The sequence below is a fragment of the Peromyscus maniculatus genome, chromosome 6 (genome assembly GCF_049852395.1).
Source record: "Peromyscus maniculatus bairdii isolate BWxNUB_F1_BW_parent chromosome 6, HU_Pman_BW_mat_3.1, whole genome shotgun sequence".
Taxonomy (NCBI): domain Eukaryota; kingdom Metazoa; phylum Chordata; class Mammalia; order Rodentia; family Cricetidae; genus Peromyscus; species Peromyscus maniculatus.
The window spans coordinates 119,834,091-119,978,269 of NC_134857.1; positions in this window are offsets into that span (position 1 = coordinate 119,834,091).

Here is a 144,179-nt window from a genome sequence, read left to right on the forward strand (position 1 = left end):
TCATTGAGTCTGAATAGAATGTATTTAATATTTTTTACTGAATGTATTAGATATTCTGTGTTCCTCAGTAGTATTTTTGGAGGTTTTTTTTTTTTTTTTTTTTTTTTTTTTTTTTTGTCAATGCTTAGTCTGGATATTTTATTTTCCAAAACAGGTCTTTTGCTTATTGTGGTTTTCCAATTTTGTGTTTTTATGAGATTTCTCTGTGTGTAAATGTGAACAAATATTTATGTATCTGTGTCTATATATGTTTTTTTTTCTTTTTCTTTGGCTCTTTTTCCTTTTAGTTTGTCTGTTTTGTATATTCAGATTTGTTTGTATTTATCTTATTTTATCTACTGCTGCTGCTGCTGCTGCTGCTACTTTCCATTATTGTTTTCTTTAAAGGCCTCTTTGTTTACTAATGAAAGACAGCAAGAAGGGTTGTATATTTAGGTGGGTGGGGAGGTGAGGAAGTATTGTGTGGTTTTCTAGAATTCAGAGGCAGAACAGACCCTGCTCTTCAATTAATGCAATATTATTTTATTCAAAAGGAGTGAATGCAAGTGTTAAACATAATTCCATTTTTCTTCAATGTTACCAGAAAATGACTGAAAAGATACTTGTTTAAGTACACATCAATATGTATGTATATGAATAAATGCATTCCAATTTATGAGCTTATCCTCTTTATTTTACAATTTTTGGATTGAATTTCTGGCATCCTGTATCATATTTTCATTAGAAATACTCATGTGTTCTCAAATAGTGTAAAAATATTTGTTCACAAGTTTTTCCAGCCAGCATGAATATAAGAATGTTTTAAATTTTTTTAAGTAAAGATTAAAATGTAGTTTATAAAAGGCTTTGGGCACAGTATAGGGTAGAACTCGTGTAAACTCTGCATAGAGCGCCAAACCCACCCTTCAGACAGAGAATTAATTTGGATTAAAAATATATTCTGTCCAAGTTTTTATTCATGTTATACTACATGCTTTAAGAGTGCTTAGGGTCAGGGTCCTGGCATTGACAATGTTAGCAAGCTAAGCTGTACCTCAGAACTCAATACGCCAATTAAACAGACAAATAATAGTGGAAAGCCAAGAAAATAAGTGTGTTCAATGTGACCACTTCCGGAAGAGGGACAAGCAAAAGAGCTTTAGGGACATCTCTAGTCCACCTGAAATTTAGGTTAAAATTGTGGTAAGAGGTATAAATATGAACACTCCTTGGTGAACTGTGCTTCCATATGTCACTGAGAAATTATTGTCTTACTCACAGTCAGACTGCCATGAAAGATGGTCTGACTATGAGAAGTGTCTGGAATCTCTTCTTGAGACACAACATTCTCTTACCAGCTTCCCTTCTACCTTCTTCTAGAAGAGTATTCTTGGAAAATTCCCAAATTCTTCAGAAGCAGTTATAGTTAAAGGGAACAGATGAAGTGTCTCTTTACAGCATCTCTGTTTCAGTCATAAATGTCTCCAGTATTTCTCTAATAACTCACTTTAATAAAGGCTTTAGGATTAAAATACAAACAGAATACTATGAACATAATGTCTATAATGGTCAGAATAAAATGCTTTCCTTTTGTTTTTTATTGTTAAGCTTTGTGACGTTTCATTGAACTGATAAAAGACATGTTTATAAGTTAACTCAAAAGTTATAACTTACTCAAAAAATGCTACTCAGGCTGAATACAAGTTTGATTGCATTGTGACTCACTTGGGAATGAGTAGACTCAAGTTTTGCTGTTCATTATGGCTGATTGGATTGTATCAGGTTAACATTTTCACAGAGAAAAGCTATAAAATGAATAATACATATTTCAAAATCAACCTTAAATCATCAGAATTATTGCCAGACAATTTTTGAGAGGTTAATAATTTTGAGAACTAAAAAAACAAAGTTGTCTGTCCAGTACCAGTCAGCCCTGAAAATACACATGCAAGAAACATTATATGGACTCCACATGTTATATTTAAGAATACATATGTATATGCCAACACATATATGTACATTAATAGAAATTAGTGGGAAAAAGAGGCCATGACTTTGAAGGAAAGGAGGGAGGTCTAAGAGGAACAAAAAGGAAAAGAGGAACATTATAATTAAATTATAATATTGAAAATCCAAAAGAAAGAAAATAGGGGAACTAAGTGTTAATCAGCTATTTAAAATGTGCGTTATCATGACATTTACAAAAATAGATGAAATTGGAGATCATCTAGTTAGGAAAAACTAGACAAATATAGGTCAAGATTCACATAGGGTTTTTGTTTGTTTGCTTGTATTATAGGTAGATTCTGGAGCAACAATTTAAAAAAATGACTAAGGGGAAATTAGAAACCAATTAAGGTTGAAATTATGAAAAAGAAAAAAAACTGCATAAGGCAAGGGAATAAAGAGGGAACTGTCGGGGGGTAGTGATGAAATTGTCCTATATTCCCTATATTTATAATTTTATAAAATTATAAAATGAAACCCTTTCACTTTATAATCAATATACACTGACTACGAATGAAGAATATAAGAATAGCTACTCTTACTGTAATAGTTACAAATTACTGGGTGAGTCTAAATATTTGATATCCAAGTATCTGATTTTACCAGTGTATCTACCCCTATCTTGGACAGCCCTAAAATGAAAGAAAATCTAGAAATATGATTTAATTTGTTTTATTTTTTAAGAATTTCATTTCCTCTGTTCCTCCCACAAACTTCTTCAGTGTCTCCAGGATTTCTTAAAATCATGGCCTTTTATTGTTTGTTACTGATATCTCAATAAGTCCAAAGAGAATAAAGAATTGTTCTAAGACAGTTTGAAACTTATACTCAAAACCTGTTAAGTATACTCAATATCTGTTATACTTAACACAACGTTTTTGTGTTTGATGGTTAATGTTATTTTTGAACTTGACCTTTGAATGCAAGACTCCAGGAACACTTGAGAGACTGTTTTAATTATGATGGGCCTTTGAGCATATTTGAAAGATAACTTTGATAACATGGACTGGTTTGGAAAAACCATACATTATTGTTGTCAGGATCATCTCCAAATGACTAGGACAAGCTAATCACGAAGCACTCTGCTTCCTGACTATGAATATGATATGGCCAGCTATGACTTCATTGCTATGATGGACTGTAACTTGTTTTATGAATGAAAACAAATCTTTTATTCCTTGAATTACTTCTTTTAGGATATTTAATCATAACAACATAATGTATTTTGATTCATTTCTAACCATGACGGGAAAGACAGTCCACTATGCTCTCCTATCATTATGTAGTTCTTGCCACAAGCCAAACCATGGATGCAAATGAACATAGTCAGATTCCTCAATATTATGAATCAAATGAAGTCTTTGCTCTTTTAAACTCATTTTCTCAGATCTTTACTATAGCAACAGAAAACTAAGCACATTCACATTTCATCATTAGCTCCATAGCTATTTAAGGCAGGCAGAGCAGGCATGGTCAGACATCGTTTCATTTGTGCACTTTGGAGTTTCCCCACCTTTTTGATCTGTTTCTGTTGTGTCTGGTTTTGCCATGGGCCACTGGCTATCTAGTAACTGTCACGCTGTTCTCTACAGTGAACTTTCCTGAGTCCTTAACGGAAACTCAAGGAATTTAAACTATCTTCATCCCAATGTTTCCACATGAGCACACATTCAATTTCTCTGCTGTCCTGATAAAGCATTTCTTTTCTCAATTTCCAACTGCATAAAGCTTTTCTGATAATCACCACCACATTTATAGGAATGCAAATATTATTTCATTCCTTTGGCAGTGTGTTTTCTCAAATATGAGAGATTTAAGATTTTACTAAATACTGTGGTTTTAGAAGAATGAATGATGAGACTGTCTGGTCTATGTCCAGAGTCTTAAAAAAGGGTGAGGACAAGAATGGTGCTCTATCTGCCTTGTCCCACATTGGGCTTCTGTATGGTTTCTTATATGATTCTGAGTTAATATTTCACACTAAGGCATTTGAATTTCAAGACCTAGTTTTGGCAGTGGGTCATTCATCAGCTCCTTCCCTCATATTGCTTCATTTTCTTTAATCATCAATATTGTGCAAAAAAGAAAGAAAAACGAATAAAATAAAAAATATTCATTGGAAAATAAAGGACCATAACTGAAAATCATCATGAAAATAGGAAAGACAATAGGAAAAACAAACTTTACTCTAGCCATTCTGGCATTGGGTCAAAGTATTTCCTTTCTGGAAATGAGCTTAAATAACATCAACTGCCTCTTACCCACCATCCCCAAAATCCATTAGAAATAAAAGAAATGCACATATTTACCCATGTGCATGTGCACTTCAAAAGAAGCAAGAATTCCAGCATATATCTATAGCATAGACACCCATGATGCTAGAGTTGTAATAGAGATTGAAGGTAGTGTTCTTTTGGTGTGATTATTACAGATATACCTAGCAGTGATAGTCCCCAGAAGTGTAGCTTAACTATCTAACATTTCTTGCTATCCTGGTAAAATTAATAAAGAAAAAATTTATTATTTTTATCCTCTACTATGCATATAGTACCAAATTATATATAACAGATATTGAGTAATGTTTATAGAATGAATAGTAAAGACACATATGAGATTGTATAATCAGTGCTGTTTTTCAATTAGCTTTAAAAACAAGCCAGTTAGTGAGCTTCCTTGTAGGGAGAGCTACTTTTCCCACTCTTAGCTTTGTTGAGTTCCCTGTAGATCTTCATATAGATTTGAGGCCTTGTGGGCCATCTTGAGTCCACTTTGACATGTTTATTGACATTGTTCAGCTCATGCTTAGGCCACCATTTGTCAGGAGTGTAGCTTCTGACATTTCTATGAGACATAACCTCTTAGTTCCTTGTGGTGGTAATCTAATTATACTGAAATATGATTTTGATTGTATGTTAATAAATAAAGTTGTCCGGGGGTCAGAGCTATTAGAGCCATAGCAAGAGTGTGGCGGTGGTGGCACACGCCTTTAATCCCAAAGGGGCCCTCATTCGGGAAGCTGGGACACCGCAGGCGGAAGGGTGAGATTTTGGCTCTGAGCTCTGACCTCTCGGCTTTCTCTTTTGCATTAAAAAAAAAAAAAAAAAAAAAAAGACAATCACTAATACTTTACATTGGATTGAATTGTTTTATATTGTATACAAATTTGAAACTGATATTGTTAGAAAATGCTATATGTATATTTCTAATTGTATTTATACCATTCATTTAACAATGTAATACAAATTTCTGATCCTTGAATGTTATTATTACCAACTACTAGGATATAAAGAAATGAAAGTTAGTAGTTAGATATTTCAATAGAACTTGTAGTCATATTAGATATGTTTTAAAAATTGAGCAGAGATGTTTTAGACAGGTCATCTTCAAACCCTTCAGAGATCTACAGAATATGGCATTTAAAATGTTTTAATAACTTAGAAAATTTTTCTTTTTGAGACATGTCAGCTCCTGGCAGTACTAATCTATTTCAGAGAAAATATGGGCATTGAAGAAACTGCATATGGAGTCAACTTTCCTTGTGGCAAAAGTTAGCCACTGGACAACAAAGTATCCTCGAATCAACAGGACAAAATGGACAGACAGAACACGAACAATGGACTACTGATTCTTACCAAAACAAGTGTGGTTATGGCTTTATCAGAAGGCATCTTCTGAGGCCAGGACAATATGGCACCATCCCTGAAGTGGCCTTCGCATCCGGAAAAGGTACGGTGCCCTTTTCTTCGAAGGCAGCTTAACAGGCAGAGGGCCGATGGATTCTGTTGTACAATGGAACAGCAGCTGAAAGCTCATGCCTCTCAAAAGTAGACTGGCATTTAATAGAGGGATGTGGAGAAGAAGAGGATGCTGAGATGAAGCCATATATACACAGCCAAGAAGAATGGACAGCTGAATTAAAAAACTGTCAACAATTTCCAGAAATTAAAATCCTGAATCATGACAGGACACTAGTGGAATTCAGGTGTTTCTGGTACATGGACTGCTCTCACCTAATGTGAGATTGAACTGTTGACCTTGTGTACAACCTACTTCACAAATGAGTCTGTCAGATACACTAAGCCTATAGGCTGAAGATGATGCCCCAACACTGTGGAGAAACCTCAGGTGACTGCCCAGGCAGCTGGCTGTTTCTGTCAACTTACAAATTTTTTGGAAGTTGCTTGTATGCACTTCCTGTTTTTTATTTTTGTTAGCTAATATTATTTCCTTCTTGGGTCTCTGAGGGAGTTGAAGATTAGTTAGTTATGGTTGAAGATTAGTTACTTATAGTTGAAAAATTAATTAGGATAGAAAGTGCATTAGATACATCTTGGAATTACCAAAATAGGATAGATAATGGAATTATTTTCTCTGACTTGTCAAATACCTGTTTAGGTATTTATTATTTGTATATATTGTATATAGTTATTGTACTTTTGTGTATAGTTTTTCTTTTGTTAGTCATAACCTTTTGCTTTTTTTATTAAAATAGAAAAGGGGAAATGTGGTGGTAATCTAATTATACTGAAATATGATTTTGATTGTATGTTAATAAATAAAGTTGTCCGGGGGTCAGAGCTATTAGAGCCATAGCAAGAGTGTGGCGGTGGTGGCACACGCCTTTAATCCCAGAAAGCCAGCCTTTAATCCCAGGGAGTGGTGGTAGAAAGCAAAAAGATATATAAGGCGTGAGGACCAGAAACTAGAAGCATTTGGCTGGTTAAGCTTTCAGGCTTTGGAGCAACACAGTTCAGCTGAGAGCTATTGGGATGAGGACACAGAAGCTTCCAGTCTGAGGAAACAAGACCAGCTGAGGAACTGGTGAGGTGAGATAGCTGTGGCTTGTTCTGTCTCTTTAAATAGACTAACAGACAGGAAAAGGAGCCCTCATTCGGGAAGCTGGGACACCGCAGGCGGAAGGGTGAGATTTTGGCTCTGAGCTCTGACCTCTCGGCTTTCTCTTTTGCATTATTTCTGTGTTTCTTATTTAATAAAACAGTTGGTTACATCCATAGTTCCTCTTGTTCTTAACAATCTTTTTGTCTCTGCTTTTGCAATGATTTCTGAGTCATATGTACGGGAGGTGTATTTTCGATGTATCCATTGGGACTGGGCTTTACAATGCTGCATTTATATCACTTTTTAAAAATAATTTTCATCAGTTAAAAATAGACATTTCCTTAAGGAGGAATGAGAACTACATATATATCTGGGCATAAGGATAAAGATTTAGAAATAAGTTAGGGATTAATCTGGTTTAGTAAGCTGGTGGTAGTAGGTTTCCCTTCAAGATATATGACATTGCTAGCCACAGGTATCCTATGTATCAGTACCATGCATGATATCCCTTTTGTGGAATAGGTTTTAATGTCCAATTTGAAATAATCTCCTTAGGAAAGAGCATATCAGTAGATTAACCAATACCAAATGGTCAGCCATGAAAGCATATAAACAAGTAACTCTATACAGACTGAATAGGCTCTACTTATGTATTTAGGAATATATGCACATGTGTGTATGTGTGCACACACATACATATATTTCATCTATTTTTTAAGAAACTTTTTATCCAGAGGGACTAAGGGCACTACAAGAAACCCATAGAATTAACTAGCCTGAGTTCATAGGGGCTCACAGAGACTGAACTGTCAATCAGAGAGCTTGCATGAGACTGACCTAGGTCCTCTGCAGATATGTTACAGTTGTGTAGCTTGGTGTCCTTGTAAGAGTTCAAACAGTCAGAATAGGGACTGTCTCGAACTCTGCTACTTGATTTTAGGACCCTTTCCTCTTACTGTGTTGCCTAGTCCAGCCTTAATAGGAGAGGGGGTGCCTAGACTTATTGCAAATTGTTATGCCCTGGATGGCTGATATGGATGTATGTGCATATGTATATGACTGTATGTATGAGTATGTATGTGTATGAATGAGTGTATGCATGAGAATGTGTATGTGAGAGTCTGGGTATGTTTGTATGTGAATGTCTATATATTCGTTACTTTTCTGCTGAAAAACACCATGGCCAATTTATAAAAGAAAGAGTTTATTTGGGCTTATGGTTCTTGAGGGATATGAGTCCATTGTGGCTTCAAAACATGGCAGAAAATGGTAGACCTGGTAACAAGGTAAGGAAGATGGGAGCTTACCTCTTTAACCAAAGGCAATAAGCAGAAAGAGGGAATTAAAAGTGGTGTAAGGCTCTTAATCTCAGATCCTGTCCCCAGAGACACACTCTTGCAGCACGGTTTTAATATAATATATTTACTTTTTAACATTTTAAAATTTATTTTTTCTTTTTTTTGGAAATAGATTGTTTTCTTATACACTATATCATGATTTTAGTTCCCCCTCCCTTAACTCCTCTCATTTGCTCCCCACCTCTCCTTCCTCTAGATCTATTACCTTTCTGTCTCTCATTAGAAAAGGTCATGCTCCTAAGATACAATAAATAAACATGACAAAATAAAATATAATAAGATGAAGAAAAAACTTTAATATGCAAGTTGGACATAGTAACTGAAAAGGAGAAAAAGAGTCTCAAGAGCATGTAAAGAGTTAGAGGCCCACTCCTTCTCAAGGTCAGGTGTTCCCTAACAATGCCAAGCTAATAGCTATAATACATACACAGAAGTCCTGGTGTAGTCCCATGTATGTCCTATGCCATTGCTTAGGTCTCTGTGAACTCATATGCATCTTAGTTGATTCAGAGGGCCTTGTTCTCCTGGTACATCCATCTCTTCTGGCTCCTACAATCCCCTTCTGTTCTGAGCTCTGAGGAGAGGGATTTGATAAAGTCTTCCAATTTACACTCTCTCTCCATATAATGTCTGACTGTAGGTCTCAGTATCTGTTCCCTTCTATTGCTGGAGAAGGACTCTGATGATAACTTGATAAGGCATTGGTCTATGAGTATAGCATAATATCATTATGAATTTTTTAACCAGTCACATTTAGTTTTGTCCCAGTCTTTGGTCTATCTAGCCTCTGCTTCTTGGTTACCCAAGCAGTGTCAGGTATGTATTCCTTCATGTTGAGTGGGTCTTAAGTCAAATAAGACATTAGTTGGCTACAAGTTCTGTGTCACCATTTTCCTATCATAATTTGCATTGAGGCCAGAATGTAGGTCAAAGGTTTTGTGGCTGGGTTGGTGGCCATGTTTCTCTTTCAGTAATCTGCACATTTTAAAGGGCCTAAGGTGGTAAGCCTCAGAGTAGATCAGGAGAGTGCATTGATATGAGAACTCGAGTAACATTTTGAGATAGCTAGCTTTCTTTAGACACAATTAATTGAAATCTAGGAAACATAACTGACAGTACAGTTGCTAAGTTCACCATTTTACAGTATTTCTTATCACTTCAATATGTAGTAATCTAAATGGTATCAACCCTTTCCAAAATAACATAATCAATTTTAGCTTTATACCTTTACAGTGGAAGTTAGAAATGGATTAGAGAATCATATCTTGACCTGTGAATATATCCTCTTATTAATAAAAAGTAATTTTTTGCTTTATGCTATATAATTTTTAAAAGATACTGTTGTAAAACATATAAAGAAAATCAGTTAGAAAATATGAGTCATAACTGGATGTGTAGTTAAGAATGTAGGTTCAGAACTTTAAAAAATGGTTTATGTGGATACAAACATAGTGACCAGGCCTTACTTGTCTATAGTTACTTTGCAAGCACATTCACATGTATACCCAGTGCCATCAGATATAGCCAGAAAAGTAAAAGTGACATTCAGAGTACAGTAAAATGTGAGAACCATGAGAAATGGAAGAAAAACAAAATTTGTGTTTTAGATAAGACTTAATCTGAAGTATGATCTCAAGGTAATTAAAATCTTTATTTGTTCCATACACATGGGGAGTGAAGAGAGAATGTGTCTGACAGACCTACTTTACAAGCCCCTCCCATGCCCACAGATGCCAGTCACTCCTTTTTCTCTTTCTATCAAAATGCAGATATGACTGAGAAGCAAGATGTGGCAGCTTCTGTACTCAAGTGATTTACAAATCTCCCCTACCCTTGGCCCAGACTAAAATAAATTGTTTTCATTACTTCCCAGAAGAGCAGGCTCATGGAAAATAAAGTGTCCCCGAGAAATCATTAGGACAGAAAATTAGGAGAGATAGATGTGAGTACCTCACTAGAAAGCTACATTCTTAGATTTTCAATTTTCTTCATGTGCCTAAAGAGTTTTGTTTAAGTTTCAGAGAACTCCAAATCTAACAAAAGTATTTTGTGGTTGTTTTATATTTCTTAGTACCTCATTAACCTCTAAAGAAGCATTCAGTTTACAGCCTTATGGAAGGCTAGGTGAGCCACTGCAATGAGGACATGATTTTTTTTAACTTATGTTTTATATATATATATATGTGTGTGTGTGTGTGTGTGTGTGTGTGTGTGTGTGTGTGTGTGTGTGTGTGTTATGCTTGTATGCATGTTTGTGTATCATATGTGTGCAATGTCCACACAGGAGGTAAAATGACAGCAGATCCTCTGGACCTGGACTTACAGAGAGTTTTGAGACTTATGTGTGTGTTGGGAGCTGAACCTAGGTCCTCTATGAGAACAAGTACTCTTAATTACTGATCCATCTCTCTACCCCCAATTATATTTTTTGTTCCCATCAACTCTGTCCATCCTTAAAAACTTTGACTATATGGCCAGGTGGTGGTGGCACACTCCTTTAGTCCCAGCACTCAGGAGGCAGAGGCGGGTGGATCTCTGTAAGTTCAAGGCCAGCCTGGTCTACAGAGCAAGATCCAGAAAAGCTACAAAGAGAAACCCTGTCTCCAAACAAACAAACAAATAAAAAACAAACAAACAAAAAAACCTTTTACTATAAGCAGATTAAAAGAGAGGTGTGATATGCTTCAGCAGAGGATCATCTCCACACAGGAATCTGGTATGTTGGCATGACTGAAACTGTACAAAACACTTACATTTAGAAAATTTTATCCCAGAGAATGCCTTCCAGTTGCATTAGATTTTGTTAGATGATATAGAGATGCTGGAGTCTCCATGCTAAGCTCCAGGAGGCACATTAACCAACTTTCATTAACCATTTAATATGGACTAGACAGTGTTGAGAGTAGATCATGGGATGTTTAATCCTCAAATATGTGTGACCACATGAAACCCACTTTCCAATCCTTACTTTTAGGCAAAATGATGTGATGAAACTGGAGAGGCTGAATGGCTTCCCCAGCCTGAGTCTATCACTCTTCTCTAACAAGTAGAAGAGTGTTGATGTGAGACAAAATGATGAAGCATTGCAGTCCATTCCACTGACCATGCCCTCTGCTCAAAATGTCACTTCTTGAGAGTATACGGTAATGAATAGAGACAATGTTGGTTCTGAAACCTAAAAGGTTTGATGAGCATTGTTCAATAATAAGCATTATACTCTCTTAGATACTTGCTTCAAAGAGTTTCCCCATTCCTTACCTTTGTGCTTCTATATGTAACATGTATTTTTCTAGTTTTGGTGAAATACTCTTTGTATAGATTGCTACTGATTTTCCCTGGACTGCTTGAATTTTCAGAAAGTCTAGGTCACTCTTGCAGCTTTCATTTTAGGAGTTAAATAGCTTCCAGTATGAAAGTTAGCTTAATACCAGCTTTTTTATCTGCGCACTTTCATATGTGTATGTGATGTTCAAAACAGTTGCTTTCTTTACTTCTACCCACCATGCCATTAAACAGAGGCAGTTTATGTGCTCATCTCCTATTCAAAACTGAAATTTCTTAATCTTTCCCACCAACTAAACAATTCTTGGCTCGCTGTTCTCTGCAGTCTCCTATCCTTGTGAAGTAATTCTTGCTCACTGATGCCTTGCTGCACCTTACATGAATTAGACCCAGTTCAGGGATCTCTGTCTCCACACTGTATGGGTGAAATGTCTTTTTTCAAAACCTATGGCAGCTGTAATATCACCATCAAGGTAGCTGCAGTTTACTGAATGTGCAATGGAATAGGGATGACGAGTAATTACTTTAACTGCAGAGTATCTCTAATACTTTAATGTACTTAGGTAATAAGTAGAACAACAATCTCTTGATATTTCATTATATGCTGTAGAAGCCAATGCCATACCAGAGAAGCTGTCACATCCTTTTAATATTGAGAATCAGGTAGGAGATAATTTATTTGAATTGATATTCTTATATACTAAGACTGAAAGAAATGACTAAATTTTCTTTACATTTTACTTGAATGTTTGTCAGGAAAAAATAAACTCTCACTATTCACCTTTCAAATTATATCTTTTAGTTTTATTAGTCAGATTATACACAGTTATCATATAAAAAAATACCATAGCCTTGCTCAGATACCGCTCAACCAAGAAGTTGCTGATCTAATTTATTAAGAAAGTAATATTCAAACATGCCACATCCCCAAAAGCATGAAAGTCATCTCTATTTAGGAAATGCAAGAGATAAATATTTCCAGTGTGGAGTTTCTTTCACACACACAAAAAAAATCTGTATTTTCTCTGTCTACAGATAAATCATGGGGAGATAAATTGTGGACTAGATTTATCTTTTGAAACGTACTACTTAGGAGTGTAGGGAAAAATCAATGTGACATTTTAATACACTTTGAAGTTGTTGCACATCCCGCACCTCACAACTTTTATCTTTCTTTTGCATCAGCTGCTTTTTAAATTGCATTTCTTTGTGAATAGTATTTGCATTTAAAGCCACCGTCCCCTCTTGCTGCTTGATATCTTCCCCCGTTGTGTTTCCCTCTGTCACTTTGACTTTTCAGGAAGACTGATATTTCCTGTCAAAGGTAACAAAACACCATTATATTAAATCCATGGCCTCTGAAAGAGTGTTAATAACTTTGATCACTGTATTTGTATAATTAAGGAGCAGGGTCTTGCTTTAAAGGAGTTCATCTTTGGCTTTGAGTCAGGGAGGGATGATGTGTTCCCAAAGATGAGTACTCTGTTGGAAAGGCCCTGGTCTCCTTTGGTGTCACATCTATCTATGTCCCCAGACTGCTCATCCAATGTTCCAATGACAATGATTAGCGGGACCCCCTAGGAGCTGCAGATGGAATGAGGCAGAGCGATAAGGCATGCTGCCTTTCAGCTCACCAGAGAGAGAGGCTCTCCTCACAGGATGCCCAAGAGGAAGCCATTTAAACAAGCGTGCAGAAAATATTGGGGTAATTACCAAGCACTAGGAGGGGGTCTCAGCATTGAGAAGAGATTCAAAAATTCATTCAGCAGATTAATTGATGCTTTCCCTGCAGCTTGTCTTTGGAAATAATTCCCATGGAAATTCACAGCTGAAAGAGGGGAAATGTATTGTAAAAAAGATATTTTTATTGCAGCGTACATATTTCTTGATGTTTGAACGGCATTTATTTCTGCCAGAGATGCTCTGACTCTATTGATAGCTTAAAATTAGACTTTTCCACATACAAAGGCCAGAAAGCCTTGATGTGTGCAGATACATCACAAGAAGCTTTTTAAAGTATTCTGATTGTTGGAAATAACTGGGAAAAGCTGTTTTGTGACTTCAATTCTTTCCTGGCATAATAGCCTTGTTTGCCATTCTGTCATCAGATCCACTTCATCTAGAACAAAATCTGCTGTGGGTGTATTTGCTCAAGAAGTGCCCTGAAGGAAGAGAATGAGCATTCCTCAGTCCCATAAGGCTACTGAAGTGGAACATCAGTGATATGATAGATTTGTTTTTGGGGAAAAGCAAATTGACCTTTGCCTCCACCTTTTCTAACCAGCTGGCAATAAAGGACCTTGAGAGCAAAGATACAGAGATAACTACTTATCAAATAGACCAATTTGGAAAAACTGCTAAAAACCAAAAATGTATATGACTGTGTTGTAGGCACACAGTATGCCTCAGTGTTTATGTACCAGGAAGTTAATCTTACAAAAGTCACATCTATGATTCAGAAACACTTGTGTATTATTTCAAAGAAGGATATTGCTACAAGTCATGTTGCTGAATTATTTTATACCCATGGGACTCCCATTTATTATGACCAGTTTAATTAGAAATGGCCTTAGAATAAATTAATATGGATGTTCTCAATGTAGAAGACAGCTTGTGCACATTATCATTCTAGGATCACTAAAGAATTTGAAAGTTAAGATGTCCATGACTACGAAATGGAATGAACATGGTAAATCACTCTCCTCTTACAAGAAATGCTTATGAACTCCCTTAATCTTCAATGCATAGCCCTCTTGAGTCTCTGGCACATTAGAGTCATGGAGATAATATGTTAGAACCTCTATCAAGCTCCACTTTCACAGAAATATAGAATTATAGCTGATAATTTCACAACTATTAAGATGAATATATACATTCTATATATTAAAATTTTTTGACATAAATTTACTTTTTATCCTAACTTAAATCAAAGCATGTATTGGTCCCACATGTGTGTCAGGTGATAGGTATTGAACACATCATGAATAATGGATTAGTCATCCCTGAATTAAACAAATATTCACCAGCAAGTCTGCATTAAGTGTTTATGGTAGACCATTTTGAGAGCCTCAAATCATCCATTTTTTTTTCTTTCCTAACCCAGAGATCCTGGATTTCACTCCGGGCTCAGAGAGCAAACTGCTCTAATTCACCAATCTAATTGACAGGGAGGGCCCAAGAGTTTCCGTACACATTTAGGGTATAGGTTATCTTTTGATCACATGGGAAATCTACCGTTAGGAGACCATTAAAAGAGCAATACTAGTTAACATCTTGGAACCTCTGGGTTAACCTGAGACTACTCAAACTATTTGATAAGGCCCTTCCTGTTAAGGGCTTCTTTAATTTAGTGAGCTGTTACTGGCATCTTGATTAATACTGCTCTTCCCAGTTCCTAGTAAATAGAGCAGTTGTGTTCTTTGGCCATATGTACGCACTACACATTACATCATCATAACATTCACTTTGCTGTCTGGGTAATACTTATTCTGACAATGTCCACACTTAATGATATATTTTACTTCTTTGTTCATGAGACAATTTTTCTTAGCAGGTTATTTTTTCAGTTAGTGAAACTGTGGTTACTAATCATTAGGTTTAAGGTTGTTGCTGCTGCTTGGTTTGTTTGTTTGATGCAGGGTCTCAAGTAGTCCCAGTTAGTTTTGAAATTGTTACAGTTAAGGGTGATCTTGAAATTCAGATCCTCCTGCCTCCACATTCTGCATGTTGGAGATGCAGATATTTCTCAGCAGACCACCACCTGGTTATAGGCTTATGCTGTGCTGAGGATCAAAAGAAAGGTGTTAGCTCATAGGCAATAACTCCACCAACTGAGATACAACACCAGCTCTACTAATCAGTAGTTTACTGACTGTGTTTCATTTCACTTAATTAAAAATTAGCATGGTTATGTTTTGATGTCTCATTCTCCATTCAGCAACAAGTTCTGGTTCACTCAATTGATTCCCAAATCTTTAATTATTTTTGTTTCTTCAATAACTTCATTTGCACTAGAATTTGGTCTGTTATATCAGACTGAAAATCCCATATTCTTGTCACAACATATGCAAAGAAATATATTTTGCAATCATGCATTCTTTATGTCATTATCTGTTGATATGCATACAACACTCTATGTAGCTAGCAACATTCTGTATTTGGATGAATGATTTGAATAGTATATTATGAATGAATACATCTTGACAAAAATTAATTAGAAATCACTTTGCTCTCTCCAATAATACGTCCATTTTATTATTACTACCCCAGTTACAAAATGACCAGTATCCACACATTTCTCTTGCCGCTAGCCTCAATATTTAAGTTTTTAAGAAGCAGTTATTTGAATAATGCATTCTTGAAATTATTTTTTTTGTTTGTCTTTTTTAATTTATTTTACAATACTATTTAGTTCTACATAATAGCCACAGATTCCCTTGTTCTCTCCCTTCCTGCCCCCCTCCCCTTCCCCCCAGCACACCCCCCATTCCCACCTCCTCCAGATCAAGGTCTCCCCCGAGGACTGGTATCGACCTGATAGACTCAGTCCAGGCAGGTCCAGTCCCCTCCTCCCAGACTGAGCCACACGGCCCTGCATAAGTCCCAGGTTTCAAACAGCTAACTCATGCAATGAGCCCAGGACCTGGTACCACTGCCTAGATGCCTCCCAAACAGATCAAGCCAATCAACTGTCTCACCTATTCAGAGGTCCTGATCCAGTTGGGGGCTCCTCAGCCTTTGGTTCATAGTTCATGTGTTTCCATTCATTTGGTTATTTGTCCCTGTGCTTTATCCAACCTTGGTTTCAACAATTCTCGCTCATATAAACCCTCCTCTTTCTCACTAATTAGACTCCCAGTGCTCCACCAGGGGCCTAGCCGTGGATGTCTGCATCCAGATTCCTCAGTCCTTGGATGGGGTTTATGGCACAACTATTAGGATGTTTGGCCATCCCATCACCAGAGTAAGTCAGTCCCGGCTGTCTCTCGACCATTGCCAGCAGTCTTTTGTGGGGGTATCTTTGTGGATTTCTGTGGGCCTCTTTAGCTCTTTGTTTCTTCCTTTTCTCATGTGGTCTTCATTTACCATGGTCTCCTATTCCTTGTTCTCCCTCTCTTTTCTTGATCCAGCTAGGATCTCCTGCTCTCTTTCCCTCGACCCTTGCCCTTCATTGTTCCCACTCATGTCCAGGCTGTTCATGTAGATCTCATCCATTTCTCCGTGTCTTTCTTGGGGTCCCGTTTTCCAGGTAGCCTCACTGGTGATGTGAGTAGCAGTCCAGTCATCCTTGTTCCACATCTAGCATCTTCCTATGAGTGAGTACATACCATATTTGTCTTTCTGAGTCTGGGTTACCTCACTCAGGAAGATTTTTTCTAGATCCATCCATTTGCCTGCAAACCTCATGATGTCATTGTTTTTCTCTGCTGAGTAGTATTCCATTGTGTATATGTGCCACAATTTATTTATCCATTCTTCAGTTGAAGGGCATCTAGGTTGTTTCCAGGTTTTGACTATTACAAACAATGCTGATATGAACATAACTGAGCAAGTGCTCTTGGCATTCTTGAAATTTTGAAGCCATGTTTTCCTTTAGGATATACATAGTATGCACACACACACACATATACATGCATATATATATGCATGTATATACACATATAGAGACACAGGTTGTATATAGATAGAATTTCAAATAGAATTAATTTGAAATTTTTAATTTTTACATCTGTGCTAGTGTTCTTGCAATTATCAGGTGTTTTGAAGATTTAAAAAAAAAGCTTATAATCCTGGAAAGTGCCAAATGTATTTAAGAAGCTACACACTGACCTGTGAGATCAGGAAAGGACTCCTTGCAACTCCCATTCCATTGGCTGTGAATTCCCAAAGATGTGAGGTACACCCAGCTGTACTAATCTTCAAGACATATATGAAGAAACTCTGTTTTATAAAGTTCTCTAGTCCTAAGGAAATGTAGGGATTGTAGCACACTGATTCACTGAACGCGTTCCCTAGAAAATAGCTTGTTTTCTTATTGCTGTCTTTGCTTGCAACTCCAGAAACACTGTGCCTCACAGCTCATCCTGTGCCTAGGGATATCAGTTCCCCCTTCCTTCTTGCTGCCTGACGTGGGCTCTTTGAAGATAATCTTTGAGTTCTTTTTGTACAAAATCTCATTTAAAAACACAACTCAAATTTAAATGGTTTGACCCACAAAAAAAAATAACTTTGTTTATTCCATTTTTACTGTCAACATATTGGAGTAAAAAACTAAGCATGGCTTGTTAGTTGAAGGAAGATTATCTGCTTTGAATTTATAACTTCTATTGCAGCAAAACAAGACTTGAAATAAGATCTGGGCAGGTCTATGTGTTCTAATCAATAGGTGGATGTTTATGTACCATGGACACCCTGAGAGTACAAGACTAAATGAAAGTAGAGAGGTAAGAAAGATAAGGTGATATTTGGGCAATATGGAGATTTTTTTTGTTTCTATCTCCAGATATATTTGCAAATGTAATGTCAAAACTGAACAAACAAAATTAATTATAACTAAAACTTCTGCTCCACTAAGAATCTGTGGCAACATAACCCACTGTGCTTTGACTTCCTCTGATAGGTAAGTGTTAAGAGGAAAATTATGATTTATTTGTAAAAAAATCCTGGCATTTTCACTGGGAACAATGGTACTGATGTTTGATGTGATCTTTCCTTTCAGTTTTTTCCTTAGAAACTTCTTGAAAATTAAGATTACAATGAAATTCAGTAATTTTTCTGACTCATCCACATCCCTTTAAATCTTGTCTTTATTTTCTAGTCAGAATATCAATATCTAAGGAAACACTAACAGAAATGAATATTGGCAGATCTTAATTTGTTTAATGTAGGGTACAAACAGACACACATATAGGACAAAGGTATAATTACAATGGAATAATTCCATAACCTAATTGTAGCTAGAATTTTCTTGCCTTGGCCACATTCAGGACAAATCTTTGTCACCTGCCAGTCCCACAGGCACTCAGACCCAACCAAGTAAACACAGAGACTTATATTGCTTACAAACTGTATGGCCGTGGCAGGCTTCTTGCTAACTGTTCTTATAGCTTAAATTAACCCATTTCCATAAATCTATACCTTGCCACGTGGCTTGTGGCTTACTGGCATCTTCACATACTGCTTGTCATGGTGGCAGCTGGCAGTGACTCCTTCTGCCTTCCTGTTTTTTCTTTTCTCCTCTCTGTTAGTCCCACCTATACTTCCTTCCTAGCCACTGGCCAATCAGTGTTTTATTTATTGACCAATCAGAGCAATTTGACATACAGACCATCCCACAGCACTTGATATAAACATTGTTTTAGTATTTCTTATAGGGTCTACACATGTGCAACAAAGAGTCTTTAAAGAAGCTACAATACCTTAAACAGTTAGAGAGGCTGTAAAGTATAAGGAGCATGTACCTGAAAAACTCAAAAAGTATTTTTAAGTTTGATATTTATACCAAAATTTCACAAACAAATGAAAATATACTTACAGATTAGATATGCTTAAATAATCCTTAAAATTTTATTTAAAATGTTACTGATTTAAAATAATACAGCATCTAAAAAGTCAGTATGCCAAGAAATAGCTCCTAAAACATAAGAGGCTTAATTTGGTTAATGAATCTTTCCTTAGACTCTATGAACTGAGAGAGTAGGTCATTGTTTTTGTAAACTGGTTAGTTAGCCAGGCAACTATGTCTTCCACTCTCTGAATACTTTAATAGGTGGTGCCTTCAAGACATAAACAGTTTGTGACCTGGGCATCTATGTACCCATGAGTGTGAATCATCTTACTTGACATGGAGGACTGAGTGTGTAGTGGCCACAATGGCTTTTGCTGTTTTCAGGGATTAGTATTTCCTTGCCCAGGACACATTGTCTTAGCTTTTTTTTTTTATAAACTTCCCCAGCTAAAGGACATATGATCTTTGCTGCTTTTCCCTTGTTTTAAATAACTCCATGATTTGCATTTACACCCAAACAGTTTTTTAACTCCCCTGGGTTTTGTCCTTCTGGAGTAACTCAAATATGCAATGCTTGAGGTGTGAGTTTATTTTCTTTCTGAGAATGTTGGCTGCAGATGTTACTTCTCTGACACTGTACATGTAACAATACAAGGCAGGTGCTGTGGTTTTGCATGTGGTTTATCCTCTCATTTCTTCAAACTTCTGTTGAAATGTGTTTCACAGTGTGAGCTTATTCAGAAAAGGAAGACTGATTCCACTTATCGAGTTTTGAGGAATGGCCTGTGGGAGGAATGAGATTTAGACTAAGTCCAGAGTTAAACCTCTATGATTGAGTAGTGTGGCTTTTTAAGAAGAAAGATGGGGAAACCTACAGAGACAACCAAACCAAATTAGTGGGAACTCATGAACCTTAGACCAACAGTTCTGGCACCTCCATGGGATTGGACTAGGCCCTCTGCATAAGCAAGTCAGTTGTGTAGCTTGATCTGCTTAAGGGGCCCCCTGGCAGTAAGATCAGGATCTATCTCTGGTGGATGAAATGGGCTTTTTGGAGCCCACCACCTATGGTGGGTCATCGTGAACAGTCTTGATGTAAAGGAAGGAGTTTGAATCTGCCTCAACTGAATGTACCAGGCTCTGCTGACTCCCCATGGGAGGCCATACATTGTTGGAGGAGGGAATGGGGGTGGGTGGGTTATGGGGTGTGGGAGAGATGGGAAAAGAGGAAGATCTGTGGTTGGTATGTAAAATGAATAAAAATATTCATTAATAAAAAAAGACAGAAAAGAAGAAATAAGCCAGAGCATCTCCTCCCACCTCTCTTCCATTCCCTCCTTCTTCATGCTCACTCAATAGCTGCTCTATCTCCAATTTAAAGATTATATACAGTTCACAGTGAAATGTAGACATTTTATCTTTAACGAACTCATTAAAATTCATCTTTCAACAGCAATAAAAATATATAAATTAGTTAAATATTCACTTTAGATATAATTTTTAATTGGCTCAAAAGAGCAAATGACTAAAATTGCCTACAATGTTTCAAAACTTGAAATTTTTCAAAAAATCAGTAATTCATTTTAATTGTATTTTATAAAATGATAATTTTTATTAAAACGTGTGCTTGTTATAAATAACCTGAGAAGAAAATGTGTACTTGTGTAAGAAGTAAATTTATTACTATCAATTTTTTTACTTGTTAGTAAATATTGTGGTTTATTAGTCAGCTTGCCTTGCTAAAAGAGACTAGAGAGTATATATCCTATTAGTTCCCTGTCACAAATATTTTGCAAGTATTCAAAACCAAAATGGAAATTGATCTCTCCATCTTATATTTCTGAAAGAATTCCTTCCAATACTATATAATTCCCAAAGATTTGGATTTTCCTGAAATTTCTATCTATTGAAAGTATTTTGGGAAGAATTTAGGGGTATCAGTGAGTTACCTCCATGCACCCTTCAACATTGTATCAGGTCTAATTTGGAACACTGGAGACAGAGCGACTAGCCTAAGTTCTGAAATCTAATGTTCCATGGAAATCATACTGGATTTGTATCTTTCAATTTATGAGATTTTCCATTCTATCACTTAATAAGGTAGTGATAATTTGTTTATCTATACAAATTTTCTATAGAATTTGTTACAAATTCTATAAATTTGTTATTATACATAAACATGTATGTTTCTTAATATATCATATAGGGCATAGAACACACAGCAAGAATTCATTTTGATTTGTTTTCGTTTTTCATACAGGGTCTCACTCTGCCACCCAGGCTAGCCTGAACACTAGACAGCAGAGGCTGACCTTTAAATTCATCTTAGTCTTGCTTCATCCTCCTGAGTGCTAGAATTACAAGCATGAGCTATCATATCTAGATAAATACTGACATTATCTTAAAAAAATAATATTACTTTGAGGTGATGAAATAAGTGAAAAACTAAAGGAGTCATTAATTAAGATTGAAAGAGGTCTTTTGACTTTAAATGCTAAGCATGATGATTCCTTCTATAAACAACCAGAAGTTCTTAATCACTTAAAGTAGATCACTCTGTCATCTATAATTCGATACCCATGAATTCACACACACACACACACACACACACACACACACACACACACAGAGAGAGAGAGAGAGAGAGAGAGAGAGAGAGAGAGAGAGAGAGAGAGAGAGAGAATAGAAAACAACAACAAAAACCCTGTTAATCTCTTGAAAGACAAAAGTAGCTGGTTTCTATTAATTGTAAGATCCAGTAGGTTTAAAGAAAGTATACTGGGATCTCTAGCTGCAAGTTATACATATATTTTGGTGGTGGTTTGAATGAGAACCGCCCTCCCCCCAACTCATATGTTTTAAAACTTGGTTCCTGTCAGTGAAACTGTTTTGGAAGGTTTAGGAGGTATAGCCTGGAAGGAGGAGGTATGTCAGTGGGACAGGCTTTGAGGTTTAAAACACTCATACCATTCCCAATTTGCTCTTTGCCTTGTGGTCGGGTCTCAAGATGTAAGCTTTCAGCTCCTAATCTAGCCCTATACCTGCCTGCCTCCTGCCATTTTTCCCACCAGGATTACAGTGTCTTATCAAAGTAACCAAAATGTAGCCACGTAAACTGTCAGTTATCCTTTCCAATAAGGATATGGTTGGGTTATAAAATCATATATGTTTCATGTGTGTGCACATACACACATGCACACACACACACACACACACACACACATGCACACACACACACATGCACATGCACATGCACACATACACACACACACACACACACACCAAGGGCTAGTTATAAAAACTTGGTAGGAAAAACAACCTAGTTCTTTCAGTGTAGAGTCTGTAAATGAAATTTAGAAAGGAATTCCATGCATCAGTCCTTCTCAGGATATTTAATAAAGCAAAATAGTCACGTATATACTAATAATAATTAATTTAATAGGCTGCATAGTGTACTGGGTGTTATTCTCAGGACACTATTAACATATCACTTTTGAGAGTCACTCATTTAAGAATAATCTACATCTATATTCAAAATTCAAGTTCAAACAGTAGGCTAAATTTTATACAGGTTCACTGTTGGCAGTAGGTGAACTACCAAAAGATTAGTTGTATAGAAAATGAGGTATCTTCAGAGAAATAAAATCATGGGAATGTAAATTTCTATGAACATTTCAGAGAGGACTGAAGTTGTGTGAATACTACCAAAAGGCTGTGTGTTATCAAAATTGTGCATGTCTCTGTGTAGATGTAACCAATCGTATTATTAAAATAAGAAACACAGAGCCAAGGTAAAAGAGAAAAGCCGAGAGGTCAGAGCTCAGAGATAAAATCTTACCTCCTGCAGTGCTCCTAGCTTCCCCGAGAGAGGGAGGTACTTCCTGTGTCCCTGTTTAAATAATCTTTCTGTTCTGCCTTCTCATTGGTTGTAAACCCAACCACATGACTGCCTCATCACTGCCTGTAAGTACCGCCCTCCAGGTCTTAAAGGCATATGTCTCCAATACTGGCTGTATCCCTGAACACACAGAAATCTACCTAGCTCTTCTAACCACCACGCTCTTACTATGGCTCTAATAGCTCTGACCCCAGGGCAACTTTATTTATTAACATAAAATTAAAATAACATTTCAGTACAAATAAAATATCACCACATTTCCCCTTTTCTATTTTAATAAAAAGAAAAAAGGCAAAAGGTTATAACTAACAAAAGAAAAACTATATACAAAAGTACAATAACTATATACAATATATACAAGTAACAAATACCTAAACGATGTCTAGTCCATTTGTATTTGACAAATCAGAGAAAATAATTCCCTTATCTATCCTATTTTAGTAAGTCCAAAATGTATCTAATTCACTTTCTATCCTAATTAATCTTCAACTATAACTAACTAATCTTCAACTCCCTCAGAGACCCAAGAAGGAAATAATATTAGCTAACAAAAATAAAAACAGGAAGTGCACAAAAGCAACTTCCAAAAATTTTGTGAGTTGACAGAAACAGCCAGCTGCCTGGACAGTCACCTGAGGTTTCTCCACAGTGTTGGGGCATCATCTTCAGCCTATAGGCTTAGCGTATCTGACAGACTCATTTGTGAAGTAGGTTGTACACAAGGTCAACAGTTCAACCTCACACTGGGTGAGAGCAGTCCATGTACCAGAAACACCTGAATTCCACTAGTGTCATGTCATGATTCAGGATTTTAAATTCTGGAAATTGTTGATGGTTTTTGAATTCAGCTGTCCATTCTTCTTGGCTGTGTATATATGGCTTCATCTAAGCATGCCCTTCTCCACATCCCTCTATTAAATGCCAGTCTACTATTGAGAGGCGTGAGCTTTCAGTTGCTGTTCCATTGCACAACAGAAGCCATCGGCCCACTGCCTGTTCAGCTGCCTTCAAAGAAAAGAGCACTGTACCTTTTCCAGATTGTGAAGGCCACTTCAGGGATGGTGCCATATTGTCCTGGCCTCAGAAGATGCCTTCTGATAAAGCCATAACCATACTTGTTTTGGCAGGAATCGGTAGTCCTTTGTTTCGTGTTCTGTCTGTCCATTTTGTCCTGTTGATTTGAGGATACTTTGTTGTCCAGTGGCTAACTTTTGACACAATGAAAATTAACTCCATATGCAGTTTCTTCAATGCCCATATTTTCTCTGAAGTAGATTGGTACTGCCAGGAGCTGACATGTCTCAAAAAAGAAAAATTTCTAAGTTATTAAAATATTTTAAATGCCATATTCGTTAGATCTCTGAAGGGTTTGAAGATGACCTGTCTAAAATATATCTGCTCAATTTTTAAAACATATCTAATATGACTACAATTTCTATTGTAATGTCTAACTACTAACTTTCATTTCTTTATATCCTAATAGTTGGTAATAATGTAAAGTATTTAAAACTAGTAATTGTCTTTTTCTTTTCTTTCTTTTTTTTTTTTTTTTTTTTTTTTTTTTTTTTTTTTTAAAACAAGAACCTTAAATCTAATCTCCTTTGCTTAGCCTTTTTCCTAACCCTTGACAACAACTTGTAACCAACCCCCCTAAACAATTGAAAATTATCCCAGACCCAAAACCCATTAAAAGAACCAAAAAACCACCTGCCCCACACCACTTCTTTGGCAATGTGGGTGTCATATTCTTAAAATTGCTTCCTGCTGGGTATGGGTGAAGTTATCTTTATCCTGAAAGAAAAATTTAGGTTAATTGTCAAATTCTAGGAAAGGTAACTATATCCTTCATTATTATCCAGTCTGTGTATAAAGCCAAAGTTCAGGGTTTATCTCAAGTCCTTATTCAAGTAGTCTTTGAGACTGGATCATCTCAGCTAGTCATCTCAAAATTGTTCTGAGCACCTTGTAGTTCAAAGCTGATCTGTAGATGATGTTTGTCAGTTCAGTGATATTATTATTGTCCACGTGGAATTGTTGTTGTTGTGTTTGTTGTTGTGGGGCCCCATCTTCTTTCCGGAGACTTCAGTTGATGTTAGGCCTGGCCGTGATTTCCTGCAGAAAACTGATAAGAGACTCGAACACAAAGACATATATATGCAGTTAACTGAAGCCTTTTTTCTAGAATTAGTTAGTACTCTATATGACCATTCATATCTTAACAAAGTTTAAAATGTATATATATTAATCTTGTAAATTTTGATATAAAATTTATACTTTAAGAAAAGTTTAAAGAATCAGAATAGAATCAAAGAGTTGAGATTAGTAATAGAATAGTCCCTTAATTAATTTGGCTTTTGTCCTGTCCCAAAGCAGAAAATGGCTCTTTTATTCTGTCATGATACAGGGAGTTTGTATTTTCATTTTAACAACATGCTTGAGTTTAAAGAAGGAGAGAGCCATTCTCCAACTCCAAAGTCAGCTTTAAATTTTAATTGAACTGGGACTATTAGAAAACCAAGAGTGTTAAATCTTTAGAGAAAAGCAGAAACAAACATTTAAGAAGACATAAAATTTTTTAGATAATATATACCCATATGCCATATACTCCAATATACTCTGTTTCCTGGGATAGATGATTTGTCCCTTTTCTTCAGTTGTCTCATTTGTCTTGTGTCCTTCAGATTCCTTAACCTTCATTCTCCTAAAAGACAAAAACAAAAACCTTCCCCCAAGACTAATTTTGGGGATGTTCCTTTTTGGCAAGTTATTATCTGATTAAATGAAAAGACATGTGTTACAGGTACAAGTTAGTTTAAATTGGATGTTCATGCTGGTTGATGAACTATCACCTCCTCTAATTAAGAGGTTTCTCTTGTTCAAATCGAACCTTTATCAATTTTGATGGTACCCACAGCTTATCTTCTCCTGTAGAAACAAAAGCAAAACCTCGTCCCCAACGTAATACATACCCTGGCTTCCATTCTGAGGTCAGCACATCCTTAAAGTATATAGGCTGATTTAATTCTGTAGTTTTTTCTATTACCCAATGTCTCTCTGCAGCTGTTGTTCCTTTCTCATTGGCATTCAGAAAATTCAAAGTTAATAGAGCATTATGCAGTCTATTTCTGGGGGTTTTTGTTACTCCTTTCTGTTTATTTAGCATATCCTTTAGAGTTCTGTTTGACCTTTCTATAACTGCTTGACCTGTAGGATTATGTGGTATACCTGTAATATGCTTTATATTGTAATAAGCAAAAAACTGTTTCATTTTAACAGAGACATATGATGGAGCATTATCAGTTTTAATTTGTGCAGGTATACCCATGATGGCCATAACTTCTAGCAAATGAGTGATTACAGAATCAGCTTTTTCAGAACTCAAAGCAGTTGCCCATTGAAATCCTGAATAAGTATCAATGGTGTGGTGTACATGTTTCAATTTTCCAAATTCTGCAAAGTGAAACACATCCATCTGCCAGATTTCATTTCTCTGAGTACCCTTTGGGTTACATCCTGCTGGCAATGGCGTTTGATTATAGAAAGAACAAGTAGGACATTTCTTTACTATTTCTTTGGCTTGTTGCCAGGTTATGGAAAAATCCTTTTTTAAACCTTTACTATTGACGTGATGTTTTTTATGAAAGTCTGAGGCCTCCAGCACATTTCCTATCAATAATTTATCAATCTCATTATTGCCTTGTGCTAGAGGGCCTGGCAGACCAGTATGAGATCGGATGTGAGTTATATATAAAGGATGACTCCTTTTCCTGATTGTATCTTGTAATTGAATAAATAGTGAAGTTAATTCTGAAGCATCAGGGATAAATTCTGCAGTCTCAATATGTAATACCACTCTTTCAGCATACTGAGAGTCAGTTACTATGTTGAGAGGTTCTGAAAAATCCATTAATACCAACAGAATAGCATACAATTCTGATTTTTGCACTGAATTATAAGGACTTTGTACCACTTTACTTAAATTTTCTGATTTGTAACCTGCCTTTCCTTGTTTGTTGGCATCTGTATAAAATGTACGAACTCCAGATATGGGTTTTTGCCGTACAATTCGAGGCAAGATCCAATCAGCTCTCTTTATAAAATCAATTCTGTTGCTTTTGGGATATTTGCTGTTAATTTCTCCCAAAAAATTACTGCAAGCTCTTTGCCAAGGTTCACTTTCTGTCCATAATTTTTCAATGTCCTCCTTAGTTAAAGGTACGACAATTTCTGCTGGGTCTATTCCTGCTAATTGACGAAGTCTCAATTTTCCTTTCCAAATCAAGTCAGAGATTTTTTCCCCATAAGTTTTTAATTTTTTATTTGGTTTATTTGGTAAAAATATCCATTCCAATATAATATCTTCCCTCTGCATTAATATTCCAGTAGGGGAATGCCTAGAAGGTAAAATAACCAAAATGCAATCCAGCTTTGGATCAATACGATCCACGTGCCCTTCATGTACTTTCTTTTCTACCAAGGCCAATTCTTTCTCAGCTTCAGGTGATAATTCTCTTGGACTATTTAAGTCCTTGTCACCTTCTAAGGTTTTGAACAAATTAGTCAGTTCATCATTTTTTACCCCAACAATAGTTCGTAGATGAGAAATATCTCCAAATAATCTTTGAAAGTCATTAAGAGTCTGTAGTCTATCTCTCCTAATTTGCACCTTTTGGGGTCTAATTTTTTGTAGCTCTATTTTATATCCTAAATAATTAATAGAATCTCCTCTTTGTATCTTTTCAGGAGCAATTTGTAATCCCCAGCAAGGCAAAATTTTCTTTACTTCTTCAAACATTCTTTCTAAAGTATCTGCGTTTGAGTCAGCTAGTAAAATATCATCCATATAATGATAAATTATAGATTTAGGAAATTTTTTACGTATCACTTCCAATGGCTGTTGTACAAAATATTGGCACAGAGTTGGGCTATTTAACATTCCCTGTGGGAGGACCCTCCATTGAAATCTTTTAACCGGTTGAGAATTATTATAAGTAGGCACTGTGAAAGCAAATCTTTCTTTGTCCTTTTCTTGTAAGGGTATTGAAAAGAAACAGTCTTTTAAATCAATAACTATGAGAGGCCATCCTTTTGGTAACAGAGTAGGCAAAGGAATTCCAGATTGTAGAGAGCCCATCGGCTGAATTACTTTGTTAATTGCTCTAAGGTCTGTTACCATTCTCCATTTACCAGATTTCTTTTTAATAACAAATACAGGAGAATTCCAAGGGCTGGTTGACTGTTCAATATGCTGAGCATTTAGCTGTTCTTCTACCAGCTCTTCTAAAGCCTGGAGTTTCTCTGTTGTTAAAGGCCATTGCTGAACCCATACAGGCTTGTCTGTTAACCATTTTAAAGGTAGAGCTGTTGGTATTTTTGGAAGATTATCAGTTGTTGTGCCCTGTTCCTGTATAATATGGATGGCTGGTGACCACTCAAAATAATGCCTTCTAATATTTCTCTCAGAAACATGTGCTAGTTTATGATTTGTTTCTGAGATTGGAGGGATTTTAATCTGAGTATTCCATTGTTGCAACAAGTCTCAACCCCACAGGTTCATAGCTATGTTAGCGACATATGGTTTTAATTTTCCTCTCTGTCCTTCTGGACCTATACATTCCAGCCATCTTGCACTCTGTTTCACTCCAGATAATGTCCCAATTCCTAACAGTTGAACGTTTACCTCCTGAAGAGGCCAAGCTGGATGCCAAAATTCTGGTGCAATTATGGTAATGTCCGCACCTGTGTCTACCAGACCAGACAACAAAACACCATTTATTTTTATCGTTAATTTTGGTCTCTGTTCATTAATAGAAGTTTGCCAAAAAATTTTCTTTATGTTTTCTCCTGAATTTTCTATTCTCTCTTTTTCATCATCCTGACCAGCCTGATTTATTCCAATAGTCATTTGGTTATTTAATCGCTCAGAGCAGGGATTTCCTCTACAGCTGCAGGAAAGGTTTGAACTGGTTTTGTTATGGGGGCCTGCATGAGGCCCCTCCGGGAGTTTCCCGAAAACTGAGGCAAAGGATTACCCTGTCTGTCTTTTGTTGATCTACATTCGTTGGTCCAGTGTTTTCCCTTACCACACCTTCTGCATACTCCAGAAGGAAGGGGCATTCTGTTGCCATTGTTCCTTGAAGAAACATTGCTTCTAGGATTGACCTGTTTACAGTCCCTTTTAAAATGTCCTTGCTTTCCACACCCAAAACATCTAACACTCCTCAAACCTTTTGAAATTACTTCTCCTACCCACGTATCATGCTCATCAACCTCAACATTAATTGTTTCTCTAATCCAATCTTCCAAAGGTGCAGATCTTGCCCTTAACGGCCTGATTATTCTTTTGCATGCTGCATTCGCATTCTCAAATGCCAAAGCTTCAATTATTGCCTTACTAGCTTCTGATCCTGAGACCATTCTGTTTACTGCTGAAGCCAGTCTTTCTAAAAAATCTGTGAAAGATTCTTTAGGGCCTTGCATAACCTTTGTGAATGACTCATGTTTTTTTCCTGGTTCATCAACTCTGTCCCATGCATTCAAGGCTGCCATTCGACATAAAATTACGGTTTGAACATCATATAAACATTGTGTTTGTATTGAAGCATATTGGCCTTCTCCAATAAGCTGATCCTGACAAACTTGTATTCCTTTATCCCTCCATTGTGTTTCTACGTTTCTAGCTTCCTCCTTAAACCAAGTCAGAAATTGAATTCTCTGGCTGGGTTCCAGAACAGCTTGTGCAAGGTCCCGCCAGTCCTGTGGTATAATCCTATTATATGTTGACCAAGAGTTTAACATTTGCTTTACATATGGGGAATGCATGCCATAAGATACTATTGCCTCCTTAAACCTTTTAAAATCCATCAGTTCAATTGGAGCCCAGATATTTTGTGTAGCCATTTGATCAGGCATCTGCTGTACGGTTACAGGATAAATTAAGGATGATTGTGTGAAAACAGGCTTTCTTTCTGTAACCTTATGATCCAAACTTGAACCAACTTCACTGTTAAAATTAACAGGTTTTTCTAAAGCTGTTATCCTGGCACTTAAATCGACTATCTTTTTAAATAGTAAAATGAGAATAAGCATGGTGATTAACTGCATAATTCCCATAATACTAATCTTTTCATATAGTTGTTCCATTGTCAGACTGCCTAAAATTTCAAACAAAACCCAATTTTCTTCCAATGTACACAGGAAACCCATTTTTTTAAATGTGGAAAAAATTTGTCTTTTAAATAGTTTCCTTTATGACTTACCAAATCTGCGTAGAACAGTAGAAATCCGAGCGAATTTCAAAACAGCCACCTAGAGTCCTAGGTGTAAATCCAGAGAGAGAGAGAGAGAGAGAGAGAGAGAGAGAGAGAGAGAGAGAGAGAGAAAGCAAGAGAGAAAGCAAAAGCGAAAGCGAAAGTGAAAGTGAAAGTGAAAGCGAAGGGGTAGCCGGCTAAAGCTTAAAGCCAGCCACTTGTTCCCTCTGAGCCGAGTCAAGGCTTGGCTTTACAGCCAGGGGCCCTGTTTAGCAGGGCAGGCCTGAGCTGTTTGTAGCACTGGCTTTAAGCAAGCAGCTCACAGTCCGGCCTGAGCCCAAGCAGACCTGGGCTGGGGCTAGGGAGCGGGCTGCTCCGGCTAGGGAGCCGGCCCCAAGCAGTTTTTAATGGATTCTTGTCACGTTGGGCGCCAGATGTAGATGTAACCAATCGTATTATTAAAATAAGAAACACAGAGCCAAGGTAAAAGAGAAAAGCCGAGAGGTCAGAGCTCAGAGATAAAATCTTACCTCCTGCAGTGCTCCTAGCTTCCCCGAGAGAGGGAGGTACTTCCTGTGTCCCTGTTTAAATAATCTTTCTGTTCTGCCTTCTCATTGGTTGTAAACCCAACCACATGACTGCCTCATCACTGCCTGTAAGTACCGCCCTCCAGGTCTTAAAGGCATATGTCTCCAATACTGGCTGTATCCCTGAACACACAGAAATCTACCTAGCTCTTCTAACCACCACGCTCTTACTATGGCTCTAATAGCTCTGACCCCAGGGCAACTTTATTTATTAACATAAAATTAAAATAACATTTCAGTACAAATAAAATATCACCACATCTCTGCTGGTAGATCAGAATCTGTCTATGATAGTCAAAAGTTTTATGTCTCAACAGTGGTCTAGTTATAAACAGTCCACAACATCTATAGCTAACACTGTTGGAATTACTGTTCCTTCTAGGATTTATCTGTATTGGGTCATAGGCTAGTGCCTGTATTAGGTCTCAATATTCAAGGGACTATATTGGCCATCAGGTTTTAACATGTAGAGAGACATTTTCTGGATACATGAATTAAAAAAATTGCAACCTTAATATTCTCTATTCTTCTGAGCACTCATAAATCATTTCTGATGACAAATGGATCCTTACAGCATTTCTCAACTAAGATATGCTATTCTGTAGATAGCAAAAGGCGCCTTCTCTGGCTTATTTGAAAAGAAAGTGGGAATACAGATTAACATTACAATTTCAGTGTGTGAGAATTTAATCTTATGAAGTCCATCTGATATGTAGTTTATATAAATAAATAAGTATAGAAATGGGTTATTAAAAAAGACAAAAAGACACTAACTTCAATGAATGTGAAGATAGGAAGATAGCTTCTATTAAATTAAGAAACTGTATCAGTTTTTTGACTTTTTTTTTAACTGAAGCAATGTTTATGACCTTAAGGTAACTTTGAAAGAAATCTTGTTGTAATGAGAATGAGCAAATAAAAATAGATGGCTCTCAAGAGACCATGTCCATCAGTAATCAAGAATTTTGATTAGGAAACAGAATAACAGAATACATTATTTAAGCATCCCGGCTTTGAAAATTTTTTTTTTTTCTTTTTGAATTAGTTGGGGAACACTTCTGCATTTTAGGCTTTGATATTTTCAATTGATCTTTTCTGATCTAAGGATTCAGAAAAGACTTATATAGAATCCAGGTTCTCCTTAGTAAATCTTACTTTTATTAAGTGTCCTTTAGAGGTAGAAGCAAACACAAATGTATTTGTTAATTTGAACTATAGAATAGTTGTAGAAAGGGTTAGGGAAATACTGCTTTCTATTCTTCACATACTTTAAAATATAATAACTACAAAATATCTAGCTAAGTTTTGATAGCAAATGTAATGAATATTCTACTTAAGATATACCATAGAAAATGCCTCCTGAAAAATGGCCTCTTCAACTTGTATCTGTAATATAATTTCCTAAATGTGCACCACAGTACTCTGTTTTTGTAGCTTCCTTTTATAGGTAATTTGAATGAAAACATTTAGGTATGATTCTTTGGTACTTTCTAATCAAATCTAAGATGCTCTGCATTGATACTCTCAAAAAGTGTTGAGTCAAATTCTCAAGTGGAACTGTAGAGAATTGATTAAAACTTTAAATTCCTTTTTTAAAGAGCTTTAAAAACAACCAGCTTTAGCCATGGTAGCTCCCTACTGCTCTTTCTTTTTTTTTTTTTTCACAACAAATAATGCACATATGTTCTTTACTGCCTGCAATACAAAAGTATATCCTTAGCTTCAAGCAACACATTTTTTTTGAAACATATTAAATCTTAACATTATAAAATATTTTAAGTTGCATCCAGAATTTAAATTTTCCATCTACCATTACTATTTCCTCAGAGGAAAGAAAAGAAGGGGGGGTGCTAAATAGTTCATTGGATGTTTGTCTTTATATTTATAACTTCTAGATGTGCCAGCCAGCACTGACAAAATGTGCAGAAAAATAACAAATGTGTTTATCATTAGCTGAAAGCCTGATCTGAAGCAGGTGTCAGGTCTCCATATCTCGTTAGTTCATTTTCTCAGATTTCTTTGGAGGATCCATCATAGAATTCTAAGTGTTGTGTCCACTGGGATTCACACCACTTGTTCAGTCTATTTATACCAAGTTAATTAAGTGATAATCCCAAAGTATCAGAGGACATATGAAGTAATAAATGCCTGCTTCATTCTCAGGCATACTGAGACCACATGGTGAGGAGTCACAGACGGAAAGACTGTTTTATTACCTAATGCCATATTCTTCTGCATAGGGAATATTGCTATTAAACAATCTGTTCTTGTATTTTCAGAGGTATTATAGCTTCCATCTGATAAATATTCTTTTGACAGCTGATGTAATGTTTCTTAAGAAAATTCAAGCCAAAGGTATAGAGACATAAAATTTAAATTTTAACTAAGGGATTGGCCCCTGTTTAGCAAACTTTAGTCAAATGCACTGCCAAAATAGATAAAAATATAGCCTCATTTCCGAAATGACTTCCATGAGTGAATAAAGACAAACTTCCAAGATAAACTTGCATATTCTGGCAAAAATATACACATATAGACACAAATTATCCAATTACTAGATTAATGCTCAGTATATAAATATTTATTAATTTTGTCTTTATTGCTAAATATAAAGAAGGAAGTGAAATTCATTGGTATTTTATGAAGAATGTTTAGAATTTTAAGAATTAGGTCCCTAAACTAATTTATGTCTTGTCTTTGAAATATCATGAGTAATTTTTTTGCTCATACACTAGTTGTGAAATCTGCAGGGAGTCTCAGTAATTTAAAATGTTACAAAGGAAAGCTTCCTCAACTTATAATATCTACCACTAAATGATGAGTTCTCATCTTTTTCAGTAAAACAAAGAACTAGGATGATGATCACTCAAAGGGGCCATACAGCATTTTTTTCAGAGATGAGGGCCTTCATTTATACTAATTTAAGACATTTAAAATGTTAATATACTTTTTAAATGTTATGTGTACTTTTAACTGTGTGCATGTTTGTGTATACTGTTAGTGCGGTTCCCCTAGAAGCTAGAGAAAGGCATCAGATCCCCTTAAGAACAGTTACAGAAGGATGTGAGCTACTAGATGGGTGCTGTGAACCCAACCCAGGTCTTCTCCAAAATCAGCAAGCACTCTCAGCCTCTAAACCATCTACCCAGTTCCCAATTCATTGTGATTATTTTTTAATGGTAATAAAACCCACAAGAGCTGAAGTAGTATTTACAGTTTTCTAAGTTGCAATTGGGAAGTCATTCTAACCCTAGTTCTACAGTTAGTATGTTTAAAAATGTTATATTGTGTTCTAATATTTTTATTGAAATTATTTTTAATGAAACTAGTTACAGCTCTTTACCACTTTCTGTCCTCCCCATAATCCTTCCTGTGCCCACCCCCTCCCACAACCACCGTCCCATCCACCCTTGCTCTAAAATCGATGGCTTTTATTATTATTATTTTTCTGCAACTGAAGCTCATAGAACATCATGGTAGTAGGGTGGAAAGACTATAGAGCCAGAGGACCAGGAAGTCTACTGTGAGATTGCATCTCCTGAAAATAAGAGAGGAGCTTTACACAAGGAATTTCAACAATATGGCTGTCTAAAAAACCCTGATAATTTAATAGACAAGCTAACATGGAAGGAGGAAATTCTCATCCCTAGACCAAGAACTATAGGTAACTGTTACCTGGTAAGAGAGAAAGAATTAGTTTCTTCCAGGCATGAGTTTTCTAATTGGCTTTCCAATATATAATGACCAGCCCTGAAATCATATACACACAAGCAACACACTAAATTACCTAAACAAATTTTATAATATATTTAGCTATATTTACTATTAGAATGGAAATAAGCTCCAAAATATTTTGGTTTTAAAAGATATATTAATTATTTGATATGTAATTCTGAAAATTTTCAATATCATGGCTATGATGAAGCACAAATTTAGATTTTGAACAAATTTGTAGAGAACAATGACTGCTTTGAAAGGAGAAATAGCTATAAAGATGAAGTCCTCTCCCTTTAAAATAATAATAAAGATGAGATTAATAATCATCATTATCATTCATAAATGATTCCCTGTTCAACTAAACTATGTGAATTCATTTTGATTCATGGAAAATGGCAAAAAAAACTGAGTAGAAACATTTCATAAGCATTTTAATTTTTTTTCAGTCAAAGCGAAATTTCCTTCTCTGATGGATCTTTGCAATGAATTGCCATAGAAAATAAAAATAGAATTAGAGGTAGGAACACATTAATCAAATAACAGCAAAAGTGATTGTCTTTAGAGGATTTCAGCTAGCTTAGAGCACATGACTTGGGACAAAAAAGTTTGGCCAAATGCCACTGTATTCATAGCATTGGCATTGATGTGATTGGTGGTGGGGAGAATAAAGAAAGACAGACATATGTCCAGAAAAGCAGGGATTGAATATTTTGTGTGTGCTGATAAAGACACACCAGCTGTTCTCAGAAACTGAGCAAGTTTATTATATATAGCATGAATGAGGACAAGGGCTGGCTAATCTCAGTGGAGTTATCTGTGTGGGAGAAGCCTCAGATTGCTGTCATCTGGCAAAAGTAATCTGCCTTTATAATTTCTACATATACTGCTTTTAGCTAAATAAAAATTAATCTCTAGTAAACATCTTTACTTAGAGCAGAGGAAGGCTTTGCAATTCCCTCTGGTCAGGGGCATTGGGGTCCTTGACCTGACCATGGTCATATCAATAATAAATATTATTTGTTCAGGACTTATCCATTCCCTTAAAGCCAAAGGCATAAACAGCGGCTTGGAAACAATCCTCTTTTTAATACTGAGTTGGAGCAACATGGAAGAAAAGGGCATGTGACAAAAGTATTTTCAGATGTTATTTAGTGTTTCTTCTTGGGAGAGGGGCTTTATTTACTCACCTCTCCTTCTCTCCCATGTCTCCACTTACTCTACTCTTTTAAATGGAATTTCTGTCAGGACACTGATGGCAACCGTGTTCCTTCTTACGTGGTAGATCTGTTGAGGTAGATTAAGGAAATCTACCAATGGCTTCATCTTGATTTCATCTTGATAGGAAGAAGATACACAAATCACCACCACAGAGACACTGACCCCTGAGGTAGGTTTGAAGATCTCTTGGCATGTCAAAGTCCTGGCTGGGCTTTGGGAGTGGTTTTCTGAAATCCAATAATTAGTGCCACATGTTAATGTTATAGTTGTGGCATTGTAATGTTGACAAGCTAATGTTTTCTTTTATAACTATAATACTGCTCTAAAGTAGCACAAAACAAGGACCTCTCTTGTTAGAAAATAATAGCTAAATGTACTTTTCTGAATTCTTCTCACTGGAGACATTTCTTCATATTAGAGTTAAAGTTACTTCCTCAAATATACTTCACTTTTTACATGATGAATTAAAATCTGAGGCATAAAGTAAGATTTACAAAGGGAAAAAAATTCTATAGAAAATGGATTATAGAAGTGTAGTAGCTTTAGCTCTTTTTAAGAAAACTGTCTTTGATACTCTCTTCATTAGGATGCAACTCAAAGCAATTTGGTTTTATTCTTTCTTTTCTGCTTTCAATTTATTCTGAATATTTAAAAGATAAAATAATGTTTGCTCTTTAGTAGACAATGAATTAATATTTAACAAACAAGTTAATCTCCTTAAAAGTGTTGGTTTTAGTTTTTCCATGTTTGCACATTGTAGCAAATGAGGTTAGAGGAAATTAAATGACTGAAATAAATTTTCTGAAGACAAAAACAGTATAAATTGACTCAAAACCAATTTCACACACTATCCATGAAAGTCCTTGGATAGTGGATAAAATGGAATAATTAAAAATAATTTAAATAATATTATCATTTTAATAAAAATTATAACTTATTGGATATATTATTTATAATAAGAGACAATGAAGTCGATTATTTTAGTATTCTTTTCTACACTATAACTTATCTTGTACATCATAAATTATCTTGATTTTTATCATGATTCTGAGGACAAGGCTGAATATGCTCTGTACTTCATTGAAAAAAAATAGTATGCTCATGATTAAATGTTGCTTCAATGTTGTATTGCTCATCATCTAGTAAAAAAAAGAAAAAATGTAGAATTGGGGTCATGTGAATTCCATCTTAGCATAATTTAAGTACTAAAGAAAAAACAGATCTTTGCAAACTGTCACTGAAAAGTAAAACACTCAGAATTCAAAAGTCCTTTCTCATGAGTACAGATGTGTGGATGCTCATTTTCCACAGTGCACATATAAAGGCCGAGGACAATGAGTGAGACTTGGTGCTGTCACAATGGAAATAGATAATAAAGATTGGGGTTGGGGTATCAAGCTTAGATGTAGCCAGAAGTTATCCTGTGTCCTGCCCAGCCTGCTGCAACTTATAAATTAATCACTCAGAAGCTTAATATAAACTACAAACTGTTTGGTCTATGACTCAGCCTTCTTGCTAGCTAGCTCTTTCATCTTAAATTAACCAATTTCTATTAATCTATGTAGATTTTGCCATGTAGCTGTGGCATTACCGGTCTGCTGACATGTTGCTCCTTGGCTGGTGGACTGGTGTCTGCTCTGACTCTGCCCTCTTCTCCCTGTATCTGTCTTTGATTTCCCAACTGGCTCTTACCCTGCCTTACCATAGGCCAAAACATCTTCTTTATTAACCATTAGTAACAATACATATCCACAGCATACCGAAAGACCATCTCACAGCACTTGGCAGCAGGTGACTTTACCAATGGAACCATCTCACTGGCCAGTGAACCATTAGTTTTATTTGTTACTGACATCTTTTTTCTCTATCACATGCTGAAAGTAGTAGCTAGAGCACTGTTGTTGTTGTTGTTGTTTTCCAGATTTTCTGAATGATGACAAAGTATTGGAGAAAAAAATGATACTTTTTTATTATTGAATTTTAAAAATCTGAAATTTGTGTCAAATTTCTGCTTTGAGAAGACATGGTTTGTGTTTCAAGAACTCTGTCCAAAATGATTAAGTGGCATAGAAAAAAGTTGGTCAGTATAAGTCAACAATGGAAATTTAGTGATGTCACATGAGATTATAAAGTCTTTGTGTGTAAATAAAAATAGAAGAATAGGAGATTTCAGAGGGCTACTATATTTGCATTCAGACTGGCACTGCCACACAAGTGCAGAGAGTTGGAAGTGGCTTGTCTCTCACTCTAGAGAGAACAGAGCAGCATGCTCACTCTAGCAATATCAGAGCTGCATGCTCACTCTAGAGAGAACAAAGCTGCATACTCATTCTAGAGAGAACAGAGCTGCATGCTCACTCTAGAGAGAACAGAGCTGCATGCTCAAATTGAGATTGTTACTCTATAATTTCAGGTAAGGATGTAAGTGTATAGTTACTTCCAGGTGCTTGCAGGTACTCAACCAATGAATCAAAAAATCATTTAATCAATGATTTATTTTGTTAAGCTCTACTCTTCTGAATCAAATGATAGCAATGACTCAGCAATGGTGAATTGCACACTTCATATTTCCTATTATGTTCAAAGTCAAGAATGTCACTCAAAAATCACTTTGTGTAGACGTAACCAACCGTCTTGTTAAATAAGAAACACAGAACCAATGAAAAAGAGAAAGCCAAGAGGTCAGAGCTCAGAGCTAAAATCTTGCCCTTCCTCCTGCGGTGCTCCTAGCTCCCCAAAAGAGACCTATTTCCTGTGTGTATGTCTTTAAATAGTCTTTCTGTTCTGCCTTCTCATTGGTTGTAAACCCAAACACATGACTGCCTCGTCACTGCCTATAAGTACAGCCCTCTAGGTCTTAAAGACATATGTCTCCAATGTTGGCTGTATCCCTGAACACACAGAGATCTATGGGATTAAAGGCGAGCTCCACCACCGCCATGCTCTTTCTATGGCTCTAATAGCCCTGACCCCAGGGCAACTTTATTTATTAACATACAATTAAAATCACATTTCAGCACAAATAGAATACCACCATAACTTTGTAACAATACAATACATTAAAAAGCTTCAGATAAATCTTATTTAAATCTCTATTTTTTAAAAGTGAAACTATAATCAGGTATCATTATTTCCAAACCAAAAAAAAAAATGTTGGTGACTTAAGTTTACACCCACAAGAATTTATGCATATTTAAGCACATGCATATCACTCACCTAAATGTTCTTTGTTATTGTGATATTTGTGAACACAAATATCTCGACTCTGACATTTTTCCCTTTCTGTATCAAAGCAAGGAAAGAATCATGTTTATACTACATGTTTGACAAACTGCTCATTTAAAGTTCTATTTTTATCACTTGACATCTTTTGGCATGTGGGAGAGCTTTTATTTCTTCCCATTTAATAGTGTCTTTTTCAAACAGGATATCCATATAAAGAAGTGATTTTGCATATGCTTTTTGTCCATTGTGTATTGTGTATAAATGGATTTTAATGTGCTATTGGAAATTAATGGTTTGTAGGAGTGAAATATTTGAACCATGAATATAAAGTTCCAGTTTTCACCTACTCTGTTGCATTCTACTTCTAATCAATACAAAGAGTTTATTTAAGTCAATATTTTACCTCACAGAGCTGACTAAAAGTTGCCTTCCTGGCAGCAGGCCCAGGAATATATTCTTAGAAAATAAACAAATAAACAAAACCTAGAGAAAATAGTGAGGTATTAATTTGAATGCTTAGAAATTTTATTTATTATCACTAGGGGAATGTAGCTTATGTTTTGATAGGGATAAGAATGGTTAAATACAATGGGTTATGCTGAAATTATATGGGAAAGAATAGTAAATATTAATGTGGCATGACCCTAATTCTGTAGGAAAAATTACCTAGAGATTACGGCCAGTGCGATTAGAATTCAAGAAAATAAGGGTTATATTCATAAAGAAACCTATAGTATATCAATTAATGTGTTGAAAATTATTCTTATATACTGGCAATTTGTTTTTGCGCAATCTCTCATAGATAATTTCCTACCACACATTCTTATCCTAGCTAGCTCCAGTCATCTCTCAGCTCCCCAGAACAAAGCAGCTAGCAATTTTGCAGAATCAGTAGTAAATTAACTGTATTCTGACTCTCAGTTACATATCCGTTTTTATTGGTAGTTAGTTGCTCATGGAAAACAAGATGTCAGGCCCTATTTTTTTTCTGTTTTGTACTTAACACAGGGGAACATGTGCTGAGAGATGACAGAAAATCTAGTATGAATGAGACCACAAACGCAACAGAAAAAATACTGATTAGAACTACCACCTATGGACCATCCAACACTTAAGGCTATAAAATATCAAATTCATGAGTAAAATGAGATCCAATAAACATTAAAGCATGCCTTAAACATATATTAATGCATGTGGGTATTATCAGTGTACAATTATATTGAGCACTGTAATTTTGCAAATTGGAAACTAAAGCATGTGGAAATCTAAAAATTAAGTGCAGCTTCAACTTGAAACCTGTAACAAGAAACATATCATACTTATAAGTAACAATGTCTTTAATAGGGTCTAAAGGAAAAGGTTTAACTCCTTTATGAATGTTCTCCAACACGTGAGTTACATGCATAGTTGACAGTAGAAAGTATGAGTGTTTTTTAAATTCAATTATTTTTTAGAGTGTCATACTGTATTTACACCATTTCTATCTCTCACATTCCAATTCCAATACCTCCTGTGTTTCTCATCACTCTTCAAATTTATGATCTGTTTGTCTTTAAATTTATATATCCTGCTCATATATCTTATAAGATACTGTCTATGTCCATGAAAACACATATTTTGCTGAGTTAATTTAGTATCACTTTTATGTATATGTTCTTAGGGCTGACCTTTTGGGACTGAAAAATTTATCGAGGTAGAGCTCATCCCTGAAGACTGAATATCTTTTCCTCAACAGCTATCAGTTGCCTGCAATTCTTCACCCATGGCTGGGGCCTTGTGTGATTCTTGTGTCCATGTTGCCATGTCAACTGGTATTGTCATTTTCCTGGTCTTATTTAGGAAACAATATTGTTGAAAGTTTGTGGATATAGCTTCTCTGTTATGTCTAGGCAATGCTGTCTTGCTATCTTGCATTAGATGACCCAATACTATGAATGTTATAATCTTTCCCCCTTTCTTCTGAATGTATTGCATGGTTGTATTGCAGATGTAAAATTTGAGGTTATGCATCTCACAGTAAGCATTTTGACCACTTGTGAGTTTCTTTCATCTCTGTCTGCTATAGAAAGAATCTTCTTTGATGAGGAGTAAAAGCTACTCCCAACTGTGTGTATATGGACAAACATTTAGAATTCAGTTAGAAATTACAGTGGTTTAGGAAAATGACAATAATAAGTTCTCTTTTTGGGTCCAATATATCTATCACTAAGCACAAAATTCAATTTCAAAGACTCAATATGGCTCAAAGACCCCAATGTAGAATGGGAAATGTTAAAATTGTTAGAAGGAAATACAGACAGTATGCTATAGGATATAGCTCTAAGAAAGAACTTTCTAACTAAGATTCCATTTATTCTGGAATTAGGGCCACCAATTAAAAAAATGACCTCAAAAATTTCAAAAAAAAAAGCCGGGCGGTGGTGGCGCATGCCTTTAATCCCAGCACTCGGAAGGCAGAGGCAGGTGGATCTCTGTGAGTTCGAGGCCAGCCTGGTCTCCAAAGAGAGTTCCAGGAAAGGTGCAAAGCTACACAGAGAAACCCTGTCTCGAAAAACCAAAAAAAAAAAAAAAAAATTTCAAAAAAAAGTCTATACAAAAAAAAAAAAAAAATCAATGAAGTAGTAAGGAACTCACAGAGTGGAAGAAAAACATTTCCATGTTTTTCTATATCTTATAAAAATTTTGCCATATATTCAAAAAGAATTAATACATAGAACACATGAAGAACTAAAACACACACACACACACACACACACACACACACACACACACACACACACACGTAAACAAGTGACCCAGTTTAAAAAATGGGCTATAGATCTGAACATTGAATCCTTAAAAGAAGAAACAAAAATGGTTAAGAAATACATTAAAAGTGTTCAATACCCTTAGCAATTAGAGGAATGCAAATTGAAAGAATTTTAGGTTTTTATCTCACCCCAGTCAGAATGGCTAAAGCCAAGAAACAAATTACAAAAAGTAGTGGTGAGGATTTGGAGTAAGGGGAATTCTCCTTTATTATTTGTTGGGATTGCATACTGGTATATGTGGTGGTATTGTGTTCCCCAAAATATTGTGTACTCTAATAAACTTATCTGGGGTCAGAGAACAGACAGCCACTAGATACAAAGGCTAGAACATGGTGGCACTCACAACTTTAATCCTAGCTTTCCAGAGATAGAAATCCCTCTGGATCTCTGTGAGTTCAAGGCCACATTGGAAAAAGCCAAGCATGGTGACACACGCCTTTAATCCCAGAAAGCCAGCCTTTAATCCCAGGGAGTGGTGGTAGAAAGCAGAAAGATATATAAGGTGTGAGGACCAGAAACTAGAAGCATTTGGCTGGTTAAGCATTTGGCTGGTTAAGCATTTGGCTAGTTAAGCTTTCAGGCTTTGGAGCAACACAGTTCAGCTGAGATTCATTCTGGATGAGGACTCAGAGGCTTCCAGTCTGAGGAAACAGGACCAGCTGAGGATCTGGCGAGGTGAGATAGCTGTGGCTTGTTCTGTCTCTCTGATCTACCAGCATGGACCCCAATAACTCGCCTCAGGTTTCATTTTATTAATAAGAACTTTTAAGATTCATGCTACAGGTATAGCCATTCTGGAAACCAGTGGAGGCTTTGCAAAAAGCTAAAGATAGATCTTCCACATGATCGAGCTAAACTACTCTGTGGCATATACCCTAATGATTCAAAGTCCTGATTCCCAGATACTTGCTCAGCCATGCTCACTGCTATTGTAGTCACAGTAGCCAGGAACTGGAAACAACCTAAATGTTCTTCAACTGATGAGTGGGAGGTATACATTTATACTATGGGATACTATTCAGGTGGAAAGAAGAATAATATAAAGTTTAAAGGTACATAGGTGGGCCAGGCGGTGGTGTCACATGCTTTTAATCACAGCACTCAGGAGGCAGAGGCAGGCAGATCTTTGTGAGTTCAAGGCCAGTCTGGTCTACAGAGTGGGTTCCAGGAAAGGTGTAAAAAAAAGATACATAGGTGGAACTAAAATATATATATATATATAATTAGTGAGGTGCCCGGACAGACAAATGTCATATATTCTTTCTTATTTATGAGTATATTACTAATAAAATAGTGGTTATAATTATTAGTAAATGTGAATGAGAGTCATTGTAAGGTTTATAAATTGGACACTGAGGCACAGTTCAGTACTATAAACTAATCAGTGATGATTGGCATAAAGGAGACAAGTTTGGCAAAGTCCCAGTCAGTTTGTAGTATCTGACGAAGAAACAATGATCATTTTCTAAGTAATCTAAATGTATGCAGTCATCTCAGTAGCGCAGTACGTTTCTTAATCCACTGAGAAGGATGAAAACAGCGCTAAAATAAATGGTGGGTAAATATGTCAGCTCCATCATTCTGTACCAGTCACTCTCAATTAAGATGGAATTCGAGTGAAGAAAGCAGCATGTGTCCTTCTTGCAAACCTAAAATAGGTAAATTGTTACAGAAGCAGTATACGTACAGCTCTTAGTTTAGGAAATCATTTGCCAAGTATGAATGGTAGACTCAGGCAAAACTTATAAATAATCTAAATAGCATATTTTCCCCTAGAGAAACTTTGCTAAATATCTGTATCGCTAACATTGTTTATGACCTTTATACTTTCATAGCAAAGAAGTATTTTTTAAACCAAAGGCCATTTCACAGGCAAAAAAGCACCTATAAAATTACATCATAAGGTTTCATATGTTCATTTAAAGCAGGAAAATGTTGTAGGCTGGATTAAGCAGGATATGAATGAGCAAGCAGAATAAACCAGTAAAATTTAATTAAGCAATTTAATGCCCCCATAAAAGCAAGAACTCATAGAATTGAGATGTAAACGACAGGGGGGAGGTGCACTACAATTATAATCTTTTAGAAACCAAGAAAGGGCACTGAGCATACTAAACAGACATGCTTTTCCTACACATGCTGATTTTAAGCACCAGCAGTCATAGAAGTAGCTTTTCTGTTAGGAAGCTCTGTCTACTCTAGTCTTACTTTTGCCTTGAGCAAATGAGGAGATTAGAAGATGCAGAAAAATAACTTTACAAGAACAAAGAAATGATTGTTAGATTGAACCCACTACATTGGAGCAATGAGACATAAAATCTGAAGAAAACACCTTTGTTAACAAATGCGTTTTTAAAGCTGTATGCCTACCACATATTCTCATTAACTACTGGCAATGAGATATTGGAGGAAAAACACCCAAATGTGATCTAAGGAGCACTAGATAAAAGATTTGTCTAAAAGAACTAAAACCAGAAACAGTGCAGTATCCTTGCTTCCATAGCAACCATTTCAGGACTCTAACTTGTAATTTTGTATCTTAGAGTTGTTGTGATATCTATTTCTTTAAAATGAAATCTCATTATTGGTATGCCCAAGGACTGGAAATTTATAATATATTTTCTATTTTCTTCCAAAAATTTTCCCATAATTTTCTTTAGTTGAAAGTAATTTAAATATTTAGATACTTAAATACAAAAATAAAATTTGAATCCATTTGTATTTAACTGTGGACTTTATCACAGGTTTGTCTAAGTTCCATATTGTTCAAGGATGAACAGATGCACTGTTCATTTGTATGATCTTTATTTTCTTTGTTTTCACCCTGATTCATATTGAATTTCTAATAATGCAGTATATAATTATGCAAATATTATGCTTTTCAATATTTGATTCATAATTTATTTTACATTATTTTGATCACATATTTTTTTTACAAATTATTTCATCTATTTAAGATAAGACTTAAGAAAGAGGGCAAGAAAAATTATAGTATTGGCCACATATCAATTAATTTCAAATTAATTTTGTTTCCCTGTGGTTGATGGTGCTGTAGAGTGTGAATTGTCTTCCATTACTTTACATATTTGGTCACTTGCTCCCCAATTGATGGCATTGCCTTATAAAAATTATCACACCTTTGGGAGGCTGAGCCTCACTGGAGAAAGTGAAGCCTGCTAGAGGAGGGCCTAAGGTTTTATGGACAGATGTCATTTCCTGTCTATGTTCTGCTTCCTGACTGCAGATGCAATTTGAACAGCTCTTCAATGTTCTTATGCCATGACTTCCTGATGTAATGAAGTTTTTCGCCTCTTAAACTAAGAGTCAAAATGACCTTTATCAAGTATTTTGTTATAGCTGCTGTGGAATATTCCTTTACACTGTGTGAATATATGTCACTGTGATTAGTCTAATAAACAAGCTGCCTGGCAAATAGGTGATCAGGTTAAAGTTAGGCAGCAAAACCAAGCTGGGAATGATGAGATGAGGAAGAGCAGAGTCTGGGGAGATGCCAGCCCATCACCCAGGAGACAAGACATGCCAGAGGACAGGTAAAGCATCCAGCCATGTGGCAAAACATAGATTAATGGAAATGGACTAATTTAAGTTGTAAGAACTAGTTAGTAACAGCCCTGAGCTATTGGCCAAGCATTTATAATTAATATAAGCCTCTGTGTGGCAAACTGGGGACAGGTAATTGGGACAGGGAAAAAAAAGTCAGTTTACGCATAGCAACAAGAAAAATAACAAAGATCTAAAAGTGGTCTCGGAGGTGTCAGCTACTGCTGTGATAAATAAGGAGTCTTTTGCCTCTGGGATTGTTTCGAAGGGGGAATGTAGGGAATGTGGGGAAGTTGGGAGCCACAGACTAGAGAAGCCCTACAATGCTATAAGCAGAGCTTGCTTGGCCTCTCTGTTTGGTGTCTAGAATGGCACAAAAATGGTCAGAATGACATGGCAATGGTGACAGTAGAATCAGCTCATGTGGTTTCAGAGGGCAGTGAGGAGTCTGTCAGAAACTGGGCTATAGGCCACTCATGTGACATTGTGGCACACAATCTGGCTCCATTATGTCCATGTCCTCAGAACTTAATTGATGTTGAACTCAGGAACATGGACCTGTTTGTGTAGTGGCGGGAATTTCAATATAAATTAACATTTAAACTGTGTGATAGTTACTCCCCTCAATGAGAGAACAACAATGTATGAAAGATATTTAGTATCCAGTTGGTGATGATGACCAGAGCTAAGGCAAGCTGGAGGTTGCAGAAAGAGTGAGACGTGAGAAAGCAACTCTGATTGTTAAAGAAATGAGCATCTTTCTTGACTTTGGTACAGTGCAGATGGTTCCTGTCAGAAAAGCCCTCAACCACAGAAACACTCCAACTTCTGAGAGTACAAACTCATTTGGTAGAAGAGAGCCTGAAGCAAGAAACCTGGCAGGGTACTCTACTCAAGAAGATGGCTTAGGGAGTATTTTCATCAAGCTTAGTACAAAGGGTTCAATGCAGCTGTTGTTCAAGGGGCCCATGCCACATCTGGAGTTATTAGAACTTAGCAATGTTAGACACATGATACTGGTTTTAAAGGCACTGAAGATCAAGAGAAAAAGGATCTCAAGCAGTTGTTCCAAGGTTTCAAAAGCCACTGAGGCCAGGAAACATATGGCAGGTTTGGGGTCCCAGAAAGAAGACCCTGAAAAACATCAATGAGGCTGGGATAGTGAAGCATACATCTTAGTATAAATCTATAGGTGTCAGGGGTTCCATAACTGTGATAGGGTGTCCACTAAGGAAAGCTGTAGGCAAAATAGAGTCAAATCAGAAGTAACCTGGATGTGCTGCAGATGGCAGAGTGGATGGGCAGGCCTTTTCTACATCTTTGGAATCCAGACGTTTGCACTATGAGCCCTCAAAACAAAGAACTGCAGAAAGTACTGCTTTCTCTACTTTCCCTTACTATCTTGTTCTTCTCCCATGAGAGTATTTACTCCACCCCATTATTTCTTGGTATTATGCTACATATTTATTTTACAAGAGCTCATGTTTAATAGCTTGCCCGGGAATCCCAAAACAGACCTGGGATTTGAACTTTGTTTTTTTTAATTGAAAAGTTAAACAATATATTCTGATCAGTTCCCTTTCCTCCTTTCCTCCCTGATTCCCCTCACCTCTCCAACCATCTAACTCCATGTGTTTCTCTTTCTCTTTAGGAAGTAACCAGACAAATAAAAGTAAGCAGAAAAACAAAAAGAGAATTAAAAAAATAACAAGACACACACACACACACAGATAAACCCTCAAAACAATAAAATTGGAAATCATAATATAAAAGCAAAAGAACAGTTATATATAAATTGCCCAGACAAAGCAATATGCGACAAAAATATCTATAAAAACACGACTGAGTCAATTTTGTATTGGCTGTCTACAGCTGTGCATAGAGCCTACCCTTTAGTGGGGTTTATTATCCAATGAGACTCCACTGGAGAAAACTAATTTTTCCTTTGGAAGCAATTGACAATAGGGATTGCAGATCATATCTACTTTCTCTCCTCAATGCTGGGACCCTGTCTGCCTTCAGCTTGTGCAGACCTTGTGAATATTATCATAGTTTCTGTAAGTTAATATATGCATTATTCCTGTTATGTCTGGAAGACAATTTTTCCTTGGATTCATTCATCCCCTATGGAGGCTTTGGGCTTTTAAGTGGTATTGGAACTCTTAAAGATTTTTGAGATTGGAATGAATGGATTCGCATTATGTGATCACCATGAGATTATGGGATCAGACATAATATCCATGGTTATATAAGGTTTTCCCCATTAGTTCAAGCACTGAACACTTGGGTCCTGACTGGGATGCTATTTTGGATTGTTGTGTAATCTTTTGAATGTGGAGCCTTGCTGAATGAAGTGGGTCATGGGCGGCAGGCATTGATGTTTCATAGCCAGCTCCACTTGCTGACCAGGCTCTCTTCCTGTCTTTGATCAGTGTGACCAGACACCTCATACTCTTTTCATGATGCCTTCACTGTCATTTTGGATTGTACCCTTTCTTAAACCACAAGCCAAAATAAATTCTTCTTTAAGTTGTTTTTGAGAGGCATTTCACCACAGTAATGAGAAAAGTAGCTAAAATAAGGGTAGAATTTTAACAGATCACGTATTCTGTCTTTTAGGCCTTTATGTAATCACAGTAAATATTAATTCATCTTGTTATAGAGACCATCTCAATTATTTTTATTATGCTCATACATTTTATTTTCTCTAACTTATCTCTTTTAAATATCTTGTCTATGTTTAAGTAATACATCATTGGTCATTTTAAAGTGACATTGTGCACAGAAAAGTTTCTAAAATATTGCAAAGATCTCATAAAGTTCCATATTTTCTCTCAGAAAACTGAATGTTATTATCTTATATTTTCTCTGTCAAATTTGTATTTCATATTTAGGAGCAATTCCACAAAATTTCTGTCAGTGAGAGGTACACATTTTTCTACTTAACTACAAAGATAATATTGGAAGCAGAAAATCATATATCACTACCCAATTCATTACTAGTTGTGTTTCTAATGTTTGTGTTTCTTCCTATGCCTCAGGATCTTGGATGAGGCAAGACACCCTATCTTTATTCTTCAATTTGCTTTACTTTTTTTTCACTGTATTGGTTATGACTTTGATAACTAGTTGAGACTACAGACTATTTCATTTTTTATTGACTTGATAATTTCTACATGTAGAGATACTCTGAATTAAACCCTATCATTGTTTTCAAATGCAATGCAAGTTTCTTCTCATCATATCCCTACCCACCAGTTTCTGCAGCCATTCATGAATTTTCCCTGTGTCACACATGAAAGTCAAAGTGACTAGATGACAGCATTCTATCTCCATCCTTTATTCTAAATAATTTAGTTGATGTTTTATTCTAGAAAAGTTATTTTTTGGCCCCAATTTATTCATATGCTGACTTATTTACTTTAGTCTGTACTCCTAAATCTATATTTTATTTATTACAAGTTAACTGATTGTTATATTTTCATTTTATAGCCACATTTGCTTCAATTTATCTAAGGAGAATCCCTTTAAGAATGGCTCAGGGTATCTCCTTCTTACATGTTCATGTCTTCTTGACTTTCTGGCCTAATAAGATGTGGCACATTACTCTTACTTTTTCTTTCTGAAATGTCAATTCCTTTTCCAATGACTTCTGATTTATTTGCTTAATATTTTGATAATGATATCAAGCATTGAGAAAGAAAACAGAAAATGATATCTATAAATCAAGTTCTGCCACTTAAAAATCTCATCTTATCTTCTTGGGTGGTTATTACTTCTATATACATGGAGAAGAGAGGGGAGAGAAAGGGAGGATAGGAGGAAGAGAGAGGTAGGAGGGAGATTTGTATTAATTATTTATCTTCACATTTATTTCTTAAGGAGAATGTTTGCTGACAACTATAAGTACATTTTCAATCTAAAAGCTTAGGCTCTGTTTTCTTCTTTCTACATCTGTACATATTTTCATAACAAGGAAAATGCTCACCCATTGTCCCCCAATGTTTTCAGTGTGCCACCAATGCTCCTAGATGTGGGCTATTTCCCAACCCCATGCACCCACTTTTCTTCTTCCAATCTTGACTGGAACCTGAAAAGGCTGTGAACACAGATATAAAATCTGTTAACTTATGAAAGAGACAATCAAAAAAAATGACAGAGACAAGTTAATCTTCCATGATTTTTGCTTCTTATATTTTTTTCCATGCTCAAGCATTATTTATACATTCCCTTGAAACATAGATGAGCATATGTCTTGTATTAAGAACTCTGCTCACCTGAGGAACTAAGCAGTGAGAGAATCACTTGGTCATAGAGAACTTAGATGTAGAAAATAACAGTAGATTTTATGTTAAGGCTTCATTATGCCAGTCCCATCAAATGTTACTCCCTACCCAGATATTACCCCTCCTCCACAATGCTTTTATCAGTAAAATGTGTAAGAATTGAAACTATAAAATGTAATTTACACCCCCCCCACACATTTTAAAATATTATTTTCCATGCTTAATTTTCATATTTTGCAAGGGAACTAAATTTTGTGTATAATTCTGAAATATTCATATGTATCAATTTTATATATATATATATATATATATATATATATATATATATCAGCCTTTATATATATAAACAAATTGAGATCTCTTCTATTTTTAAACTCATGAATAGTATCCTTTAGCATATGCAATGTTTGAATTAGGTTAAATGCTGGATATCAAAGTTTTAGTAAATATTAGCCTGTGCATGTGGTTGTGATGCAAAAGTTTATCATTAGTCATAGCTTTGTATTTATTTGCAAAAGTGAGGTTCAGTCATTGATGAATACCCCTACGGAAAATTTTTTAGAATATTTACCCAGTTGTAGGATGTCTATAAAAGTAAATTTACAAAGTTATAAGGTACTTAAACCATTTTCTGTGAAATATACATTTTTGTTCATTTTCCTAATTTACTATTTTATATTTTTATTGAGTAATATTAACTACTTATGTATCCTATAAAGAAATTATTTGACTTTATGATTTGAGTATTTTATTGATAATGAGTTGAATGTTATTTTTTTCAATTCTTCTGTCATGAAAAATATTTCATACTAGAGTTAATACATACGTTTCCAATTTGCTCCTATACTTTAAAACTATTTAGATATTTGATTCCTCTAATATTGTGATGCTTAGTATTGTTTTATATTTTACATATATTTAACTATTTTCAAAAAAAATCATGATAGTGTAAAATATTGCTTTTATCACACTCTGGGATTTTCTTTCTTTGTATTTGTTGTACCTTTGTGACACTGTGGATATTCTAATATGTTCTACTTGTTTGTTAATTTGGATAAAATGTCATACTATTTTAATTAGCCTAGTTTTCTGAAGATGCAGAAGAAGTGTATTTCTTCGTCCAAAGAAAACTTCTCTGGCTGTGTTCACAAATTGTTGTTATATTTATATTTTTAAAAATTGCAATTTAAATAGCATCAAATCTTTTTGAACATTTTCAAAAATTAATAGTTTATGTTGGTTATTTGAATGGAACTGATAGCTTTACAGTATTTATTCTTCTAATAACTAATGATTTGTATAGATTTTTGTTTATTCATTATGTTTTATGATCTTCAAGAAAGCATTCTTTCTGACTACCAAATTGAGTATTTCACAACATTTTCGGACACTTTTAGTTTCTCTGCAAACATTTTAACTCTGAAAATCACTTTTGTATTAGATTTTGTTTTTGAGTCATAATTCATAGAAACACATGAAATCTTGCATGTAATATGTTACAATCCACCCTTACAAGACCCTCATTTTCATTATTTTGGAACATATTGATATTACAATGTAGCAGTGGATTTTTTTTTTAATTTTTTTTTCCCATCACAGGCAATTTATTTTGTTCTATTCATTCACAGTTAATACAGAAAATACTTGGAAACATTTCCATATAATGTTTGACACAGAAATCATCAAATAGAAGTATACAATGTTGACAGGAGGCAGTACATTTATAATTTATAACCCCAAATGTATTTATAAATTAGAAATGGAAAGATCTACAAATGAAATTATGAAGGTTCACCAAAGTCATTTAAACTGTCAGTTTCTCATTCATTTTTATGTCTTAATAATATTCTATTGTATGAATAAGCCACATTTTATTTCTCTCCAGTATTTGATAGCTATTTGAGTTGTTTTAACTTTTTTACTATTAGCAACACACTGCTGTAAACCTTCATGTACATGTTTCATAGGTGCACATTTTCAGTAGTTTGAGGTTATATTCCTAAGGGTAGAATTGTTGAGTAACAGAGTAACAATGTTTTGCATTTTGACCAACCACCAGACTGTTTTGCCAAAGTGGCACACCATTTTACAATCTCACCAAATCCTTGTTTTTAAGGCTCTGATTTTTGTACAAAAGCATTCAATCATTCTGTCAGACCAAACCAGGAAAAGTAAGCTATAGTTCAGAGCTGTTCTATTTCATTTACTATGCAAAGCCAATCTTGGCGTTTGCAACTCTCAGCCCTTTTGAGTATTCTTGCAGTGTTCACCTTTTCCTCCACCACTTTTTTTTTTCTTCTTTTTTTCTGGTTTATTTCTATCTATTACAAATGTATAAGAAATCCTCCATCAACGCTGCTGTTAGCAACAGAACCTTGAGAAATATACCTTTGGTTTGCCTCAGAAAAGGAACACATATTGTACTGTAAAGTTTATAAAATTGGTGCAAAACATTGTAATAATGTTACAATACCAGTTTTAAGAGTTCAGTGACTAATGGGGAGCCGATGGGATACATGCAGAACTGTGAAAGCGATCTCACTTAGCCAGCTGTACACGTAGACTGTAAATCTACATTCAGATCATTTCTGAACTAAGACTATCATCTCAGTTTATCTGTTGAGGTCAACCAGGAAACCCTAGAATATACCTTGATTTTTGCAAAAAACAAAATAGGGGGAGGGGTTTCTTCAGCATTTCAGTTCACGAGTAACAGTATCCTAACAGGCAAAGTGTTCTCTCACTGTCAACATAGAATGAACTGCTGCTGGAGGTCAACTTGGGCTTTAATTTGCATTAGCACTTACATGCATAGTAGTCCAAGTTGTTGACCTCATGACTTTAAAAAGTAACTCTAAAAAAGTAAAATGGCCCTTCTTGGAAGACTAAAGAAAGACATCCAGCCACAGTTGTAAAAAGTAGCAGTGGATTTTATGAACTATTAGAAATGTTCTCACCTCTAATTCCATTGTCTTATCTTATTGAATTGGCTAAAATTCTCACTCTAAGTCAAGAAGTGATGCACTGGATATCCTCTGGTTTCTACTTCAATTGAACTGCCATATTGCAAGGGTCACATGTACTACGATTATCCTTAGTTAAATTTTTTCTATCCATAATTTGTTTTGCTTTGTATCAATTACAATGTTGATGGGATTCTTCCTCTTTTTGCTTCTGTAGTGAGTGTATTACTGACAAACCTTCTCCAACAAAATTATCTTTCCATCATTGTAACTGCCTCACTGTCAGGTCTTCATCATCTTTAATCTAATGGAATGTATTTACACTACACTGCTGTTGTTCTAATTAAACAGCTATGGAAATACTTGTTATTTCTCTATTTAATATATTTTCCATATAGTGTTTCCTGATTAATTTTTCTAGTGTAAGATTACAAAAATATACAACTGCTTATTTTTTTCCTTAAAATAATCACATGTTCATCTATATGGTATGCATTCTTGTAGCCATGCTGTTTTTCCTTGACTTCAATGTGCATTAAGTGATATGAGTTTTAAAGCCAATTTATTTATTATATCTTGCCTGCATGGATACATATTTTAATCATTCAGTCAATCAAGCTTTGGGCATCCTTTGATTTTATATTTCCCTCTGACATGACCAGTTCATGTCTTCTGTCCACACTCAGCTGACAGTACCCAACCACAAGTGTTCAGAATGAGTAAAAGTCATGACCCTTTCTGCTGCAGGAAACTGATAGTATGAGAAACAGCAAAGTCAATGCATTGACATAGTAACTTTAAGTCTCATTTAAAAAAATATAATCTATTTTATTAGTATATAATATACACTAAAATGTGGTCAATGATTTGGTCCTTTGTCCATTCATTCCTGTTTTTTTCATAGTTTAGGTAAAGAAACATATCATTGATACCCCAGATTGGCTATCTTTTGATCTGTTCTATTTCTTATAATAATCAGAGTTGATATATGACTCTGTGTGTGTGATTTATTTTAGTTTTTGAAAAATTGAATTAGCCTTTTACACTGCACCAATAATATTTTTAACAACTTGTATGTTGGATAAAATATAAAATTTATTGGAGTAACTATTTTATTTTCACATAACTCAGGTGGAACATATAAAAGAAAATTAAAATATTAAGTAAATAGTAGGGAGATATAATCAATCTATAGTCAAACATCTTAAAGGCCATTTTCAATACCAATGAAACAAACACGTATTTTTTTTAGATGTTAATTATCATATAGCTAAAGAATGTTATAATTATTTTCTGGAATGACCAAAATTACATATAATATAAAGGAGATTTTAAAATATAATTTTAAAATTATAAACATGAGCAGTACTATCTAAGGTGCTGAACAAATGATGTAATAGTATATGAACTCCTTGGAGATATGCAAAAATTTTGGGATAAGTTTAATATACAGTTTTGTCCAATAAAATGTGTTATTTACATTGTAATATGTACACGTTGAGAAGAGGAACAAATGGTTATAGGGAGTAGAAGGGTAACTCTGTTCAATTTTAGTACCATATCCTTCAAAACCAGTTTGAATGACAAGATATAAGAAGTGTACACCTGAAGCAATCCAGTATTTACTTACCACAAACGTTATAGTTCAGAAAATACATGTCACATAGATTATTTACAGTCATGGGATAGAAAATAAGTAGCAACACTGGGAACATGAAGAGACATCTAATAATTCTCTAAACATTTATTCCTTGTGTTTGTCCATTTATATCTCCCTTTCTTTCCTATTGCACAGTGAAAATTGGTCAAAAGTCAAATTCTTAGTTTAATTTTTTAAATGGGATAATTTATACTTTAATATATGCAAGCAACCATAATTGCATAATAACTACAGTTTGGAAAAAATAACACTTTCAAAAGTTGAAAACCAGCCAGTAAGGTCACATGACTTTTCTGTGAAGATACTTAAATTTTTTTCAGAACCCACAGAAAAACTCCAAACGTCAACGTTTTTATTCCTAACATTTTTGGCTCCAGCTTTTTATAATTAAGCTACTCATAAAGCAGTTAATAATCTAAACATTAATATGCAAATATTCTGAGTATCAATATAATTAATTGACTGCCACATTTTAATTGGAGTCATGGATCACATCTTTACTTATGTGAGAGCAGGGAAAAGAAAGGGGTCTAACACGTTTCAAAGTTATTTTTCATTTCATCTGATATATTTTAGCTCCAACAGTCTATTAGGATTTATTAAAATTAAATGTGAAAATTAAGAAATCCGATTGGCTTATATAACTCCATCTCCACTCTGTAATATCTATAGAATAGCTTCACGGAATTAGCCTTTACTCTACTCATATCGTGGGATTCCCATCTTTAGCCTCACCAAAAGAAAGAAAGTAAACAGTGAATGATTATGCCTTTGTCTTCTAACATCATTTTTTCTAATAAGCTGTATCTGACACAGATATTTTCAAAACATAGAAGGAAATAACAAGAGAAATGTAAGGAAAAACAGGAGAAACAATGAAAGAAACAAGTGGAGTGAAGTTACTTCTGGAACTAAATGAAGTGTTTCTTCTGTTGATATGACAGGGCAACCCTACTACGGCCAGAATTAAGTATTATACATGAAACTCCCATGATTTACTGAAGATTGTTGAGAAAAAGCACACAAATATAATTTGTTTTCCCAAAACAGAAAACATTAAATGAGCCATAATACACATAGATCCTCTGGATGGCCAGGCTACTGTGATTAGCTTTTCTTAGTCTTTAGTTGACTAGTTGATTGGTTACACAAATTCTGAACTTCTGTAATACACCTGAAACACAACTTCTGAAAATAATTTCTTACCAATACTTAGGGATTGTAAGTTGGTCATTTCTTAGGATTTGTGGTTTATTTTATATGTTGGAATTGTTGAGAAAACTGCTTTGTATATAGTATTTATTTAATGAAAATGTAATTAAAGTTAAAATTAGTGGAGAAAATGTAAAAAAATGCATATAATCAAATACTTATTGGTACTTCTCAAATTGCCAATCATCATCTCCATGATGGTAATCAAGCTTATATAGTTATTTTTACACATACATATAACAGAGAACATTTGTTTTTACTAATGTACAGAAGGTCTTAATACATTTTTTTTCTTAAAAATGATGTGTGTGTGGGAACTTCAGTCAAGATGTTAAATAAATAAATAAATAAATAAATAAATAAACAAAAAACACCTCCAAATTGGAAACCATAACATACAAGAAAAGACCCGTAAGTTAAAAAATGCCAAAGCAAAACAGTATGAGACAACATCTCTAAAAACACCATTGAGTTTGTTTCGTATTGGCCATTTACTGTTGGGTATGGGGCCTCCTCTTCAGTGTGCTTTATACACCCAGTGAGACTCTACTGGAGAAAATATTTTTTTTTCCTTTGCAAGAAGTTGTCAATTGGAGATAGTTCGGCCAGGGATGGGAGCTCCTGTCCCCTTACCCCTGTCAGTGCTGTGACCTCATCTAGCTTAGACCACAGTCTCTGTGATTCATATATGCTTAAGTCCCATAGTGCCTAGAAGACACTATCTGTTTGGTGTTGTCCATCCCCTCTGGTTCTTATAATCTTTCTTCTTCCTATTCTGCCTATCTCCCTAAAACCTCAGGGCTCAGTTTTATGTAGGCATCCCATTTTGGATCCAGTGTTCCAAGGTCTCTCACTGTACATTGTCCAATTGTTGGTATCTGTATTAGTGCCCATATACTGTAGGAAGAAGATTCTCTAATGATGGGGAAATGAAACACTGATCTATGGACACAACAGAATGTTGTCAGGAGTAATTTTATTGCTATGTTCCTTAAGTACAATGAAACCTTCCTAACTCTGTGACCTTCTAATAGAGTTCCTCATGTTGAGGTGACCCTCAACTATAAAATTGTTTTGTTGCTACTTCATAAGTGTAACTTTACTGTAGATGTAACCAATCGTCTTATTAAAATAAGAAACACAGAGCCAATGTAAAAGAGAAAGCGGAGAGGTCAGAGCTCAGAGATAAAAATTTTACCTCCTGCAATGCTCCTAGCTTCCCCGAGAGAGAGCTTCTTCCTGTTTGTCTGTCTTTAAATAGTCTTTCTGTTCTGCCTTCTCATTGGTTGTAAACCCAACCACATGACTGCCTTGTCACTGCCTGTAAGTACCGCCCTCCAGGTCTTAAAGGCGAATGTCTCCAATACTGGCTGTATCCCTGAACTAGCTCTTCTAACCACCACGCTCTTGCTATGGCTCTAATAGCTCTGACCCCAGGGCAACTTTATTTATTAACATAAAATTAAAATCACATTTCAGTACAAATAAAATATCACCATACTTTACTACTGTTATAAATCATAATGTAAATAGCTGATATGCAGAATATCTGCTGTTATCCCCAAAGGGGTCATGACACAAAGATTGAGAACCATTGCTTTAGCAGAATAGTAGTATTTGGTTTTCCCCTTGATCTATGGCCTATTTAGTCTCAAGTTCTTGACTACCAAAGCAGTGTTAGAGTTCCAACTCATGGAGTAGACCTTAAAACAAATCAGAATTTACCACACAATATTTGTGCCACTATCATACCAGCAAATCATGCAGACAGATCATCGTTGTAGATTGCAGGATTTGTAGTTGGGTTGATAGTTATGTTTCTCTTCCAGTAGGGTGAAGAGTACCTTCCAGTACCATAAATATAATCAATGAAAAGAGTGGAAGTATTTTATATTTTGTAAATCTTTAGTATCTGGATTAATTGAGGGCAGCAGGGATTTCATATCTCTTTTCTCATTCAATCTGTTACAAAATTTCATATCACATAGTTGCTGGAAACTCCACTCTGAGAGGATGAAAGCAAACATACATCTTAATGTTATAGGATTATTATAAACAGATCTGTGTATCTCAGGGTTCTCTGTACTCTCCTTGAATGTCTTCACATGTCTTATCTACAGTGTTTTTCACTCTGGATCAGACTACCATTCCATAAATATTAATTAGAAAATTGCTACAACTACTGCTGCTACACAGGAGTGTTGGCCCCACCCTTTTGCCTGGGCAGTGAGGGAGAGCTGGCAAGGCCAGCTCATTTTGTGAGTATGATGGAGACAGCCCTCTAAGATTAACTTCAGTGAACCAGCTCAGCTTTATTCCAGAGTATAGAGGATACATAGGATTGGGCACCCTAGCTGGGGAATCACCTAACTTTCATTACACAGCATGCTCCTGTCATAAAGCTCCTAGTACAAGTATTAGTTATCATCTGTGAAAGCACAAATCTCTTTTAATGTTCTTAACACAATGTCTAATTACCATATGCACAGCATGGGGTAGCTTCTGCAGGAAACTGCATCCAGGGTCACCCTTGAGATACATCAGGCATGTGGGCCTAGAGACAGACTCCAAGTAAGGTCAGGTAGAGAACAGTGCACCTTCAACCAGGAGAAGGGAGTCTTCCATTTTGCCAAGCTCAGAGTCCTGCCAGGCCATGGTAGACTGCACCCTCCAACCAGTAGGGCCTCCTAGCAATTTAAAAAGACTAGGAATCAGTGGATAGAACAGTTGGGGTGAAAAACTGGAGACTCTAATTCAGATTCCCGGCATCCATGCAAATGCTTAATGGGCACGGTAACCTATCTGCAATTTAGTGCTTACAAGGCAGAGATGGGATTGCTGGAGCAGGAAAAATGGCTAGATGAGCCATATCTGTGAGCTCTGCATCTGTATCAGTTGATAAGGTAGAAAGGAAGTAAAGAAGATTCCAGACAGCATCTCAAGGCCTTGTGTGCACACATGAACATGTGCATGTTGATCTGCAAATACATATGTACCCATACACATGAGAAATGCTTGCATACACACATATAAAACCCACAAAATAAGGTATGTTAGAAATTACAGAAGGCAGTATCATTATAAAATTAGAGAAAGAATGAGAAATGACTCCTAGATATAGGGAGTCTTCATATTTGCTGATTTATATTTGCTGTTTGATAAGCTCTTTTCAGTTCTAGTATATTTGAAAGGCATGAACTGTTGTCATTGGGTGAATCTATGGGGATGAACAAGATAATTAATTTGTAATTATGTTAACCATTAATTCTATTCAACTAATATCTAAAATGTTGTTAGGAAGCCCAGTATAACCAAATGGAACTACAATTGCTTTATTTTCAATTCTTGTAGTAGAATCCAACAAATAGAATGCCTCACTGGCAGGAACCAACATCACATGGATTAATTCTTTCATACCGATTTTGTCAATATTGTTGTGCTGAGTTTTCCCATTACAGCTAATAATGATCAATATTGATCAGCTGTATACATCTAAAGTTGACTGTCCATATATATTTTCTCTTCCTGATAATTTATATGTCTGTGAATGTTTTTAACTTCCAACCAGAAGAGCAATGTTATTAAACTATAATTAAATTACTAAATATATATGGTAAAGTAATTATTCATTCAAGTTCACCCTGTAAACTTCCACCAGCATTACTAATCTTCCACTTGTATATGAAATTCAATTTATATAATGAATGCCATGATTTCTAACATAAAAATTATTCATTTAAGAGGAAAACCAAATTTTCTAAGCAGGACTTTAAGTAAACTTTAATATACACCCCTTATATTTTTATTTATTATAAATATATTTTTGAGTATTGATGTACATTAGTTTTAATTTTCAAAACATGAACATTATGAAAACAGTTATTCTGCATAAAATGAAATTACCAGTTTACATTTTGCTGAAAATAACTCACAAATATATTTCTGTATTATTAGTTCTGTTAAGATAAGTAGAAGCTTGATGTTATCTTATTAATTCAAAGTAAAGATGGATCTTACTTATCCATCTTAAATGCATTTTATTGCATGTAAAGTTGATTTATCTTTCAGGAAGTGACTCTACTGATCAATCAAACCAATTCCATCATTTTACAAAGGAAGTAACTTTACAAAAGTAAAATGATTAATATCAATTGCAAGTAAGTATTATAAGAGATAATTCTAGAATTCTAGAATGCGCTATCTTTTACAGCAGAGTCTTCCCTGCATTTATCATGTAAGTTTACATTACCAAAATCCTAAATGACCAACAGACTACATATTACTATACTTATGTTTTCCATGCATTACTCAATATGATGTCCAAACTTTCATTTTCTTTGGAGTTCCTGGGAATCCCTTTAGGTCTGATGCTGCATGGTGGAAGAGGCATTGATGAGAACTCACACATATGCCTTTGACATGGAGATAGACCTTACCCATAATTACAGTATTTGACAGGAAAAAAAACTTCCAGGAACTAAGAGAGGTACTGAATTCTGATGTGTACAGGAAAAAAAGTAAGTGGCTTCAGAAGTTTTAGGCCAAGTCTTGATAAACCAAATTCTCCTTAAATTATAATCCTAAACTTTTTTGATATTCAGCAGCTGCAAAGCCTCTTGACAGTCTCCAGATACCTCCTGCTGTTTAAAATGTCCAAGGAAAAGAGACATGACATTTTTTCTTATTGTTCCATCTCAGTAAGTTTACTTCAGGATCCTAAAAATAGGAGGCAGTGTGACAGAGATCACATATAACTTCTAAATATTATTTATTTCTTTTTTCTCAAATTTTCTTTTTGTCATATTTCCAACTGATTATAGGTTGTTCATATAAAAAGCTCTGCTAAGATTCATACTGAAATCACACAACTACAGCATAAATAAGCATAGCAGTTTACTATTTAGTGTGTTTAAAATGAATTTTGCAAATTATATATGGTCATTATTCTATCACCTAAAGTTATTATTTTTCTTCAATGTTGCTTTATGGTATAATGCAACTTCTTAGTACTATGCACAAGAAAAGATAGTCATTGAATTGAGCTGAACTGATACAGCCAAGAAGCACATAAGGTAATGTAGAAAGTCAATTTGAAGTGATTTTAAAATGGAAAGAATTTTTACCATTTTAAATTGATATTTACTATTTGTAATGATATATTTGTATATTTAGGGTATGCTAACATGAATGCAAGTGCCCACAGAGACCAGAGGTGTCAAATGTCTCTGGACCTGAACCTAAAGGTGGTTGTAAACCTCTTGATGTGGGTTCTGATCATTGAAAAGGGTCAGCTGGAAGAGCAGTATGTGCCCTTAACTACTATTCCATACCCCGGTCTCAAAAGAACTTTTAAAATAGCGTATCTATCCAGATGTAGGTTTGGTTGTGTATGTAGACCTGAGCTTAACTACAAAATCAAAACCAAAACGCTAAAATAGAAAAAGAAAAATTTTAAAACCACATGATTTGGATATAAGTTGCAATGTGTACAATAATTTTTTTTGTTCATAGCACACACACACACACACACACACACACAAACTTTCTCTCTCTCTCTCTCATAAATAAATAAATAAATAAATAAATAAATAAATAAATTAAGAGATACAAAAAGTATTAGGATTAGGGTGCTATTCTTCAGCTTGAGGTAACTGACCATATAGTAAAATGAATTTGGCAATCTAAATTTCAAAAAATGGTTGCCTTGTATTTTACAAAGACTTTTAGTGGTTTATATTATATGTAGAACAGAGTGACAAAAAAAATGTTGTTGATATTATTTGTCACAAAATATATTCTTAGTTATTTAGGAAAATGATTTTATGCAATATACAACAACAAAGAACATTTAAAATAGCAAATATTTTTTAAAATATTCAAAATTTGAAAGGATCTCAGAAAATTTGCTGCTGTAGGAGGAACCCTGGAGGAGCCATCGACAGCACTGAGATGGATTTCCATTTCCACATTTGCCACAGCTAGCCTTAGAACCACATTCATTCAATGCACTCTTTTTTTTTCCTGTAAAATTCCAAATCATGTACATATCTTAAAATTTGAGAATAAGAGTCTGAATAAGCTGACGCATGTGTGCTACCCTCCCATTAAATAGACAAACATATACAACCTTTCAAATGAAAATGAAACTTTTTTTCCTGTTCCGTGGTTCTTTTAGCACTACAGCATTCTTGACTTTCACTGCACATGAGACTCACTACAGTAATGTCAATCCTGATCACTGGCTGAATCAAATAGATTAAAAACAAGGCAAGGAGCCAGCCAGTGGTGGGGCACAATCTGTGTTGGAAGAATCCCTTCTTCTCACCCAAACATATCCTTGTTAAGAATGTCCTAATCATTTTGTACTAGGAAGTGCTAACCCAGAAATTCCCTTTGTGTCGCAGACCTCTGAGACCATGCATGTGGCACATGACTGAGACAGTGGCAAAATAAAAGATGGAAAATACGACAAAGGGCAACAATGCATTTAATACCTTATTTTTAACTTGAAGTAAAAGCTTTAAAAAGACAGTTTTTTATAAATTTGAAAAACAGTAAAGGAATGAAAACAAATACTGAGTGATCTTACACTGAAGGAAAGCTGAAAACTATTTGATAATTTTCAGGTACGGAATATAATTTTTATCTGTTGGATAACATACTACCTGTCTGGGAGTTGTAAGGCATGCCAATGGAGAAAGTATGTCTGTAATCCTTTTCAGAGACATAAACACATGAGAGAGATTGGGCTTGTGATGGCTAATCTTAGCTATCAATTTGATTGGATCTAGAGTCAACTAAAACACAAAATATGAGTGTTTCTGTGAAGGACCTCCTTGATCATGTTATCTGAAGTAGGAAGACCTACACTAATGTGGGCAGCACCTTTTTGTAATAGCTCAGATAAAAGGATATAGGAGAAGGGACTGTTGCCTGTTTGTCTTCGTTCTTGAGGTCAAATTCACCTAAGTGGCTATTGCTGCATTTCTTTGCATAAGGCAGCCAGCTTCTTCTGGCTTCTAACTGAAGTCAGAAGAAGTCCTTCAAAGAATTACTCAGACCTTCAATGCCACATTAGCAATGCTGTGGCATTCAGCATCTTGTATTGAACAACTCCTAGATTCAGATTCTTTGCCTGTTCAGTGTGAAGCAGCTATTACTGGACTATCCTAACCATATATGAAAGAAAATCTATCCTATCTATCTATCTATCTATCTATCTATCTATCTATCTATCTATCTATCTATCTATATCATCATCTAGCTAGCTATCATCTATCTACCTATTCATCTAGAAATACAGATAGAAATGTTTATTGTATTAGTTCTGTTATTTTAGAGGATCCTAAGCAATATAGAGCCTAACTAATTAATGCTGCATCTATTGACTTCATAGATCAACATAATTAAGATCCTACTTGTTATTATGCATGACAGACTATTGTCTTGTTTAGAAAAATATTGCTGGTGGACTCTGCTACAAATAGCTTGTAGTGGATACCTGTTCTATGACCCTAAAGCACAGCTTTAGCGACACAGCAGGTAACTGCTCTACCTGCCTGAGACCTTGAAGTACATGCCCCTGGAGTGTGGCCTCTCAGCTACCCTTAAGACCTGAGATGCACTTTCAGTCTCTCTTTGCTCCCTGGTTGTACTTGGATATTGGGACAGTCTCAGGCTCAGAAGAACAACATGGGACTGTGCCTTCCCTCTTTTCCAGGACCCTGTGATAATTCTTCTGCTCTGTCTTCTGAGTTTCCCTTTCTTAATTAAATCCCTTTGTCCATTAAGTAGATTCTATGGATTTCTCACATTAATAGCTGAAATATTTTTACTAATGATAGTGAAGCAATCATTTTAACAGAATGATTTCCTCCTTTTTATATCTAAACAAACTCATTATGAATCAAGCTTATACTTTTCTAAGTTAATAGTAACCTTATTCAGTTTATGTTAGAGTGAGCTGCTTTCCTAAAGGCATTTTCTTTAAGAATTTTATTGTTAAAAATTCTATAATCTGAAAACCATTGTTCTTTCAGCAGGACTTGTATCATAGCAGCCATGAGTCAATGGCTTGATACTGAGTTTAGAGAGATACTGACTTACCATATTGATACATGTCAGGATTTGATTTTTAACTTGTAAATTAAATTGCACTGCATGTTAAAATCCATATTTCAAGATCATCATAATAATGTTACCTTATTTGACTCCTAGTCTTTCAAACTATGCTGACTGTTCAAAGGTACTGTTATTAAAAGATAAACATCACAAAATTAATCCAGCTTCCTTGCGTCTAGATATTACATGTTAAGTTACAGAAGTCTGGAAATACTTTTTTTCCCTCCTCTGAGAGGACAGTTGATTTCATGGAAATGAAATTGAGATTTACTGTCTCAGTGCTTTCATTCATACTTCAATATACCTAAAATTTCAATACCAGTGCAAGTGTCTAAAACAAAAAAGATGTGAATGGACTTGGTTACTTGGTGTCAGAGAATCATAGAAACAGCCAGTTAAAACACCTGCTAAATCCTTAAGCATAACACCTAAAAATTAGAGAATACAAGTGCTCAGGTACTTGTGCAGAGACCTTTAGGAAATGAATGTATGGCTTATGCTGGCATCTGACCTCCAAGGCTACCAGTGAGAGGTAATCCAGTGTAGCTAGAGTTTTCCTGCCTTGCCCACAGTCAGGACAAATCTTTGTCGCCTGCCAGTCCCACAGCCACTCAGACCCAACCAAGTAAACACAGAGACTTATATTGCTTACAAACTGTATGGCCGTGGCAGGCTTTTTGCTAACTGTTCTTATATCTTAAATTAATCCATTTCCATAAATCTATACCTTGCCACGTGGCTTGTGGCTTACCGGCATCTTCACATGATGCTTGTCCTGGTGGGCGGCTGGCAGTGACTCCTTCTGCCTTCCTGTTCTTTTATTTCTCTTCTCTGTTAATCCCGCCTATACTTCCTGCCTAGCCACTGGCCAATCAGGTTTTATTTATTGATCAATCAGAGCAATTTGACATACAGACCATCCCACAGCACAGCTAAGTGCACATCATCTTAGACACCTGCACTCAGGCCCCTGGTCCTAATCATCCTCTATGCAAACCTGCTGGGTAAAGCCACGAGGAACCCAAGAATGGGCTCCCACAGGACATACACAACATCCCACAGCAATCCAGTCTTTTTTTTTTCTTTTCTTTTCTTTTCTTTTCTTTTCTTTTCTTTCATTTCTACACAAGTATACTTCTTTTTGTTGGATGTGTGTTTTCCCTTCTGTTGTTTTAAAGACGTTTTAACTCAACAATTTAATTTTGATGCCTCTAGTTTAGGAGATCTTTTTTTTTTTTTTTTTTGTATTTGTGCTACACAATTTTAGCTTATTCATTCTGTGAGTTACTATTTATATAAAGTATATATAGTAATTTCATATATATAGTGTATATAAAAGTAATTTTTACCTCTTTTACTAGGATAATTTTTAATTTAAAAAAAAAACTAAAATTTCTGTGCAATACCCTAAAATACAGTACAAACTAGTAAGAGTGTCAGTTGTGCCCTGTGCGAGCTTGCAGCGGTTTCTTCAGTGAGAAGGAGAGGCTCATCAACAGATTTCACCTGATTTTGTCCTGCATTCTCTGCTTCTGGAAGTCCTTACTGAAAGGAAGACAGGCACAGGCTAGGGACTGCCATGAGATCAGAGTGCAGGGACACACAGGAAAGGTGAATAAACCTGACATCCCTGCCTTATTCCTTTAAATTCTTTGTCCATCTGTATACCTTTTCTCTATTATGCAATAGCAATTTAGCTGAGATTTTCTTTTCCAATGATTTTTTGTCTCATTTTTAAGTTTTACTACATAAAGCAAGATGGTTTTGTTTTAAGAATATGAAACTATTCCCTGGCATTCAATAGTGATGGGTAAATAACACCATTCAGTGTTCAAACCTGTGGAACTTCACATGCAGACAAGTGAAACATGATGAATGTAGATTCAGATCTAAAAAAAAAAATCAAAGGTTCCCTTGATGAAAAACAAATTGTAACAATGTATTTTAATTGCTTTACAGATGTATGATAAAGTAAAGGAGATATGGGGGAACTGCTAATCAATGATTCTGTATATAAATGGGTAATGAACTAAATCTGAATCCTAGGATGTGAAATTGTTTCCCAGAAATCTGTGAGTTTGCAATTATAAAACAGCTTTACATGCATAACAAAACTGAAAAGACATTAAAAAGGTTTAGATATCAGAAGCTAGGTGTGTTTCCTAATTAACTCTATGTAAAACTATAATCTGAACTCTCTCTTACTCCATGGTCTTATATATAAAATATTTTCAACTATTTTTCTGATATTGTCACAATCCATACAGCATGGAGAAAGCTTTGTATAAACAATTACAACAAAAAGGTTTATTTCAAACTAGATGGCATTGTTCATTTTGGTAAAAAATAAATCATCAAGATTTTCCATAAAAAGATCAATTGGTTGATAAAGAAGAGGAGAATAACATTATTATATATGACTACATAGAGACATTTGACAGTTTTCAATTGTGAGACATTTTCAGAATTTGATTGTTAATTCCAGTATGATTGGTTACATTTTTTTAAAGTTCTATATCAGCGGAGCTAAATAGACATCTCCTGACAATAACATATTTTCTTATTCATATTTTTAATTTGCAGTCAGTTCTTTCCCCATTGCTGGATTGCAGTGCTTGTTAGAAAGTTCATTTGTATTTCCCACATGCTACACATTGCCACATCTGGAAGGTAATGAGGGCTGTGTTCCTCACATCAAATGCTGTACTAGTGTTCTTGTTCTTAGAGTCAGTTTCATTTTCTCCAACTCTGATCTCTTTCCAAGTATCTAGCTGTATAGATTTCTGGCCAGAGCCTTCGTATACTTCTTGGTTGAGTATTTTGACTTTGCTCTAAACTTTGCAAGTCTTCTTTGACTGGTTGTAGCAGGCAGTGGGAAAGGAAAAATGCATTTTGCCGTCTAATATGGGAGAGAGAAATAGCACAGACACCTTGAGACTCGAATGTAATTAACCTTCTTTGCCTCCCAGCATTTTTGTGGCAAAACCATTCACTTCCACAGAGGAAAGTCAGTTCAGGAAATATTTATAGAACTCTTGCAGCAGGGTTGAAGGAAGGAAGGACACTTTGCTAAGTCTAAGAGGGTAAGAGAAAAGGGAAGGATGTGAGCGAAAACTGAACTTTTGAGGAAAATTGTTCTGAAATGTTTACTATCTTCCTCATTGTTAGTGGAGACATTAGTAAGTTTGATTCTATATTTAGTTTTCTCATTTGAATCAAGTTAAAGATACTTACATAAAACTTAAGTTAAAAGTGTACATTTACATTTACACCCCAGGTAAATCAACAACAACCAAAATTATAATTATAAAGTTCAAGATGGACAATATCTTAAACCCATTGACCACTTCCAAGTGATTAAAAATGAAAATTTAATCAAGCTAGTTCTGAAAATCAAAATAGAATTTGCAAATATGATAAAATCTCCAAGAGAAGACAAGTTATATTAGTTGAGCTTAGAAGAGACCAAGAGTCCAAGTTGTCTGTTGAATTTGAACACCCACACATAGGGTCTCTGTACTCAATTATTCATAGCAAATTTAAAACAATATCACATTAAGTAGAAAATAGCAAGAAAGAGACACAAATCCCCAAAAAAGGAAGAAACAACTTCTAGATATTGGAGGACTAATCAGGAAAAGGTTATATAGAGGATCAAGCTGAGACTTAGATATAAAAGTGGTACTTAAGACAAGAAATGCGGAGGATTTGACTAAACTGCACAACATGTGGGTATGAGAAGTATTAAAGAAGACAAAGGTACTAAAGAAATTATGGATGCATTGACAGCTATGGATTTTTGAATGTATTTGGAAAAGAATTCTGTAGCTGGAGTTTTCTCCAGTCCCACCTGGGCCCACATTTGCTCAGACCCAAGTAAACACACAGAGATTTATATTACTTATAAACTGTTTGGCCTAGGCAGGCTCCTTGCTATCCAATTCTTATATCTTAACTCATTTCTATCAATCTATAAGTTGTCATGTGGCTTGTGGCTTACCGGTACTTTCACATCATTCTTCCTCTGTCTCTGGTGACTTTTGACTCAGCCTTTCTGTTCCCAGAATTCTCCTCGCTGCTTATTCCGTCTACACTATACTTCGTGCCTGGCTACTGGCCAATCAGCATTCTATTTATCAATTAATCAGAGCAACACATTCACAGCATACAGAAAGATCCCCAGCAGAATTCATATACACAAAGGGGAGGAAATATGCAATGGTGAACTAGGGAGAAAGTTTATATGAGGAAAGGACTGAAACACAAAGACAGAGAAGTAGAGTCTGATTAACACTGGAAATTTGAAGCCAGGACCAAGAAAATAAGGCATCTAAATTGGAAACAAGTACTACAATGTGGAAACTAAGGGAGAACAGAGATTAAATCAAGAGTAGGAATTTATCAATATGTCAAATTCTGCTAACGTTTGAGAAACAAGGAGACATAGAGATGATAGGTGATGAATTTAATATAAAGGATAGCCTTGTTAGTTTAGAAAGTTGTTTTAATAGGTCAGCATCTGTGATTAAAATTTGTGATTAAAATGAAATTTTAATCAAGCTAGTTCTGAAAAGCAAAATAGAGTTTACAAAGTTGATAAAATCTCTAATAGAAGACAAGTCATATTAGTTGGGTTTACTGGGAAATAAAAGAGTGAGACAAAAAGAGTAGGAGTATTGAAGACAAAGAACGTTACCAAGCCACGAAAGTTTTTGTGGAGCTGTGTTACATTCTTATATTCTAAAATTAATGGAGAATGTTATAAATGGAGAGTGGAGAGGGGGAGTAGACTTGACCTGAACTACATTGAGAAGAGCATATTAATATTAAAAATTGAAGTCAGAAACCCATGTAGCAATGATCTACAAAATCTGAGATGCCAGATCTGAACTTTAGTAGCCCAGAGGAATTAGAATCCAAGAAAGACAATGGAAAGATAGAATGCCTTGGGATTTGTAGAGGGATGCTAGAGGTGGTCTTTGGGATTCAGTGTGTGTAATCCCTTGGGTACCATAGTACGTCTTCAAGTATTGTGTTTTTAAGTTATTCTTGTGTGTGGGAACCCATGTCTCTCTGTGTCTATATGTTTCTTGTGATTTTGTTTGCCTCTGTATCTTCTGGTTGTTTGTTTTGTCTTATCTGATATTTGTTTTTGTTTGATTTTGTTATTATTCTTTAGATGTCTGCTTGTTTACTAAGGAAAGACAGGAAAATGTGGTTTGAGATGAGAGAAGAGGTGGGAAGGATCTCAGAAGAAATGAGGGAGGAAAAATCATAATTACAAGCTATTTTATGAAAAAATCTATTTTCAATAAAAATATTTAAAACTGATATTCATGAGAAATTATATATAAATTAGTACAAAGAAAGGGTTGGGAAGTATGGGAGAAAGGGATTATTCTGATGAGTTTTTAGATAGAAAAGAGAAATGTGCTACTAGACAACATATACACACAAAAAATCTTTGTGAAGGGCTCAGAACCTGGTGGACTTGTATTTGTATTCTTAGCACTTCCTACATGGCAGAATAGGCAAGTCAGGTAGCAAACATGGTGAAATATTATCCAGTAAGATACATTAGATAATGCTGTAGAACTATATTTTTGTATACTGTTACTATTTGTTACTTTCATTGGTTTGATAAACAGCTTACTGGCCTAAGCTGGGCCGGAGAAAGTTAGGCAGGAGAGCCAGATGCAGAGGACACTGGGAAGAAGAAGAGTGGAGTCAGGGGAGTCGCCAGCACACATAGAGGAAGAGGCACAGGAACATGCCATACTGAGATGAGGTACTGAGCCACTTGGTAGAATATAGTTAGACATATGGGTTAATTAAAGTTGTAAGAGCTAGTTAGTGAAAAGACTAAGCTATTGGCCAAGCATTTATGGTTAATAATCAGTATCTGCATGGTTATTTTGGAACTGGCTGGCCAATTGAATAGTCCCCCTGTGTGATAACACTATTTTTCTTTACTTAAATTCTATTTTCAGGTGTTATCTGATTTAAAAAAAAATAAGGCACCCAGGGGCTAGATAGTAAATGTAAACTTTAGAGAAAATATGGTGTTTTGCTATGGTATCTATATTCTGAAGAGGTGTATGACTGTGACCACATGAATAGGGCCTTCAAGGATCTGCAGTAGATGTGGTCCTAGCATTGAAACCATAAGTGCGCATAAGCCCTCATCCTTAACCCAGAAGCCATCTCCTACTGATCCCTCAAATTAAAAAAAAAGGGAAGGAAGGAAAGAAGAAGGAAGGAAAGGAAAATAAATAAATATGGGGAGCAACTGGGATGATTTGGGGGAGGGGAAACTATAACCAGAATATAAAGTATGGAAGAAAATTCTATTGTCAATAAAAGAAAAAATATATACAGCACTCAGGAGTTGTGTTGTTAAGCTGAAAGTTTAGAGAAAATATGCTCTTTTGCTGTACTGTCTACATTCTGAAGAGATGAACCCAAGCTCCTTCATCACTGGGAAAGCCTTTATTTCACACAGAGAAATGGCTTTTCTAGAATGTTACCAAGATTTATGAATAGAAGCAAGACTGTAATTTGCTGATTAAACTCTTTCCATAAAAACATTATTAATTTTTGAGTAAATGGGTAGCTTCTATATAGCAACTGACTTTGTGATAACTATTGCTATGATAAGAACTTTCTAGAAAGGATTACTATCTTAAATGGAATAGCAAAATGCCTTAATACAATAGAGAAGTATTAAAAGTTTGGCATACTAGAAATATTTGCTATGGAGCATTTTACAGGAATACATTTGTATATAAAATATCATCTATTCACAAGTAATGGATGACTCAAGTTTACCCTGAATCAACAAAAAAGCACATTTACTCTCCACTCTTTGACTTGGGTCCTGGAGACTTTGTAATGGCTCCACATTCCTGAGTAATCATTTTCTGATGGGTTTATTGCCACCTCGGCCTTATCAGGGCATGGCACTCTTATGGACCTTAGTGATAAATTACCCTTGTGAGAGGGATAAGACAGTACCACTTTAACAAGTGCAATAAAGCACTTTTTATACTGGGAGAGTTCAGTGCATTCCCCATTCATCATGCACCCTCCATGATTTTACACAGATTTTACACTGTTGATTAGCTCATTAGTGGGGTTAATTGGATACATTAACTGGCAGAATTACAGCTTGACTATGAACCAGAGGCTGCTGTGTTATAAATGACAGACAAACCACGGGCATGCATGGCCAGCCTGAAGGAAGAGCTTCACTTTGATTAACTTTCATTAGAGTTTAATTCTTTCCTCCTCCTCAATCCTGCTACCGACTCCATTTGGATATTTGCTATGAACTGGATAACAGAACAGGTGACAGGGATAGATGTTTTCAATCCTTCACTCTTTCCCTGAATAATAAGAAAGACAGTTTACAACAGTGATTAGTAAATGACAAGTGACAACAAGAAATGATTATTGTCATAAAGTTCAATAAAGTAACGTCTTACAAAAATCACATTTTAGTGAATCTAGACCAGGTTAGACATGACAAATTGTCTCACAAGATATACCTTAAAATAGTGTGGCAGCATTTAAAAGCAACACATTCTAGATTCTATTGAAAAAGTACTTAAAATTTTTTAGAGGTTAGACCAAGAATTTTTAATTCCCGTTTAATTTTTATCTATTGAATTTGACACTGCATCAGTGTACCATTAACTATAGAAAAATATGGTCTATTGCTGAATTAATTCACTTTAAAGAGATATAATACCATTCAGAGAAAAGTAGATTTTTTTTTTACAGAAGAAGATAAAAAAATTTCTTTATAGAATTCTCTATTATTTACAGGGTCTAAAGAATGTGTTGAATGTTTTATGAGATTCCTCTTCTATGCTACCTTAATTTCCAAATTAATGCTGTCATTGTCATTATTATAAGATGAACTTTTTATTTTCTTACTTGAGAAATTGTCCTGTTTTCTTTTTAATTATTATTAAGTAAATATTTTCATTTATTTTACACCCTGATCACAGTTTTCCACCCTTGCCACCACCCATTACTTTCCCCCCTCTGCCTTCCCTCTTACCCATTCCCCACCCCCACCCCCACACATACATCTGCTCCTCCTCAATACCATCTTGAAAGCATTGGATCTCCTCGAATCTTGGAAGCTAAGCAGTGTCGAGCCTAGTTAGTGGATCTCCTCGAGTCTTGGAAGCTAAGCAGTATCGAGCCTAGTTAGTACTCGGATGGGAGTCCTAAGTTTTCTTAATGGAAACTCTTAAGTCATTTATAGCTGAATGGTAGTTCAGACAGGGTCTGGTCATAAGAATTGGGCTGGGCTACCAATGTGGAAACTGGCTTCCACAGTTAGGTATTACTTATTAGACAACTTAGAAGCTTGAATTCTCTAGACTGCCACTAAGTATGTATGAGTTGGATATAAGTCATCCCTAATGTGTAAGGCTATTTAAGAGCTTAAATCACATTTTACATGATTCTATATGCACATATGTAAGAATTGCTGAAGTTCCAGAGGGCCATTTGAAAAGGAGGCTTCCCCCTCCAGGTAGGAGTCCAACGAATCCACAGTTAGCATCTACATGCTCCTTGGAAAGATTGAGAAAATTGGCATAGAAACCTGCTGACTGTTGAGCACAGCCGGTTTTGTGTGTGCTTGAATCTTTCAGAGAGAAACAGCATGCAAAGAATCATCTACGGTAACGATGACCACTGAATAAAAAATAAAAGATGTAGGGTTGGTTTACAAAAGTTTTTTTTTTTTAATACAAAGAGAAGGAACAAGAAAGGAAAATGAAATGATTTTATTGAATTTTTCAGGGAAACATAAATGAGAAGTATTCCAAGAGGTAGGAGGAAGATAAAAGAAAAGCTTATATTAATGCACAGAGGGAATAAAAATTAAGGGAAAATCTACTTGAAGTTTATGGGAGTAGTTACCTACAAGTTCCCATGCCACAGGTACTTTGAAATATGTTTCAACTAAGATGAAGCTAAGATACACTTTTTTTTTAATAAATTCTGAGTTTTAGAATTTTGCTCTTAATTTTCACTCTGGATCACAATAAACATTTTATTTTGTCTAAATAAATAAATGTGTCACAAGACCAAAGTTTTCTTCTTATGTTCTTCTAAGTCTAGAGTCAGTCATCTTTCTCCATCTCTCTTGTAAGAGTGAAATAAAGCTTTAGAAGATGTTATGGCTGTGGCCAACAGAATATTCCCGTGCTTTTAGCTGGCTGAGATTACAGAAAATATGAACGGCAGACTTCAGTAACTGATTTTTAAAAAGATTAGTTGTTTGGCCTGTTATACATATCCTTAAAATTTTCTATGTCTACTATTTGTGGGGAAATTTCCTAAGATTTTCCTTCTGTATTACTTATTTCATTGTTGTTGTTCTTAAATACATAAATGAGAATTTTTTGGCAATTATGTTGAAAAACAGGATAATGATGTTCTTAGAACTCATGACCTATAATTTCCAAGTAAGTATATTATAAATCCTATCTCTTTTCCTTCTTTCTTTCTTTCTTTCTTTCTTTCTTTCTTTCTTTCTTTCTTTCTTTCTTTCTTTCTTTCTTTCTTCTTTCTTTCTCTTTCTTTCTTTCTTTCTCTCTCTCTCTCTCTTTCTTTCTTTCTTTCTTTCCTTCTTTCTTTCTTTCTCCCTTTCTCCGTTTCTTCCTTCCTTCCTTCCTTCCTTCCTTCCTTCCTTCCTTCCTTCCTTCCTTTCTTTTCTGTTTTCTTTTTCTTTCTTTCTTTTTTTTCTTAAGTTTTCCTGTTTGGGAGATGACTTTATCAATGCAGGCTGGATTTAAACAATAGGACTGGTCTGAGCATAAGCTTTTGATGGTCTAACATCTCCACTAATGCCATTGTAAATTTTTCTTGATGCCATTGGTGTCATTTAACGTGTTTCTCTTGGTCCCTTTCGGAGAAGATTTTCTTGTCAGAGTTGTTTTGAGAGTGAGCCTCAGAGATTACTTTGAAGAGAACCCTTGGCTACTGTGCTGGCTAGTTTTATGTCAACTTGATACAATCTAGAGTTGTTTGAGAGAAGGGTACCTCGGTTGAGAAAATGCTTCCATAAGATCAAGATGTAGGCCGGCTCATAGAGCATTTTCTTAATTAGTGATTCATATAGGAGAGCTTAGTTCATTGTGGGTGGTACCTCTCCTGTGCCAGCGATCCTGGATTCTATGAGAAACTAGGCTGAGCATGCCATGGGAAGGAGGCAAGCCAGTAAGCCACACCCCTCTGTGGCCTCAGCATCAACTCCTGCCTCCAGGTTGCTTCTCTGTTTGAGTTTCTTCAATAATGATCTATGATACTGACGTATAAGTCAAATAAATCCATCCCCCCCTCACACACACTTCTCTGTGCTATGACAGCCAAAGAAAAAGAAAGCCATTAAGTACAATCCCTCTTCTCATGCTATTTCTGGGCTTTATGATGCACTTATCCTAAGGGAAACCTTTTGATGCAGTTACTTGCATGTGAACTTTTGAAATTAATCTCTCTTTCTAGAAGGTATATTTTGTTTTTAAATACATTTTATTCATTTTACATAAAAATCACAGATCCCCCTCTTCCCTCCTCCTACACACCCTGAGCCTTCCCCCACTCACCCACCCCCATTCCCTCCTACAAGGTAAGCCCTCCCATGGGGAGTCATCAGAGCCTGGTACATTTAGTAGAGGCAGGTCAAAGCCCCTCCCCACTGCCTCAAGGCTGTGCCAGGTGTCCCACCATAGGTAGTGGACTCCAAAAAGCCAGCTCATGCCCCAGAGATGGATCCTGATCCTACTGCCAGGAGGCCACTTGAGCAGATCAAGCTACACAACTGTCTTGCTTATGCAGAGGGCCTAGTCCAGTCCCATGGAGGCTCCACAAGTGTTATCTAATTTTCATGAGTTCTCACTAGCTTGGTTTGGTTGTCTCTGTAGGTTTCCCTATCATAATCTTGATGCCACTTGCTCATAGAATCCTTCTCTCTCTCTTCAACTGAACTCCTGGTGATGGCTGTGGATCTCTGCATCTGCTTCCATCAGCTACTGGAGAAAGGCTCTATGATGGCAGTTAGGGTATTCATATAGAGAATATTTCTAAAGAACAAAGACTCCATTTAATGAAACTAAAATAGCCATATTAGCAAATCATAGTTATTCTCAAAATACGTATGAAGAACCCATAAGAACACAGATTGAGATAGACAGTGATTGCATCTGCCTTCAATATCATACAAGGAATTTACCAAATCCCCAGGCATGGAGCAAAATTTTAAAATATACATTAGTAGCAGATTATTTTTATATTTTAGAGGGGCCTACAATGACTGGAAATAATAATCAATAAATGCATATTGTGAATATTATCAAAATAGGAAAATAAGATATTTTGTTGAGTATATTGGAGGGTTATTTTGGGCTATAATAAGAAATGAAAATAACTTGAAGAAAAATAGACTAGACACAAATTGAGCAATGTATTGAAATGAAATCACAAAGCAAAACAAAATATATGTGTAAATATGCAAAGTACAGGCGAGAATATTGCTTTAATATTGTTCTGAAAAGCAACTGAGATGCAATAAAGAATGCTAAAAAGAAGATGAAACGCACTTAGAATGTCAGGAACCTTACCATTCTTTTTCTCTAGTTGCTAAGCAGCCTTAGTATTCCACTTGCCACTGGGGCTCAGACTGCACATCTCGAATTTTGCTGATAAAGCACCAAAACTAGGGGAGAGAGAAGTCAGGAGGAAATCTCAAGCATAATTGAAGCCTGGGATACAGTTAGTTGCCCTTTACCTGTCGTAGGGCAGGGCAATTTGACAAAAGCACAGCTTTGTTGTGGTAGTGGTTTTGTGTGTGTGTGTGTGTGTGTGTGTGTGTGTGTGTGTGTGTGTGTGTGCTTCCTTCATTGTTTGCTTGTTTTCATTATAAGGTATCAAAACCAAGTTCCTCACATATACTCTATGCTTGTACAATAGCCTCAGCCCTTAAAATAACATTTTCATATGTTTTAAAGAAGTACAAGTTCCTTGGATTCTTGATTTCTGCAGTCATTACCTAGTGGTCTTAGGTGGGCTCAATTTCAATCTTGGGTTGCACATGTGAAATCATTATTAGTCAAAAATCACTATCACTAATCCTCCTTTTCTAAACCCACAAGGATCCATTACTCACTGCTAGCAGTTAGAAAGACCCTGTCTCCATAAAGCCAATGAGTACATGTATAACTTAATCTCGCCATGCCTTGAGTCAGCATTTCAACTGGATTCCCTTGAAATCAGTAGCAAAGTGGAATCTAAGGCATCACATCCACTTGAATGCCATAATCTAAGGAAATAATGAAAGCACTGAGTATAACTTCTTCAAACTCAATATATTCATTCATGAATCATTCATTTCAGTTGCTCATTTCATTGGGCATACACATCTGCAAATTAACTTAAAACAGTAATAGATAGAAACACAGCAAATGGAGTTGTCATTGCTTCTTAATATTTATAAACATAAACATGAACATGTGCAGAGATATGACAGCATCAAAAAAGAAGCGTTCTTAATCGCCATTTAGATTCTGAATCCTTTCCTCACATTTTTGAAGTAAGTTCTTTTGTAGCCCAGGTCCGACTTCTGCTTACTATATAGTTGAGGATAGCCCTGAACTCTTTATCACCTTGCCTTCTTCACTTCTCTAATGCTGGAATTAACATCATGTAACACAACTCCTGTTTGTCTTATTTGTTAATGCCTCACTGCATATGGAACCCTGGGGCCTTGTGCACATCGTGGCTTTGACTAAGAACAGTTGCCATTAAGTCAAGGTATAGAGACACTCCATGTTGATAATGAGATTATGATTATGTGGATTCCTTTTGACTACTGAAAATATTTCATTCATTTAACAGTTCAGAAAGTAGTGATGTTTCATCGAATACACTTAGTGAGGAATATATAAATGAATGCATGAGCCTGCTTGTATTTTCACTATGTGATATCTATTTCTAAACTTAATACAACAAATACGTTTCATTGAATAATCAGTTATTATTCCCTGGAAGTGCATTCTGAAAGATAGCACTGCCACAGTCTTGATCCCAAGATTTGACTCAATGGAAAAGATTCAAGCTGAATTCCTGTATTATTACTGTGTGAAAGTGGATAGAGAGTATTTAGAGTAAATGCAGTTCACCTTATGTCAGTCAAACTGCACATTAACTCTCTCCAGTTTTGGAAAAAGTAAGGTGGATCTAAGAAACATCATACATGCAGATAAGTAGATAGCAGATAGATAGATGATAGACAAATGGATCTATCAAATAAAATTTCAGTTTTTACATTTAATATATTTCAAACATAAAGTGGAAACAGATCATGTATAAAACACTGGTAAAGACTTGCATTTAGTAGTGCTGTTTATGTGTCTGTTTGTCAGCATGTGTGTCACCTCACAGTCATCTGAGACACTGAAGCTAGAACATTAGCAGCAGAAGATAATAATTCAGGCAGTCTTAAAGAGTAAATAGCCATTTGATGTATTTTCTTTCTCAATGTTTTCACCCAGAATTGTGAATGCCTCTGTCTTTTATTGCTGGCACATTGCTGCCCCAGATCACAGCAATTCTTGAAAGCTGCTCATGAATGAACATTTTTTTTTCTTATTCCCAGGATAACATCTGTAGGAAAACAACTCGGCAGATATGTTCAGCTATGCAAGCAAATACTTTCTTTTTATCTCCAGAAAGCCATGTGAGGCGATTATACTGCACCTGCTAAGATGTTATGGGGCATGTCAGTCTCTCTTAGGAGGATGCCATTCTGATGACCCTGATTGTATTGAGAGAGAAAGAGGAGTGATTAGGTGGTTACGGTCTGCCATTGGAAGGCAGATTTCTGGCTGAGACTCATTTTCCTACAGCTTGTTTATGCAAATGAGGAAAATGTTATACTTAGACAAATCCTTGGAAGAAAATGACACATACTCAATATATCAAACTAAATGTTCTCTTCCCCACAAGAGATTTATCTCCACAAAATATCCCATCAATCTTTCCAAATTTTCAACTGTCCTTTTTCTGCGTTAAACACCTTTTCAATGTAAAAATACCATATTGTGCTCTGCCAATTATACTTGATTTTTGTTCTGTCACTTCATTGTGAGAAATATTTTTTCATTACAAATGTAACTGAGTGTTATATATTTTAGGACTTGTCATAACATCTCTGTTACTCCTGTCCATGTTTTCAGCCCTTCATAGCAATTTATAGCGTACTTACATTTGATGTTTTTACTCAAATTCCATCATGTGTCTTAGTTTGGACTTCTTTTCTTGTCTTGAATGTATTCTCTTTTTAATGTAAAATTTCTGTCATATTTGTGTTCTTTCCTCAACAAATCAACCTGTTCCCTCATGTTCAAATGGGCTTAGTTTAGTCCTCTTGTTACTCTACCCTCCAAGTCAATGATTTTGCACCTGGCTCTTGAGATTTACTCTCTCTGTGTGTCTTTACCATTCTCTGCTACCAGTATTTGACTTTCTGTGCTGTATCCCTTAATCTTCTTTTCTTTACATCTTACATTATATTTGTTCCACAAAATCTGTAAACAAGAAGTTGTTGGTTCATTTAAATTCCAGGTTGCCCATCCTTTAGTTTCAGAGAGGTCCAGTGGCTGCTTCCTTTACTGTAGCCTCAAGCTCCAGCTGTGAAGTAAACTCCTGCTGCCCATTCTGCCCTACTTAGTCCCCAGAGACCCAGCATCACCAATCACACCCATAGTAGAGATGCTTATTCATCTTTCACCTGCATATCCTGTGCAGATGACTACATAGTTGTAAAACATCCTTTGTTAAATGCCCAAGTTGTTTTCATGTCATGTATTTTTTCCTTGTGAATTGCTGCTGCATGTGTGTCCTCTGTTATACAAAGGCTGAATGTATAACAAATGGAAAAATAGAATATCTCAGTGAAGAAATAGAAAATGAAATGAGAAAGATAAATGAGAATTTGAAAATGGATAAAAATAGTAACCTCTGGGGAATCTAGGTAATTGGTTGGGGCATACCTCCACTATTTCTAAGAAAAAAAATATGAATACAAAATAAAAATCTGTATGTAAAAATATCTTGTGAGATGATGACTTTTACTTTGATAATATCACTATTCACAATAAAAAGTGTTCTCAGTCATCTGGCATGCTGCCATTAAACTCCATAGCAGAGAATTAACAGTGGGTTCAAATATCCATAGCTTTTGATCAATGCTGATAACTTGTTATGCCTCTCTGCTGTAGAATAATCCTTCTGTACACTGTGTGAATATATGTAACTATGATTGGTTTACATATATTACATATATTACATATTACATATATTACATATATGTAATATATGTATGTAACTATGATTGGTTTACATATATTGGTTTACATATATTACATAATATTACATATATTACATAATATTACATATATTATAGTAACAAGCTGACTGGCCAATAAATGAAGAGGAGAAAGTTAGGCAGGAAAGCCTAACTGAGAAAGATGGGATAAAATGGGTGGAGTCAGAGGAGAGGCCCACCAGACACCAAGAAAGTAAGACATGTAGAAAATGAGATAACAATCCAAGAGCCATGTGGTAACGAATAAATAAGAAATATGGGTTAATTTAAATGTAAGAGTTAGCTAATAACAAACCTGAGCTATTGGCTGAGCATTTATAATTCATAATCAGCCTCTGAGTCAGTTATTTGGGAACTGGTGTGCAGAAAAGAAATATCCATATGGAATTCCAAAGTGGGACTGAAAGTTCCACATAAAACCTGACAAAGCAAAAAAGCAAAAAAAAAAAAAAAAAAAAAACAAACCTGACAAAGCTTTAAACAAAGGATTCTAGGCACAACTTCTTGGTAGCTACATTTTTTGGATGGGCTGGCTCTGTTTGTTAGTGGCAAACAGAGGCATGGCTCCTTTAAGACCAGGTTCCAGGTTTGTGCTAGGGGTATGGACAGACCTTTCAGAAAGTGCTGTTACTGAACACTTAAATGGGGTTTATAAGCAGCAGGCAGTGTGCTACTTGGTAGCAGCATGGACCCAACAACTTCCCAAAGTTGGGAAGATAAATGTGACACTTGCTGGTACCTCCATCATAAAGCTAGGCTCATAGGAAACCAAGAGGGGTGGAGCTAGTCTCCAAAACAAAGGCTTGGGCCCTAGCCACATCACTTAACAGGTTAAAGGCTCATAGGGTCAAAATAAGATTATATATGTGCAATAAAGAGATATTCAGACAGAAAAAACTCTAAATGGGTTATAGTATGTTTAAAAATATACATAGGCTTGGGAGAGAAAAGAGAAGGTATAGAAGTCATAAAAAGGAAATATATAGTTTTAAAATAATAATATAAAGTTCTTAAAAAGTGAGTAAAATAACATAAAAGAAATAAGCCACATGAAGATGGGAAATACACAGAGTCTGGCTCCTATATGTTATTGTGTTGTTTTTAATTTTTTTGGGGGGGGCTGCTAAGAGACACTGGACTATGAAAACTGATAGATTAAACCAACCTACATATTTTAAAAATACCTTGACTTCAAAATTTAAGTCAAAAGGTGTGTTATTTGGGGGAGAGGTTATGTTTTTATTTCCATGGGTAATGAGAGGCAATAGATTAATTCCAGGTTAAGGAAAATTAAGTTTAATTAAGGAAGACTCCCTGAAATCCTGACTACAAAGAAATATACCTAGAAGAACTACAAGACCTGCTCAAACATAAATCAAAAAAATCATCCTTGGCTGACTTGTATATAATGTACAGTCTATACTTGTATTAATGTAGATATGTATGTTACTCTTAAAAGTTTCTCTTTTCAGAGAAAGGGGATCAAAAAACCCAATGAAAACAGATGGTTCAGGTGATCCAGCATTTCAAAATGCCTCTGTTATAGTATCCTCAGAATTCTACATCCAGAATCACTGCAATGTTGCTGGTTAAGATGACATAGAATACTCCAGTCAGGACTTGACCATAATTCTAAAATTTCCCAAGGTTCTTTTAAAGATCACCAGCACACCCCAGTCATCAGGAAGTAGTCTAGATAACTGCACCCACATTCCCAAAAAATTGGTTATGGATATCTAATACCATTTATGAGGGGGTTGGTTACAAGTTGTTATTGATCACAGTGAGAAAAAAAGGCTAAACAGAAAAGTTAAATTCAAAGATCTATTTCTAAAGGGTAGAAGTGGATATGATATAGAAATTATGAGATAAAAGAGTAGATTATTGAATCTACTTTAATCCAAAAGACAACTATTAATCTCAAAATATTTTACATTGGTATGGATTTTAGTTTATTGATACAAGTTTGAAGTTACTTCTTTTATACTGTATGTATGTTTCTACTCTTGTTTGAGGTATTGTGCTTATGCAACTCATTTAAAATGTAATACATATAATTTAGAAATACAGGTTTGTAGTTTGTCATCCATAATAATCAAATTTATAGTCATATTAAATGTGTTTTTAAGGTTAAACAGATATATTTAGATATGAAGATGGTCTTCAAACACTTCAAAGACCTACATAATATAGCCTTTAAAATGTTTTAATAACATAAGGCTTTTCATAACAGTGAGACATGTCTGCTTCTGGCAGCACCAATTTATGTCAGAGAAGATGATAAGTATCAAAGAAACTCTATATGGGGTTTGTTTTCTTTGTTCTAAAAGTTAGCCATGTAGGCAAAGAAACTGCCCTTGCCTCAATTGCTGACAATATACTGTCCAAGCTAGACCAGCAGGACACAAGAAAGGTGGTAAAGACTAAATAGTTAAACTTAGAGTTTTCCTTAGTTATGATAGAAAGTAAATTAGTTACAAGACTTTAGACTCACCAAGATAAAATAGATTGTAACTGGAGTTTTCCTGTATCTACCCGGCTCATACAGTCCCTCAGACACAAGTAAACACACAGAGACCTATATTACCTATTAACTGTATGGCTGTAGCAGGCTTCTTGCTATCTAGTTCTTATATCTTAAATTAACCCATTTCCATAAATCTATACCTTGACATGTGGCTCGTGGCTTACCAGTATCCTTACATCTTGCTTCTCATGGCAGTAGTGGCTACCAGCGTCTCCTCACTCAGCCTTCCACTTCCTAGCATTCTCCTCTCTGCTTATCCTGCCTGTACTATTTTTTCTTGCAGAAAGTATAATTTTGTATATAATTTTACTATGCTAAAATTAAAAACCTTCTTTTTTAATTAGACAAAAAAGGGAAAATGCTGTGGAATAATCTTGTACACTGTGTGAATATATGTCACTATGATTGGTTTAAAAAAGAAGCTGACTTGCCAATAGCTGAACAAGATAAAGTTAGGGAGGAAAGCCAAACTGAGAATGATGGGATAAAGAAGGACAAAGTTAGAGGAGATGCTATCCAGATGCTGAGAAACCATGACATGTAGAAAATGAGGTAACAAGCTATGAGCCACATGGCAAAGCATAGATAAATATTGGTTAATTTAAATGTAAGAGTTAGCTGATAATAAGTCTGATTGAGTGAGCACTTTTAATTAATATAAGCCTCTATGTGTTTATTTGACAGCAGGTGTGGTATAGGAAAACACTGCCTACACCTCTCATTAACTATATTTGGTGAATTGTGCTTTTGGTAAATGTACTTTCTCAGAAAAAGTGTTTGTGTTTATCATTTAATTATGAAGACATTAAGAATAATGCCTTAAAATATTAACAAGGAACCAAGATCAGACTGAAGAGGACTTGGGAGCACCTAGGAACATTTTTATTATAATTATTAATATGAAGCTCAGAGCAAAATATGAGTTAGGATTAGCCTTTTATCTTTTTTAGTATTATTCTTTCCCAAATAATATTTTCCATATTATATTATATAACTGATTCTGTGAGAATTTTCATACATTACTTGAGCATACTCAAATCACTTGAAGTTCTTCCTCTAGTGTATTACATCAGTCTCATAATTTTTCCAGTATGGTTTTAAGATTTTATTGATATTCATTTCAATTTTTTATAACTGTGTGTGTGTGTGTGTGTGTGTGTGTGTGTGTGTGTGTGTGTGCGCAACATGTATGAGGTACCCTTGGAATCTAGGAAAGAACATTTGACATCCTGGAGCTGACATTATAGGCAGTTGTGAGCTCTCTAACGTGGGTACTGGGAACTGAATTCAAGTCCTCTGGAAAGCATCAAGTGCTTTAACTGCTGAGACATTTTTCCAACACATATATCACCTGTTGATATTTTCAGTTATTTATTTAATTTCTACTTTAGGAAATGAAATAATAACACATATTTTCTACTATTTTTTCCAAAAGGGAAATGATTTAACAAATACAAAATATAATTTATAAGATATGACAAGGTACGTTGCTTCAGAATCTCCTTTAAATTTGCAGATAATTTCTATTTTTAAAATTTGGCTTACTTAATTTTAAGCTTCTTTTTGTTGTTGACTCTCAAAAATTTTATTTTCAGTCGCTCTTTTCTGTTTTGGTTCATGTCCAAGTTTTCAAGCTGTTTTTTCCACTTCTGAGGGGGTAACTTATATTGGGGGGGGAGTAAGTGCACCGGGCCAGCACAGTCTACAACAGATACTTCACAAGACCACTTGCAGTCGTTGTCAATAGGGTCCTGCGTCTAGTCTGTGATTCTTGTTTGTTTGTTTTGTTTGTTTTTCGAGGCAGGGTTTCTCTGTGTAGTTTTGCGCCTTTCCTGGAACTTACTCTGTAGTCCAGACTGGCCTCAAACTCACAAAGATCCGCCTGCCTCTGCCTCCCGAGTGCTGGGATTAAAGGCATGTGCCACCACCGCCCTGCTTTAGTCTGTGATTCTGCCTGGATTATGCGATGTTAACTATTTGTTCTCTTCTAGTGGAAGTTGATGTCTTTTTTTTTTTTTTTTTTTTTTTTTTTTACTGTTAGCTAACACGTTATTCAAATTCAAGTCTTTTCTCTTTTCTGTTTCCAATCCAACTCTACTAACAAGCTTGATTCCTAATCATTTCATTGTTAGTACTCTTAAGGTATTAACTACAGCCTTCCTGCTCTTTAAGAGTGGAGGAACATACAATTATTTTACCAAGAGCTGATATCTTAAAGGGATATCTATAAATCAAAACTCATGAAATACATTAGCACTTTTAAACAAAAATGTCCCAAAGGATATAAAAGGGGATAAATATGGTCTTTACTTTCCAGTGTCTCCAATCATTTCTTTTTCTGTGTGGTAGTTTGGCAAGGGGCAGACATGCCATTATATTCGTACTTTAGAAAAGCCATTTAAAAAAAGTAATGTGAGAAAAATCATTTTGAACTTGCCATCCATTTCAAGTACTATTAAGTACAATGTCTGTCTTCTTATGACTGATATGTCCTTGGTTAAGATGCTTAAAGAAATGTACTACATTCAAAAAGAAAAAGTTGATGTAAAAGTATTGATCTTATGAAAGGTAAGGAGCACATATATTACACAGTGGATGGAATTTCTAAGATTAATTTATAAAAAATAAATAAAAATATTATATTTATGGAATACCTTTTTGTGTTGGTTCATTCATATTAAAAGAAATGTTTTCTGGTAGCAATCTTTAACAATATTAAGAACATAGAAAAATCACATGTTATTGAATATACATATTATGTGGACATATTGTTCAACATTTTTATCCATCATGCTATATTCATGTATTAATGAATACATTATTATTCATGTATTAAGTTACCAAATAACTAAAAAAAAAAAAACTTTAAAAAACAAAAAGCTATATTAAACTGGCTGTAATGACACAATCCTGTTATTCCAGCCCTTGAGAGGTCAAGAAAGGAGGATTACCCTCAGCCTCATCTTGTCTTCAACTACATAGTAAGTTCCAGTCCAGCCTGAGCTATAGTGAGAGATACTGTCTCAAAAGCAAAAACAGTACAACATGAAAACAAATAAACCTATAGTGATAGCTTTGATCAAAATAGTAATTCATGTTAGCCAATTGTGATATGTGACTTTAATGTCTGTACTTGGGAAGCAGAGACAGATAGGTCTCTGTGAGTTTGAGGATAATTTTTTTACATAGCGAGTTCTACACAGTGAGACTATCTCCATAAAGAAAAACAGAAACAAACAGCCAAAACTGCATAACTTTATATCTTATCTCTTCATTCCAAAGGCCAGAAATATACAACTAGCAACTCACTTATTAAAAATCCTATTACAGTAGGTTTTGCTGTAATAATAACAAGCATTTGGTGACACACATTAAACTAATAATTAGGAACTGAGTTTCCATATTCTCCTTTGTCTTTACTTCACTATTGAACTGGAAAAATTAGTCTTATTAGAAGAGTCAGACTTTCAGTTGATTTCAAACTAAAATTCTTTCTATGTCAGTAATCTCACATCTATATTTATACCTATAACATTTAGGACTAAGTAGTGAGCAGACAGACTGTCTTCTTCATAAAGCAACAATTAACTGCTAGAAATTTACCATTACTCTGCAATAAGAAAAACTGCTACCTTTAATTTCAATATTCCTAGTTGGTTCTGATAGTTACGGATTTGTTTATCTTAATTTTCACAGATATTTTTAAAGTCATTAAAATCACATGGCATTTGGTTTACATACTGATTTCTAATGTTTCCCTTCTTGGGGTAGACTCTACTTGCCCAGTACCTCATGTCTGGACAGGACATGTGTCATATACTAACCAAGAGAATGCAATGGATAGAGAACCATTCATGTGATATGTTCCTGTAGTCCTGGTATTCAAGAAGCTGGATAAAGGTAAGGATAACAAGATCAAGGTTACTATGGCTACTACCAAGACTCCAACTCAAAAACAAAAATCAGACAAAAATAAAGATAATCTACCCAAATATTAATAGAGAACAAGCTCATTCTAAAATTGAGATTTCAACAAAGATACAATGAAACAAATTCAATCATTCTCAGGGTAGAAAAGAAGAAAGTTTGAAAGACAATAGAGTGACTTTAAAATTTACTAGAAGGATGGTGTGACACTGAAAATAAAAAGATAAGTGTAAATTAAAAAAATGAAGTAATAAATACATACATAATTAATTGATATGTTCTTTACATATTTAAAGTTAACAGAGAATTTCAATGGAGAAATGAAGATTTAGGAAAATTACATATAGCTGGCCTGAGTCAAGAAAAATAAAAGTATTGATCTGCTTTGTCTAGTAGTCAAACACTATGGAAGTAATTCAAAAAAATTGAAAATTAAATTGAATTTTTAATTAAAAAAATGACTGAATCAGGAGGTGTCAATGAAAGAGCAGAGCACAGACTAAGAGCTTCCAGTGACCAAAAACTTCACAGTTGAGCAGCTAATTGGATTGCAATACAAAGTGGCAAGATCATTCATTTCCTTGGTTTAAAGTATATAACAGTAAGTAATTATTTCCCTCTTAAACTAAACAAAACAAAATCAATAAAAAAAAAAAAACATTGAGCATGGCAGGCACTGGTCATTGGCAAATCACCACACAGCTCACTTATTACCTGTAAGTTTGTTTATATGAAATTATACACAGTTCAATGTGAAAGCCATGTCACAGATTTAAATAATAGCACTGATTAAATATCTATATTTATAACATAGGATTGCTTTTCTCATCCAGTTGACTTAATACTGATCTGAATTGCAGGTAGAAGAGAGAATAAATTCAGAAAAGAAACAGATGTGATAGTTATTATTTTTAAGGGTTTGAGCATCTTGAGTAATAATCAAGTTCTGAATGTGACAAGAGATGGTTATCTCAAGCAAACAGGTTAGTCATTGGAGAGTATGGGTCCAAGAATATGGTATGATGTGCAGTTTTCATATGGATGATGAAGAGTTTGAGAGTAAGACAAGAAAATAAAAGAAGTAATCAGAGATAAAAATGACAAGAAGTATTAGAGAAAGTGTGAAAAGACATAGCTGGTTATCGAGTGTAGCTGAAGTTTTCTCTGGTCCTGCCCAGCCCCACAGACCCCACAACCACTTATAAAATAATCACTCAGAAGCTTATATTAATTAAAATGTTCGACCATTAGCTCAGGCCTACCACTGACTAGCTCTTACACTTAAACTCAGCCCATTTCTGTTAACCTATATGTCTCCATGTGTTCCGTGGCTTTACCTGTGTGCCGTTACATGCTGTTCCCTGCATGGTGGGCTGGCATCTCCTGACTCAACCTTTTTTTCCCAGAATTCTCCTCTCTGTTTATCCAGCCTATACTTCCTGCCTGGATACTGGCCAATCAGCGTTTTGTTTATCAACCAAATCAGAGCAACACATTCACGGCATATAGAACATCCCACAGCAATAGAGTTAACTGTATTATTGCAAAGAACACTCGACTAATTTTGACATGAGCATTTGTCAGTTATTACTTGGAAAGGACAGTGAGGAACCACAAATTACCAATCCTGCTGGAGACTCCAATCATGGTTCAATGTAGTAAAAGGATGGATTTCTCTTGACTATTCTACATAAAAATGTTTTTACACCAAGACTCCAGTTAAAGGAAAAAGATCAGCATGTAGCAGTGGTTAGTCATGGAAGATGGGTTTCATAACTCACAGTGAAGATACTTGGGAAAGAATAAGTGCAAGAAAACAAGTATCTCATTGCATAAAGGTAGAACAGGAAAGAATCCATTAAAGAAGCAGCTTTTATCTTATATACTGATTAAGACAAAATCCAATGGTGGATAGTCAATTCTTAGTAACAAAGAACATTTATTGAGAGGTGAGCCCAAAGAAATTGAAGTTAGTTGCCAACATAACTATCAAATTTTGCAATACTGAAGTCATAAAAAACTGTGTTGTATAATCATTTTAAAGATCAAATTTCAAAGGTATTTTAAGCTTTATTTTCTTTGGGTCAATTTATAAAAACATTAAGCTTATGAAACAATGTGGTTATAAACCTGTGAGTCAGATTTTCTTATATTAAAATCTAATATTTCATGATAACTAATCATATGCAATTATCATTAATTCTTTATGAATAAAGGTATTTTAAGCTATTTTTAATTTAATTACTTTAGGCTCAAAGAATAAACCTTCTGGCTTTATCACCATTACACCTTTACCTTCTAATAATGTCTAGGAAAAACGTAAAAATGTTAATAATTAATATTTGGATTTTGTTTTATGATTATGAATCTCATATACACTCAAATTAGTCATTTTATATATTATAATGTATTCAATTCTCTACTTTTCAGAACTGATTTAATTCAGTTATTTTAAGAGCGCAGGAAATACTACATACATTTGATGTTTCAAGTGCAGATTAGAAAATATTTTAATGTAGTGCTTCATATCTCTTGGATTTAGTATGTTTTAATGTTTCCAATTAAGTAATTTTCCAGGATTAATAGAAAAAGTAGAATGTGTATCACAAGTGTGAGTTTGTATCTCTTACATTTTCTTCATGTCACCATGGTAACAGTCATGTGGGTTGGCTATTTGGAGAGCATCAGTACTGGCAGGTCTTTTTCTATACTGTCCAGTTAATGATTGTCAGAAAACTTGTTGTATGTATTGACATAGATTTCAGGTTAAGCCAGGGGCTATAATTTTGAGAACTAGTGTCCTTTTATAGGTGGATATTTTGGGGGTAAGGTGAGTCACTTTGCCACTTCAGTTCATTCTAAAGTAAAGAACTTGACTTCCAGATAAATTACTTTCAGGTATCTGGGGATAGATGAGGAAATTGGATTGTGCACTATCCTGATAGAACTGGTAATGGAAATTTTGGTTAATTTTTTTTAACATTTCATTCCTCAACATATTCTTCTACTATCTCAGTAAATTTTTAGGAATTGGTAGTGGATGCTTAAAGTGCCTTTATGGCAAACACAGAGGGCTAAGTTAATTGTCAAGCTGAATTTTTCATATAACAAGCACTGGGCACAGAAGATCTTGGCTGCTAATGCATGGAGAGTGTCTGCATTGTGAGGACTCAAACTGATTGAGGAAGATTTGACTTCTTTGGCACATGTTAAATTCTGCCTTTATGCAAAATGTAAATACACCTAAATATTCCACTGTTTATAACACAATTAGAATAATTATTAGCATCTTCCTTTTTCATAATTACCTTATTTATTTAGAAATATGCATTTTTAATTAATTTTCATGAGAAAATACCCAAGTTGTCTTTATGTTGACAAATTGAAAGCCCAACTCCTCCTATTTATTCAGAAGGTTAAAGGAGATTACTACAGTTCTGCTCAAAAAGATAAATTTCTTAAAACACTTCTTTATTCATTTTATATACCAACCACAGATCCTCCTCTTATTCCCTCCTCCTGCTTCCCCCAAACCTCGCCTTCTCCCACCTACTGACTCACCCCTCATCCCCTCCTCCAAAAGGGTAAGTTTTCCCTTGCAGGGACAGCTAAGCCTGGTACATTCAGTTGAGGCAAGACCAAGCTCCTCCCCATGCATCAAGGGTGAGCAAGGTATAAGACCACAGGTAGTGGGATGCAGAAAGCCAGCTCATGCACCAGGGATAGATCCTGATCCCACTACAAGGGGCCCCTCAAACAGACCTAGCTACACAACTGTCTCCCCTATGCAGCGTGTCTAGTCCAGTCCCATGCAGGTTCTAAAGCTGTCCTTCTAAACTGCATGAGTTCCTATAAGCTTGGTTCAGTTGTCTCTGTAAATTTCCCCATCATGATCTTGACCCCCTTCACTTGCTCATTTATCATTCTGAGTGAGGTAACCTAGACTCAGGTAGACAAACATGGTATGTACTCACTCAGAAGTGGATACTAAATGTAAAGCAAAGGATAATCAGACTATACAACCCACAGCTCCAGAGAAGCTAGGAAACAAGGAGGATCCTAAGAGGGACCTATGGATCACCTTGGGATGGGGAAACAGGGGATCTCCATGAGTAAACTGGGGATGAGGGGGGAAATAGAGGAGAAGGGATGGGGGCTGAGAACATGAGGGAATGGGATGGTCAAACTGGAAGAGGGATGGAGTGGGAGAGCAATGAAAGATATGTTGATAGAGAGAGACATTTAGGGTTGGGCAGAAACCTGGTGCTAGGGAAATTCCCAGGAATCTACAAGGACGACACCAAATTAGACTACTAGTAATAGTGGTAAGGGTGCCTGGTAATCAGATGGGCAAAAATCCTGTCTTCATAGGGCCTTCATCCAGAAACTGATGGAAGAAAATGCAGAGTTCCAAAACCAAGCACCAGGCTGATCTCTGGGAGTCCAGTCAAAGAGAGGGAAAAAGATAGTTTTAAAAAGTCATAAAAACTAGGTTGTTATGCATACAAGCTAATATAAGTGGAAGAAGTTAATGACATAGACCAAATCAAATAGCAAGGGGGACTAAAATAAATAAATTGTTGCTAGGAAAGTATTTCTGATAAGCTTAAATGGATTTGATGTCTTACAAGAAAACAATATTTTAAGATAAATTAATTTATTAAAGCTTTTAGATTTGTAAATGTTGATGAATGCTGTTTTCTAAATTTCATACTTAACCTCATTAAATCAGAAATTACCTACATTAACTTCAGAAACTATGATAATTATAAAAAGTTTTAAACATTGTTTGTAGAGATGGGTTTTTAAATCATGATGAAAAGCCTTACATTTCTTAGTCTTTCCGTGACAGGCCTTAGAAAGAAACTGACCCATCCAGAGTCACCTTCCCAAGCTTTACACTGGAGCTAGAATTCTATGATTGGTGTATTTGTGATATAATGTGGAACAGCTGTAATCGCAAGATAATTGAGGCCAAGCAAATAATTGTACACAATTTATTCTTATCATTTATTTTGTGTCCTTTCACTGATATACACACCCATAATTTGCCCCCATGTATAGATTCAACTTCCAAAGGATTCTTCTTCATAAAAAGGACTCAGTTTTCATTGAAAAACTCCATCCTAGTTGTTAAAAAGAAGCGGCCTGCATCAATGTGCATCTAAAGGCTACAAAAGCCAGTGACATGAGACTTCTTTACATGTGGTGTTTTCAGGGCATCATGGATTTATGAAGGCTCAGAGTTAAAACAAAATCACTCCCCAAAATCACATTTGATGGAAACAAAGAGGAAAGACTAAAAGTCTTGTCCTGTCTGCCAATCTGAAGCTTTCCAAGAAACTAATTTTATAGTCCATTAGTCACAACTTATGAATTAGTGTAAATCTTGACCTGGGGCCACCATTCCTTTTAAGCAGAATAGAAAAGAAAATGTAATGGTTGGAATTTTTGCCTAATCAGAGATATTTTTTTTTACCCTTAGGGCCTTGCTATTAATGAGGCTACAATATTCCAGTTGCCCTCTTATTGCTGTGCTCTGCATATTTTAAGCCATTGGTAATTTGGACAAGAGCCTTTCTATTTCTTTGTTAATTGATCTGAGACAGTCCCTTGATTTCCATGGTTGGCAGCATGTATGTAGAATGCATGGTTAGCATGCAAGCAATAGTATACAGCTGACATGATAGATACACTTCCTGTGTCATTGCTCAGGGTCCTTCACATATGCCGTGCATACCTGATTCTGCAAAGGGGCTGTGCTTCCCTTCTCAGTCAGATGAAAGAGAAGAGGTGTGCTTCATATTGCCATCTGAGAGTGCATAATCACCTGCTAGACCAGGGATCAGTCTACCATCACTATCAAGAGTAACAAGACAGAATTCATTCTTTGAAGTGTCTGCATGGCTTTCTGAACACAGTCACACTTTTAAAGCCATTTTCTCTTGTCAAAATTCCCTTCAATTTGCATGAGTGTCACCTTGTAAACAGCAGCATAAGGATAAAGCATAGGAGCTCTCTTTCTTCTCTAAGGGAAGCACATTATTTTCTGTAATAGAAGGTACAAGTCTGACAATTTTCTAGAGCTTTGAGAATATGGGGGTCTCCAGAAGTTCTTAGTACTGTTCCATAATATTTTTTACCCAGGAACCCCTTGTCAATGAAAGCAGCAATCCTTATAAGCAGCCTTTCCATATGGTGTTTAGCAACCACAGTTTTATGTGATGAGGTTTCCTTGCTAAAGTTACAAAAAGTCTCTTAGTGAGGCAAGAAGTTCAAACAGTTGTTCACTGTTACTTCTTAACCTTTAAATACTTGAGATCTTCTTTATCTTATTGATGAGTTTTTTTGAAGAATGTTTCATCTCTTATATATTTGTATTTATTTGTCTATCTAAAGCTACTGAATCTTACAAAGTTATCAAAGAGTAGATTACAGAGAGTGACTAGTTTCAAGATTACTACACAAATACATAGAGTAACTCTGTAACACAAATCTTAAAAGGTCTTATTAATTAAAACAAACCCAGAGCCAGGTATTGGGGTGAACGCTGAAAAATTAGATAAACAGAAAAAGCCACATCCAACCTTACCTTGCCAATTCCTCAGCTGATCTTGTTTCCTCAAACTGGAAGCCTCTGTGTCCTCATCTGAATGGATCTCAGCTGAAATGCTGCTAAAAGCCTAAAACTTAAAAAGCCTAGTTCCTGGTCCTCATGCCTTATATGCCTTTCGTCTTCCTGTCATTATATCCTGAGATTAAAGGTGGGTGTCACCATGCCTGGTGGTTTCCAGTGTAGCCTTGAACCCATCTGGATCTCTGCCTCCCAAGTGATAGGATTAAAGGTGTGTGTGTGCCACCATCTTCTGGCCTCTATGTCTGTCTAGTGGCTGTTCTGTTCTCTGATCCAAGATAAGTTTATTAGGGTGCACAATATATTGAGGACACAATATCATCACATAACTCTGTAACTTTGTCTCATCGAGAAAATTAGTGGATTCTTCAGCTGCATTATTCAGTCTGTTTGGTACCTTGATATCAAATTTCAAATACCTCAAACTTATCCCTCACAGCTTCTGGTATCAGTCTTTGTGGAGCAGGGTATTTGATTATCAACAATACTCCAATTTCTACATAATTTAACATAAAGTACAATGAAGAAAAGTTAAATGGAGTTTAGGAATTGTGAGTTTCAGGAAACCAATATTATTTTCATATAATGCCTCAAGAATGAAATAAATCAGGGAGATTTGAACAGCTCAGCAGTCGGAATTTGGGAACATCAGTTTTCAATAATGGGACAAAGTGTCCAGCAAGCTTTTCTGACTTGAAGTATGATCCTGTCTGAAAGGATAGAGGTTGTCCTTGGATTGGTAGAATCCTCAGAAACATCAGGAACAGACATTAATTTTCCCCAAATAATTGCAGGCAAAACACTAGACTATTATGTGTTTCTCCCAGACATATTTCTATTTCTTCCTTTGAGAATCTGGGGCTTTCCAGATGGTCTTTTTATTCCCAGGTAGAAAAGATAATGCAATGGAATCCCCAGAGCTTTTCTATTTCTGGGAGATTTTCTTTCATTGACTAGAATTATATTTATGGTTTAAAAAATTACATATATTTATGTTTGTTTGTCTATGGAATAGAAGCACGTGCCAGGCTGTCATAGGGAGATCAAAGGATAACAAGTGGTAGTTCATCACTTTTTCTACCTTTATAGTTGGGGATCAAACTGAGGTTATCAGCCTTTGTGGCAAGTGCCTTTACTCACTGTGAATCTCACTGGCACTTATTATAATTCTTCAAATGTAATTTTCAAATATATTATGGTGTCCATTGAATCTTTAATAAATATTTGAAACAGGAAAACTAAAGTTTGTGGACACGGCAACAAAATAATAATTTTTCCCCAATCAAGATTGTGATAATATAAACAAACATTATTTATAGAAACATTGAGGTCTGGACATTACTATTTAATTTTTTAATTATACTAGCTTATTTATAAAATATATAAGCTAGATAAACAGTCTAGTTTTATTTATCATTCTCTTTAATAACAAATGCATGACCACACTAGAGAGTCTGTTATGAAACTATTGAATGAAAGCAGTCTTACACAGCCAAGGTGTCCAAATGCATTATAATAAATAGCATGCTATATATAAATTTGTGTTTCCCAATCCTCAGTAACAACGATATTTATCATTTATGCAGGAACACATATTCAGGGCTCCTATGGTCAAGACTGTGAAAAGTACTGGAAGTCTAATTGCACTGGGATAAGACATTTGCTCTTTCCTGTATGGTGCTATACTGTCAAGAGGGATTGTATGATCACAAAGTGTGGGTATTTTCAGGTTTTATAGGGATTTCAATCCCAGTATGTCCACAGAAGAACTCATCACTTTTCTCTTTAAATCATAGTCCTAACTAGATTCTAGCCCTTGAATTAAGTATAAAATTAAGTATAACAGCATTCATCTGCACTTACAAGCCAAAAAAATTATAATACCTTAATTCATTTATTGTAAAACATTGTATTCCAGTAAGATATTGAATCCATTTAAGCTTATAAAACTGTCTTCCTAATTTAAATGTGTGTGGCTTTATCCACCTTTGCTATATGTTTTTGTAAAGGTCCCTAACATGTTCACTCGGATTAGATAGGTCTTGTTTATATAATTTTCTAAAAGTTTTATTTTTTCCTATGCATATCTTCTGTCTGTCTGTCTCTCATTCTCTCTCTCTCATGTGTTTGTGTGAGCACATACACATGTGCAGCTTTGTGTCTGGGAGGCTGTTGGGCTCAACTTATGGAATTCAGTTCTTTCCTTTCACCATATGGATTCAAGGGATTGAACTTTGGCTGTTAGGCTTGGCAGCAAGTGCCCTTTCACACTGAGCCATCTCACTGGGCAATCTACATCATCCTGATGCACATGTACACGTACATATATTTTCACACATATACTTGAATTTCATTTACACACAAACATGCACATAAAAGCACACACACACACACACACACACACACACACACACACACACACACACAAGCTTGCTACATTTTCCAATATCCTTGTGATCACTTTCTTAGTATACTTTCTGACTGAAAGATTTCGGTTGGTGGGTTTACCATTGTCTTGATTACCAGAAAATGTTCAAATATGGTGTAGGGTATAGAAGGTATATAAACTGGCATATGGTTTGTTTTCAGTTTCTCTCTTTTATTCAATAGGCAGTTTCATTCCCCCTACTTTGCTCAACGCCTTTGCCCTAGCATTATTGGAATGTTCATGGACTCCAGATGGCAGCTTGGGTGCTTTTTCATTTTGTGATCTCTGTGAGAGGCATTTCTTCTGCCAGTGATTTTACTTTCTCTATTCCTTCCTTGCACACTTTTCACAACTGTATCTTTCCTTGTGAACTATTTCCTGCCTATCACACTCATCCTCGTTGCAAGTAAACTGTAGAAGAACAATACATGTAAACATGCACTTAGTATCACTATTGCCATCTCTGTTTTATTAGAATGCTACAAGTTATGTTCCTGAACAGCTTCTGAGATGTTCTAGAGTGAGGACTCTCTTCAGTTTACCCATAGCCTTAAGGCTCTGCATTGGCCACAGCTTTATATGATGTTTAGTAAACTTTTATTTTACTAGACCAGTAGCCAACTTTCTTAAAGTCAAGATACAAAATACATAGACAAAGAAACTAGGTAAAAAAAAAAAATAAGCAAATAGTCCGATTAAAAATGGGGTACAGATATAAACAGAGATGAAAAACCACTTAAATAAATATTTAACATCCTTAGTCATCAGAGAAATGCAAATCAAAACTACTTTGAGATTTTATCTTATACCAGTCAGAATGGCTAAGATCAATGGCACAAGGGACAACTCATGCTAGCAAGGATATGGAGCAAAGGAAACACTTCTCCACTGCTGGTAGGCATGCAAACTTTTACAGCCACTATGGAAATTAATTTGGCAGTTCCTTAGAAAGATGGGAATTCATCTACCTTGAGATCCAGCTATACTACTATTGGACATGTACCCTCCGAAAGAACACTTGCTCAAATATGTTCATTGTTGGACTATTCACAATAGTTAGAAATTGTAAATTATCTAGATTTTCTTCAAAAGAATAGATAAAGAAAATGTGGTACATTTACACTATGAAGTGCTACTTACTACAGCTATTTAAAAATGAAATAATAAAAAATTTCAGAGAAATAGGAAAACAAACAAACAAACAAACCATCCACAGTGAGCTAACCCAGACCCAGAAGATAAATGTGGGCAATTGTTTATATATGGATTTTAGCTATTAAGTAAATGATAAGCAAGCTACAATCTGTATAACCAGAAAGGTTAAGCATAGAACAAAAGACTAGGGGATACACATGGATCTTCCTGGAAGGGGGAAATAAAATAAATTTTGAGGGTGAACTTTGATGGGTGGGTGGTGGGTGGGATGGCTGGAACAGAAGGATTGGGTGAGAGTGGGAGGGAATGGGGGGAAAAGATAGCTAGAACTGAGGGACATTTCAGGGATGGCATGGAAGCCTACTTCAGTGGAAACTTTATAAAACATGTGAAGATAATCATAATGAAGTCTCCAAATAATGGGGTTGATGAATCCAAACTCTCCATCTCTTCTCACCAAATAAAACTTCTGGCATTGTGTGAGACTGGGTTACCTTCAACTGAGTTATTGGCCAAATGGGTCACATGAAAATCCCCAAATAAACTAGTCTGATGCTAAGACATTATGTTGCTCTCCACAAAGCTGCAACCATACAACTCATTGGATACAGAAAGGTGGAGATGGTACCTAGTTAGAACCTATATTCTAGTCCTGTGATATGGAAAGGTACTCTGTAGGCTACCACAAAAGAAATATAACCACAAGTCCAGTCACATCACCTTTAATCTACAATGTTGTCATGCCTGAAAAATATGTTAGAGCAATGGGGGCAGAAAGCTTGTGTGAGTATGCAAACAATAACTGCTTTGACTTAAGGCTCATTCCACAAGAAGGGATCAACACCCAACACTTGAGTGACCAAGAACCACAGACTAGATAGCCCAGAGACATGAGGATAAAACACTACCCATCTTTAAAAAAATAGTGATAAAATGACTCCTAATGATATTCTGCTATACTCATAGATCAGTATGTTACTCAACCATCATCAGAAAACCTTCCTTCTACAGCAGATAGGAACAAATACATAAACCAACAGCCAGGCATTATGTAGAAAGAGGGAAGAGAGGGGGGGAGGGGAAGGAGAGAGAGAGAGAGAGAGAGAGAGAGAGAGAGAGAGAGAGAGAGAGAGAGAGAGAGGAGACTTTGAAACATTCAGTTCTAAATGGGGTATCTCCATCAAATTCCTCCCCTCAGAGCTTAGGGAACCCCACAGAAGAGGGTGTGGAGGCAGAAAGACTGTAAGAGCCAGAGAGGATGGAGGACACCAAAGTCCTCCAAATCAACTGAGCAAAGCTCATATGAACTCACAGAAACTCAAGCAGCAAGCACAGGGCCTTCACTGCTCTGTACCAGGTAATAGGTGTGCATATATATATATATATTAGCTTTCAGTTTAATGTTTTTATGGGACTCCTCAGTGAGTAATAGTAGATCTGTGATTCTTGTCCTTCTCTTAGCCTCTTTTTCTTATGCTGGTTTGCCTTGTCCAACCTCAATGTGATTTTTGTTTTATCTTATGTCTTAGTTAGGGTTTTCATTGCAGTGAAGAGACACCATGACTATAGCAACTCTATAAAAAACATTTAATTGGGTGGCTTACAGTTCAGAGATTTAATATATTGTCATGGTGGGACATGGTATCTTGCAGGCAAATATGGTGCTGAAGAAGGAGCTGAGACTTCTACATCATGCAGGACACTGGGCGTGGCTTGTGCATATACAAGACCTCAACACCCACCTCCACAGTGACAAGGTCTTACCTACTCTAAGAAAGCCACACCTTCTAATAGTGTCATTCCTTTTGGGGACCATTCTCTTTCAAACCACCTTATCATATTTATTTTGTTGTTGTCTCTTATCAACTTCTTCTACTATAATGAGAAATAGAAAAAGAATGGATCCAGACTGGTGGCGATGTGTGGGTCAACTGAGAGGAGTAGGGGAAAGAGAAACTGTAATCTAGACGTATTGTATGAGAAAAGAATCTATTGTCAATAATGGGAGGAAATAAGTAAGTAAGTAAATAAATAAATAAATAAATAAATAAATAAATAAATAAATTTCAAAGTGAGCACCAAAGCAATCATGAATTCAGTGTTTCAGAGGGAAGATTATACTCAGCCCTCTCTCAAAGATCAACTGTGACAGATAAGGAAATTGGCATGAATGAAAACTTCATGTAGATTTAATTGACTTAAAAAATTCTATTACATTAAAAATATACATAAATCACACAAAATTCTGACTTCTAACTATTCTACTCTACTCTAGCAATCTGTTAGAAATACACAATATGTACATTTTCTCCCATATATTACTCAAGAAAAATAAATGGTCTGACCTTGGATGTATCTTTTTTAAAATAAGATTTATTTAACTCATATTAAGGACATCTAAAACTTTGTCACACAAAGAAAGATGACCTTGGCTCAACCTCCAAAAGTTAGCAGTAAAATGAATGAATATAAAATAGTGCACTTATTTTGAAGCATGGTCTTATCCGTTAAGATAAAGAGGACACATTAAGTACTTTGGTAAAAGATATATTCAGCTATCAAGTATACTTTTATGTATCCTTAAACATTCATCTTACCAAAATGAAAGGAAACTTCTAATCAAAACTGATCCATCTGAAGCTGGGCCCAGCAGGAAGTTGTATGTGCTTTGACTAAAAAAATGGCAGGGTACCAGGCACCTCACATCCTAATTTCTGTCCAAACACAATGCAAATACATTTTCAGCTGTGATTTCAAAAATGATTCATTTCTTTTGCAAAATATTTTCTTCTTGAAAGCTTAAGAAACATGAACTTCATAACTCAAAGGGCCTTGTGGAGATAAGAAAATGATACATTTTTGAGAATCAGAAAACGTTTTTAGTTTTTCGAATGTAGAACTTGTAAGGAACAAAGAAAGACCAAGTGAAAGTGAGTACACCCTTGTGAATGTCATTCTGTTTTTTTCATGCAAACTCAGTAGTGTGTATGTCAAGATGGAATACATTGAGATCCAAAGCTTAGCTTTCTTTCAAATCTCCAGTAATAGTCACCAGGCATCTCTGTTTTATCAGGTAATGACTCCATATAGTAGTTCATTCAGCAAATATAGACAGGCAGAGTCTGAGATACTAAGATAAAAGCAAAGCCTTTTCCCTTCATATGGGGCTAACTTGCTACTGGATGAAAAGGACTGTTTCAACAAAAGCTTGATTACATAGGTTTACAATAATTTCTCTGACCCAAAAAAGAGCCATAGAATGGCAGAAGGGACCATAATTCAATTCAATTCATCCTTTGCTGTGGTTTATTTCCACATATGAAAGGACCAATCCTTGAAGGCTGTGGTTTCTTTTCTTGTTTTCTTTTAAGTTCAATAATAGTTGAAGATGTGCCCTTGGAGCAAAGAAAAACAATTTATTACATTTGAAAATTTTAAGATACAGGTGAGAAAAAAATTATTGCAGCAAAATCCTTGGGAGGCTGGTGGAGACAAATCCCTGAACAATATAAGTTGATAGAAGAATGGCAAAATTTACAGAAATGTGTTATGGTCTAGTTATTAGGATTGTTGATGGGAAAATGAGCTCATTCCAGTTTGATGGCTCCTGTGATTTGCATTGGTCTTCTTTAATGAGAGCATAAGGTCTTTCATTGATATTTTATTTTCTGAAACATTTGCATATAAGTTTTATAATATATGAAAAAAGTACATTCCTGGCATAGATTTCAACTGGGCTTAACCTGATGCTGTTGGGATATATTCCTCAGTTTTAAATGTATTGTGCTTTACTGAATCCTATAAAGGTTAAGGATTCCCCTAAGAAGATACAGTTATTTTAAGAATTCATTTCTTATCAAAAAAGAATTCTAAAACTTTGAGGCTGTTAAAAGCAATTCAAATACTCTTCACCAAGGAAGAGCACACCAATTATTTACCCAATACTAAATGGTCAGCCTTAGAAACACACACACATACGTGTGTGTGTGTGTGTGTGTGTGTGTGTGTCTGTGTGTGTGTGTATGTGTGTGTGTGTGTAACATTATATAGACCAAGTAGGTTATATTTACATATTTATATACATACATATATGTTAGTAATTAAAGAAAACGAGTTCATGAATTTGAAAGAGAGTGGCAGTGTTATGTAGTAAGGGCTGAAGGGGGGAAAGGAAGGGAGAAATGAGATAAATTAAATACTAATCACAAAGATTTTAATAAAAACAAAAAATTAAATTTACATGTTTCAGAAGCCTTTGAAACACAATCCCAGTAGTATATTAAAATATTTCTCATAATTACTTCATCTGGTTTTCAATCAGGTCTCCAGCTATTTTTTTAATAACTTGAATTATGTTTTTTTCTTTTTATGTGGATTTGTGATAAATGTGTATGTGCTTTATCTCTGTGTGTACATGTAGTAGCCAGAGATTGACTCCAGGAATAACTTACATACTTCCACATGTGGCACTATTCCCCAAGAGTTAAAGGCAGATCATGCAAATGAGCAGACTTAGGTTAGAAGTTACAGTGTTGGCGATTGTAGGTAGAAGTTTCAGTGACTAGATATGGGGTGGAGAAATAGCCTTTATTTCTCAGGCAGGCCAGTGTGCCAGATCCACGTTCTAATTTAGTCCAGAGATACTCAAGAGAGAATCAGCCTATCACTTTTCTATTCCTCTGTGACACATTCAATAATATCTCCTTCATTGACATTATGCTAAACTCACAACTTGAAATTTAGTGTAGTCCCTTCTCTCTTATGTAGAGATGATCTTGAAAGAGAGTTCAGCAGTGAAGATGATTTTCCTTATTGATAAGTTACATCTTTCCTCCAGAATGACATGCAGTCGAGGAAGAAACACATCTTGAGATTTTCTGGGTCTGGTTAGATTTTTCCCAGAGGAGCAACCACCTCTTCAGTCTACCAGCTCCATGTTGTGTGATTTAAGATGCAGAAAGTTGAGCTGGATAGAGATTTCTTTAGTTTGATAAAGGATTGTTCTCTGATGTTTTTTTCCTTTGTTGTTTTGTGTTTGTTTTGCCACTGAATGCCAAAATAGTATGCTTCATTTTCTGTGATTTTCAAAAATTAAAGATTGTAGACTTGATTTCTGAGAAACTGCATATAAGTTAAGCCTTTTTTATATTAGTGTTCACTGTAATTTATTCCTTCCGTAACAACTTATATAATGTACTGTGGGGAAAGTTTTGTGATATAACTTTAATCAAGACAACATAAAAGTTAAGAGGCTTAAAATAAAATTCACTTTCTTGTAATTACACCAGGCATAGAAGATGTGGACATCATCATCCTGTTTGAAGACAGTCAATGATTTTATCAATTCAAACAACCTCTGATAAATTTAAAATATATTTCTTGGTGAAAAGAAAATTAGATACCAGTTCCTAATTTGATAGACAGCCTCTGCCCTGCCTTCTTAAAACCCAGGGTGACTTTGCAAAGTATAGTGACAAATTTCAAACAGAAAGTGTTATAGAAGCTTACTTGTGTGATAATGACGAGTTTTACCTGAAGGCTTATCATTCTTCTCGGCAATGGGGATGACATTGCTCCATTTGAAACACATCTATATTGAGATGACAAAACATGGCAAAATATTGGTTCCAGAGAGAGTCTCAGTAATTGCTCTGACCCCAAAGGTAAAATATCAGCAGCACAAGACAGCCACAGAGCAGAAACGGTGCCTCCAAGCAGAAGCCACCCTTTCATCAGAATGTAACCATCTCTCTTTATGCCCTTTCCTATGATCGCTGCAGTAGCTCAATCTCACTTTTATAGTTCTAAATAATGTAAATCAGCAGCAGCCACACTTAGTATGAAGAATGGAAGTACAATTAGTCACTGATTTACTGCCTCCCTGAGTGTACAAGAGCACAGAGTAACCTTGTGATATTCATAATAGATATAGTAATGTCATGGAGCTACTAAGACAGGACACGTAAAAGGGAAAGAGAAGCCTTGGCTTGAAGCTTCTTATTTAATTCCATGCAATTTATTTCTTCATGGCCTAGGTACTGAGGATTAGCTAAAGACAAGATATATTTATACTTCTTAACAAAAAATTTCCAGTTGTTCCTAAATTTTTATGCCAAATGGAAGCATACAGGTAGTGGATTGATTACTTTTTTAATGGCCTGCATCTCCACCCAGCACATTCTATATCTTCATAGAAGATGTGCTTCATTATTTTTAAAGAATTAAATTTATGGTATCAATCTATCCATTTACCATGCTTGTAGAGTGAAACTCTTTCAGGCCATCATGACATAGAATATAAGCTTAGAGTTCAGAAATGTTGGGATAACTCTATTGTGTGCATAAATTCAAAATGTAGGGCAAAAGCATTTATAAAATCCTGTTCATCCTGTGTTTTTACTAGATATAAATGCATGTACACACATACACACCCACTTTTAATAAAGTTTAGTTAATAAGTTAACTACAGTAAAAGATTAATAATGGACATATTGTACTATTGAGTCATTATAAAAATATGCTGCAAAAAGTCAGGTGAACATGCTCCCTCACAAAAGCTCTTACTGTGCTTTTACCTTTCTGCTTATGGGAAGCACTGTTGTTCCTTTGAGCATATTTGAACATCATCACCCAACACTCCTGTGCATTAAGGGTAATTATTAAATAGCTAACCTTAATATATACTGCAAAACTGTAAGTGTTGACTTACTAGCTTGTAGGACTCCTAAGTGAATAATAGAAAGGTAGGACATTGTTATAGGTGGGCTGCTATTTCTGTGATAAAAACAGATGAAAATCAAGATGAGGAAGGAAAGAATCTATTTCATCTGACAGGTTATGATTCATCATCAAAAGAAGTATACAGGGCAAGAACTTGAACCAGATTCCACAGAGAAGCATGTTTATTGGTTTGACCCTCTGGCCTGCTTGGTTACAGTTCTTCATCCCCAGCCTCAGCTACCCAAGATGGGAAGGGCCTTCCTACATCATTAGCTATTATGAAGCTGGATCATAGGTCTGGTCACATGTCAGTTTCATCTAGGCAATTCCTCAATTGAAGTTCCTTCTTCCCAGGGGATTTTAGTTTGTATCAACTTGACAATTATATTAACCACACCAGCCATGTAGTAAGCGCATTTTGTCTGGGAAAATGGTGATCCATATCTCAGACAGAATGGAGTACATTTAAACTGCCATGTTGCTCAGAACTGTGTATACTTTAAATTTTTAAATTATTTCTCTAATTTCCTACTTCATTTTTAAAACATGGTGGACTGAGTTACCTTAAACCACAAAAAGTTAAACTATATATGTGGGATTATTTTATATTTACATTGGAGAATATTTTAGTCTTTGTTAACTTCATTCTGAATGCTCTTCTTAGCCACACCCACAGCAATTAACATCTTTTGCACACATTCATCCATCCTAGTTAGACATTTTCCCTTCTGAGAACCTAGATCATTCCCATTCTCCCCATGCCTAGACCATGAGGCATTCTGCTGATTCTCCAGCTCAGATCCATTTGTCTATCTTATTCAATAAGATTTTGAATTATTTAATACAATTTTTACTTTCCTTGGACTCTAATTAAATTTTTTGTTGTCAGATTCTCCTGAGATAAGCAGTCCTGTGTTATTCCTGTCTTCTCACACCCACACTGGTCTCATCGCAAACTCACATGCTTTGCACATTTATTGCCTGTGTTTATCACATGGCCCCATCTTACAGCTATGTGGCCTGGAAATAGGGGTCTTCAGTGTATAAAAAGATGGAAAACAAAGAGTTTGAGTGAATATATAGTACTATGTCTACCACACCAATTAAATATAAAACTAAATATTTATTAACACCATATGCTGATATATTATTCACAAAGGAACAGCCTCAAATTACTGTGTAGACACCAAACTGCTCCAATACTTTTCATATTAGAGTTGCCTTATGACAAATATTTATCACTTTTGTAGTCATAAGAAATTTGAATTAATAAGACAATAACAGTCAGTCTCCCAAACATTTTAAAACTTGCATCATCTGAAATATCTCACATTTATTAATTTAAATTGCTTAGCCTGAGGGTGATTTATTAATTCATATACTAATTAAATATAACATGAGTTTTTATTATCAGTGGGTTGAAAATAGATTGGAATCACATCAGGGTTTGAATACCAGGTATCAGTTATAATTAGCTTAGCTTGTCTGGGCCACAGTTTTCTTTGTCATGAAGTAGAAACTCTTTCAGATTATTAAGACTTAAAAAGACCATATATATAAATATAATATATATAATTTTATAAAGTTTTCATTGAAATGTTTTATGAACTTCATGTTGTTTAGTCACCTTTTAATGCCATCTTAGTGTTGACCACTTGCTTACTGGCTTGGTCTCCCAATATTATTTGTGCTGGAATTCTTGCTTTTAGAATAATCCTGTATGCCATGGAGGAATTTGATAAGGCAAAATTGTATAGAAACTTATTTTACTGTGTATGATCACTTGACACATTTCTGGTGGTTTCCACACTGTGTATCTCTTCTGTGTATGTAACCCCAATTCATTTTCCACATTCTAGTCTCTCTAGCGTTCTCTACTGGGCCACAGCTAATGTGACATCAATTCTCTTGTAACTGAAATTGGTCAGGAATTATTCATCCAACTCTGTTTATACATATAGAAAGACTTCATATGTGATTCCTTGGTACTTAATAGATATTTCATGGGAAATATACACAGACTCATTTGCCATTTTATTTTATTTTATTTTATTTTATTTTATTTTTTATTTGGGCCTCAATTTCCTCTCCTTCCTCTCCTCTCAGTCCCTTTCCATCAGCCCCCACCTGTTCCCACCCCCAATCCACTCCTCCTGTGTTTCTGTTCAGAAAAGGGTAAGTCTTTTATGGATATCAACAAAACATGGCATATGAAGTTGTAGTAAAACTAAGCACCTTCTCATGTATTAAGGCTGGGAAAGGTGATCCAATGTGAGGAATAGGGTTCCTCAAACTAGTAAAAGCATCAGGGACAGCCTCTGCTCCCACTGTTACTAGTTCTACAAGAGGAACAACCTGCATAACTATAACATATATGTGGACTGCCTAGGTCAGTCCCATGCAGGCTTTGTGGTTGTTGGTTCAGTTTCTGTGAGCTTCTATGAGCACAGGTTAGTTGGTTATGGATTTTCTTGTTGTGTCTTTGACCCTTCTGGATCCTACAACCTTTTTCTCCCCCTCTTCTGCAGGATTCCCTGAGCTGTGCCTAATGTTAGGCTGTTAGTTTGCATTTATTTCCATCAGTTTCTGGATGTGCTTCTTTGATGACAATTGGGCTAGGCACCAGTCTAGGTGTATAGACTAATATTGTTGGATATCAACAGATTATCATTTTCCCTCCAATTATGTTTGATTCTATCCTCGATCGCTGTATCATTCAGCCTATGAGTCCTGATGCTCCAGGCCTGGGAGTGGTGGGCTTAGTCTCCTGGCATGGGTTTTAGGCTAGACAGGTCATTGATTTGGCCTCAATCTCTAAGTGACCCATACCTCATTACATCCCATAGGAAGGACAAACTATAGGTGGAAGGTTATGTGGCTGTGTTTTTTTCCAACTCCCTCTACTTAAAATCTTGACTGTTCAGGCAAGGTGATAGTCAGTTTAGGCTACGTATCTGCTATTGCTAGGAGTCTTACCTGCGATCATCTTTGTAGATTCCTGGGAGACTACCAGCTTTTTACTTGACCCTGAAATTCCCTCCCCTTCCAGTAGTCTCTTTCAGTACTCTCCCCTTCTCTCCTCCCGCAACCCAATCATGCGTATTCCCCACCTGCCTGAAGTTCACCCATGAAATCTCTTCTATTTCCCTTTCCCAGGGAGATCTGGGTTTCCCTCTTGAGCTCTCCTTGTGACTTAATCTCTCTGAGTCTGGATTGTAGCATAATTATCTTTTATTTTGCAGCTAATTCCCACTTATGTGTGAATACATACCATGTTTGTCTTTCTGAGTCTGGGCTACCTCACTCAAGATGATTATTTTCTAGTTCCTTCCATTTGCCTTCAAATTTCATGATGTCCTTATTTTTAACAGCTGAGTAATGCATCATTGTGTAAATGTGCCACATTTTCTTTATCCATTTCTCAGCTGAGACACATCTAGGTTGCTTCCAGGTTCTGGATATTACAAACAAAGATGTTATGAACATAGTCAAGCAAGTATAATAAAAAAGGAGTCAAAGTATCATTATTTCCAGAGGATATGCTAGCATATATAAGCAACCCCAAAAATTCTGCCATGGAACTTGTATAGCTGATAAACACCTTTAGTTAAGTGGCTAGATAAAAGATTAACTCAAAAAAATTAGTAGCCCTCCCATATACAGATAATAAAGGAGCTGAGAAAGAAATCAAGGAATCAATACCCTTCACAATAGCCTCGAATAGTATAAAATATCTTCGTGTAAATCTACCCAAGCAAGTGAAAGACAAGAACTTCAAATCTTTGAAGAAATTGAAGAAGTTATCAGAAGATGAAAATATCTCCCATGCTCATGGGTTGGTAGGATTAACATAGCAAAAATGGCCATCCTACAAAAAGCAATCTACAGATTAAATACAATCTTTATTAAAATCCCAACACTCTTCTTTACAGAACTTGAAAGAACAATACTGAAAAACAAAAAACCCAGGATATCTAAAACAGTCCTGCACAATAAAAGAACTTCTGGAGGAAGCACCATTCCTGACTTCAACCTCTACAGAGGTATAGTATTAAAACCCACATGATATTAGCATAAAAACCCGATAGGTAGATTAATGAAATCGAATCAAAGACCCAGACATAAACCCACATACCTAAGGACACCTGATTTTTGAAAAAGAAGCCAAAATTATACAATGGAAAAAAAGAAAGAATCAATAAATGGTGCTAGCATAACGGGATGTAGGCATGTAGAAGAATGCAAATAGAGCTCCATGTACTAGCCAAAAAACAAAAGAAAACAAACAAACAAGCAAAACCTCAACTCCAAGTGGATCAAAGACCTCAACATAAATCCAAATACATTGAACCTGATAGAAGAGAAAGTGGTAAATAACCTGGAACACATTGGCACAGCAAATAACTTCCTGAACAGGACACCAATAGCGCAGCCACTAAGCTCAATACTTAATAAGTGGGACCTCATGAAACTGAAAAGTTTCTGTAAGGCAAAAGGCACCATCAATTGGAAAAAATAGCAGCCTGCAGAATAGGAAAAGAACCTCAACAACCCCACATCTGACAGAGGGATGATTTCCAAATTATATAAAAAACTCAAGAAATAGACATCAACAAACCAAATAACCCAATTTAAAAAATGGGGTACAGATATAAAAGAGAATTCTCAACAGAAAAATATCAAATGGCCTAGAAACGCTTAAAGAAATATTCACCAGAAAAATGCAAATCACAATGACTCTGAGATTCCATCTTACACCTGTCATCATGGCTAAGATTAAAAGCAAAAACAAAAAACCACAAAGTGACAGCTCATGCTGGAGAGGATGTGGAGCAAGGGGAATCCACCTCCGTTGCTGGTAGGAGTGCAAACTTGTACATCCACTTTGGAAATCAATATGATGATTTCCCAGGAAACTGGGAATCAATCTACCACAAGACTCTGATATACTACTCTTGGGCATATACACAAAAGATGCTCAGTCATATCATTTGCCATTTTACACTTCTGAGGATGGCTGTAGAGTTTTGAAAACCAAATTCAGATCTGAGCATTTGGCTCAGTAGATACAGAACTATGCATACAAATATGTAGACTTGAGTTCAGATCCCCAGAACCTATGTAAAATTGTCTGTGATAGCATGAACCTGTAGAACTATGTGACATTAAGTAGAACACATAACCATTTAACTTTTTATCCATAATAAAAAATAGTTTATATAAAGGATTTGCAAATCCAGCATTTATAAATTCATATTGAAAAATACTACACTTCAAGTTGAACTGTGTATAAGGAGAACCAGATAAAAACAAGAGAAAAGAGAAAAATCTCACAGTTATCATCCTTGCTTCAAGCAGAACTCTTTGACCTTCATAGTTACATAACATATAGATTCCAGAGTAAAAACATACAGGTTACCATACTGTTGGTAAAATAGGCAAAACATCAATAAAGAATAATACCAATGTATTTAGTAGAAAATGCTCCTTTCTACAATAATATCTAAACTTTATTCCTGAAATACATGATTGTTATACCTTCAAGAGGAAATAATTTTTGTAGATGCAATTAAATAAAAGACCTTAGAATGGCCAGGTTATCCTAGATTGCCCCAACATGTACAACCTTATCAAATGGATACAAGATTCTGGGTTGTGAGAGAAAGGTGACTTGCGGATGGAACAGAAAAAAAAAAATTGAAGATGCTCATGTTAATTGCTTATATGATTTAAATGAGAAGAATTGATTATCAGATGCTGTTTATAGCTATATGCAAGAGGAAGAGAGCAAATTATGTCCAGTAAGGAGCCTGTGCTGACATTGTGACATTGGCTAAGGAACACTGCTGTTTTCTTGCAAGTCTCCCTGACTTGAATAATTTTTTACAGCAGCTTTAGAAAGTTAATTGGATACTGGTCATGACCACTAGTGAAATCCAACTCTATTCAATTGTCAAAAGGTAAAACTAAATCCTGTAAAATTAGAGAATCAATCAAGGATACAAAACCCATTAGCTGGTATTAAAATTTCATCAAAATTTTGGGTTTTAGTTCTTGGAGTTTTAATTTAATATTTATGTAAATGTATGCATTGTAAGTATTGTTACCAATGACTTCAATGAAAATTAACTGAGCAGAAAAGATAAAAAGATTTTTTCCTCCCATCTAGGTAAGTTTTTGGTTATATCATGTTGCTTAATTTTTACTCTTGAGATTTAGTCTATTAAAGCCTGTAACTTAAGTAGACACCTGGATTTCAAATTTTAAAAGTTAGGAGAGCCTTGAATTCTTGGATTTTGAGTGGTAGAAAATAGCTTTAGCTATGTGATATCCTGATGACAAACAAAAGAGAATTTTAAAGAGAATAATAACAATTTGATGCTTCTAGTAGATATTTTATGTAATTTGTGGCTCTTGTAAAGGATGGTGTTTCTATTATTTCTTTCTCGGCCCATTTATTATTTGTATATAGGAGGGCTACTGATTAGCACAGACACTGAAAGCAACAATTAATAAATGGGACCATCTGAAACTGACAAGCTTTTGTAAGACAAAATGGCAACCTAAAGAATGAGATAAGATCTTCACCAACCCTACATCAGACAGAGGACTGATCGCCAAAATATGTAAAAATTCAACAAACATCAAAATACCAAGTATTCCAATTAAAAAATAGGCTACAGCACTAAACAGAGAATTCTCTACAGAAGCATTTTAAATTGCTGAAAGACATTTACGGGATTGCTTAACATTCTTAGCCATCAGGGAAATGCAAATTAAAATGTCTCTGATATACTATCTTACACCTGTCAGAATGGCTAACATCAAAAACACTGATGACAGAGTATGCTGGAGAGGATATAGAGCAAGGGGAACACTCCTCCAATGCTGTTGGGAATGCAAACTTATACAGCCACTCTGGAAATCAGTATAGTGGTTTCTCAGAAAATTGGGAATCAATCTACCTCAAGACTCAGCAATATCACTTTTGGGCTTATACCCAAAAGATGCTCCATCATACCGCAAGGACACTTGCTCAACTATGTTCATAGCAGCATTATTTGTAATATTCAGAACCTGGAAATAACCTAGATGCTCCTCAACCAAAAAAACAGATAAAGAAAATGTGGTACATTTACACAATGGAGTATTACACAGCAGTAAAAAAAAAATGAAGTTATGAAATTTTCAGGCAAATAAATGTAACTAGAAAAAAAATCCTCCTGAGTGAGGTAACTCAGATTCAGAAATATGAACACAAATCCTCATCCAGTAACTGATGGAAGCAGATGTAGAGATCCACATCGAAGCACTGGGCTGAGCTCCTGGAGTCCAGTTGAAGGCAGGGAGGAGGGATTATATGAGTAAGGGGGTGTGTGTCAAAATCATGATTGGGAAAACCACTGAGACAGTTGCCCCGAGCTAGTGGGAGCTCATGTACTCTGGACTGTGAGCTGGGCAACATGCATGGGATGGAACTAGGCCCTCTGAATGTAGATGACAGTTGGGTGACTTGATCTGTTTGTGGGGCTCCTGACAGTGGGACCAGGACTTATCCTGGGTGCATGAAGTGGTTCTTTGGAGCCCATTCCTTTCTCAGCCTTGACACAGTGGGGAGGGCCTGATGAGCAAATTACAGCTACTAAGAGACATGGAATTATGAGGGGAACTGCTGAACTGAACCAGCCTGGATACTTTAGGGATGTCTTAACTTAAAATGTAATTCAGAAAATGTATTGAGTTGGCAGAGAGGATTTTATTTCCTTTGGTAACAAAATGACCATGGATTCCTTTAAGGTTAATAGAGATCAGGTTTGATTGAGGGGGACCTCTGGAAAATCTTGGTTACAGACATAAAGAAAGAAACCAAGAAAAACTACAATACTGACATATATACTGACATATATACTGATTACTCTGCGTGGGAATAGTTCTAAGACTGGAACACAAATGTTACAGCTAGTTTTCCCAAGTCTTGACAATTACCTCTATTTTCTCAGGTTCCCTAAAAATGTTGTCTACCCCAGATAGCAGGAAGCAGTCTAGATAACACAATGCCTATATTCCCAAGAGGTGGGAGGTGTGTTTTGGTCATTTGGTGGGTTATAGATGTTTGTCATCTATTAGGGAGGATATAGAAATGTAGGATAAAAAGAAAACTGTTAACTTCAAATATTTTACAATGTAATGGATTATGGTATATTGATATACACTTGTTTCTTTTTTATTTAGTGTGTTATGCTTATGCAGCTCACTTAAAAATGTATTATATAATTAAGAAATGCAGATTAGTAGTTGGTAATCTATAATAATCAAACTTATAGCCATGTTAGGCATGTTTTTGATGCTAAAATGTATATTTTAGATAGATAGGTGATCTTTAAATGCTTTTGAGACCTACAGAATAGGACATTCAAGATGTTTAATAACCTAAGGCTTTTCATGACGGTGAGAGATATCTACTGTTGGCAGCATCAATCTACTTCATAAAAGGATGATGTACATTGAAGAACCTCCGCATGGAGTTGGCTTTTACTGTGGCAAAGCCAGCCATTTGGGTAAGAAATTGTCATTGCCTTGACTGCTGAAAGTATATCATCCAAGCTAGACATGTAGGACACAAAGGGAAGTGACTGCTGAACTTAGCAAGACAAGGCAAGACATTCCTTCAAAATTCCTGCTTAACAGAGAATTCTGGAAGAAATTCTAGGCCTCTAAGCTGAAGAAGGATGCTCCAAAATTGGAGAGGAATCTTGTGTGACTGTTCAGGCAGCCATCTCTCTCTGTCATTTCTATAGGTTTGGAAGTGTCTTGCATTGCACTAGCTATTTGCTCAGGTAATCTTTTATCCTTCTGGGGTCTTTGATGGAGTTAAAGATTAGATAGTTATAATTGCATCATGATTAGGAGAATGTGGCCTTGTTGGAGGAAGTATGGTAATGTTTGAAGAGGCTGGCTGGCACACACCATTATTCCATAACTTTTGGCTAGATGACACACTTTTAATCTGGGTCACACCTGTTGGAAGTGTGTCACTGTGGGGGTGGGCTTTGAGATCTTTTTCTCAAGCTTCACTTGGTGTGATATTCACTTGATTTCCTGTTGCCTGTAAGATTTAACAGTCTCAGTTCCAGAACCACCTCTGCCTGCATGCCACCATATTCCCTGCCGTGATGATAACTGACCAAATCTTTGAAACTGTGAGCAAGCCCCCTCAATTAAATGTTTTCTTTGTAAGAGTTGCCGTGGTCATGGAGTCTCTTCACAGAAATAGTAAAACCTAAATAAGACACTGCCCATGTTGCACTTTGTTTTACCTGAGATAAAGGTCCAATCCCAAGAAGCTGAACTTTTACCTCCTTAAGAGATCAATCTGGATACCAAGTTTTGGTTGAAATTATTGTTACATCTGCATCTGTGTCTAATAAACCTTCAATTTCAATGCCATTTACATGTATTTTTAGTTTTTGTCTCTGATCATTTATAACAGTTTACTAAAATACATGTTTCCTTATCTCTCCTGAACCTTTTATTGTATCTACAGTTATTCTATCTTTGGTCATATCGAAAACAGTGTGGTTTTTAACAATAGGTATTAAGTCTTTTAATTGTTCTTTGGATGAGTTTCTCTAATGCCAACTGGGAATGACTGAGACAAATTTGATATTGGCAGGAAGTCTCTTACTGATGGCAAAGCATTACCTTGGCTGTCCCTTGTTGGTCTACATTCTTTAGCCCAGTGTCAACCTTTGCCACACATTCTGTTTGGATTATCCCTAGAAAAAAACATTGTTTATAGGAACATTTTGCCTATAATTCCTTTACAAATGACCTTGTTTACAATTAAAACATCTGACTTTTTTGTTTTTCTTAAAATTTCTAGAAATTACTTCTATCAAAGCAGCATCATAAGCATAGGATATATTGCAGATCCATTTGTCTATGGGTGCTGATCTGCCTTTAAAGACATAATCACCCTTTTTATTTTGAATTAGCATCCTCAAAATCCAATTATTCAATTAATATTTGCTTAACTTCTGGATATGATATCATTCTACTTACAGCAGAAGTCAGTCATTATAAAAAATCAGTGGAGGTTTCTTTTGGGCCTTGTATAAGTCTAATAAATTACTCAATCCTCTTTCCTGATTCCTCAATGTTGTCCCAAGCATTGAAAGATGCTGTATGACACTGTACTCAGGTGTAATAGCAGGAAATTTGCCCTCACTAACAAGCTATTCTTGGAAATTTAATAACTCTAGCCCTATTTTGATATTCTCTGGTCCTAGCTTCATGTCTCTGCAATGTCCCTTTTAACTGAGGACCAGCTTTCAATATTGCTCTAGCTAAATGTTTCCAATCTGTGGAATAATTCTGTTCCTAGTTGCCCATGAATTTAGCATCTGCTTCACAAAGGGTGAATATGTACCATATGAAATGACTGCTTCTTTAAATCTCTTCAAATCTAGCACTTCAACAGGACCCCAAATAACTTCTGTATAGTGTAATTAGAGTTTTCCTGCCTTGCCCACAGTCAGGACAAATCTCTGTCACCTGCCAGTCCCACAGCCACTCAGACCCAACCAAGTAAACACAGAGACTTATATTGCTTACAAACTGTATGGCTGTGGCAGGCTTCTTGCTAACTGTTCTTATAGCTTAAATTAATCCATTTCTATAAATAAAAACCTTGCCACGTGGCTCGTGGCTTACCAGCATCTTCACATGCTATTTGCCATGGCAGTGGCTGGCAGTGACTCCCTCTGCCTTCCTGTTCTTTTTTTCTCCTCTCTGTTAGTCCCACCTCTACTTCCTGCCTAGCCACTGGCCAATCAGTGTTTTATTTATTGACCAATCAGAGCAACAGATTTGACATACAGATCATCCCACAGTACATCCATTTTTCTTTTCTTTTCTTTTTTTTTTTAAAGAGGAAGGTTTTAACTTTAACACATCTCCAAAGCCATCTTGGTATATTTGGGAATTTGGGCGTAGCTTCTCTTACTACTTCTTGCTGGAGGGGGGCGCTGTATCTTTTGGGGACACCAAGAAAATTTTAGGATTATGGAGTAGTCCGTGAGCATGTATGGCCTGAGCCAGTTGCCTTGAAACGATTCTGGATGTTGGACCATCTGGGCCATGGTGTCATCAGAGACCTTTCAGGTGGTCTTGGCTGGTCAAACCTGATGTATCTTAAACTGGAACAAATCCATAGCCTCTGGCTTTCTGTAGAAACAAAAGCAGAGCCTCTTTTCCAAAGCAACATATCCTTATATCCAAATTTTGAAGTCAAGGTACCTTTAAAATATACATTTTGGCATGACTCAACAGCTTTTACAATCAAATGTTTTTCTTCAGTTACAAATATCAAAGACAACATAATCCAGATTCTCTGTGTTGTAGCCATCTTTACGTGGCTTATTATTTATATTACTTTGAGCCTATTGCTTTAAACTGCATCATTCTAAGACTGAAACAGCACTGGCACTGTCGCTGCTGGCTCAGCCCACTTCAGCTTCCCAAAATGGCAGGTGTATGTTTTCCTCCAGCTCTGGGAGCCATCAACTCTCAGAAATAGTGGGTCTATGCTTTTATCCAAGCAGTGTGTAGCCCAGAAACCTTTTTTTTTTTGCATACTAGCAAAAGCTAAATCCACCACACAGCAGCAGCATAATGTGCTGCTTGTAGATGCCTCATTCCTGCCATACTGCAAGTCAAGTGCAAATGCCAGGAACCAGCCATAGTAGCTCAAACACGCAGGCTGCTGCTAGATTGAAAGAGACAACTAGGAACTGTTTTTAGCTCCATATTAGAATCCATTTGTACCTAGAGTTTTCCTGCCTTGCCCACAGTCAGGACAAATCTCCCTCACCCGCCAGTAGCTCAAACCTGAGTTTTGTAGCCTCTAGCTGCCCATATGGGACATGAAGCAGGAACCCATTTTTCACTCTGTTTATGGTTGCTTATTAAATATTCTCAGGTTTTAGGTGGAAACTCTTGCCCCGTGTTGGGTGTCATTTGTAACTCGAGTTTTCCTGCCTTGCCCACAGTCAGGACAAATCTCTGTCACCTGCCAGTCCCACAGCCACTCAGACCCAACCAAGTAAACACAGAGACTTATATTGCTTACAAACTATATGGCTGTGGAAGGCTTCTTGCTAACTGTTCTTATAGCTTAAATTAATCCATTTCTATAAAAAAAAAAAAAAAAAAAAAAGAAAAAAAACCTTGCCACGTGGCTCATGGCTTACCAGCATCTTCACATGCTATTTGCCATGGCAGTGGCTGGCAGTGACTCCCTCTGCCTTCCTGTTCTTTTTTTTCTCCTCTCTGTTAGTCCCACCTATACTTCCTGCCTAGCCACTGGCCAATCAGTGTTTTATTTATTGACCAATCAGAGCAACAGGTTTGACATACAGACCATCCCACAGCAGCATAGCATTGGGTGTACCTATCATCTGGTGGTCATTCTTGTATGGTAACTGGATAAATAAAGTTTTCCAATAACCTTAGACCACTCCTCTTCAGTTTCATAATAAAATAGTCAGTAGGTTCTTCTCTATATTCTCTGTTTGTGTCTGAGTATTTTTCTTATTTTCATTAGTAGGTCTTCCTAAGGCTTGTATCTTATCAGTAGACAATCTTTCTAAGGCTTTTGTCTTATCAATAGTAAATCTTTCTAAGGCTTGTATCTTGTCAGTAAAATTATCATATTTGGCACAATTATCAAACAACTTAAGGATAAAATATGAAGCACCAAACTGATCATAATTATGACCAATATTAAGTCAACTTCAGCATGTTGATTATCCTGTCATTTATTGTTTTTCATTTGCAAGCCATCCAAAGTAGCAGTAAACATGGCCCTAACTCCCTGCACTATGATATTTCCTATTCTTACCATGTGAAAGATCCTCCCTCCCTTTAAAAAAATAAACCTAATTTCTTTTTTAAAAATTCCCAAATGTCCTACCACATCTGATGAGGCTGACAGTGTAGGAGGAGATGTGAAAGAGTAGGGATGGGGGTGGGTAGCTACCTATAGCAGTGGTGCTACAGGGGTGGGGCTGAGTACCCAGGCAGCCAGACTAGTGTGGTGGGTGCTGAGGCTGCAGCAGCTGCTGCTGTGCTATGCTGGTCTGGCTGAGAGAGTAAGCTGTCTGAAGAGTTAAGATAAGGAAACCTATAGGAGAAATCCACATGGCTGGGATAGGACCACCCTGCCTGTTGTTAGCAGCAGAAAGCTGAACCTAGAGTTAAAGAAATCCAAGCTGACTGCTGGGAGCAGCATGGATTGGGAGTGTACTCCACTGGCTATGCTATGCAGCAAGGCTGGTGGCTGGACCTACAGAGCCTGCTGGAGGGAGGAAAGGTATGTTTGTGGCAGTTTTGCTACCTGGGGCATGATCTAAAGTCCTGAGTTGGATTCCAGATGGAACAATTACCTAAATTATTCAAGTATAATAAATACTCAGGAGTCAGAAATTGAGATAAAGCCCTGATAAATCCAAGGAAAGCAGGGAGTTGATTGGCTGACCCTCTTTCCATGTTTTCCTGATCTTCCAGCCCTGGAAATCCCCTTGAAATCCTTTCTCCTCTCTTTCTGTCTTCACAGCAGACCTCCTAAGTCCTCCAAGAACTCTGGCTAATCCTGGTCAGCTCAATCCTTTGATTTAAAGTGGCTTTATTGGCACAGTGGATTGGCTGTATGAACAATTCTCCCATAATAAAGAGCCATTATAAAGTTAGTATCAAATAACTTGAAATAGGTGGGACCTGTTAATCCTAAAGTACACTAAGTACAAAAGCAAAGGGAAAATTGGAGCAAGTGACTCTACATTTACCTAGTCCAAAAGACTGGAACAGCTAGCAAAACAGACATAACCTTTCAAAAGGTACAGAAAAACATACTGCTTTTCTACAAGGGATCACCAACTTCTAACTAATGCCTTTCTTTGGGATCTAGAATACATGGATACTGGGGTAATCAATTTGATCTCCTGGGCCTGACATCCTAAGGTAAACAGTAATTTGGGATAACCAACTATTAAACTGTACCCAGAAAAGATGATACTCTTATGTTCAGATTTTTATCAAATGGCCATCTCCATTGCACATTTAGAACCCCAAGAAGCCTTGTTCCTATGAACATCATTATCATGATGATTTTTTCCCACATGCATTCAGACAGTCTTGAAACCCTGGCTTGCTTGATCACTCTTTGAAAACTTTACCAGATTATGATTTGTTTTTCCCATAATGTTAAACTTCAGATCGAAGGAGGCTTCGGAGCTATTATGATATAGAGTGGTGTTCTCCATCACAGATTGGGTTTTAATGGACTCTTTGTGTTCAATTAATTGGGACACAGCTGTTGCATAGGATAGTGTCATACGGGTGGCTCTTTCTTTTCTGTTTGTTTATATATTAGTAACACATGATTTCACATTGTTCCCTAATGGATCACTTACAAAAACAATAAGAATTTTATTTTCTGAAATGGCTATGTGAAACAGACCACAACACAATTTTCCACGCACCTTTAACCTTGAGAATTTTGTGTAGCAAAAGAGTTGAGAGAGTACTAAGTGGAAAACACAGGTGATATTTGTAAACACTGTTGAAATCTTTATGACTGCTGCTAGACAAGTTTTCTCTAAATGAATTTCAAGTATTTATAACAGAATCACAATTAAAAATTATGTAACACCTGGCTTTCTTTAGTGACTTATTTTTCCTTTACTAAGAAATTTCAGGGAAATAAAATCCTGGTGAATATATGACATGCTACCCTTGGCTACTGATGTTACCTGACCTGACTACATAAGCTTAAAGAAACAACTTTTATTTATTTATTTATTTATTTTTTGAGTCAGGGTTTCTCTGTGTGGCCTGGGCTCTACTGGAACTCACTCTGTAGATCAGGCTGGCCTTGAACTCATAACAGTACTCCTGATTCTGTCTCTTGAGTACTGGGGGAAAAAATCTCTGTGCCACCACTGCCAAGTCAAATACACATTTTATATTTATAATAATTTTCATAAAGCAGTCATAATCTTTCACTTTTATAGATAATCAGAAATGACCCTTCCACTTAACTGAAATTTGGTATATGGAATACCTCAGTGGCAAAGCTACTTGTGTGAAAATTCCTGGGACAAATCTCTAGCAGAGCAAAAAGGAAAAGCATAAATTCTCAAAGTCCAGGGCATGTGCCATGTACTCACCAAGCATCAGAAAATAGCAGCTAATTAGAGTTCTGTCACCTACACATTGACATCGAAATTTTATCTAGTATTCATTTCTCATTCAAGAAAATCATCTTTGTTTTGAGATTATGAGGAGAAAACTGCATTCCTTCCCATTCTCAAAACAACAAAAATTGTTATAAGACAAGGTTCATTATCAGAAGTTATTGTTAAAAAAAGCAACATTGTTTGAGATTAATGTAGAAGGCTTAGGGTCAGAAAGGAAACATTGGTGAGGACAGTATGGGAATATTTGCCACAGCCTTTGGCTCAGTCAGTTTCATTGCACATTATTTAAATACTTATGAGGCTACTTCAATAATATTTGAGCTGCTAGATACAATATTTTTAAACCTTACCTAATAGGAATATTGTTGGGGAAATTTTTGATTGTCATATTATAGAATATGATTTGATATAGTGTTTTCAAATCAAGGATATCTGTGAAATGAATTTATAGAAATAGCAGAAACAGAGAAGCAAGAGAAAAGTTTATTGTATTCAGATATTTTCTGTTGCATTACTAAGAACTTAATTCAAACACTCAGATTTTTCTCCAACATCTGAAACAATTCACTCATGATGTAAACCACTCTAAATTCCACCACAGGCCAGTTGTGTGTCAAAGTTGAATTCACGTTACAAGGATGACAGGTATCAATAGTTTTGAAGTGAAAAATGTAAACTAAAGGATCATCTAAATGACATTTAATTATGATTTTACATTAGAAATTATACAAGGAAGGAGGGAAATACAGTAGAAAGCATAATTTTATATTTTGGAATTTAATCCCCAGGGGTAGTTCACCAACAAAAGCCTTAGCAGGGTTTGATTAAGTCTGCATGTTGTTCTTGACCTCATTAATGGAGTCAGCTGACAGGTTTCTGGATCAATTTGTATGCAAATGAAGCAGAAATAAGAGTACAGTTTCCAGATAATCTGCCACTTTCACTGACTACATTTTTTCTTCCCATCTTTATTTATGTACTAAGTGATGCTTACTGTTGCTCTCACAAGATAACCAATTGTACCTGTTCAACAAGAAAAGAAAGATGCAATTTTATAAAATTCTCTCCTATGAGAATGAGTGGCAGGGTTCAATATTTTCTGAATGCTTTTAGTTATAATTTACTTTACCCCTAAATTATTCTCAAACATCTTGACACTTGCATGTGTATTCAAGAGCAGACTACAGGGCTAGAAAGATGGCTCAGTGGCTAAAATCATCAGCTGCTCTTTCAGAGGATCTAAGTTTAATTCCCAGTACCCACATGGCAGCTCACACTTGCCTGTAACTCCAGTTTCACAGCTTCTGTTGCCCACTTCTGGCCCTCATGTGGTGCAAGCGCAAACCTGCAGGCAAAATATCTATACACAAGAAATAAAAATTTAGAAAAAGAAAGAAAATGCTACAGCAAATTAAGTAAACAACAGACTACATCACAGCTAAATGTCATTCATTTTCTAAACTGGAAGGGACATCTCATCACAGCAGATTAAAAGGGACAAATAGAGATATTTATTACAGATTGAAAATTGAACAACTATTAGTCATAACAACTATGTCCAGCTTTGAGATAATAGATGCAGTGGCACGTTGATTGTTCTGTAAATACTCTGGGTGTGGTCTACACTTGCTTGATGTTAGTTGTTTATTCCATGAAGTCAAACATGAGTCTATATTGTGGAGTATCATTTTATCACATTTTTCCAGGTGTTTTTAGAAATGTTTGGGGAAATTAATTTTGGTTTTTCCATGCTGTTACACGGTTGAACTTGACAAATGAGGCCCACCTGAAATGAGCTAACCTAAGGGTCTGAGGAGGAAATGTCTGTAAGTTTTATGGCAGATTGCATGTAAGCATGTAAACAGAGGACTTGAGTCACTCCTAATTGAGAAATTCCTCTAGGATACAGGGAGGGATGGACCACTGAGTATGATAGTTTGTCGAAATGAGCAGTCTTTGGGAAAAAACAAAACAAAACAAAACACACCTTTAATTCCATTTGCATTTCAATAAAACTAAAAATGATGCCATGCTTATTCTTCTAAATACCTTACTAAAAATAACATTAATTAAAGATGAAAACAGCAAGGATAAAGAACATTATATCAGATGCTGGCTCCTTGACTTGGACTTTAATTTTTAAAGTTTTGAATGTCTTAAAGATGTTGTGGGGTTTTTGGATTGTATTTTATATTGTATATTCTGACAGCAATATGTGAGTTACGGACAAAGGGTGGAAACTGATTGCCATGACTTGATTGTGTGTCAAAAGAATAAGAAACAGATTGTGCTGGTTAGTTTTAAATGTCAATCTTTGCTTACCAATGGTATAACATTCAACAAGTATCCATAACTCATAAATTAACATATAATGGCATTTGGATATAATATAAGGACACAACAGTAATCAACAAAACAGCAAAGAGAGAAAATTGTTTTTAATAAAGCTTGTCCCAATGAATCACAGAATAGTTTATCTCAGTGGTGATAGCTTATATCAGTCATACCTTATTCTCCAGCCTCAGCCGGACCAACAGCACACATTCTTAGCCAAAACATTACACTAACAAGCCTTGGTTGAGTTCCTTATTAAAGTACTTGTTCCTCCTTTAAACCTTGATGGGCCAGGCCTCAGCTGTCTGCATTTCTTTCAGCATTCAGCTCTTCTCAGTCCCCATAAGACCTATCCATTAAGCTCGATCAACAGCACTGGGTGGCTTTGACAGCCCAAACTTCAAATGTCTTCCACATTCTTTCAAAATCAACGTGGTGGTCAGGTTCACTACAGCAACAACTCCATCCAAGTTCTACTTTCATTTTGGTAGCTGTGCCAAAAACTCATATGAAAGGCAGCAAATGGATGAAAAGGGTCATTTCACTTTTATTTCCAAGATACAGATTCCATTACTTTAGGGAATTCAAAGCATGAACTTAAAGCATCATGTCTGCAGTCAAGGGTACAGGAAGAATAAATGCATACATCCTTTCTTACACTTAGGTAGCTTCCTCTGATTTTGTGCTGTTCAAAATGTCTTGCCTAGTGAATGGCCTTACCTACAGTGGGTTAAGTGTTTCTACATATGTCAAAACCAATATAATGCCCCTAGTAATGCCCACAGACTGACATGATGTAGCTAAACATCATTAAGACTCTCTTCTTAATGGATTTTATCTCATTCCAAGTTGGTTAGAACTAACTAGAACAGCACAGCTTTATATTATGATATGATATTTTAAGTTAAATTTTACATTTGGGGTTTTATAGAATCATAAAAATCTGTAGCAAAAATGTTTTTAATTGATTAAAATATGATATTCATTGTAAATATGAATAATCTATGTCAATGCTGGCTACAGTTTAAAGATAACAGGATGGTTTAAAACATCTAAATACTGGCATTATTTTTAAATATGTTATCACAAATCTTTTCATTATCATTTGAAGAAACACACATGTGTGGTGATATTTTGTGTTTGCTCTAACAAATAAAGCTTGCCTGAAGATCAGAGGGCAAAGGCAGCCACTAGTTAGACATAGTGGTGGCATATAATTCCAGCACTTGGGATCTCATTCCTTTGCTCCCAGTACTTGTGTGGTGATATTGTATTCCCTAAAACATTGTGCACCCTAACAAATTTATCTGTGGTCTGAGACAGAAAAACCACTAGATACAAATGCTAGAAAATGGTGGCACTCACACCTTAAACCCTAGCATTCCAGAGGTAGAATCTCTCTGGATCTCTGTAAATTCAAGGCCACATTGGAAATGGCCAGGCATGGTGACTCATGCCTTTAATCTCAGAAAGCAAGCCTTTAATCCCAGGGAGTGATGGTAGAAGGCAGAAAGATATATAAAGCGTGAAGAACAGGAACTAGAAGCAATTTGGCCTGGTTAAGCATTTGGCCTGGTTAAGCATTCAGGCTTTGGAGCAGCACAGTTCAGCTGAGATTCATTCTGGATGAGGACTCAGAGGCTTCCAGTCTGAGGAAAGAAGACCAGCTGAGGAATTGGCAAGGTGAGGTAGCTGTGGCTTGTTCTGCATCTGATCTTCAAGTTCACCCCAATACCTGGCTCAGGTTTGATTTTATTAATAAGAACTTTTAAGATTCATGTTGCATACTTGGGAGGCACATGTCTTTAATCTCAGCACTAGGGAGTTTGAGACAGGGAGTGATATGGCTGGGCAGAGAAAAGGAATATAAGGCAGGAGGTGAGTGGAGCTCAGTATTTTTGGCTGAGGATTTGGTGAGGTGAGAGGTAGCTGCAGCTTGTTCCTTTGTTTCTCTGATCTTTCAGTATTTACCCTGGTATCTGGCTCCAAGTTTTTAGTAAGACCCATTAAGATTCATGCTACACACATTGTTGCTTTTTAAGTGCACTGAACAGACTTTTCATCAGATACCCTTTGTGTGAACCTCTCAATACATAGAAATGCACACACAATGCCAATCAAGCTTAAGACTACATAGTAATTCCTACATTGGAAAAGCTAAAGGTACATTATTCCCTTTATAATACAGCATTCCTTTATTAAAATATAATTTTACTAGCATCATTAATATAAAATTTACCCATTTGGTATAAAATTAAGATTCTAGTACATTAGAGTTGTGCAATCAACAAAGCATAATATTGAATATTTCTAGTGCTCTAAAACATAAGTACTGTATTCATTCACAGTATTTTCCTATTCTTATACATGTCCTATATAACCAGTGTTCTATTTTCTGTACATGTAAGTTTTATAATTTTAATGAATTACTTGAGAATAAATGTTTTGAAACAATTAGAAGTTTAACTCCTGTCAATTAATGTTAAATAATTCATTTTTTAATTTTGCTTAATTTTCAGTGATTGTCCATGAATGCTTTCAAAACCCATCATTAAGTTAGTTAAAAGCAAATTTGTTAAGAACATAAAACTGAGCATCAGGTACATTGAGACATCATTTCTAAACTGCACAATTAACCTACTTTTCTTAAATATCATATGAATTTTGTGTAATGATAGAAATTTATGTACATGCTAGCTAAATTTATAATTTTATAAAATACAATGAAAATAGCTGGACTGAATGGTATTAAGAAAAATGCTTGCATTTTATAGATCACTATATGAAATATAGAAGCATTTGTTTTTGAAATCACACATTGGGTGGATGATGGCTTTGGCAGAATGAGATCATTAGCTTGGAATCTTTCACTGCAGAGTGTGAGTAAGAGGAAATGTTTGTCATTCTCAGAGCTGAAGTGTTGTCAGCATTGGTGCAGATTTATGAGGCAATGCTTTAATACCTCATGATCATTTGTCCTGTTTTTCTCCATTATTGCTTCCTCAAGGAGGCTGTTTTCTTGTGTACTCCTCCTGTCATGCTCAGCTGAGGTATAATTGACTGGAAGACCACCTACACGTATTGCTGCATTCACACACAAATGGATGGATGCTAGAAAAGTCATATATCCATTAAGCAGAGCATTAGTTTTGATGATGTTCATTTATCTATCAAATATATTTAGACATATGAGTTCTCCCAAGGTTTGTTTACTGAAATATAGTGCTTTGCTCTTCGATAGAGGAAATGAAAGATATTACTGCTGTCAGTGGACTTAAAGGCTTTTATGCAGAAATCTGAAAAATGAGAACTCATATCATTTTTTCATTGTCTACATTGTGACACTGTGGAAGTAAGTCTTCCACAAGCTATTTCCATATTATGATTACAAAGAAAACACTCATACTCACTTATTAGTATACCTGCAATATTTACTTAATTCTCTTATTTTATTACTAAAGGGGGATGTAAATCTATTTAACTATGCGGTTGCATGTGTTTATTTAAAAAAAAAAACTAGGAAAATCAGATGGTTTAAAATTCCAGATTTAATTAGCTAAGGTATACTATATGTGATGTGTACCAAATAATGGAAACTGTAAGCAGCAAATAAAAGGAAACCATAAAGAGAAGCATGGTTACTTGTGATAGAAAAAAACATGGTGGTACATAAATGTAGCAGGCATATTATAATAATGCTTTGAGTAGTCTTGAGAGATCTTAGGCAGGTGGAAGATTGAATGGTAAGTGTTACGAAATAGCAACAAATATATGAAGATGATATAGTGAAAGGTACTGTTTCCCTAATTTCTTTCTAAGTGTGTTATTGATCTGTATATAAGAAGAGTACTATGTGTGTGTGTGTTAATTTAGTACCCTGCAACTTTGCTAGAAGTAATTATTAGCAATAGAAATTTCCTGGTGGAATATTTAGGATCTTTTCTTTCTAAAATAATATCATCTGCAAATAAATAGTCTCCTTTTATTTAGTTGTGTGCCCTTGAACTCAGCTGTTTTATTTATCTAAGATTTCAAGTATTATACTGAGTATGGAGAGAACACACATATTTGACTTGTTCCTGATTTTAGTGGAAATGGTATGAGTTTCTCCTTTTTTAGATTGATGTCAGCTATGGGCTTGATGTAAGTTCTTCATTAGGTTGAGATATGGATCTTTTTTTGTTTTGTTTTGTTTCTTGTTTTTTCAAGACAAGGTTTCTCTGTGTTGATTTGCGCCTTTCCTGGAACTTGCTTTGGAGACCAGGCTGGCCTCGAACTCACAGAGATCCACCTGCCTCTGCCTCCTCAGTGCTGGGATTAAAGGCTTGTCCCACCACCGCCCAGCATGAGGTATGGATCTTTTATACCTAATCTCTCTAGGACATTTTTCATGAAAGGACAATGGATTTGGTCAAAGAGTTTTTCTACAGCCAATAAAATTATGGAGGGGATTTTGGTCTTCAGTCTGTTTATGTAGTGGATTATATTTATTTTTATATTTATATTATTATTTTATTTATATTTTTATTTGCCTGTGTTGAACATAGCTTCACCTTTGAGATGAAGCCAACCTGATCCTTGGATATCCTTTTTGATGTGTTCTTGAAGTTTCCAAGTATTATATTGATAAATTTACATCTACGTTCATAATAGAAGTTGGTCTACAATTCTATTTCTTTGTTGGGTCTTTGTGTGTGTATTTTTCATATCAAGAGTAATAATGGGTTTATTAAAATAATTAGAAAAATGCTCATTAAGTTTCTATGTTATTAAATAATTTGTAAGCATTGGTTTTAGTTCTTTTTAAGAGGTATATTAAATAAAGTAACCTGAACTTAGAAAGACAAATATTGCTTGTTTTCTTTCATTTGTGGATCATATATACTACATGGATCCATAAAATCAGATATTTGTATTTATATGTCATGAAAGCAGGAAAAATAAAGCTACCCTGGGAAAGGAAAGAAACGGGAGTCATAGGAAGGGGAGAAAAGGGAAATATAATATGGTCAATGAATAAAAGAAGTGATAGGTGACCTTGACCATTGTTTGTTAATTTGACCATTATTTGGAAATAAAAAACAATAATCAGAAAACCTTTGAAGATAGAGTCCAATACCTCTGAAACTAGAAGAACTAGAAAACACATTGAGATTTAGATCATAAATGACCTCTCAGTCTTATTAATTGTTTTAGCCTTTCTTGTTAGAAATTATTCAAAGAAGGATTTTAAAGCAATCAGAGATCAGTGACTTGCTCACCATTGTCAGATTAGCTTCCTTTTGCAGCAGATGGGAAGAAACAAAGACTCACAGCTAAAAATTATGTTCAGAGTAAAAGACTTTGGAACACTCAGAACTAAATGGTCCATCAATTCCATCTCCTCCAGTAACAATGAACTCTAAGGATGAGGAGATCAATAGAGTGATAGCCAGAGGGGATGGAGGAAACCAAGAAAACAAGACCCTTAAGTCAACACCATCAAAGTTCATATGTACAGCTGGAGTTTCCTCTCCGGGTCCTGCCAAGCCCTAGCAGTCCGACAGCCCACTTATAAAATAAACACACAGAAGCTTATATTAGTTACAAACTGTATGGCCTCAGCAGGCTTCTTGCTATCTAGTTCTTCTATCTTAAATTAACTCATTTCTATAAATCTATACCTTGCCACATGGCTCATGGCTTACTGGTACCTTGCATTTCCCTTGTCATGGCGGCAGCTGGAAGTGTCTCTCTCTGCCTTTCTGTTCTCTCAGTTCTCCTCTCTGTTAGTCCCACCTATACTTCCTGCCTTGCTACTGGCCAATCAGTGTTTTATTTATTAACCAATCAGAGCAACACATTAGCCATACAGAATATCCCACAGCATATATGAGTTCATAGAGGCTGAAGAAGCATCACTGGGCCTGTAGAGGTCTACACCATGCCCTTCATATATATTATTCTCTCAGTTTAATTTTTTAATGTGATTGCTGATTGTGCAAACAAATCTATTTCTTCTGCCCTCTCTTGGGTTCTTTTCCTTCTGTTTTTTTCCAATTCTGATGTTTTAGTTTTTATTTTATCTAAATCATATTATATCATCATACCATATCCCTCAGAAGCCTAATTATTTTGTAATCATAGAGATGAAGAGAGTAGATCTGGGAAGAGAGTGGTGGGTAGGGAGTAACTGGTAGGTCACAGGGAGGGGAAATCTTAATCAGGATATATCATGTGAATAAAAAAATCTATTTAAATAAAAGAGGAAAAAAGAATTTTTGAAATTTAGAATTTTTGACACTACTTGGAAGAGAAAATGCACCAAACAAAACAAACTTATGACTATTACAAAGTTCTAAGGGGAACTGGTTGACAATAGTTGGTTGTGAAAACATTGAAGGATTGGGGAATAAGCAGCTGAAATTCAGCAGAGGGTTTAGAAACTTCAGGTAATATGTTAGATGTTATGATCATTAACTCACTGAAAGTCTGAAATACTGCACCATAGGTACTGTAGGCATCACACCACGTATATGCACAAACTCAAACATAGAGAAAGCTGAAATACAAGTTATAGAGATAAGGCAGACCTTGTAGTAAACTCAGATCTGCACACATTAAAATCTAACCATCTGCCATTCAGAAAACAACATTTTTGTATAATCATTAAAATACACTCATAACATTTTAATACACCACTTTTTAGTAGTATTGTCACCACAAATATGATCTTTCTTCATCTAATTAAAACTAAACCCACTATTGTTATACAAATGACAATAAATATGAAATTACTCAAGTAATGACAACCATGACATTCATTATTTTAGTATAATACTTTCCTGTTATTATATTAGCATGCTAACTTAAGGTGTAATTATATTAAACATTTGTTAAAGTATTAAAAAATGTAAGTTTTAGCAGCTAATGAGAAGACTTAGTTGGTTACTATGCTTGCCACCAAGACTGTAGAACATTCAGGTTTTTGCTGTAAATTTAACATGATCCCTGCTCTCTTCCATTATTGCAGTTTTCCCCTAGTGTCCAAAAGGGATTAGTTCATGGACTCAGGAGAGTATCTCAATCCACCAATGCTCAATTCTTTTATAAAAATGCATTTTCCCATGACCTATGCATATTCTTATATATAATTAAAGTCATCTCTAGATTACTTACAATGTCTAACATAATATAAATATCACATAATTGTTATATTGCATTGCTTAAGGATTGGGATTAACAAAGTATCCTATGTACATATGTATTTGTATATATACCAATATATATCAATGATTAATACATATATCCATAATTAACACATACATGTGCATTCAATACATAAAACTGAAAAAAAATCTAGCTACTTCCGGTAAAATCAGTGAACTCAGGTTCTATTTTAAAGGGCAACTATTTTTCACTAGTTGTCACCACCAACACCATACACCATGCAGTATATACAGTCCTGAACTTTCTTTCAATAATGAATTGTTCATTGAATGGACATCTTTACTCTGACACAATATTGTGTGTCAGAGGCAAGTGATAATCAGACAGGCCTAACTGTATGCTGGGTAAACATGAGCCTCAGAGCTATCTGCCATTATAGACAAGTTTCATTGTAAGGACCTTATTTCACACAACCAGGCGCGTGCATGCTTGAAAGGTAAAAGTATCGTCCCAGAAAAGAACACTATAATAACCCATGGATCACTTCCCTCCATGCTCTGTTCAGGTAGTCCTTCTAGCTGATCAGGTACTGGAACACAAATTCACCTAGGGGCTCTTACAGCATTCCCATTTACCCTGTCTTTATTCAATGAATACCTTTATGTGCACAAAGGCAGCCTGCTACGATGCACTAGAATACTTTCTTAACTAATTATTCATGAGAAAAATGTTTAGAAAATCATTATAATTCTAAGATGTTAAAAATGAAAAATTCTAGTGTGAGTGAACGAGTATACAAAACCAAACCATGTCATATAATAATATCCTGAACTCAAACTTCCCTTGAAGCAAGCTCTGGAATTGTTCAATGAATGCTACCTACACTGTTCTATGTAGCCATCTCAAACTCAGAATCAGCCAAATGCAGAGAGAAGCTAACTATGGAACGGTGTATGATAGTCTGCTTTTGTTAGCCATCTCCATATTATCTACGCTGATGAGAGAGTCAGAGCAGTGTGGAACCCTCTCCAGTTTTCCTTATAAAGCATTTCCGGCTTTGTTGAATACTGTTACCGAGTCCCTTGTTGTAGCAGCTTCTGAACAAATAGTTCCCATATGCTCTCTTTTGCTTTGTTGTCACTTATTTCCTTGAGTACTCCTCTAAGGGCTGTGACGTAAGGAGAAAGTCCCAGGGCTGCTAGTCACATGTAGAGGGCTTAGACTCAGATGGCCAGTGATACTTTGCAACAGAAAGTGAGCTATCCTGCTCTGTCATAATCTCCCCTAAAGAGGATAAAAGAATCACAAAGATTCCACTGAGGTGTGGAAAGAACTATTGTGTAGGCCAGATGGTACCATTGTGAAAACTCACGACTAGGAGCACAGGGTCAGGCAGATACTTTGCCCAATGGTTCTCTATGCTTTCTATCCATTCCCATGATTTATCATTTGAAATATTTTGCATATGAGTTCTGGAGCATATGTGAATTTTCCAAAGTTTCCTTTAGTTTCTGTCTTGCCTTTTATTTCTTCTGAGTGCTTTCTCAAAACAAAGCTTTTAAAGTTTGATAAGATCAAATTCTTTTTTTTTTTTTTTTTTGTATTTCAGGTTTGTTAACTCTTTTATTTATTTTTTTTCTATTTGTTATGATCCAGCTGTATTTGTGTCATGGAATTTCACATTGACCCAAAGGTCACTCATGCTTCCTTTATTTTCTTCTGACTGTCTTTGCTTTTCTACTTTGTGTTTTATTAGGTTCAGTGTGTATTTGCATTAGGAATTCTCTAAATACGTTAAAGTTTGCTATTTCAGCTAAAATTTCAGACAATGCTTCAGAATTGTCTTTCATTCACATGCTGTCTATCTATCTACTATTAATTTATCATCTATTTATCATCTATCTATAAATATATATATAAAATCAATCTATTACCTACCATCTATCAATGTATCATCTATCTTTTTATCATCTATCTATCCATTCATCTATCTATCTATCTATCTATCTATCTATCTATCTATCTATCTATCTATCTGCTATCTCTTTAATATATCTCTATATCTGTATGTATTCATCTATCATTCTATCTACCAGTCTATCATCTATGTATCATCTATCTATCTATCATCTATCTATCTATCTATCTATCTATCTATCTATCTATCTATCTATCTATCTATCTATCTATTCCCCTGCTGTCCTGTCTGTGTCTGTCTCTATCTCTCTTTCTCTGTCTCTGTATTTCTCTCTTTGTCACACAAATCTTAGTCACCATGAAGTGCCATACACTGAACTTAATCTCCTCTACAGGTGTGGACATCCAGCCTGCTAGGAGGTCTACTTAATTCTCTGCACTGGGACTCCATGCCATGAACTGAAGTAGTCCAAAGATTTGTCCCACATTGTCCTCTGTCTCCCAAATTACTTTCTTAGTTTAACTCTGGTCCAGTGATGCAATCTGTTTCCACTAATTCTCACTTTTCTAAATGTTTAAAGTAGGTTGATAAACCAGATTTCTGTTTTTTTCTCCATCATTCATTCTAGAAATTGCATCCTGTTGGATACCATTATCTTACTGTCTCAAGCTACTTCAGCACGTGTGTCATTTTCAAGTGAATTGTACACTGCTGGCTTTCATTTTGAGATTTTCACACCCAAATATATAAAGTATAGTTAAGTACATTTAATGAAAGCAGGCATGGTAGTTACACATCTTTCTTCCTGGAACTGGGGAAATGGAAGCAGGAGGGTGAAGAATCCAGGGATAGTGTCAGATGCAAAGTAAATTCAAATTCAGCCTCTACAGGAATGAGACTGGTTTTCAAAGCACAACAAACCATACTTGATGTGTAAATTTTTATATCAACAATAGTGCATGAGTCACTCTTTACAAACTTTTACATTGATAGGCTGAAGCTCCCATTTGCTTTAGAGTAATGTCAAGTAGGTGTGGTCCCATTGTATTGCTGGTTTCAAGAATTTAATTTAAATAATAGTCAAATGTATTATATATTTGACTGTTTCATTATGTTGTCAAAAATTTAACCACTATTTTGTATATAAGCTCAAATATTTCACAAAAAATTAAAAACATAGAAAAATATAAATTTCTCTATTTTATGTAATTAATTTAGATGCCATCATTTATTTTCCTACTAAAATATCTGAGTGGATGTATAATAAGTGCTTAGATTTCTAATTATATATAGCACATTGTGGTGGCAGAATTTCTAGTGCTAGCAAAAAGAGCACTCAAGAAAACAATTCCTATTTTGTACTTTTGTGAAACTTAAGCTTACATAGTGATGATGAGTTCTTCAACCTGTACAGTAAGTAGAAGCTACTCAGGTCATGAGTGGAAGTGAAACTGTTTTCCCTAGAAATCACTGGCTGGTTTATGACAAGAATCTTTTTAACTCAATATTCGTGGTAAAGAAAGGATAATGTACAAACAACTTTACAGTAAATATAAGAAGTTTACAGCTTTTCATATTCTCTTTGTTTGAGAAGCTTTTCTGTCTACTTAGATTACATTCTGATTTTAGGTGATTATTTTCCAAAATGTATTAAAGTGTATCTAAAGATCTTTATTATATTTCTTTAAATTAAAGATTTTTGGGGGGCCCTGTGTTTATGAACAATAAAAGAATTTTTAAGAGAAAATATAGAATGTAATTCTCCAATTGTCAGAATCTGTGTTGTTATTCAATATGATGTCAGATGTGAAAAAATTATAATGACTAATTGATCTTAGTTTTTATTTATAATTTTATATTCCAACATTCTCTTCTGTCTCTTATATATTCAGATTTTGTTTTTTATTAACTAAGTGTGCTTACTAAACTAGAGGCACATACTCTGATTGTTATAATATTTGAAAAGTTCATAAAAAGAAATATACCTATATACTGTACACAAAATTATGCTGCGGTCTTGTTCATTATTGTTTTTTTCTTTTGGTGATATATTTTATATTTAAGTGTTCATTAGTTTTCATTAACAAAATATCTTGCACTAATCTATTCAGTTTGTGTGAACAATGATAGCCAAGATAAAATCATACAAATCAATCATATCAGTTATACACATTTTCCTCTATGAAATTATATGCCTTGGGTTTCTGAGGACATTTTGATTTAAAATAGTCTTATTTACAGGGGAAATATCAAACATGTATATCTCATTATTAAGTTTAGAAGATAACATCATAAATCTTCTAAATGATAACAGTAAATACATATTAGATCAGTGACTCACCATGACATGTGATGGCTGTTACATGCAAAGTAGACCAAAGATAATAAGTAAGGGAATAGAATAAGCATATTTGTCTGTGTTGTTCAGTTTCCAATGAATAAATAGTATTTGAGAAAATTCATTTTGTACAGAAGTGTGTCTAAAAGAGATATTATTTTCCTAGAGTTGCACATTGCATATCTTTGATTGACTTAGAATTATTTTTTATAACAGAGGTAGGAAATAATACTTTTGGTAAAAAGAATGAGGTATTTTTAATAATTTAATTTATTTATGCTTTAGCTATTCTTATATGTGAATATCAATAAGTGTATTTTATTTCATAATAGTGCATGTATATTATTTTTTGGAGATATGGTTCAATAATGCAATGCTCTATTTAACATGTGCAAGGTCCTGAGTTTGATTTTTGGAATTTTTTTAAAGGAAAAATAAACTTAAACAAATTTTAGAGATAAATTGTTTTTCAAAAAATAAATTAATCATATATAATAGGATGTGTGGCATATTTCCTTTGAGAGTTTATGACAGATTAAATCATATACTGTTACAGTACCCTTGGCTAGAATGATTAGTCCTATGTGCCAAATTTTAGGCTGAGGGAACATTTATTTAATCAGATTTCAAACTTGCTGTTGATGTGAACCACATGCATATTCTGCCTGTGGTTAGCGATGACCATCAGTTTATCTAAAGTAAATGGGAACAACTACCATTAATTCATCTAAAGTGAAACACGGATGAGTGTTGCTGAATCAGTTGAGAGCTGTGAAAGGCAAATCAAGTTTCCAGGAGACGAAATGAAATTTCCTGACTGCTCAAGCTGAAGTTCACTCTTGTCTAAACTTCCACTTCTGCTCTCTGGGCCTGTTCTACAGTTGTTAATCATTGTGTAAGGCAGTTTCTCTCTCTGTCTCTGTTTCTTCCTCCCTCCCTCCCTCCCTCCCTCCCTCCCTCCCTCCCTCCCTCCCTCCCTCCCTCCCTCCCTCTCCCTTCCTCCCTCTCTCTATTTCTTTCTCTTTCTTTCACACATACATTTACATAAATATGTATATATTATATAAATATGTATATAGTTTCTATATAACTCTAATACTGAGCTATGGAACTACATGAGGTGGTACATGCTTTTCATCACCTGTAATTCCAGATCTTGGGAAGCAGCTAATGAACAATTAGAAGTTACAAGATGTCTTTGTGAGTTTGAGGCCTGCTGGAGCTATGTGATATCCTGTCTCAAAACACAAATTAAGGGGTGAATGTTATTCTATTGACAAAAACAATATCCTAAGATAACCTTACACATTGATACTTATGCCATTGTAAATGCAGTAAAAGAACCAATTGTTTACAGGAAGAGCAGAAGAAAAATGGAGACTAACACAAGCATGTTTATATAGCTAAAATTAAAAATTCCTCAACCATCAGGTCATATCTTCTGTCTAGATAGAGTCCATGATGTCAGGAAGAGTCAGTAGCCTCTTATTTACTTGAAAGAGGAAGAGGTAGATACATGAAAGTATAAAAGAAAAATTCATTATAGTGATCAATTCAGAAAAAAATATAAAAGCTATAAAGAAAAGAAGCTTTATTCCTTTGCACACTCAGAAGGTAGCATATTTGCATTCCATCAGAATGGTTGTAGTGACATCATTTAACAGACTAGGATTAAAGAATTAATTCTCTACTGCTTCACATATTTTACTTATTCAACAAAGAACACAATAAAATAATTAAGTTCTAAATTCAAAATATTATAGTGTATACTGCACATATAAGTGCATTTGTATTATATTTGCAACACACATATATGTTTTGTCACATGAGCTAAAAACACTATCCACAAGAATCCATATCACACTGAACACACCAGTACCCAGTACCAGAAATGAGAAATTTTTCCAGTGTATGGTCAGGGTAGTCCAAGTGACTCCCAACACAATATAGGCTATTGCTATTGCCCTGGGTTGCCTCTTGGTGGTTAAAGATAAGCCAATATTGCTGAAGACACAGAAAGCTTAGGACTCAGGACTGGCATGGTTTGAGCTATATTGAACCTGAAGGTCTCATTCCTATGATCTAGCTTTCATTGAATAAGAAAATACTATGCAAGCCCAAGAGAAGAAAGCAATTAGTAGACTTACCCAGCCATGATATCTATAAACTGCATTTAGCAACATGGCAAGCTATCCAAAAACATTCAGTAGTGACATTCATATGTTGTTACTAACAAGAGTTGTCCAAATATACTAATGTATCACTCAACAGAAGGTAAACCATGCCTTATACTAGAAATCTCATGATCTCCTTAGGGCTAGTAAGGTAGATCTTAGAAGAGAATCTATCACAGCCTTATTTCTAGACCAGCATAATCCCTTAACTACATTTGAAAGGTTATCCTTGTATCCAAGTAAATGCAGCTATCACCTCTCATCAGAGAGGCATCTCTACAGCAATATGAGGCAATTAAAGAATTCCACAATGGACATAATAGGAAGACCAGTGAATTGTGGGGTACCAAATCCCAATGGATACCTATGCAGCACAGCTCCTCTGCTCAGGAAACATCATAGAAGATGGTGTGGAGAGATAGTAAAAGCCAGAATACCAGAAAATGGCTGCCTGGATAAGGACAATATCAATAACATGCTAATGTAGAAAGTGGAAAACCACACCAGTTTTCATCCCCCAGAAAGAGAAGTAAAGACAACCAAGTGCTAAGATAGGAATTAGATTTTCCCAGGGATGGGCTGCCTGACTAGTTATCCTCTACAAAAGTGAGCAGTCCAAAAATAATATATAAAAGACAGCAAAAAATGGACTCAGCAGGTTGTGTTTATATTCCCATTTATGTGGATATATTTATGTATATGAGTATTATATACATATATATGTATATATAAATAAAAATATGTATATATAAAGAAAAAGGAGGCTATCAATTTGAGTGTTGTGGGGCACATGGGAGATGTTAGAGAGAAAAGAATGGCGAAGGCATCTATTTACGTTTTAAAGAAAATACAAAAGTAAGTAATATTAAATATCCAACACACAAACAAAAAATGTCATATAGGAAGAAACTGTCCTTATATGGCAGGCCGAGATATTCTGTTGATATTTAAACTAGTTCAGAGCTACATCTCCTCCAGCTGGCACGTCATTGCTAATCGGTAATATTTTTCTGTATTTATCATTCTGGCACCAGCTGTCTTGACCAAACCTGGAAGTATACCTGTTACACTATAAGTCATATGGTCATCATCCACTAAGGTCTGGGAGTCTTACAGACACATTTTCTGTTTTATTCTTTTGTGTCACTTCTTCTGGCAATGTACAAGTGACAATGATCCCAAAGAGCACAGAAAATGACCACCCCTTATGAGATCTGAGTATTCCAAAAATATGGTCACATAAACATTTGAGGAACAAATGAATCAGATGTGGTGAGTGAGAGAGAGAGGGGTGGGGGTTGGGAGGGAGACAGCAAGAAAGAGAATGTTTGCCCTTTTATGTGTACATGATATAGATGGATAGCTTTATAAATGCCTAGAATACAATCAATGGAGTAATCCAAATGAGTAGAAAAGGGAGGCATGAGTCTCATCCAAAGGCACCAAGTAATATTCTGCAGGATAAGGTTTTGTTATCTGATGGACTAGCAGCTAGCATGTAAAGGCTTGATTTTAATTATAATAATTGATTATACTATACAAAGGGAATTTGTACAGGTCACCTAAGTTTTCAATTATATGCTTACCTAATACTTATTTCCTTAATTAGCATGCCATAAAAAGAGCATTGGAAAAAAACATGAAATGAAGCTCTTTTTTGTCTGGCATTTATCCGGTTCAATACAAGACATACCAAAGATATGCATTCTCTACAGGATTTTCTGTCCTGACATACATATGCGTAGAACCCCTCCCCCACAAAAATGTCAGTACATATATACTATAACATACAAGTGGTTTATAATGATGCTTATAATTTACTGTGTAATTATTTTAAATTATATTTCACCCAATCATTTGCAGATCATCAGGATGTTAGCTCAAGTCACAGATAATAAAACCCATTTATAAAGCTCCTTAAAGAAGAGATGTGCAAGTTCGAAAAAATCAATTCCAATGTGGTTTAAAAGTTGACATTCTATGCCATCATTATTCCCCCCGCCTCTCTCCCCTCTCTGTGTCTTCTAATTGTTTTTGCACATTTATCTGTAACTAAAACATGTTTCCTTCTTTTTATCTCATTCCCTTAAGTATTTCCCTGAAAAGAAAATCGCTTAAGAGTTGTTTGAGATTGGAAAACATGGTTTGAGTTTTTAAATTCAACAATGAAAGATACCATTTTTCACTGTTGAATATAACATAATATAATATGAATATAATAATATAATTATTATTTTCCATAAATCTTAATAATTATTACTGTATGTGACAAAGAAAAGCCCTCAGCTTTCATAGCGTTTGTTTCTATTTACCTCTCATTTGGAAATAGTTCAAGAGCTAGGATGAGCTGTATAGAGTATACCAAATATCAAATTACCAATATTTTATTTCCTTCCTGAATGAACAATGTAGAACACATTTTATTTTCCCTTAGAACATCTGAGTGACATATTGTATCCTTTTGCACTCTAGAAAGCAAAATATTTACAAATCAGACAGTAAATAAGCATATAGTATATGCTAATTCCTTCTTTATGAATAGTTATTTGTGTTTTCACTATATAATGAAGTTATGGACTGTGGCCTTTTTGCAAAAATGCAGTAATTAGGAATCAATTATACTTTACATTGAAACACTAGTTACTCTGCCGCTGTGGGATAATTGGGAAGTAACTATATTGTCATTTTTATGTGCTTTGGCTACATTGAATCACAGCATTCAGCATCAATGCACTGGTAAATTACACACACATTTGTTCCTATTAGGTCACGGAATCTGAAGTCAGTGTGAAGAAACTGCTCACTTAGAATGAACTCCAAAGATAATGTGTAAGTTCAGCAACTGTGTGAAGAGAGTGAGGCCTTTTCAATTAATTTCCATCCCCACTGTAATTAGTGAAACTTAATAGAATGTGGTGCAATATTAGAAAGTGACTTTACATATGCTGCTGGTGTCTTGTTTGCCTGCGTGTGTGTGTGTGTGTGTGTGTGTGTGTGTGTGTTATTCAGCTACTAAAAGGAATCAGAATTCTTTAAAGACTGAAAGTTTTTTTTAATAATAAAAATGCTTTAAGAATAATAAACCAGAAAAGCATTGTTAACAGCAGTGGGTTCGATTTCACTGTCCTCAATAGCTTTCTCTTTCTTTCTTTCTCTCTCTCTCTCTCTCTCTCTCTCTCTCTCTCTCTCTCTCTCTCTCTCTCTCTCTCTCTTTCTTTCTTTCATGCTTGCTTGCTTGAACTTTTAAAAAGATGTGATTCTGGATTCTGTCCTTACTTACCATATGTCTTGGCTAAAAAATCTTGCAAAATTAGATATACAATTTTGTTTTGCTCCTTTTTACATATTAAAATTGTATTTTAGAATTGATAATGCCAGCTAGATCTGAAGGGGAAAGCCAGTGGCTACAAATATTGAGCCAGCAACATAGGTGAAGTTTCTAATCAAAGTTTCCATGTTTTGGGTAGAAATGTTATGCTTGCTTTCTAAGATTAATGCTGAGGAGTTTGCAAATGATGAGAACAAACTTTCAGCATGCAGATTTATTGTTTTTCCTCTTCCATTATTCTTTTCAATTTATTTTCCTTTCATAATTTAAAAAATTAATAACATGACACATAGCAGATTTCAGATGCATTATAAACTAGCTACAGTAAGTGTATCAGTAAAAGTATCACTTCTAAATTCATCAAGATGGAATGCTCAGAAACATGTTTGCCATTGGTCAGAAGCCACTTTCTTCTCTATTCTGCTGCTGATAATGATCTGGTTTGAAGCAACTTTGACCCAAGAGGCACATTCTATGCAGAAGAGTCTTCCCTGGCTGCCAACTGCATTTTTTATATGACCACAGTTAAAAAAAATACTAATCTTCTTAAAGCATCTGGAGGTGAATGTTTCATGAAAAGTATTGTTCAGATACAAATGGATTCCATTCTGTGCTTTTAAATGGAGTATGCATTCTCCTCCACTGGGTGGAGGATTATATATAATAGCAAGAGTTGTGGTCCTTAAAATAAATTGAATGCATTGTTCCAGATCTGCATCCGACTAATACCAATCTTATTATCTTTATTCAGACCAACCTAGCAAATGAGGCGATACAAATACCCTATAAACACCAGGCTGTTCTGAAAGCCTGGGACATACTTGATCGCTGATTACGCAGTCACTTAAGAGCGGGAATCTGAGAACAAAACAAAAGTAATTAAGTACAGGAAGCTTGTGTTTTAATTATAAGCAAAGAAATTAAGTAAAACAAAGCATTATCACTTTGAAAGGAAGACTATAACAGAAAGTGCCTCGATTGTGACTCCAGAAAGCATTACTTAGTAGTCAACTAACTCGCTTCATTTAACAATAGGAAATCAAGACAGTGGGCCCAAATGTGTTTTTCTCTTACTGCAGTGTAATTTGATTCTTTTGCTTTCCTTTGTGTAATCGGTAGATTGAATTTAACAATGATGAAAGAAGTAAAATTATTTAAATGCATTTTCTAGAAAAAATGAACCAAGTAAATAAGCCTAATTACACTTATTGGTAGTCCTATTTTTTTCCCTGAGAACTCAAATGGGTGAAAATAGGTTACCTTTAATATATAGAATAAAATTAACACCATACTTTCCTGAATGTGTTTGTGAAAATGGAAAATGTGAAATACAGTCACAACCTTATGCATGTTTTAAAGGTCCCAATTTCTACTTTTTCAATTGTTTCTTAAAGCAAAGTTTAGAATCTATGGAGATTGCTTTTCTGAATTATTCTCTTTGTACCTGATACCACTTGTACTGGGTGCTAAGGAGAAACTGATATATTAAATTGGAACATGCAGTTATTGCTATTTGAAAATTTTTAACCTGAGGATGGCAGTTTCATAAAATTTAGTCCAAAGTATTACCTCGTCTTAGTTTTCTGGAGACATTTCAGCATGACAGTGCCGTAAATAAGATGTTTACTATTACCAGTGAGGGCAGCTTCACGTGGAACTCTGAAGAATTATCAGCAATATATTACTTCCATTTTATAATATAACTGTGTCTCACTATCCCTTCATTTTCCAGTCAGTATATCTTCTCTCCTGGGGATGGATTTTAGGTGGCTCTGCTGTGGTTGCTTTTGTGCTTGTTTTGAATAAATATTCTATGTGTAAGTTATGGTTCCCAGTGGAGGAGAATTCTAGGATTGCTTATCACTAGGACATGTGTGTCAGAGGAATGGAACAGAATAGATCCTCAATGCTGCACTTGAAGATCAAGAGAGGAACTCAGTTCTTAACAGAACAGAATGAACTAGCGTATCATGTACCAGACAACATCACACCTGTAATTGAGTAATAACACTGATCATGTTTAATTCATAATAACATGAAAACAGTCTGTCTTTTACCCATTGTCACTCATGAACTTGGAATATGTTTGACCTACCTTGTAGACATCATACACAGTAGTAGCCATAAATCTTAGATCAAATTAGATTAATGTTCTTACTTTTACAGCACCATTTTCCTTACTGAAATGTTCCCTTATTCTTACTCTAACTGATAATTCATACTTCAGAGAAAATACATCATCAAGGTTGAAGAGCTATCAGAAAATCACATTAGCAAATGAGGAATTATCATTTTATAAATTAGAAAATGAAAGTTTAATGACATGGAAAGTGTTTTACACCGAATCACAATTAAAACAGTAAAGCTAGAACTACCATTCAAATCTCTAGTTTCCCAAGAAGGTTTTTGTGCCATTCAATTAAGTCTAGAAAATAAACAGGAAACAAATATTCAGAGGAATATCAAAGATTTTCTAAATGGCAGTATCTTATTATTATTACTGCAGCAAGACTGACTGCATTTTTGATGTAGGCATGTTGTACTTCATAGACTTTCTTCTTAGCGCTACTTTCATTTCCTCTTATGGACCTTGGAATGCCATGCTTTCATTTTCATACATTTTAGGATTTCAAACTCTTCCTTCTTGATTTTTCCCTTGACCCATTTTTCATTCAGTTGTGTGTTCTTTAGTTTCCATAGTTCTGTCTATGTCTTGCCATTTCTATTCCTATGGCACCCAGCTTTATTCTTGTGTGGCCAGACAGAATGTGGGATGTTATTTCAGTCTTTAATATTTGTGAAGACATTCTTTGTGTTCTGATATGTGCTCAATTTTGGACAAAATTCTGTGCTTTAGTGTTTGGATGGACTGTCCTCTAAATGTCTATGAGATTCGTCTGATGTATGGTGTCATTTAGCTAAAGAAAATGCCTAGGTAAAGACAATTAATTTCTGAGGGTGGTGGGTTTGAAGACAATAGCCTACTGCCCACTACTGTCTCATTCTCTCTCTCTCTCTCTCTCTCTCTCTCTCTCTCTCTCTCTCTCTCTCTCTCTCTCTCTCTCTCTCTCTCTCTCTCTCCTTCCTTGTCCCTAAATATGTAAACAGACTACCTTATATTCATGAAGATGTAGAGCTGCCTGCAACCAGGTCTGCCTGTAATAGTGATGTATCCCCAATATTGTGAACCAAAATAAATCATATCTAGCCTAAATTGTTTTGCAAACAGTAAAACACACACTCCCACACACTCCCATATGTATAGTCATGTTTTAATTTCTTTTATCATGCTAATTAATAGTTCTTTCCTTCATTGTCACTTTTCCAATGTCATTTCATTATCTTCTATTCAATAATCCCTAAATCCCATCACATACATTTGCTACTATATAAAGCCCTCAATTATTTATATTAAATAAACATTCTTAACTGTACATTAGTGGAACATTAAAGTAATAATAGCTGTTAAATTCCACGGATAACAGGCAAAGTCGATAAAATTCTAGTGAGGTAGTAATTATTTGTAATCAGATTTAATAAATTATTCCAGAAATTCACTAGCTTAAAGTCATTAACACTATTTTATCATGGATCTGCTGTGTCAAGAATTCAGTTCAATTTAAATGGGTCTCCCTCCACACACTTGTGATGTAGGTATTAATATGGCTGGAGTTTCCAAGAAAGTGTCAATGGGGAAAACCATGTTTTCAAAGTCTGAAAAGTCATTGTTGGTGTGTGTGGTGGTTAGGTCCAATGGCCAATTTGAAATCAAGAATCACCTGAAAGATAGTCCTCTGGGCATAGCTATTGGGCATTATATAGCTTAGGTTAATTAAAATGGGAAGAGTCATCCACTGTGGATGGTACTATCTCCTAGACTAGGATGGAGGACTGCAGAAGTGAAGTGGTAAGGGGATCACAGGCATTCATTGTTCTCTGCTCCATTGTCATTGACGTAATACAACCATCTGCCCAAAGACCATGTCGCTGTAACTTCCTTGTAACTTGGAACAATGAGATAAAAGAAAACCCTTCTTCTTAAGGTGACTTTGTCATGATATTTTATCAAATGTTAGAAAAGTAACTCTGCAACAGGGAACAAGACTAAGGCATTGTGAGTCAGTTATGAGTGCACTGTTAGAATCAGCATGCTTTGGCTTTTGGCTAGAAGCCACCTGGAATTACTTTCTGTATTAGCTTCCTCTATATCAAAACTCATTTTTTGAAGGCCATTATGACACAGGATTGTCTGGCTAGATAAAATTGTATAGTGATTTTTTTTTGTATTATCATTGGTACCACAATCTCTGATGCCTCTAGTTAGATAGAATCAGCTCATGAGACCAGACAGGGTCACAAAAACAAGGTTAAGACATGAAGATCATTACAGAACCTGCCTTCATACTCATGTTCCAAACTCTTTACTTAGAGATTTATTGAGTTCATTTTCTCATATGCAGTTATCTTCTCACTGGCTCTAAGTCAATCTTTTATATATACATACTTCATACCCCATTTCGTGAGATTGAACATTGTTTACAAATTTAAATATCAGTGTTTAAAGAGTGACTGAGAATCGCCAAAGGAACTTGAAGTGAGAAGATTGAAAATCTATTGCCAGAAATTGATAATTAATATAGAGAAAATTCCATGATAAAGACTGTAGGAACAATGAGACCCCATTTGTTATTATAACTATATTCCATGTGGTGACAAAATTTTGGTCAAGGGTTTCACAGAATTTCTTTAAGCCAAAAGATATCTTACTATAGTTGACTATGTTGCCTCCAGAACAGATAAAGCACTAAAATGCTGTATATTTTTACTGAGTTTGTCAAACTAATCACAGATGACACAGTCAATGTAATAACATACCTGCACTCTTACAGACAATTAGATACTGAAAAGATACTACCTACAGAAATTTTATGAGATGCAAACATGCTGATGCTTCCCATGTAAAAGCTGGTAAAAATTCTAGAGATGAAGTAATGATGTGTCTGAGATTCTTAAATTAGGCGCTATATAGAAAATAATAATTAGTGAAATACCTAATAGTAAACTCTACCATTTGCTAAGTAGATCGAATCAAATTGTCAATAATATTGACTATTTAAGTGAGGGCATTTAATGGATAAGAACTAGAGTTTTATTAAATCACTCTAATTTGCCATCTATCCTTTAGTTTAAGAGCAGGCCAAATTCAACTGTTAATCTGGGAAGAGGGATAATCATCCTTGTACTTACTAAGTTTTACATAATAGCGTCTAATTCTTAAATCCCTTGTTTTAACTTCATTGAACTATATTAAGCATTTTATCAGGGAGAGAGAATATTCAATGGGATTCCATTTTGGCAGGCTAATTTGTAAGTGCCAAAGGCTCAATTTAATTTTTAATTTATTAATCATTAAGTCAAAGCAACCTGGCCCACTATGAGGTATGTTTTAGAGCGCAGAGTGCAATCACTGAGGGAAATGTGGGTAATGTGATAGCTGAGGTGAGGGCGCTGACTTGCTCTGTGCTCTATATTTAGTGCCTCCCTAAAGAAAGGCCTATGCTTTAATTTAGCCAGATCCCCAGGTATTACTGTGTTGGTGCCCTGGTGCTTACCAGATGACAGCTTGTGTTATAATTCAACAAATTCTGAAGCTGACAGTGTATCTTTACCATAGACATTCAGCAGCAAATCGTATTTTTGACTGTATAAATATTTTAGTACTTTTTAAAAATAAATTGATTTATTTACTTGTTTTATATACCAGCCTCAGTTTCTCCTCCCTCCTTCCCCTCTTTCCTCTCCTCCCAGGGTCTTCCCTTCTCATCTCCCCTTTGTTTCCATCTCTGTTTAGGAAAGGGCAGATCTCCAACAGTATCAAGTTGCAGTAAGTCTAAGGCCCCCCCCCCCATGTATTATGGCCGGACAAGGTTACTCAGTATGAGGAGTAGAGTCCCAAAAGCCTGCAAAAGTGTCAGAGACAGCCCCTGTTCCCACTGTTAGGAGTCCCACAAGAGGACCAAGTCACACAACTGTAACATTAATGCAGAGTGCCTAGGTCAGTCCCATGCAGGCTCCCTGGTTGTCAGCTTAGTCTCTATGATACCCTATGAGCCCAGTTACTTTTAATTTATGTTAGTGTCAAATTATGAAAATTTGTTTTCACTAACTTATTTAGATATTTTCTTTGTATTGGTTTCATGCAATCTTCTTCCTTCTTTCCTTTTCCTCTTTGTTTATAGATATAGATATGGATGGATGGATGGATGGATGGATGAATAGATAGATAGATAGATAGATAGATAGATAGATAGATAGATAGATAGATAGATAGATAGATAGATAGAGATATATTCTATTTTTCTTTGGAAGACTTCTGTTTATATCATTGAAATTTATAATTCCTTCTCACAGAGAACTTCTCATTTGCCCCATTAGAGTTATATAATTTCTGCTGGCATTTTTTGTGTTTAATATACTTAGGTTAGTTTTTAATTTGAACATTCACTGTACACCTTGTCAATGGCTGCTGCTCCCTGCAATTTTGAGTACTGGGGTCTTTGTGTAAACTGAAATAAAAGTAGTAGAGCCTCTGCTGAGAAAGTTCTGAACCCACAGCTCAGAGTTTAGCAGATGATGAGCATTTTCTCCTACAGTTTGAGTTTGAGTATCTGGACACATAATAGTCAGTTTTGGCTTCTTAACCTCTTGATGGCTGAGGAATTTGGTTAATTGGTGATATTTTGTCCTTTTACCTAAGTATTTATTATTTTTTTATGTTTATTTTTGTCATGGAATTTTTCAAATAAAATTTGTTTTAGCTGTGTTTATTCTGCCTTTCTTCTTCTTTTTCCTGTCTGACCCTCAGGGCCTCCCATTCTTAGAACCCCATTTCTGTTTTCATGTCACATGTTAACTTTTGCCTCCTCTATCCCCTTCCTCACTACCTCTTCTTCTCCTGAGGTCTCCTGTCTAGTGGAGCTTTCGGATATGTTATCTCTTTTCCTGTCTCTCAATATTTTCAACTACTGTGGAGTAATTATTTATTTACTTATATTGTCAAAAGTTGTTAAAGTACCTTTTTCCATTCTAACATGTATAACAATTCTATTAATAATTTTTTAAAACTTTCAGAGAAAAACAGTGTGCATGACCTTTCTTACTGACTGAGGTGATCAGTTGCTGGACTATTCATGGATTCTCTATTATTTTTTAAAAATAAAAAGATATAGATTTTCTCATTTATGAGAACTGAAATGATTCTATACATTTATAAGCATTATATTTTACTTAGACTTATAATAGTCTAGAGAGTACTATCTTTAAAAAACTGGGAATCACAGACATTAAAGATTTCCTATAACCCAAAAAAGTAGCTAAATGTCTGTGTAAGAGTGTAAGGCTAGA